Source organism: Eleutherodactylus coqui, chromosome 6 (assembly GCF_035609145.1).
Source record: "Eleutherodactylus coqui strain aEleCoq1 chromosome 6, aEleCoq1.hap1, whole genome shotgun sequence".
Classification (NCBI taxonomy): Eukaryota; Metazoa; Chordata; class Amphibia; order Anura; family Eleutherodactylidae; genus Eleutherodactylus; species Eleutherodactylus coqui.
The window spans coordinates 30,275,929-30,420,107 of record NC_089842.1 but is presented as its reverse complement, the minus strand read 5'-3'; the positions used below and the strand labels follow the sequence as shown (position 1 = coordinate 30,420,107).

Genomic DNA, 144,179 nt, shown 5'->3' with positions numbered 1-144,179 from the left:
GACGATAAACTCCTCTGGTGGGAGAGGAACCGCTGCTGCCCAATCTAAGCAGGGGCCCGAGAACAGTTCCTGGGAGTGTTCCCGCTCCTGAGCAGGTGTCATTGTAGTGGAGTGAGGAGGCTGGGAGGAAGGAGGAGCAGCAGACAGAGGATTCGGATTGGCAGCAGTGGACGGCGCAGAACTGCGGGTAGACGATAGGTTGCTCGAAGCACTTTCTGCCATCCAGGACAGGACCTGCTCACACTGCTCATTTTCTAATAACCGTCTCCCGCGTGGACCCATTAATTGGGCGATGAATGTGGGGACGCCAGAAACGTGCCTCTCTCCTAATCGCGCAGCAGTCGGCTGCGACACACCTGGATCAGGAGCTTGGCCTGTGCCCACACCCTGACTTGGCCCTCCGCGTCCTCGGCCGCGTCCACGTCCTCTAGGCCTACCCCTACCCCTCAGCATGCTGTATTACCAGTGATTTGATTTCACAGGCAGGAAATAAATTGGCGCAAGACTGCAGGCCAAATATAATTTTTGCCCTTTTTGGAAAACGAAAGGCCCCACTGCCTCTAGTGAATGAATTATCTAAGTTTAATAACTGTGCTGTGTCCCTGCTTATGTGTCACAGAACGTGAGGGTAGCAGAGTTATTAACTGTGGCAGAGCAGGTATTTTTTTTCCCAATTAAGGAAAGCAAATGGCGAACCCAGCAGTAAAGCGTAGCTGGGTGCGTATGATTTAGCAATGTTTTTCACGCAGCTCACACGTCTCCACAGGCGTAAGGACGGACAGAGGCTGGACAAATAGATTTGTTTTCAGTTTTTTCCCACCAACAGGCAGCACTGCGTATATTCAATGAACCTGAGAAGTTTAATAACTGTGCTGTGTCCCTGCTTATGTGTCACAGAACGTGAGGGTAGCAGAGTTATTATAACTCTTGGAGAGCAGGTATTTTTTTTCCCAATTAAGGAAAGCAAATGGCGAACCCAGCAGTAAAGCGTAGCTGGCTGCGTATGATTTAGCAATGTTTTTCACGCAGCTCACACGTCTCCACAGGCGTAAGGACGGACAGAGGCTGGACAAATAGATTTGTTTTCAGTTTTTTCCCACCAACAGGCAGCACTGCGTATATTCAATGAACCTGAGAAGTTTAATAACTGTGCTGTGTCCCTGCTTATGTGTCACAGAACGTGAGGGTAGCAGAGTTATTATAACTCTTGGAGAGCAGGTATTTTTTTTCCCAATTAAGGAAAGCAAATGGCGAACCCAGCAGTAAAGCGTAGCTGGCTGCGTATGATTTAGCAATGTTTTTCACGCAGCTCACACGTCTCCACAGGCGTAAGGACGGACACAGGCTGGACAAATAGATTTGTTTTCAGTTTTTTCCCACCAACAGGCAGCACTGCGTATATTCAATGAACCTGAGAAGTTTAATAACTGTGCTGTGTCCCTGCTTATGTGTCACAGAACGTGAGGGTAGCAGAGTTATTATAACTCTTGGAGAGCAGGTATTTTTTTTCCCAATTAAGGAAAGCAAATGGCGAACCCAGCAGTAAAGCGTAGCTGGCTGCGTATGATTTAGCAATGTTTTTCACGCAGCTCACACGTGTCCACCGCCCGTAAGGACGGACAGAGGCTGGACAAATAGATTTGTTTTCAGTTTTTTCCCACCAACAGGCAGCACTGCGTATATTCTATGAATAATAACTGTGTTGTGGCCCTGCCTATACAATTCTTTCCCTGCAGTATCAATGGAGGGTGGAATGCTCTGCAGAGGCGATTTTGAGAAGCCCAAAAAAAATGCAGCACAGCCAACAGCAGCCTGGACAGTACTGCACACGGATAAATATGGCCCTAGAAAGGACCGTTGAGGTTCTTGAAGGCTACACTCACTCCTAACACTCTCCCTGCCTATGCAGCACTTCTGTCCCTAATGCCAGGTGCAACGGTCTGCAGAGGCGATTTTGAGAAAAAAAAAATCCCACTGCTAACAGCAGCCAACACACAGCTATCAGTGGCCCTAATAAGGACCTTTGGGGGGTCTTGAAGCCTACACTAACTACCAATTCTTTCCCTACAGCAGCTCCGGTATAAACAGCACTGTCCCTCATCTAACTCACACCGCATCTGAGGCGAGCCGCGGGAGGGGCCGACTTTTATATTAGGCGAACACCTGATCTCGCCAGCCACTCACAGCAGGGGGGTGGTATAGGGCTTAAACGTTGCAGGGGGAAGTTGTAATGCCTTCCCTGTCTTTCAATTGGCCAGAAAAGCGCGCTAACGTCTCAGGGAAGGAAGTGAAAGTAACCAGAACACCGCATGGTGTTCGTCACGAATAACGAACATCCCGAACACCCTAATATTCGCACGAATATCAAGCTCGGACGAACGCGTTCGCTCATCTCTAATAAACATACATTGTTGCTTAAAGATGTTATCTTAGATTGTACAACTTTTCACATTCCAATATTACATTCCGTTGGCAGTTCCAGTTAAACAAGATATGCGATTAGTATATTTTCCTGAGTTTTACTGCTAGCAGTATGCCCAGAAAATCCTGTTTAGCTGTGTGAAGAAGTGGTAGACAAAATCCTATTTAGGCCTGAGACCTTCACATATACAAGACAAATTCATATTCAGGCCTGAAACCTTCATATCAGGTGTCTGATTTTTTTGGAGAAGCATCTCCATCACTAAGACAAATAGAGTTGGGGAGAGGTGGCATCCCTGAAGTGTGCCATTGCTAATTGTAAAAGGTTTTGAGAGTGTGTAGTTTAGTAAGACCCTTGCTGTGGGGGTAGAGTATAATGTGAGGATAGCTTTGATGATTTGTGGTGGAAAGCCAAATTTATGTAACACCTCCTTCATGTAATTCTAACTAATGCTATCAAATGCCTTTTTGTCATCAGTGCCTAGGAGAATGAGGGGTAGTTTTTAGTCTTGGCATAGTGGATTTCATGAATCAGGCGAGATGTGCTGTGTTTCCCTTTTCTACCAGGAACAAAAACTACTTGATCAGGGTTTATCGGTTCAGGGAGGAGGGGGGAGATGGGGTGAGAGAGACGTTTTGACCACAGCTTAAGGTCTGTATTTAATAGAGATATAGGACAGTAATTACTGCATTGTTTGTGATCTTTCCCTTCCTTCGGGATCAGTAGTATATAAGCTTCTAAGGCTTGTTTGGGAAGGTGTGCACCTGTCATTAATGATTTGCAAAGTTTAACAAAATGTAGTCAGAGTATTTCTGGGGATTTTTTGTAATACTTCATGGGGAAGCCATCCAGGTCATGGCTTTTACCATTGGGAATGGACAAGAGTACTTGAGTATCTTCATAATGTCACATTTGTTCTGGACTGCCAACACGAACAGGGTGTGGGGTGCAGCCAAGATAAATGCAGGAGGGCGCTGGTACAGGTGGCTAGATGCAGAACAGACAGAGTGTACCTCTGCAGGAGGATAAAGGCCTGCATATCTTGACCGTGCAACGTAAATGCAAAATAAACTAAGTGAAATCCTTACCCTGCAAACCCCTACCCCAGAAGGGAGCCCTGCCTAATTGGCGGGCCGATCGCTTCCGACAGGTGCGGACCCACACTTGTACCTGGGCCACTACAAATCCCTACTAGGGAGCCTTAAATACACTGGGTACAGTACACGGAAATAAACAGAACAAGTACAGAAAAACAATAGACACAAACAGGGAACAAACCAAAGCACCAGAGCCAGACACACAGCAGATCTGAGCAGGCTGACTGCTCAGGGATCACTGGAAATTAATCAGCAACTCCCAGGCAGCAAGAGCTGGATCTTATAGGGAGGAAGGAGAAGCCGATTGGCTGACAGAAATGTCAATCACCAGCTACACCTCTCAGACACAAGCAGGACTAATTAATCTAGACTAGAAAGCACAGGAGCTGTTAACCCTGGCTAGTCTGCATAGAACCTAGAGGTGTGCTGGCAAATAATTAACAGTGTGCTGACTAAGACGTGACACATAAGTTGTCAACGGTCTTAATAATTGTGACATATCCTCTGTTGAAAGTGCGGGTAATTGCAGGGATTCTAGAAATGGGATTGTGAGGGAAATGTTTGATGGAGTAAAGTTTGTCTTGTCTTTTTTAATTAGGTTATATAGAGTCTCATAGTATATTTTAAATTCAGCAGCAATGTCTGATGTTGAGGTCAGGGTATTCCCAGTCGCTGTTTTAGATTTACGAATGAATGTTTTTTATTTTTGTTTCTTTCAGTCTAGACATTGCTTTGGCACCTTTGTCCCCGTGTGCATAAATTTTATACTTAGACGAGAATAGTGTTTTTGCTGATTTTGTATTTAATAAGTCTTTCAATTTGTTTCTGAGGGTCTTAAGGTCTGCTAGCATGTCGTCTTGCATCGATAGTTTATAAAGTTTTTCAGTGCTGGTTATTTGGTCTAGTAGGGAGTCTAGTTCTCTGTCTCTCAGTTTCTTAACTCTCGCTCCTAGCACAATTAATTCTTTGTGATGCTTTATGAGTTTCCCAAAGTGTGGGAGGAGAAATCTCAGAGGACCCATTAAATTTGAAGAATTCTTCTAATTTGTTTAGCAGAAGACAAGTGTGTCTATTGTCTTTGAGAAGTGTTTTGTTTACCGCCATGTCAATTCCTTAGTTGGGAGGCTCCTAATGAATATTGTCAGGGTGAGTGGAGCTTGGTCTGAGACTGTATTTGAGCTGATCTCTGCACCTACCAGTGCCTGGATGTGTTTGTCTGAAATAAGGAAATTGTCGATTCTATGTAGTGTGGAGTGGAGTGAACTTGGGAGTGATATGTAAAATCTTTTGTGTCAGGGTGAAGTGTTCTTCACATGTCCTTGAGGTTCAAATCCAAGAGTATGTTCCTGAATTTGCTTAAGCGCTTCAATGAAATTGAGGGGGCTTTTGAGGTGGTGTCTAGGAGTGGGTCAAGAATCGTATTGAATTCTCCACCTACTAACTTGCAAGTGAGATCTTAGTATTAGAGAGGGTGCCTTTCATGAACAGAGTCAGGAGGGGTATCGTATCTCCTTAAGGAGAGCACCCAAAAAGTGTGTAGAGACACACAGGGGGTGAATGGGTTGGGGGATGGTATAGTCACTCCCCAAGGAGAGCACCTAAAAGATCTGAGGAGTGTTATAAGCTGAAGCTTGGGTATTCAGCAATGACCATAGAGCACTGCACCATTAGTTGGGCTGGGTGGTGGTGGGGAGGCATCTGCATGTGTGCTAGGCTGACAGCAGAGGAAGGATCTGGGGGACCCCAGAAACAGTACCAGAATAATTGTAGTGTTGGGATGAGATGGGAATCCACCTGCGTCCTGCCTCTACCACTGGCCATGAGCAAACTGCTCATATGAAAGTTGCCAGCAGTACCGACAAAAGCCGAGCGGACTCCCAAATGTGTATGCTAAATGAAGTATTTTTTAGGGAGAGGTGAGAGTGCATTGCATAGATAACTCACAATTACATTGCTGTTGCATATGGACCAAATTCTGTTATATTTGAGCTAAAATATTCAGAGAGTTCGTCTGATTAGTGAAAAAAAAGAGAAAGAAAATGGAAGAACACATTTAAAGGGAAATATTCTTGAGCCCAGGATGACTACTTGTTCTATGGAGTCTTAAATTTGGAGTTCAGTTTCCAATTTTCTGGTGGTGGAAGGACTGGGAATTTGTTATAGAGGTAAATTGGCATCCATGATGGGATGTCAATGGGTGGAATGTCCAGCCTCTCCCAGGACTTGCATAAGTTAGCAGGTGTTATGATTGTAAATTGGTTGCCATCCTTGATAACGGCCAGGCTAAAGGGATAGAGCCATCTGATAAGTTTTTTGGCCTTGAGAGTATCTGTTAAAAGTTTGAGGATTGGAATTTTGGTGCCCTCAAAGTAGACATTCTGAAGTCTATTTCAGAACTACGTTCTTGTAGTCAGGTGTTAGATGTATGGGAATATCAAGTGTAAGAAAGTGCAACACATATTAGCATATGCCACTCTTGGGCAGCTATAAAATGATCTAGCACTAATGTGTGTTGGTTAGTTAAAACAATCAATTAAGCTTGAATTGCATTAATTTGGTTAACTAGTAGAGATGAGCGAGCGTACTCGGATAAGCACTACTCGTCCGAGTAATTGGCTTTATCCGAGTATCGCTGTGCTCGGGGCTAAAGATTCGGGTGCTGGCACGGAGCGGGGAGCTGCAGGGGAGAGCGGGGAGGAACGGAGGTAAGATCTTTCTCTCCTTCTCTCCCGCCCGCTCTCCCCTGCTCCCCGCTGCGACTCACCTGTCAGCCACAGCGGCACCCGAATCTTTAGCCCCGAGCACAGCGATACTCGGATAAAGCCAATTACTCAGACGAGTAGTGCTTATCCGAGTACGCTCGCTCATCTCTATTAACTAGCCCTAATATTGTGAAAATCTGATCATCTAGAATGTCTATAGCTTTCAATAATATATCTCTCATTTGTGGTATGAATAGGCAAATAAAACCATCCAGTTAGCCATGCTCATAGACATTACATGAGGCTTACCATTTGACCTTGGCCAATTTTCCGCAGCTCTCTTGAAGAGTGTGTGTTTAGAGCTTACCATTTATGACAGACCATCATGCGATAACCCAAAAGTTGCATGGCTACTGCTGTGTGATCTAGGACGCCAGACAATTGTCATCTAAAGAGCAGGACATCCTACGTTCTAGCCCAATTTTCTACTGTCTTACCATTTATGTCGTCCCACACATTGTAAGCATTTATCAGGTAGCCATTGCAATCCTGATATGGGGTATGTTTTGGGTACAGAGTTGTCCCATAATTTAGAACTTCCACAAATCTTGTTCAAGAGGGATAACACTCTATAGTGGCATTTCCCTGGGCAAATGAGATGGCATGATGATCCCATGTCCACGAGTAATTAAGAACCAACCAGAGGTCGCTGAGCCATGCTCCAACCATTATTGGGACAGCTCTGCTCTGGTGTTTTTGTGACAACACAGGGGTACCGAGAATTTTCTTAAACTATGTCCTGATTTTCTCCACAGTAAGGGGTATAGACTCAAAGAGCGTAGGTACGGACACTGTAGGGGCATGAGTACACATTAAACAATAATTCAGTTTTCTGCATCATCAAATGCTACAACAAGTACTTCCTGATTTTTAGCAAACTTATTGTCCCAATCATCTTTCAACACACTTTGGTTACCACTGCATAACCAGCTCTGCTTGTCCAGCATCATGATATCTGGAACAGTTATAAGAAATCTCAAAATCTGCATTACCAACTGCATTAGCAATTGGTTCATCTTTGACAAGTTCAAATGCAACTGTTACCTTAACCCCTTAGTGACTGCCCCATTGCCTTTTTACGTCCTAGCTAAGTGGGCTTTAATCCTAGAGGATGTAGAAACATGCATCCTCTTTGGATTAAAGCCCTCTTGGCTGAGGACGTGAGAGCTCCACGCTGTCGGTGCCCGCAGGTAGCTAACAGCCTGGAACTGTCACCCTGGGCTGCGGGCAGAACCCCCCGGCAATGTGGTCGGTCGCAATAAAGTTTAAAAAAAAGTTTAAAAAACTTAAAGATTCAGCTGCCCTGATAGATCGGATCCATCAGGGCAGCTAAAAGTACTCACCTGCCTTGTCTGTGGTGTCCCGCGGTGAAAGGGTCCTCCAGGACCAGGCGCCGCTGTTCTGCGCATGCGCGCCAGATGAATGACGTCACGTGCATGCGCAGAAGAACGGGGGCCCCGGAAATTTTTAAATCTTCTGGTTCCCAGCTCCTGAAGGTAACTGGGAACCAGGAGATGTCACCGGGGACCGTGAAAAAGTAAAAAAAAAAGGTTAAAAAAAGTTAGTTTCACCTCCCTCATGAATCAGATCCATGAGGGGAGGTAAAAGTACTCAACCCCGGTCCTCAGTGGTGTTCCGATTTCCCATGATCTGAAGCCCCCTTCTGCGCATACGCGCCCGACGTCAATCATTGGGCGCGCGCACAGAGGGGCACAGGCCCAGGGAAATTCAAAATCCCTCTGCTCCTGGCTACCATGTATAGCCAGAAGCAGAGGGATGTCACTGAGGATGTGATCACTGTTATCAAATGTATAACAGTGATCATTTAAAGTAAAAAAAAGTGTAAAAAAGCAAAAAAAAAAAAAGTTTGAAAAAGTAAAAACATTTTTTAAAAAGCTGACGCTTCATATTCCCTCACAGATCATATCCATGAGGGAGGATAAAATTACGTACCTTAGGCCCCCGGATTTATCCGCAGACCTTACCACAGTTTCTGCGCACGCGCCTGTCGCCAAAACAGCGGGCGCGTGTGCAAAAGCCGTGGATTGCCAGGGTAATTTAAAATCTCCCTGCTCTTGGCTACAAAACTTAGCCAAGAGCCTGGAGCTTTCGCGGGAGGCTGCGTTGAACGGTTCCTGGTCACGTGTTCGCTGTTATCCAATGGATAATGGCGATCACGTAAAAGTAAAAAAAAAGTTGAAGTTTCATCTCCCCTCACCGATGCGATCAGTGAGAGGAGATGAAACTTTTTACCGGAGGCCTCCATATTTGAACCCCGACGAGTTCCTCCTCCGTGGACTTTTTCCAAAATTCTGCGCGTGCGACCGCCAGCAAAATGTCGGACACATGCGCAGGAGGCGGGGAGCCTAGGAAACTTAAAATCTCCTTACTCCCGGTGATCAACAGTCGCCGAGAGCCTGGAGCAGTGAGCGGTCCCCGGTGACATAATAAAAAAAAGCGATCTAGCTTAGACCGGTCTCCCATGATCAGATTAGAATTACGGATCCTGTATGCGTCTGATCCGTGGTAATACGCAGATCAATCGAATTGGATTGATAATTAGCGGGTTGGAATTATGTAATCCACTCACAGAAAACAGAACACAGCATGTTCTATTTTACCGCGGATATCAGCAACACCATTGTGCTCCATGGTCGCGGATATACCCACAGAACACACACAACTACGTTGTATACGGGCTGCGGGTACCCACGTCATCGCTAAGTGACTGCACAGGAAATACAAGCAAAAAAAAGATGTACTGCGCATGACCGCCTGTGTGAGTAAGCAGTTATGCGCAGTACATTACGCGGCCGTATGCAGCGCCACAGCCAGGCTCACAGCTGGGATCTGCTGCAAGCATCCGCAAGCTGATTCCACATATGATCGCGTGAGCCCGGCGTTATTCAGACCGCTACCTGTAATACGTGATTTACAAGAATCCCCGGGAACGCTCGCCTTCCTGCAGTTCCAGGAGCAGCTTGTTGAACGCCTTCTGTGTGAGACCGCCGCACCTCATCAAGCTTATGGAGACTCACAGTGTGCCACTTTACACCCCGTCCCTGCCGCTGAGGTCAAGAAATACCCCCAAAAGGATAAGAGGAGGGGGGATACCAGATTTTATTGCCCCATGTACCCATCCCAACCAGGCCCCCGTAATTGCGCGTCTTCGGGAAAAAAAGCACACAGTTTACATAATTATTAGTTTTCAAAGCGGCATCATTAGTGGGAGTTCTTTATCGTTTTGGCCGGTCAATGGCTCTACAATTGGGCAATGGGGCCTGGAATTAATTCAGTTGTACTCTGAAATCCAACGGGTGTTCCTTCCATTTTTCCCCTCACCTCTGTGATTTTACTTCCATTATAGGCCTAGCCATGTGTCCTGTAAGCAGATTGGGGCCACAATGGGTATGTTTCTGAATATGGCACAAGCAGGGGGATCCATTTTGTGGTGAAAGTCTTCATTAATATGTGTGCTGTACAAAGAAAACAGTTTTTAAATTGACACCATTGCCAAAAAAATGAAAATCATAATTTTTTCCTACTGCTTTGCTTAGATTTATTCAAAAATTGTAGCATAAAAATTCTCAGAAGACCCCTAGATAAATTCGTTAAGGGGTCTAGTTTTAAAAATGGGATCGTTTGTGGGGGTTCTCTATGGTTTTGGCCGCTCAAGGGCTCTACAATTGTGCAATGGGGCCTAAATCACCTTCATGCTTAATTTCTGTTCTGAAAGCTACCGACTACTCCTTTCATTTCGGGCCCCTTTGTGCATCCAGACATAAGATTAGGGCTACAATGGGTATGTCTCTGAACACGGGACAAACAGGGGTATCTATTTTGGGGTGCAAGTCTTCATTCATATGTGTACAGTTAAAAAAAACCCTGTTTTTAAATTGTCAGAATTGCCAAAAAAGGAAAATCACAATTCTTTACTTCTGCTTTTCTTGAATTCATTCAAAAATTGTGGTGTCAAGATGGGCAGTAAACCCCTAGATAAATTCGTTAAGGGGTCTAGTTTTGGAAATGGGGTCATTTGTGGGGGTTTTCTATGGTGTTGGCTACTCAAGACCTCTACAAGTGTGCTATGGGGCCTAAAAGGCCTTCAAGCAAAATTTCTGTTCTGAAAGACACTGACTGCTCCTTTTTATTTTGGGCCCTGTTGTGCATAGAGACATAATATTAGCGCCACAATGGGTATATTTCTAAATACAGGACAAACAGGGGTATCTATTTTGGGGTGTCAATTCTCATTTTCATGTGCACTATAGAAAACAAATATGTCTTTAAAATGACATATTTGCAAAAATATGACATTTTAGTTTTTCTCCTCTAAATTGCAATAATTCCTGAAAAAAACAGTGGGTTCAAAATACTCATGACCCCCCTCAGTAAATATATTAAGGGGTGTAGTTTTTAAAATTGGGTCATTTGTAGGGGTATCTATCATTCTGACACCTATGAGCCTTTGCAATCTTGACTTAGTGTAGGAAAACAAAATGTTCCTCAAAATGCGGAAAAGCAATGTTAAATTGTTAAATTAAATGGTTAAAAAAACAAACGTTTTTCAAACGTGCATTCAGAATAAAGTAAACAGATGGAAATATATATCTTAGCAAAAATTTGTACAGTATGTTTGCACATATTTGAGATATTACAGTTGAAAATGTGAAAAAATGACAATTTTTTCAAAATTTTCCCAATATTGCCACTTTTAATAAATAAACAAGTTCTAAAGGTCTATTTTTACCACCTAAATGAAGTACAATATGTGATGAAAAAACAATGTCAGAATCACTTGGATATGCAAAGCCTTTACTTAATATGTTAAGTGACACATGTCAGATTTCAAAAATTTGTCTTTGCACATAGGTGCAAACAGGCTTTGTCACTCAGGGGGTTAAACCCTTAGTGACCAAGCCTGTTTGCGCCTTAATGACCAGACCAAATTTTGGAAATCTGACATGTGTCACCTTGACATAGAATAACTCTGTAAAGGTTTTGTATATCCAAGTGATTCTGACATTGTTTTTTCATCACATATTGTACTTCATTTAGGTGGTGAAAATAGTCTGATGGAATTTATGCATATTTATTAAAAGCACTAAAATTGGGAAATTTTTGAAAAAAATGCCATTTTTTCACATTTTCAACTGTAATATCTCAAATATGTGCAAACATACTGTACAAATTTTTGATAAGAAATATATTTCCATCTGTTTACTTTATTCTGGACACACATTTAGGAGACGTACACATTTTACATTGATTTTCAACATTTTGAGGAACATTTTCCCTGTCCTACACCAAGACAAGATTGCAAAGGCTCGTAGGTGTCAGAATGATAAATGCCCCTACAAATGACCCCCTTTTAAAAATGACACCCCTTATGTATTCACTGAGGGAGGTCTTGAGTATTTTTACCCCACAGTTTTTTTTCAGGAATTAATGCAATTTAGAGGAGAAAAAATAAAATTTCGTATTTTTGCAAATACGTCATTAAAAAGATGGGATTTTTTTCTATAGTGCACATGAAAATGAGTATTTGCACCCAAAATGGATTTCACCATTTGTGCTGTGTTCAGAAACATTGTGGCCCTAATCTTGTGTCCGTATGCACAACCGAGCCCCGACCGAAAGGAGCAGCCGGTGGCTTTCAGAACAGTCATTTTGCTTGACTGTGATTTAGGCCCCACTGACCACTTGTAGAGCCCCTGAGCGGCCAAAACGATAGAGAACCACCACAAATGATCCCATTTTGAAAACTAGACCCCTTAACGAATTCATCTAGGGGTGTATTGCACATTTTGACCCCTCAGTTTTTGAATGAATTTAAGCAAAGCAGGAGGAAAAAATTATGATTTTCATTTTTTTGGCAATTGTGTCACTTTTAAAAAATTTTTTTTGTACAGCGTACATAGGAATGAAGACTTGTACCACAAAATACATCCCCCGGTTTGTCCCGTGTTAAAAACCATACCTATTGTGGCCCTAATATTATGTCTGTATGCACAATGGGGCCAAAACTAAAGGAGCAGTCGGTGGGTTTTAGAACAGACATTTTGCTTGAAGGTGTTTTTTTTTGGCTCCATTGCCACTTGTAGACCCCTTGAGTGGCCAAAACGATGGAAAACCCCTACAAATAATCCCATTTTGAAAACTAGACCCCTTAACGCATTCATCGAGGTGTATTTTTATCCCACAGTTTTTGAATGAATCTGAGCAAATCAGAAGGAAACAATTATGATTTTAATTTTTTTGGCCACTATGTCATTTTAAAAACATTTCTTTTGCACAGTACACATAAGAATAAAGACTTTCACCCAAATATGAATAGCTAAGACCTATCTGCCATTGGCTGAGCGCTCAGCCAAGCCAATAGCTAAGCACTAGCTGCTATTGGCTGAGCCCTCAGCCAATCTGCACAGCCCTTTCAGGAGGCGGGGATTTTTAAATCCCCGTCTGCTGAAAGAGCTCAGTAGCAGTGCCGGCGAGCCAGCCAGAGGACACGGATGACAGCAGGAGAGGTGAGTAACTTTTTTATTATTTTTTTAACCACTTTTTTATGATTATCGGGGAAGGGCTTATGTTTCAAGCCCTTCTCCGATAATCATTCTGCAGGGCTTGTCAGAAATCACTGCTTTCAATGGGATCGGCAGCAGTACCGATCCCATTGAAAGCAATGGGATAGCATGCCGCTGACTTCTGCCACAGCTGTGACAGCTGTCAAAGCTGTGGGAGAAGTCAGCGGCATTCTCCATATCTTTTCAATGGGGCTAGCGCTGCTGCCGCTGGCCCCATTGAAAAGACTGTCGCAGCGATATCGCTGCGATTTCTCGCACTGCTCTGCGAGAGTTTTCACTTACTCTCGCAGCGCAGTGGAGAAAAAAACGCTAGTGGGTGGGAGCCCTTATCTCTAGCTGCAGTCATACACACTTCCAGAGGCACTATTAGGAGCAAGCGTAGAGTGACCATTGATCTACATGGCATCTCCTTATAGCCCAAGCTACGTGTTTGACTATGCATGCAACTACTTCATAGTTCTCGGCTCTATGCACACATAATTCTATTTATCAAGCAACACTTCGGTGGGCCCCATTGTTGGGTCTCTAATAGAGCTCAAAATGAGAATTTTTGAAGTGTGAATTTACAACATGATATATGAAACATACGCTGTTTTAAGCAAATATCACAGAAGGATGGACGGGCTGGGTACCTTGAATGGTCCAATCATCTAAACTGCCCATTTTACACTATTTAAGAACCATTTTTCAATATATACAATAGTTCCTTCTATTGGTTGTAGTTTAGGCTTTATTCACTCCTGATGAACCGCTGCCATCTAGCGGGGAAACGCGTTGAGCCAAAAAATAACAGAATATTAAATCAGAAAAGAATAATACTAAACGTATGAGCAATAATACAACAACGCATAAAAGACCCTAGACTGGCTTTTAGATAGAGATATTGCTCTAAGGAGGAAATTAGAAACATACTATCCGCTATAAAAAGAATTGATGCATTCTCTAAGGGCTATTATGCCCTCCTCCAGAGCCCTATGATGAACATAGCTCTGTGAGCTCTCATAAGCATCAATTCACTACGGAAGACTATTATGCCCAATACGGAGAGTTTCTTAATATAGAAACATTGTTTTTTTGAGTAACTCTACATCGCTGTGTCGATACTCAATACCATTAGAGTAATCTGTCTTGGATTGATAGACCTTGATCAGGACGTTCTGACATGACGTCCAACTAACTAGTATAGGTCTTTTACACATAAGCAGTGACCTGTGTGAACCTCATATTTGTATCGATCTACATATCTAGTCAGATTTTAGAGATCAAATAATTTTTCTTGTTTTGGTGTCTTGGTTTTAAAATTATTCTAATAAAGTTTGCATGTTTTTATTTAACTAATCCCAACTGTGAAGGGTATATGTTATATTGACCCTAAAGATTTAAAAGTGAGGAGGGCGTTTTTGGAGTAGAGGTCTGAGATGTATTTTATATTATTTTTTGCCCATGTTTTAAGTTGTAAATTGGGAATAAAATATTCTAGCATTTCTATGGGTATGTTCGAAAGGGTTTTTTGTGAGTTTTGGTTGGTATTTCGAGCTGCATCTATTCATGCCTCGAGCAAAGCTTTCATTGGGGGTGAAATAGAGAGAGTCTCCAGGGACTTCGTTAGAGATGGTATATGGGCGCAAATAGTGGCTGTGAATAGTAGAAGTTTTAGTGGCTTTTGTTTATTAAATTTTAGTTCTATTGAAGGCCAATTAAGCTGTGGGTTGGGACGTGTCCAAGGAAGTGGGTGACTTAATAGAGTAGATTTATAATAGGATTCTATGTTGGGGAGTCCGATGCCACCTTGATATCTATTTAGGGTTAATATGGATAGTGCTATTCTAGGTCTTTTATTTTGCCATATGTATTTAGACAGTTGTTTCTGGAGGCTGGTTAATGTGTGTTTTGGAATTGGCACTGGAAGCGTGCCAAAAAAATGGAGGATTTTTGGTAATATAAGCATTTTATATATTGAGACTCTACCTAACCAAGTTAAGGGGTGTGATTGAAAGTTGTCTAGGTCTTTTTGAATTTCTGAAAGTAGCTGGGGGAAGTTGGCTAGTATAAAATCAGATGAGGGGAAGGAGAGGTTTATTCCTAAGTAGGGAATGGTCTTATCTTGCCATTGGAATGAAAATTCTGCTTGTATGTCCTTTTTTAGTCTTTCTCTAAGGTGTATTCCAAGAATTTGGGACTTATTTGAGTTCAATTTGTAGTAGGATATTTCCGTAAATTTAGACAGGATCTTTTGGACGGATCTCAGTGTGTGGAAAGGCTTTGTCAAAATAAGTAGGACATCATCGGCGAATAAACTAACTTTATGTTGTCTATGTGCTGCTGGAATACCATACATGTCCGGATCAGTTCTTATTTTTTCTGCTAGGGGCTCCATTATTATTGTAAATAAAAGTGGCGAGGGTGGGCATCCCTGGCGAGTGTCGTTTGTTATGGGGAAAGAGTTGGAAAGCATACCGTCTACTAAGACTTTTGCTGAAGGATTGGTATAGAGGGCTTTAATTGCATTAAGAATGTTACAAGAGAATCCGAATTTACGAAGTGTAGCGAATGCATACTCCCAGTGTAGTCGGTCGAATGCTTTTTCAGCATCTAACGTGACCAGGACTGCTGGGTTCTTTTCTCGTTCAAGCTTGTAAAGAAGATTTAAGATTCTTCTGGTTCCGTCCGAAGCTTGCTTCCCCTCGTAAATCCCACTTGATCTGAATGCATTAAGCCTGGCAAGATATCAAGGAGCCTCTGTGCTAGGGTTTTTTGCGTAAATCTTAATGTCGCAGTTCAAGAGGGAAATAGGTCTAAAATTGAATGGGGTGGTAGGGTCTTTACTGGGTTTGGGAATTGTTACAATTGTCACTTCCAGCGTTTTTTTTTAGGAAAGAGGCCGTCTGTGATTCCTTGGTTGAAAGTATGAGCCATGTGGGAGTCAAGTGGTGTAGAGAATAGAGATGAGCGAGCACCAAAATGCTCGGGTGCTCGTTACTCGGGACGAAATTTTTGCGATGCTCGAGGGTTCGTTTCGAATAACGAACCCCATTGAAGTCAATGGGCGACCCGAGCATTTTTGTATTTCGCCGATGCTCGCTAAGGTTTCCATGTGTGAAAATCTGGGCAATTCAAGAAAGTGATGGGAACGACACAGCAACGGATAGGGCAGGCGAGGGGCTACATGTTGGGCTGCATCTCAAGTTCACAGGTCCCACTATTAAGCCACAATACCGGCAAGAGTGGGGCCCCCCCCTCCCAACAACTTTTACTTCTGAAAAGCCCTCATTAGCAATGCATACCTTTGCTAAGCACCACACTACCTCCAACAAAGCACAATCACTGCCTGCATGACACTCCGCTGCCACTTCTCCTGGGTTACATGCTGCCCAACCGCCCCCCCCCCCCCCCCACAGCGCACACCAAAGTGTCCCTGCGCAGCCTTCAGCTGCCCTCATGCCACACCACCCTCATGTCTATTTATAAGTGCATCTGCCATGAGGAGGAACCGCAGGCACACACTGCAGAGGGTTGGCACGGCTAGGCAGCGACCCTCTTTAAAAGGGGCGGGGCGATAGCCCACAATGCTGTACAGAAGCAATGAGAAATAGAATCCTGTGCCACCGCCATCAGGAGCTGCACACGTGGGCATAGCAATGGGGAACCTATGTGCCACACACTATTCATTCTGTCAAGGTGTCTCTGCATGCCCCAGTCAGACCGGGCTTTTTAATTCATAGACACAGGCAGGTACAACTCCCTATTGTGAAGTCCCTGTGGACCCACAGCATGGGTGGCTCCCTGGAACCCACCGGCGGTACATAAAAATATCCCATTGCATTGCCCAACACAGCTGAGGTAGTAATGTCGTGCTTAATGCAGGTGGGCTTTGGCCCACGCTGCATGCCCCAGTCAGACTGGGGTTCTTTACAAGTGGAAACAGATGCATTTATAATTCCCTGTGGACCCACAGCATGGGTGGCTCCCTGGAACCCACCGGCGGTACATAAAAATATCCCATTGCATTGCCCAACACAGCTGAGGTAGTAATGTCGTGCTTAATGCAGGTGGGCTTTGGCCCACGCTGCATGCCCCAGTCAGACTGGGGTTCTTTACAAGTGGAAACAGATGCATTTATAATTCCCTGTGGACCCACAGCATGGGTGGGTGCCAGGAAGCCACCGGCGGTACATAAAAATATCCCATTGCATTGCCCAACACAGCTGAGGTAGTAATGTCGTGCTTAATGCAGGTGGGCTTCGGCCCACACTGCATGCCCCAGTCAGACTGGGGTTCTTTACAAGTGGAAACAGATGCATTTATAATTCCCTGTGGACCCACAGCATGGGTGGGTGCCAGGAAGCCACCGGCGGTACATAAATATATCCCATTGCAGTGCCCAACACAGCTGAGGTAGTAATGTCGTGCTTAATGCAGGTGGGCTTCGGCCCACACTGCATGCCCCAGTCAGACTGGGGTTCTTTACAAGTGGACACATGTAGGTTAAACTCCGTGTGCACCTACAGCATGGGTGGCTCCCTGGAACCCACCGGCGGTACATAAAAATATCTCATTGCATTGCCCAACACAGCTGAGGTAGTAATGTCGTGCTTGATGCAGGTGGGCTTCGGCCCACACTGCATGCCCCAGTCAGACTGGGGTTCTTTACAAGTGGAAACAGATGCATTTATAATTCCCTGTGGACCCACAGCATGGGTGGGTGCCAGGAAGCCACCGGCGGTACATAAATATATCCCATTGCAGTGCCCAACACAGCTGAGGTAGTAATGTCGTGCTTAATGCAGGTGGGCTTCGGCCCACACTGCATGCCCCAGTCAGACTGGGGTTCTTTACAAGTGGAAACAGATGCATTTATAATTCCCTGTGGACCCACAGCATGGGTGGGTGCCAGGAAGCCACCGGCGGTACATAAAAATATCCCATTGCATTGCCCAACACAGCTGAGGTAGTAATGTCGTGCTTAATGCAGGTGGGCTTCGGCCCACACTGCATGCCCCAGTCAGACTGGGGTTATTTACAAGTGGAAACAGATGCATTTATAATTCCCTGTGGACCCACAGCATGGGTGGCTCCCTGGAACCCACCGGCGGTACATAAAAATATCCCATTGCATTGCCCAACACAGCTGAGGTAGTAAGGTCGTGCTTAATGCAGGTGGGCTTCGGCCCACACTGCATGCCCCAGTCAGACTGGGGTTCTTTACAAGTGGAAACAGATGCATTTATAATTCCCTGTGGACCCACAGCATGGGTGGGTGCCAGGAAGCCACCGGCGGTACATAAAAATATCCCATTGCATTGCCCAACACAGCTGAGGTAGTAATGTCGTGCTTAATGCAGGTGGGCTTCGGCCCACACTGCATGCCCCAGTCAGACTGGGGTTATTTACAAGTGGAACCAGATGCATTTATAATTCCCTGTGGACCCACAGCATGGGTGGCTCCCTGGAACCCAAGGCGGTACATAAAAATATCCCATTGCATTGCCCAACACAGCTGAGGTAGTAAGGTCGTGCTTAATGCAGGTGGGCTTCGGCCCACACTGCATGCCCCAGTCAGAATGGGGTTCTTTACAAGTGGACACATGTAGGTTAAACTCCGTGTGCACCTACAGCATGGGTGGCTCCCTGGAACCCACCGGCGGTACATAAAAATATCCCATTGCATTGCCCAACACAGCTGAGGTAGTAATGTCGTGCTTAATGCAGGTGGGCTTCGGCCCACACTGCATGCCCCAGTCAGACTGGGGTTATTTACAAGTGGAAACAGATGCATTTATAATTCCCTGTGGACCCACAGCATGGGTGGCTCCCTGGAACCCACCGGCGGTACATAAAAATATCCCATTGCATTGCCCAACACAGCTGAGGTAGTAAGGTCGTGCTTAATGCAGGTGGGCTTCGGCCCACACTGCATGCCCCAGTCAGACTGGGGTTCTTTACAAGTGGAAACAGATGCATTTATAATTCCCTGTGGACCCACAGCATGGGTGGGTGCCAGGAAGCCACCGGCGGTACATAAAAATATCCCATTGCATTGCCCAACACAGCTGAGGTAGTAATGTCGTGCTTAATGCAGGTGGGCTTCGGCCCACACTGCATGCCCCAGTCAGACTGGGGTTATTTACAAGTGGAACCAGATGCATTTATAATTCCCTGTGGACCCACAGCATGGGTGGCTCCCTGGAACCCAAGGCGGTACATAAAAATATCCCATTGCATTGCCCAACACAGCTGAGGTAGTAAGGTCGTGCTTAATGCAGGTGGGCTTCGGCCCACACTGCATGCCCCAGTCAGAATGGGGTTCTTTACAAGTGGACACATGTAGGTTAAACTCCGTGTGCACCTACAGCATGGGTGGCTCCCTGGAACCCACCGGCGGTACATAAAAATATCCCATTGCATTGCCCAACACAGCTGAGGTAGTAATGTCGTGCTTAATGCAGGTGGGCTTCGGTGGACTGCGGACCTAGTAGCGCGGTTTTATTTTGTTGGTTTTCGGAATGTGGCCAGGAGTAAGTGGGCCGTGGCGGGGGATGTTTTTTAGGCACTGCGTGTCCTCTCCACGTGTCCGTGGTTATATGCACCTTAAGAGTAACCGCGTTGGTGGTAATGTGGTGGTGACTGCGGACCTAGTAGCGCGGTTTTATTTTGTTGGTTTTCGGAATGTGGCCAGGATTAAGTGGGCCGTGGCGGGGGATGTTTTTTAGGCACTACGTGTCCTCTCCACGTGTCCGTGGTTATATGCACCTTAACAGTAACCGCGTTGGTGGTAATGTGGTGGTGACTGCGGACCTAGTAGCGTGGTTTTATTTTGTTGGTTTTCGGAATGTAGCCAGGATTAAGTGGGCCGTGGCGGGGGATGTTTTTTAGGCACTACGTGTTCTCTCCACGTGTCCGTGGTTATATGCACCTTAACAGTAACAGCGTTGGTGGGAAATGGCCTCGCCGCCATCATGTCTTTGGGAAGCCTCTGTTTCCACACCCCAGAGACATACCATTAGCAGCGGTATAGGCAGAGCCCATAATTAGTAACATTTCAGCGGTAGCATTAGGACAGGCCCCACTAACATATCACTAGCAGCATTGTAGGGGGAGCACAGTATTAGTTCCATTTCAGTAATAGTAGCACTCAAGACAGGCCCCAGTAACAATTCCGAAGCAGCAGTATAGTGGGAGCGCAGTCTTAGTTCCATTTCAGTAATAGTAGCACTCAAGACAGGCCCCAGTAACAATTCCAAAGCTGCAGTATAGTGGGAGCGCAGTCTTAGTTCCATTTCAGTAATAGTAGCAGTGAAGGCAGGCACCAGTAACAATTCCGAAGCAGCAGTATAGTGGGAGCGCAGTCTTCGTTCCATTTTAGTAATAGTAGCACTCAAGACAGGCCCCAGTAACAATTCCGAAGCAGCAGTATAGGAGGAACACAGTCTTAGTTCCATTTCAGTAATAGTAGCAGCCTAGACAGGACCCAGTAACAATTCCGAAGCAGCAGTATAGTGGGAGCGCAGTCTTAGTTCCATTTCAGTAGTAGTAGCAGTCAAGGCAGGCCACAGCAACATTCCCATTGCAGCAGTTTAGGGAGATAACAGTCTCTTTCACATTTCAGTAGCTGCAGTATAGACAAGGCCCCAGTTACATTTATGTAGCTAAAGTGTAGGCCAACCCCACACACCTTGCTGTACCATGAGTGCAGGCGAAGAACATACAAATTACTAGGATTACACTGTAGGTGAGGGCCCAAAAAAATTGGTGTACCAACAGTACTAATGTACCTGATTAAAATTGGCCATGCCCAACCAAGATGGCAGGTGAAACCCATTAATCGCTTTGGTTAATGTGGCTTAAGTGGTAACTAGGCCTGGAGGCAGCCCAGTTTAACGAAAAATTGGTTCAAGTTAAAGTTCCAACGCTTTTAAGAGCATTGCAACGTATTAAAAATTTTTAGAAAAATTATATGAGTGAGCCTTGTGGCCCTAAGAAAAATTGCCCGTTCTGCATGATTACGTGAGGTTTCAGGAGGAGGAGCAGGAGGAGGAGGAGGAATATTATACACAGATTGATGAAGCACAAATGTCCCCGTTTTGGATGGTGATAGAGAACGATGCTTCCATCCGCGGGTGCAGCCTACGTATTGCTTAGGTATCGCTGCTGTCCGCTGGTGGAGAAGAGAAGTCTGGCGAAATCCAGGCTTTGTTCATCTTGATGAGTGTTAGCCTGTCGGCACTGTTGGTTGACAGGCGGGTACGCTTATCTGTGATGATTCCCCCAGCCGCACTAAACACCCTCTCTGACAAGACGCTAGCCGCAGGACAAGCAAGCACCTCCAGGGCATACAGCGCTAGTTCAGGCCACGTGTCCAGCTTCGACACCCAGTAGTTGTAGGTGGCAGAGGCATCACGGAGGACGGTGGTGCGACCGGCTACGTACTCCCTCACCATCCTTTTACAGTGCTCCCGCCGACTCAGCCTTGACTGGGGAGCGGTGACACAGTCTTGCTGGGGAGCCATAAAGCTGTCCAGGCCCTTAAAGACTGTTGCACTGCCTGTGCTGTACATGCTGCTCGATCTCCGCACCTCCCCTGCTACCTGGCCCTCGGAACTGCGCCTTCTGCCACTAGCGCTGTCGGATGGGAATTTTACCATCAGCTTGTCCGCCAGGGTCCTGTGGTATAGCAACACTCTCGAACCCCTTTCCTCTTTGGGAATGAGAGTGGGAAGGTTCTCCTTATACCGTGGGTCGAGCAGTGTGTACACCCAGTAATCCGTAGTGGCCAGAATGCGTGTAACGCGAGGGTCACGAGAAAGGCATCCTAACATGAAGTCAGCCATGTGTGCCAGGGTACCTGTACGCAACACATGGCTGTCTTCACTAGGAAGATCACTTTCAGGATCCTCCTCCTCCTCCTCCTCCTCCTCCTCAGGCCATACACGCTGAAAGGATGACAGGCAAGCAGCATGGGTACCGTCAGCAGTGGGCCAAGCTGTCTCTTCCCCCTCCTCCTCATCCTCCTCATGCTCCTCCTCCTCCTCCTGAACGCACTGAGATATAGACAGGAGGGTGCTCTGACTATCCAGCGACATACTGTCTTCCCCCGGCTCTGTTTCCGAGCGCAAAGCGTCTGCCTTTATGCTTTGCAGGGAACTTCTCAAGATGCATAGCAGAGGAATGGTGACGCTAATGATTGCAGCATCGCCGCTCACCACCTGGGTAGACTGCTCAAAGTTTCCAAGGACCTGGCAGATGTCTGCCAACCAGGCCCACTCTTCTGAAAAGAATTGAGGAGGCTGACTCCCACTGTGCCGCCCATGTTGTAGTTGGTATTCCACTATAGCTCTACGCTGCTCATAGAGCCTGGCCAACATGTGGAGCGTAGAGTTCCACCGTGTGGGCACGTCGCACAGCAGTTGGTGCACTGGCAGATTAAACCGATGTTGCAGGGTCCGCAGGGTGGCAGCGTCCGTGTGGGACTTGCGGAAATGTGCGCAGAGCCGGCGCACCTTTACGAGCAGGTCTGACAAGCGTGGGTAGCTTTTCAGAAAGCGCTGAACCACCAAATTAAAGACGTGGGCCAGGCATGGCACGTGCGTGAGGCTGCCGAGCTGCAGAGCCGCCACCAGGTTATGGCCGTTGTCACCCACGACCATGCCCGGTTGGAGGCTCAGGGGCGGAAGCCAGCGGTCGGTCTGCTCTGTCAGACCCTGCAGCAGTTCGTGGCCCTGTGCCTCTAATCTCCTAAGCTGAGTAGTTTCAGCACGGCCTGCTGACGCTTGCCCACCGCTGTGCTGCCACGCCGCTCGACAACGACTGCTGGCGACGTGCTGCTGCTGCTGACACATCTTGATTGCGAGACAGAGGTTGCGGAGGAGGAGGAGGGTGCTTTAGTGGAGGAAGCATACACCGCCGCAGATACCACCACCGAGCTGGGGCCCGCAATTCTGGGGGTGGGTAGGACGTGAGCGGTCCCAGGCTCTGACTCGGTCCCAGCCTCCACTAAATTCACGCAATGTGCCGTCAGGGAGATGTAGTGGCCCTGCCCGCCTGTGCTTGTCCACGTGTCCGTTGTTAAGTGGACCTTGGCAGTAACCGCGTTGGTGAGGGCGCGTACAATGTTGCGGGAGACGTGGTCGTGCAGGGCTGGGACGGCACATCGGGAAAAGTAGTGTAGACTGGGAACTGAGTAGCGCGGGGCCGCCGCCGCCATCATACTTTTGAAGGACTCCGTTTCCACAACCCTATACGGCAGCATCTCAAGGCTGATAAATTTGGCTATGTGGACGGTTAACGCTTGAACGTGCGGGTGCGTGGCGGCGTACTTGCGCTTGCGCTCCAACACTTGCGCTAGCGACGGCTGGACGGTGCGCTGAGAGACATTGGTGGATGGGGCCGAGGACAGCGGAGGTGAGGGTGTGGGTGCAGGCCAGGAGACGGTAGTGCCTGTGTCCTGAGAGGGGGGTTGGATCTCAGTGGCAGGTTGGGGCACAGGGGGAGAGGCAGCGGTGCAAACCGGAGGCGGTGAACGGCCTTCGTCCCACCTTGTGGGGTGCTTGGCCATCATATATCTGCGCATGCTGGTGGTGGTGAGGCTGTTGGTGGTGGCTCCCCGGCTGATCTTGGCGCGACAAAGGTTGCACACCACTGTTCGTCGGTCGTCAGGCGTCTCTGTGAAAAACTGCCAGACCTTAGAGCACCTTGGCCTCTGCAGGGTGGCATGGCGCGAGGGTGCGCTTTGGGAAACAGTTGGTGGATTATTCGGTCTGGCCCTGCCTCTACCCCTGGACACCGCACTGCCTCTTGCAACCTGCCCTGCTGCTGCCCTTGCCTCCCCCTCTGAAGACCTGTCCTGAGTAGGCGTTGCAAACCAGGTGGGGTCAGTCACCTCATCGTCCTGCTGCTCTTCCTCCGAATCCTCTGTGCGCTCCTCCCTCGGACTTACTGCCCTCACTACTACCTGACTGAAAGACAACTGTGTCTCATCGTCATCGTCCTCCTCACCCACTGAAAGGTCGTGAGACAGTTGCCGGAAGTCCCCAGCCTCATCCCCCGGACCCCGGGAACTTTCCAATGGTTGGGCATCAGTGACGATAAACTCCTCTGGTGGGAGAGGAACCACTGCTGCCCAATCTGAGCAGGGGCCCGAGAACAGTTCCTGGGAGTCTTCTCGCTCCTGAGCATGTGTCATTGTAGTGGAGTGAGGAGGCTGGGAGGAAGGAGGAGCAGCAGACAGAGGATTCGGATTTGCAGCACTGGACGGCGCCGAACTGTGGGTGGACGATAGCTTGCTCGAAGCACTTTCTGCCATCCACGACAGGACCTGCTCACACTGCTCATTTTCTAATAAAGGTCTCCCGCGTGGACCCATGAATTGTGCGATGAATGTCGGGACGCCAGAAACGTGCCTCTCTCCTAATCGCGCAGCAGTCGGCTGCGATACACCTGGATCAGGAGTTCGGCCTGTGCCCACACCCTCACTTGGCCCTCCGCGTCCTCGGCCGTGTCCACGTCCTCTAGGCCTACCCCTACCCCTCAGCATGCTGTATTACCAGTGATTTGATTTCCCAGGCAGGAGATAAATTGGCGCAAGCCTGCAGGCCAAATATAATTTTTTCCCTTTTTTTTTAAAGGAAAGGCCACACTGCGTATATTCAATCAATAATAACTGTGTTGTGGCCCTGCAAATGTGTCACAGAACTGCAGTGTTGCAGAGTTATTAACTACAGCAGAGCAGGGATTTCCCAGGCAGGAAATGCATTGGCGCAAGCCTGCAGGCCAAATATAATTTTTTCCCTTTTTTTTTAAAGGAAAGGCCACACTGCGTATATTCAATCAATAATAACTGTGTTGTGGCCCTGCAAATGTGTCACAGAACTGCAGTGTTGCAGAGTTATTAACTACAGCAGAGCTGGGATTTCCCAGGCAGGAAATAAATTGGCGCAAGCCTGCAGGCCAAATATAGTTTTTTCCCTTTTTTTTTAAAGGAAAGGCCACACTGCGTATATTCAATCAATAATAACTGTGTTGTGGCCCTGCAAATGTGTCACAGAACTGCAGTGTTGCAGAGTTATTAACTACAGCAGAGCAGGGATTTCCAAGGCAGGAAATAAATTGGCGCAAGCCTGCTGTAAAACGTAGCTGGCTGCGTCTGATTATTTTTACGTTCTCCACGCAGCACACACGTACCCAGAGCGCTGAGGACTGTCAGAGGCAGGCCAAATATAATTTTTTTCCCTTTTTTTTTAAAGGAAAGGCCACACTGCGTATATTCAATCAATAATAACTGGGTTGTGGCCCTGCAAATGTGTCACAGAACTGCAGTGTTGCAGAGTTATTAACTACAGCAGAGCAGGGATTTCCAAGGCAGGAAATAAATTGGCGCAAGCCTGCTGTAAAACGTAGCTGGCTGCGTCTGATTATTTTTACGTTCTCCACGCAGCACACACGTACCCAGAGCGCTGAGGACAGTCAGAGGCAGGCCAAATATAATTTTTTTCCCTTTTTTTTTAAAGGAAAGGCCACACTGCGTATATTCAATCAATAATAACTGTGTTGTGGCCCTGCAAATGTGTCACAGAACTGCAGTGTTGCAGAGTTATTAACTACAGCAGAGCAGGGATTTCCAAGGCAGGAAATAAATTGGCGCAAGCCTGCTGTAAAACGTAGCTGGCTGCGTCTGATTATTTTTACGTTCTCCACGCAGCACACACGTACCCAGAGCGCTGAGGACTGTCAGAGGCAGGCCAAATATAATTTTTTTCCCTTTTTTTTTAAAGGAAAGGCCCCACTGCGTATATTCAATCAATAATAACTGTGTTGTGGCCCTGCAAATGTGTCACAGAACTGCAGTGTTGCAGAGTTTTAACTACAGCAGAGCAGGGATTTCCCAGGCAGGAAATAAATTGGCGCAAGCCTGCAGGCCAAATATAATTTTTTCCCTTTTTTTTTAAAGGAAAGGCCCCACTGCGTATATTCAATCAATAATAACTGTGTTGTGGCCCTGCAAATGTGTCACAGAACTGCAGTGTTGCAGAGTTATTAACTACAGCAGAGCAGGGATTTCCCAGGCAGGAAATAAATTGGCGCAAGCCTGCAGGCCAAATATAATTTTTTCCCTTTTTTTTTAAAGGAAAGGCCACACTGCGTATCTTCAATCAATAATAACTGTGTTATGGTCCTGCAAATGTGTCACAGAACTGCAGTGTTGCAGAGTTATTAACTACAGCAGAGCAGGGATTTCCCAGGCAGGAAATACATTGGCGCAAGCCTGCAGGCCAAATATAATTTTTTCCCTTTTTTTTTAAAGGAAAGGCCACACTGCGTATATTCAATCAATAATAACTGTGTTGTGGCCCTGCAAATGTGTCACAGAACTGCAGTGTTGCAGAGTTATTAACTACAGCAGAGCTGGGATTTCCCAGGCAGGAAATAAATTGGCGCAAGCCTGCAGGCCAAATATAGTTTTTCCCCTTTTTTTTTAAAGGAAAGGCCACACTGCGTATATTCAATCAATAATAACTGTGTTGTGGCCCTGCAAATGTGTCACAGAACTGCAGTGTTGCAGAGTTATTAACTACAGCAGAGCAGGGATTTCCAAGGCAGGAAATAAATTGGCGCAAGCCTGCTGTAAAACGTAGCTGCCTGCGTCTGATTATTTTTACGTTCCCCACGCAGCACACACGTACCCAGAGCGCTGAGGACTGTCAGAGGCAGGCCAAATATAATTTTTTTCCCTTTTTTTTTTAAAGGAAAGGCCACACTGCGTATATTCAATCAATAATAACTGGGTTGTGGCCCTGCAAATGTGTCACAGAACTGCAGTGTTGCAGAGTTATTAACTACAGCAGAGCAGGGATTTCCAAGGCAGGAAATAAATTGGCGCAAGCCTGCAGGCCAAATATAGTTTTTTCCCTTTTTTTTTAAAGGAAAGGCCACACTGCGTATATTCAATCAATAATAACTGTGTTGTGGCCCTGCAAATGTGTCACAGAACTGCAGTGTTGCAGAGTTATTAACTACAGCAGAGCAGGGATTTCCAAGGCAGGAAATAAATTGGCGCAAGCCTGCTGTAAAACGTAGCTGGCTGCGTCTGATTATTTTTACGTTCTCCACGCAGCACACACGTACCCAGAGCGCTGAGGACTGTCAGAGGCAGGCCAAATATAATTTTTTTCCCTTTTTTTTTAAAGGAAAGGCCACACTGCGTATATTCAATCAATAATAACTGTGTTATGGTCCTGCAAATGTGTCACAGAACTGCAGTGTTGCAGAGTTATTAACTACAGCAGAGCAGGGATTTCCCAGGCAGGAAATAAATTGGTGCAAGCCTGCAGGCCAAATATAATTTTTTCCCTTTTTTTTTTAAAGGAAAGGCCACACTGCGTATCTTCAATCAATAATAACTGTGTTATGGTCCTGCAAATGTGTCACAGAACTGCAGTGTTGCAGAGTTATTAACTACAGCAGAGCAGGGATTTCCAAGGCAGGAAAAAAATTGGCGCAAGCCTGCAGGCCAAATATAATTTTTTCCCTTTTTTTTTAAAGGAAAGGCCAGACTGCATATATTCAATCAATAATAACTGTGTTGTTGCCCCTTCAAATGTGTCACAGAACTGCAGTGTTGCAGAGTTATTAACTACAGCAGAGCTGGGATTTCCCAGGCAGGAAATAAATTGGCGCAAGCCTGCAGGCCAAATATAATTTTTTCCCTTTTTTTTTAAAGGAAAGGCCACACTGCGTATATTCAATCAATAATAACTGTGTTGTGGCCCTGCAAATGTGTCACAGAACTGCAGTGTTGCAGAGTTATTAACTACAGCAGAGCAGGGATTTCCAAGGCAGGAAATAAATTGGCGCAAGGCTGCTGTAAACCGTAGCTCGCTGCGTCTGATTATTTTTACGTTCTCCACGCAGCACACACGTACCCAGAGCGCTGAGGACTGTCAGAGGCAGGCCAAATATAATTTTTTCCCTTTTTTTTTTAAAGGAAAGGCCACACTGCGTATATTCAATCAATAATAACTGTGTTGTGGCCCTGCAAATGTGTCACAGAACTGCAGTGTTGCAGAGTTATTAACTACAGCAGAGCAGGGATTTCCAAGGCAGGAAATAAATTGGCGCAAGCCTGCTGTAAAACGTAGCTGGCTGCGTCTGATTATTTTTACGTTCTCCATGCAGCACACATCTACCCAGAGCGCTGAGGACTGTCAGAGGCAGGCTAAATATATTTTTTTCCCTTTTTTTTTTAAAGGAAAGGCCACACTGCGTATATTCAATCAATAATAACTGTGTTGTGGCCCTGCAAATGTGTCACAGAACTGCAGTGTTGCAGAGTTATTAACTACAGCAGAGCAGGGATTTCCAAGGCAGGAAATAAATTGGCGCAAGCCTGCTGTAAACCGTAGCTGGCTGCGTCTGATTATTTTTACGTTCTCCACGCAGAACACACGTACCCAGAGCGCTGAGGACTGTCAGAGGCAGGCCAAATATAATGTTTTTCCTTTTTTTTTTAAAGGAAAGGCCACACTGCGTATATTCAATCAATAATAACTGTGTTGTGGCCCTGCAAATGTGTCACAGAACTGCAGTGTTGCAGAGTTATTAACTACAGCAGAGCAGGGATTTCCAAGGCAGGAAATAAATTGGCGCAAGCCTGCTGTAAAACGTAGCTGGCTGCGTCTGATTATTTTTACGTTCTCCACGCAGCACACACGTACCCAGAGCGCTGAGGACTGTCAGAGGCAGGCCAAATATAATTTTTTTCCCTTTTTTTTTAAAGGAAAGGCCACACTGCATATATTCAATCAATAATAACTGGGTTGTGGCCCTGCAAATGTGTCACAGAACTGCAGTGTTGCAGAGTTATTAACTACAGCAGAGCAGGGATTTCCCAGGCAGGAAATACATTGGCGCAAGCCTGCAGGCCAAATATAATTTTTTCCCTTTTTTTTTAAAGGAAAGGCCACACTGCGTATATTCAATCAATAATAACTGTGTTGTGGCCCTGCAAATGTGTCACAGAACTGCAGTGTTGCAGAGTTATTAACTACAGCAGAGCTGGGATTTCCCAGGCAGGAAATAAATTGGCGCAAGCCTGCAGGCCAAATATAGTTTTTCCCCTTTTTTTTTAAAGGAAAGGCCACACTGCGTATATTCAATCAATAATAACTGTGTTGTGGCCCTGCAAATGTGTCACAGAACTGCAGTGTTGCAGAGTTATTAACTACAGCAGAGCAGGGATTTCCAAGGCAGGAAATAAATTGGCGCAAGCCTGCTGTAAAACGTAGCTGCCTGCGTCTGATTATTTTTACGTTCCCCACGCAGCACACACGTACCCAGAGCGCTGAGGACTGTCAGAGGCAGGCCAAATATAATTTTTTTCCCTTTTTTTTTTAAAGGAAAGGCCACACTGCGTATATTCAATCAATAATAACTGGGTTGTGGCCCTGCAAATGTGTCACAGAACTGCAGTGTTGCAGAGTTATTAACTACAGCAGAGCAGGGATTTCCAAGGCAGGAAATAAATTGGCGCAAGCCTGCAGGCCAAATATAGTTTTTTCCCTTTTTTTTTAAAGGAAAGGCCACACTGCGTATATTCAATCAATAATAACTGTGTTGTGGCCCTGCAAATGTGTCACAGAACTGCAGTGTTGCAGAGTTATTAACTACAGCAGAGCAGGGATTTCCAAGGCAGGAAATAAATTGGCGCAAGCCTGCTGTAAAACGTAGCTGGCTGCGTCTGATTATTTTTACGTTCTCCACGCAGCACACACGTACCCAGAGCGCTGAGGACTGTCAGAGGCAGGCCAAATATAATTTTTTTCCCTTTTTTTTTAAAGGAAAGGCCACACTGCATATATTCAATCAATAATAACTGGGTTGTGGCCCTGCAAATGTGTCACAGAACTGCAGTGTTGCAGAGTTATTAACTACAGCAGAGCAGGGATTTCCCAGGCAGGAAATACATTGGCGCAAGCCTGCAGGCCAAATATAATTTTTTCCCTTTTTTTTTAAAGGAAAGGCCACACTGCGTATATTCAATCAATAATAACTGTGTTGTGGCCCTGCAAATGTGTCACAGAACTGCAGTGTTGCAGAGTTATTAACTACAGCAGAGCTGGGATTTCCCAGGCAGGAAATAAATTGGCGCAAGCCTGCAGGCCAAATATAGTTTTTCCCCTTTTTTTTTAAAGGAAAGGCCACACTGCGTATATTCAATCAATAATAACTGTGTTGTGGCCCTGCAAATGTGTCACAGAACTGCAGTGTTGCAGAGTTATTAACTACAGCAGAGCAGGGATTTCCAAGGCAGGAAATAAATTGGCGCAAGCCTGCTGTAAAACGTAGCTGCCTGCGTCTGATTATTTTTACGTTCCCCACGCAGCACACACGTACCCAGAGCGCTGAGGACTGTCAGAGGCAGGCCAAATATAATTTTTTTCCCTTTTTTTTTTAAAGGAAAGGCCACACTGCGTATATTCAATCAATAATAACTGGGTTGTGGCCCTGCAAATGTGTCACAGAACTGCAGTGTTGCAGAGTTATTAACTACAGCAGAGCAGGGATTTCCAAGGCAGGAAATAAATTGGCGCAAGCCTGCAGGCCAAATATAGTTTTTTCCCTTTTTTTTTAAAGGAAAGGCCACACTGCGTATATTCAATCAATAATAACTGTGTTGTGGCCCTGCAAATGTGTCACAGAACTGCAGTGTTGCAGAGTTATTAACTACAGCAGAGCAGGGATTTCCAAGGCAGGAAATAAATTGGCGCAAGCCTGCTGTAAAACGTAGCTGGCTGCGTCTGATTATTTTTACGTTCTCCACGCAGCACACACGTACCCAGAGCGCTGAGGACTGTCAGAGGCAGGCCAAATATAATTTTTTTCCCTTTTTTTTTTAAAGGAAAGGCCACACTGCGTATATTCAATCAATAATAACTGTGTTATGGTCCTGCAAATGTGTCACAGAACTGCAGTGTTGCAGAGTTATTAACTACAGCAGAGCAGGGATTTCCCAGGCAGGAAATAAATTGGTGCAAGCCTGCAGGCCAAATATAATTTTTTCCCTTTTTTTTTTAAAGGAAAGGCCACACTGCGTATCTTCAATCAATAATAACTGTGTTATGGTCCTGCAAATGTGTCACAGAACTGCAGTGTTGCAGAGTTATTAACTACAGCAGAGCAGGGATTTCCAAGGCAGGAAAAAAATTGGCGCAAGCCTGCAGGCCAAATATAATTTTTTCCCTTTTTTTTTAAAGGAAAGGGCAGACTGCATATATTCAATCAATAATAACTGTGTTGTTGCCCCTTCAAATGTGTCACAGAACTGCAGTGTTGCAGAGTTATTAACTACAGCAGAGCTGGGATTTCCCAGGCAGGAAATAAATTGGCGCAAGCCTGCAGGCCAAATATAATTTTTTCCCTTTTTTTTTAAAGGAAAGGCCACACTGCGTATATTCAATCAATAATAACTGTGTTGTGGCCCTGCAAATGTGTCACAGAACTGCAGTGTTGCAGAGTTATTAACTACAGCAGAGCAGGGATTTCCAAGGCAGGAAATAAATTGGCGCAAGGCTGCTGTAAACCGTAGCTCGCTGCGTCTGATTATTTTTACGTTCTCCACGCAGCACACACGTACCCAGAGCGCTGAGGACTGTCAGAGGCAGGCCAAATATAATTTTTTCCCTTTTTTTTTTAAAGGAAAGGCCACACTGCGTATATTCAATCAATAATAACTGTGTTGTGGCCCTGCAAATGTGTCACAGAACTGCAGTGTTGCAGAGTTATTAACTACAGCAGAGCAGGGATTTCCAAGGCAGGAAATAAATTGGCGCAAGCCTGCTGTAAAACGTAGCTGGCTGCGTCTGATTATTTTTACGTTCTCCATGCAGCACACATCTACCCAGAGCGCTGAGGACTGTCAGAGGCAGGCTAAATATATTTTTTTCCCTTTTTTTTTTAAAGGAAAGGCCACACTGCGTATATTCAATCAATAATAACTGTGTTGTGGCCCTGCAAATGTGTCACAGAACTGCAGTGTTGCAGAGTTATTAACTACAGCAGAGCAGGGATTTCCAAGGCAGGAAATAAATTGGCGCAAGCCTGCTGTAAACCGTAGCTGGCTGCGTCTGATTATTTTTACGTTCTCCACGCAGAACACACGTACCCAGAGCGCTGAGGACTGTCAGAGGCAGGCCAAATATAATGTTTTTCCTTTTTTTTTTAAAGGAAAGGCCACACTGCGTATATTCAATCAATAATAACTGTGTTGTGGCCCTGCAAATGTGTCACAGAACTGCAGTGTTGCAGAGTTATTAACTACAGCAGAGCAGGGATTTCCAAGGCAGGAAATAAATTGGCGCAAGCCTGCTGTAAAACGTAGCTGGCTGCGTCTGATTATTTTTACGTTCTCCACGCAGCACACACGTACCCAGAGCGCTGAGGACTGTCAGAGGCAGGCCAAATATAATTTTTTTCCCTTTTTTTTTAAAGGAAAGGCCACACTGCATATATTCAATCAATAATAACTGGGTTGTGGCCCTGCAAATGTGTTACAGAACTGCAGTGTTGCAGAGTTATTAACTACAGCAGAGCAGGGATTTCCAAGGCAGGAAATAAATTGGCGCAAGCCTGCTGTAAAACGTAGCTGGCTGCGTCTGATTATTTTTACGTTCTCCACGAAGCACACACGTACCCAGAGCGCTGAGGACTGTCAGAGGCAGGCCAAATATAATTTTTTTCCCTTTTTTTTTAAAGGAAAGGCCACACTGCGTATATTCAATCAATAATAACTGTGTTGTGGCCCTGCAAATGTGTCACAGAACTGCAGTGTTGCAGAGTTATTAACTACAGCAGAGCAGGGATTTCCAAGGCAGGAAATAAATTGGCGCAAGCCTGCTGTAAAACGTAGCTGGCTGCGTCTGATTATTTTTACGTTCTCCACGCAGCACACACGTACCCAGAGCGCTGAGGAGTGTCAGAGGCAGGCCAAATATAATTTTTTTCCCTTTTTTTTTAAAGGAAAGGCCCCACTGCGTATATTCAATCAATAATAACTGTGTTGTGGCCCTGCAAATGTGTCACAGAACTGCAGTGTTGCAGAGTTATTAACTACAGCAGAGCAGGGATTTCCAAGGCAGGAAATAAATTGGCGCAAGCCTGCAGGCCAAATATAATTTTTTCCCTTTTTTTTTAAAGGAAAGGCCAGACTGCGTATATTCAATCAATAATAACTGTGTTGTGGCCCTGCAAATGTGTCACAGAACTGCAGTGTTGCAGAGTTATTAACTACAGCAGAGCTGGGATTTCCCAGGCAGGAAATAAATTGGCGCAAGCCTGCAGGCCAAATATAATTTTTTCCCTTTTTTTAAAAGGAAAGGCCACACTGCGTATATTCAATCAATAATAACTGTGTTGTGGCCCTGCAAATGTGTCACAGAACTGCAGTGTTGCAGAGTTATTAACTACAGCAGAGCAGGGATTTCCAAGGCAGGAAATAAATTGGCGCAAGCCTGCTGTAAAACGTAGCTGGCTGCGTCTGATTATTTTTACGTTCTCCACGCAGCACACATGTACCCAGAGCGCTGAGGACTGTCAGAGGCAGGCCAAATATAATTTTTTCCCTTTTTTTTTAAAGGAAAGGCCAGACTGCGTATATTCAATCAATAATAACTGTGTTGTGGCCCTGCAAATGTGTCACAGAACTGCAGTGTTGCAGAGTTATTAACTACAGCAGAGCAGGGATTTCCAAGGCAGGAAATAAATTGGCGCAAGCCTGCTGTAAAACGTAGCTGGCTGCGTCTGATTATTTTTACGTTCTCCACGCAGCACACACGTACCCAGAGCGCTGAGGACTGTCAGAGGCAGGCCAAATATAATTTTTTTCCTTTTTTTTTTTAAAGGAAAGGCCACACTGCGTATATTCAATCAATAATAACTGTGTTGTGGCCCTGCAAATGTGTCACAGAACTGCAGTGTTGCAGAGTTATTAACTACAGCAGAGCAGGGATTTCCAAGGCAGGAAATAAATTGGCGCAAGCCTGCTGTAAAACGTAGCTGGCTGCGTCTGATTATTTTTACGTTCTCCACGCAGCACACACGTACCCAGAGCGCTGAGGACTGTCAGAGGCAGGCCAAATATAATTTTTTTCCCTTTTTTTTTAAAGGAAAGGCCCCACTGCGTATATTCAATAAATAATAACTGTGTTGTGGCCCTGCAAATGTGTCACAGAACTGCAGTGTTGCAGAGTTATTAACTACAGCAGAGCAGGGATTTCCAAGGCAGGAAATAAATTGGCGCAAGCCTGCAGGCCAAATATAATTTTTTCCCTTTTTTTTTAAAGGAAAGGCCAGACTGCGTATATTCAATCAATAATAACTGTGTTGTGGCCCTGCAAATGTGTCACAGAACTGCAGTGTTGCAGAGTTATTAACTACAGCAGAGCTGGGATTTCCCAGGCAGGAAATAAATTGGCGCAAGCCTGCAGGCCAAATATAATTTTTTCCCTTTTTTTTTAAAGGAAAGGCCAGACAGCGTATATTCAATCAATAATAACTGTGTTGTGGCCCTGCAAATGTGTCACAGAACTGCAGTGTTGCAGAGTTATTAACTACAGCAGAGCTGGGATTTCCCAGGCAGGAAATAAATTGGCGCAAGCCTGCAGGCCAAATATAATTTTTTCCCTTTTTTTTTAAAGGAAAGGCCAGACAGCGTATATTCAATCAATAATAACTGTGTTGTGGCCCTGCAAATGTGTCACAGAACTGCAGTGTTGCAGAGTTATTAACTACAGCAGAGCAGGGATTTCCAAGGCAGGAAATAAATTGGCGCAAGCCTGCTGTAAAACGTAGCTGGCTGCGTCTGATTATTTTTACGTTCTCCACGCAGCACACATGTACCCAGAGCGCTGAGGACTGTCAGAGGCAGGCCAAATATAATTTTTTCCCTTTTTTTTTAAAGGAAAGGCCAGACTGCTTATATTCAATCAATAATAACTGTGTTGTGGCCCTGAAAATGTGTCACAGAACTGCAGTGTTGCAGAGTTATTAACTACAGCAGAGCAGGGATTTCCAAGGCAGGAAATAAATTGGCGCAAGCCTGCTGTAAAACGTAGCTGGCTGCGTCTGATTATTTTTACGTTCTCCACGCAGCACACACGTACCCAGAGCGCTGAGGACTGTCAGAGGCAGGCCAAATATAATTTATTTCCTTTTTTTTTTTAAAGGAAAGGCCACACTGCGTATATTCAATCAATAATAACTGTGTTGTGGCCCTGCAAATGTGTCACAGAACTGCAGTGTTGCAGAGTTATTAACTACAGCAGAGCAGGGATTTCCAAGGCAGGAAATAAATTGGCGCAAGCCTGCTGTAAAACGTAGCTGGCTGCGTCTGATTATTTTTACGTTCTCCACGCAGCACACACGTATCCAGAGCGCTGAGGACTGTCAGAGGCAGGCCAAATATAATTTTTTTCCCTTTTTTTTTAAAGGAAAGGCCACACTGCGTATATTCAATCAATAATAACTGTGTTGTGGCCCTGCAAATGTGTCACAGAACTGCAGTGTTGCAGAGTTATTAACTACAGCAGAGCAGGGATTTCCAAGGCAGGAAATAAATTGGCGCAAGCCTGCTGTAAAACGTAGCTGGCTGCGTCTGATTATTTTTACGTTCTCCACGCAGCACACACGTACCCAGAGCGCTGAGGACTGTCAGAGGCAGGCCAAATATAATTTTTTTCCCTTTTTTTTTTAAAGGAAAGGCCCCACTGCGTATATTCAATAAATAATAACTGTGTTGTGGCCCTGCAAATGTGTCACAGAACTGCAGTGTTGCAGAGTTATTAACTACAGCAGAGCAGGGATTTCCAAGGCAGGAAATAAATTGGCGCAAGCCTGCAGGCCAAATATAATTTTTTCCCTTTTTTTTTAAAGGAAAGGCCAGACTGCGTATATTCAATCAATAATAACTGTGTTGTGGCCCTGCAAATGTGTCACAGAACTGCAGTGTTGCAGAGTTATTAACTACAGCAGAGCTGGGATTTCCCAGGCAGGAAATAAATTGGCGCAAGCCTGCAGGCCAAATATAATTTTTTCCCTTTTTTTAAAAGGAAAGGCCACACTGCGTATATTCAATCAATAATAACTGTGTTGTGGCCCTGCAAATGTGTCACAGAACTGCAGTGTTGCAGAGTTATTAACTACAGCAGAGCAGGGATTTCCAAGGCAGGAAATAAATTGGCGCAAGCCTGCTGTAAAACGTAGCTGGCTGCGTCTGATTATTTTTACGTTCTCCACGCAGCACACACGTACCCAGAGCGCTGAGGACTGTCAGAGGCAGGCCAAATATAATTTTTTCCCTTTTTTTTTTAAAGGAAAGGCCACACTGCATATATTCAATCAATAATAACTGTGTTGTGGCCCTGCAAATGTGTCACAGAACTGCAGTGTTGCAGAGTTATTAACTACAGCAGAGCAGGGATTTCCAAGGCAGGAAATAAATTGGCGCAAGCCTGCTGTAAAACGTAGCTGGCTGCGTCTGATTATTTTTACGTTCTCCACGCAGCACACACGTACCCAGAGCGCTGAGGACTGTCAGAGGCAGGCCAAATATAATTTTTTTCCCTTTTTTTTTTAAAGGAAAGGCCACACTGCGTATATTCAATCAATAATAACTGTGTTGTGGCCCTGCAAATGTGTCACAGAACTGCAGTGTTGCAGAGTTATTAACTACAGCAGAGCAGGGATTTCCAAGGCAGGAAATAAATTGGCGCAAGCCTGCTGTAAAACGTAGCTGGCTGCGTCTGATTATTTTTATGTTCTCCACGCAGCACACACGTACCCAGAGCGCTGAGGACTGTCAGAGGCAGGCCAAATATAATTTTTTTCCTTTTTTTTTTAAAGGAAAGGCCACACTGCGTATATTCAATCAATAATAACTGTGTTGTGGCCCTGCAAATGTGTCACAAAACTGCAGTGTTGCAGAGTTATTAACTACAGCAGAGCAGGGATTTCCAAGGCAGGAAATAAATTGGCGCAAGCCTGCTGTAAAACGTAGCTGGCTGCGTCTGATTATTTTTACGTTCTCCACGCAGCACACACGTACGCAGAGCGCTGAGGACTGTCAGAGGCAGGCCAAATATAATTTTTTTCCCTTTTTTTTTAAAGGAAAGTCCCCACTGCGTATATTCAATCAATAATAACTGTGTTGTGGCCCTGCAAATGTGTCACAGAACTGCAGTGTTGCAGAGTTATTAACTACAGCAGAGCAGGGATTTCCCAGGCAGGAAATAAATTGGCGCAAGCCTGCAGGCCAAATATAATTTTTTCCCTTTTTTTTTAAAGGAAAGGCCACACTGCGTATATTCAATCAATAATAACTGTGTTGTGGCCCTGCAAATGTGTCACAGAACTGCAGTGTTGCAGAGTTATTAACTACAGCAGAGCAGGGATTTCCAAGGCAGGAAATAAATTGGCGCAAGCCTGCTGTAAAACGTAGCTGGCTGCATCTGATTATTTTTACGTTCTCCACGCAGCACACACGTACCCAGAGCGCTGAGGACTGTCAGATGCAGGCCAAATATAATTTTTTTCGCTTTTTTTTTTAAAGGAAAGGCCCCACTGCGTATATTCAATCAATAATAAATGTGTTGTGGCCCTGCCTACACAATTCTGTCCCTGTAGTATTACTGCAGGGCGCAATGCTCTGCACAGCCGATTTTGAAAAAAAAAAAATTGCAACACTACTAACAGCAGCCTGCACAGTACTGCACACGGTTAAATGTGGCCCTAGAAAGGACCGTTGGGGTTCTTGAAGCCTACACTCACTCCTAACACTCTCCCTGCCCAACCACCACTTCTGTCCCTCTAGTATTAATGCAGGGCGCAATGCTCTGCACAGCCGATTTTGAAAAAAAAAAAAATTGTGCAACACTGCTAACAGCAGCCTGCACAGTACTGCACACGGATAGATGTGGCCCTAAGAAGGACCGTTGGGGTTCTTGAAGCCTACACTAACTCCTAACACTCTCCCTATAGCAACTCGAACACTATAGCACTTTCCCTCAGCTATCTCAGACTGCATCTGTGGCGAGCCGCGGGAGGGGCCGATTTTTATACTCGGGTGACACCTGATCTCGCCAGCCACTCACAGCAGGGGGGTGGTATAGGGCTGGAACATCACATGGGGAAGTTGTAATGCCTTCCCTGTCTTTCAATTGGCCAGAAAAGCGCGCTAACGTCTCAGAGATGAAAGTGAAAGTAACCCGAACATCGCGTGGTGCTCGTTACGAGTAACGAGCATCCCGAACACGCTAATATTCGCCCGAGCATCAAGCTCGGACGAGTACGTTCGCTCATCTCTAGTAGAGAATATTTTATAGTAGTTATTGGAGAAACTATCAGGGCCTGGGGCTTTTTGAGGTTTTAGGGTTTTGATGGTTTTCATGATTTCAGAGGGTAATATTGGAGAGTTTAGGGATTCTAGGTGGAGTTGTAAAAGGGTTGGAAGTTTAATATCCTTTAAAAAAATTTCTATAGATAAAGTAGACGGTTGGGGGGTATTGCTGTCATCTCGTAGATTGTAGAGTGCTTCATAATACTGTTGAAAGGAGTCTACTATCTTAGAAGGGTGAGACAGTTTGATTGAGGGGTTTAGGGGGTCAAAAACATATAGAATCTTTGATTTTTGTATTTGTTTTTTGACAAGTTTAGCCATCATGCGAGAAGGTTTGATGTTAGAAGCATAAAATGTTGCTCGAGAGGATTTCATCTCTCTATCGTAGTTGTCCATTAAAATAACTCTTAAAGTTTGTCTTAGGTTGAAAAGTTCTTTGTGTAAGGATTCAGAAGGATCCCTTGAAATCTGTTTTTCAATAGCAGCAATTTGGTCAATTAAAATGGTAATGGATCGGGTTTTTTCTTTTTTGTGTTGAGCACCGATTTTAATGAGAACTCCCCTGATGAATGCCTTGTGGGCGTTCCAAATGGTTAGTGGGGACATTTCAGGGGTGTTGTTGTTTTTGAAATATTCTTCCAAAGCAGACGTGATGATGTTAGTAAATTTAGGTAGTTTTAGTAGAAACACATTGTTTCTCCAATTTTTTGGTTTCTCTCCCATTCCTTCTAGAGAAATAGAAATGTTGACTGGTGCATGATCTGACCACGTTGTTTTACCAATCTGAGCTGATATGACTTGGGATAGAGCGGGTCTGTTTAAAAGGATTAGATCTATTCTTGAAAATGACCTATATCTAGGTGAGTAGAAGGAGAACTCTTTTGAAGAGGCATTCAGGAATCTAAAAGAGTCAAATTGTGCTTCTTTGTGTAGCCATGGAGAAAGGGACGGAGTCGATCTCTGGGGCCCTCTTGTGGAGTCTAGTAATTTATCTGGGACCGCATTGAAGTCACCGCATATGATGAGGTTACCCACCTCGCGCCTCCTGATCTTTTTGATGGTTTTGTTTAGGAAATGTATTTGGGCTTTATTTGGGACATACAGGTTTGCAAGAGTAAAAGGCTTTTGGTTCAAAAAGCCTGTCAGAATCAAATATCTGCCCTTTGGATCTAATTCTTGATATGTGATATCAATTTGTATAGAGTCTTTAAATGCTATCAAAACACCAGCGTTCTTCTTTGGAGCGGAAGCAAGAAAGATTTTTGGGAATCTTTTTGGGGCAAATTTTGGAGTAGCAGAGGCTGCGAAGTGGGTCTCCTCTACAAACACGATGTCAGCATTAGACCTCAGGGCTTCCTTCCAGAGTGAGGATCTTTTAAATGGTGAGTTCAACCCATTAGTGTTTAAAGATAGAATTTTGACCAACATTTTAAAAGTTCAGATTAAGCAATTACGTATGTGAAACATTACAGATAGTGAATAAATTGGTAGAACGTCAAGAATGAAAACACACCAGGGCAGGTACCAGAAGAAAAAAGGAAATTTCACGCTCAGTAGATTCCTGCTGTTTGGATACCAGTCCAGGTGTATGAACAACTTTAAGCAAACAAAGTAGAAACTGCGGGTGAGCCGCAAATCGTAGGGTAAAGAAACTTAAGGTATGACCAGTTGTCAGACCTGTTTCTTCTAATAGGGGGGGACGGAAGAGTTCTCCTGGGAAGGAGCTTCCAGAGTCACCTATAGTAGATGGTGTTGGGATCCAGTCACAGTTGATAGAGTTCACTTTCTGGACCAATCATGTGGTTGTTTTCTTGGAATTTTCGAAGCCGGATGTGAACGATGAGAAGTTGGCAGGTCTACTCCCCTTGTTTTGAGGAGATGGGCGGCATCCTCTGGTTTAAGTAGGACGTGGGTTGTATCATCTTTACGGATCAAGATTTTGGTAGGAAATCCCCATCTGTAAGGGATATTAGCTTGTCTCAAGGCTGAAGCTATTTCCGAGAATTTTTTCCGTTCAGACATAGTAGCTTGGGATAAATCTGCATAGAGGCATATGTCTGAGTAAGGACAGGGGAATTGGTTTAGCTTCCGAGCTGCCGACATGAGTGCATCTTTGGTGTGGAAGAAATGAATTCTGGCAATTATGTCTCTTGGAGTTGATTCAGCAATGAATTTAGGTCTGGGGAGCCTATGAGCCCTGTTGATGATTAGATCTTGTGGAGAAGCTTCAGGAAGCAGGGTGTGCATAAGCTGGTTTAAATATTTTGGAATTTCAGATGTAGTGATAGACTCTGGAATGCCACGAAACTTTACATTATTGCGTCTATTTCTGTCTTCCAGATCAGCGAGTTTAGATTTAAGTTGGGTAACTTCGTCAGCCAGGTCATAATGGGCGTCAATTAGAGTTATGGGATTGTGTGGTTTCGCCCATTTTCTTTTCTGTATGGGCCACACGTTCACCAATGAACTCAATTGTTGCCGTGAGAGAAGGATTAAGGGGCGTGAAGCTTGTGTAAAGGGAGTCGCTCAGGGCCACTATCATGTCCTTTATGAACGCTTCAGAAGCTGGCTGAGCTGAGGATGGTAAGGATTTTATATAGTCTTTCATAAAGGGAGCCTGGGGAGATGAGTAGTTGGGAACTTCATTCCTAGGTCTCTGCTTTAAGGGACTTTCTGAGGAAGAGAGAGCACCCGTAGCACGAGGGGAGGAGGAGGACGCCATCTTAGGAGATGCTGCAGATGAATGTGTGCTTTGGCGTTTTCCCCCTGGATGCTTGTGTAATGGGGAAGCATGTTGAGCACTCACCCCTCCATCTGATCCCCTCTCCGGCGAGAATCCAGCAGCTGAATCAGAGAGTGCGCTGTCACTTTCTCCCTCTTCAGACTGCGCCACAGGACCAGTCAGGGCATTCTTCTTGCGGGTGCACGGGACCTCTGGAGCAGAGAAAAACTCCTCCAGGTGCCGCGGTTGAGATCGGTAGGGTCTGCGGCGAGACATTATCGGCTGCAGGGAAGGCAGAAGCGCTTTTCAGCGTTGGAAAGATCCAGAGGGTTGGTTTGGAGTTGCGGTAGGTGACTTCAGGGACGGAGCTCCGAGTTCACACTGCCATCTTCTTACACAGCCAGGCCACGCCCCTCATTGCCACCCTTTTAAACCTTACACATTCCTTATATTCATCAGTTTACTGCTCTTTTTACCTCTCTCTTCCACTATTTGTCTAGTTATCTTTTGGGTGTTACCTCTTCCCACCCAATGCTCCCCTTCAGGTTTATCCTGCAATTCACGACACAAATACTTTGCCATAATCGGAAAACTTACAAATGTCTTTTCTTGCAACTCACGACATGCCACGGGTCTATTTCACCCTGTTTATCTGCGGTCTACTTTGCCCACTTATCTGTCGTAATTTGGGAAAACATAATGCCAGTACACTTTTATGGGAGTGGGTGGTAGGGTTCCCCTTTCACTGGTCAATAACAGTTCCCTATCCCCTCCAGTCCCCTAACCCCTATCATGAGGGCAATAAACAAACTTCCAAGTACAATCAACAAGATTATTTCTTAATTAGAACAATCACTATCATCATTCAAATCAAGCACTCCCAGGCAGTAAAGGCTAATGGGTGTGGTTTATGGTTTACTCTCTAGACACACAGTAATTTACTATATTTCTCTGCCATCACCAATATCTGCAGCTAACAATTAGATATTACATTTACTGGTTCAGGGAAGTTACATTCAAACAACAATAACACAATATGTCCCCTTCCTGATAATATCACACTGCAAATACAGCAAAAAAAAAAACAACTTAACAATTTGAGAATCATATGCACTTTAACCAATCACAAAACTTTAATTTACACTGTGGGGGTTAATTCAGGTTTATGCCTTTAAATAGAGAATGATAAGTGTATTTCACAGAATACTTATGTGTTTATGATTTGCGTCTTCTTCTGCTAAAGGTTTGAGCTTATACCTGTAAGGGCTGACGCTTTAAAAATAGACTACAGAGACTCCATTTTGCCTCTTTGCTTGTCTGCTATAATACACATATATATCTGTATTAATTTCAACTTTCACTTGAGAAAAATGTTAGATTCCAATTATAATGACCCACCTGGAAATATTAATTGGATAAACACTAGGTTTATGTCCTGTTCTCATCTCTAAACAATTTTAGCTGAAACTTACAGGAATGTACCTCCCGATTACACCTACACAGAGGAAGACATACTGATAAGAGGCCGAGATGTTTTAAATCAATATATGTGCTTATTAATTTTAATTGTATCTGGCATAAAGCCACTCGCTTCGTAAGAACTGTATAAAGATTGAATACATTGTACATTAAACAGGCATTTCTTTGGTTAACACATACGGTGTGGAGTCCATAGAATTCCTCCAAGTATACTTGCATGATTTAAGACTAATTCGGAAGCAGACAGCATCAGCTGAACGGTCTGGTTTTGACCCCCTACAATACAAATCAGCAAGAATATACCTCTGTCTGGTTCTTGGACATGGATATTCACACAACTGTTGTGCTTCTTCTGCCAGCGGATACAGGACACTCATTATCCCAGGGAAAAACAGATAAAATTGTAAGGCTAAGCTTCTTATCGGAGCTCCATTAATTTTCCTCCCCCTCTCTGCCCTTTGCCGTCTGCCGGCAAAGGGAGGCAGCAGGAGCTTAGCAGAGCTAGTGTGCTAAACACCCTCCCCCTTTTTACCTCTTGCCGGCTGTTGACCAGGAAAGGGAGCAGGGCGGAAGCTTAGCACAGCTAGTCATGCTAAGTACCCTCCCCCTCCCCAGCCTATGAGAGCTGCCGGCAAGTGGAGTGACTTTAGCAAAGCGAACTGCTGCTAAGTATCATCCCCCTTCCTTTTTCTAATGGTTCTTATAGGCTCCCATAGGAATCTATGGGAACGGCCAACGTATTCTGGCAAAAGATAGGACAAGACGTATCTTTTCCAGACAGCGTACAAGCCACCGGCTGGAATGCACTGTCTTTTTTGGCCGGCCAATTTTAAGCACTGGAAAATCGTCCATCTGAACAAATGGATTGGAATCCAATCCTTCAGTTGGTCATGAATTTGACTGGCGTTTTATTGCAGAAAAATTGCCAGGATAAGATGCTTGTGTGAAACTAGCCTTGTGTGTGTGTGTGTGTGTATGTGTGTGTGTGTGTGTGTGTGTGTGTGTATATATATATGTATATATAAATACACACACACATACATGCATAATAATATCCACTTACAGACTCTATAAAGATATACATATAGAGAAATGCACATATTGCTATAAGTAATTAGCATTTGTTTATCCAAAAGACTAACATGTGTGTCTTTAGTATATGCTATATACTAATACACGTCTTTGTGAGGAAAGTCCAGACTACTTAGCTCATCTTTCAACCACCCCTTTCCTGAGAATGGGAGGTCAGCTGCTATGCACTCTCATGGCCCTTTTTACACGGCCGTTGGCATTTTTTTATGCGCCCACTGGCAACGTAAAAAATGCGTGAACAGGCACACAAATCTAACCTTTGTGCACAAGTTCACATGACACGGGTCCAGCGCATATACGCCGAGCATGCTTATGTTGAGTTTGGTGGGCGACAGTTTAGCTCTGTTATGCTGTTCTCCCCCTTCCCTCGCCCTCGCTGGCTCTTTGCAAGGGGAGGGGGCGGGATGTTGCGGGAGCTGGTGTGCTAAGCTCCCGCCCCCTCTCTGCCCCTTGTTGGCAGCCAGCAATGGGAGGGGGTGAGATGGAGTGGAGCTTAGCTCCACCCCCAACTTACCCCCTCCCATTGAAAACAGCAGGCAAGTGGCGGAGAGGAGAAGAGAAGGGGAAAGGAGCTCAGCAGTCACGCTGCTAAACTCCCACCCACCTCTCAAGCAGCTGTCATTAGCTTCCATAGGAGTCCATAGCAGCATTTGTATTTCAGCCGGGAAAGGTAGTTCCAGGACTATCTTTCCTGTCCGGCATAAAAGCGTCTGGCGCTATCTTGGCTGGCCAGGCACTTTTATGGGTTTTTTTAGATGGTGGTGTATATCGGCCTGCTGTGAATAAGCCCTTAAAGAGAAGAAAGTGCTATTTTTTTCTTGCTGTCTAGTGGGGGGTGGTAGGAGAGCTGGAATCTGTAGCTTTCTGATACCCAGACGAGGTTTACTTGTAAAAGACACAGGAAGATGCCTTTAATATGGAAGATATAGAATAGCAGTAGGATGGAGGCAGTGAAATAATATGTGCTCTTTATTGATATTTAGACAGTTTAATGTCTCAAATTTACTTTGAAATGAAAGCAAAGAACAACTAAATAGGTTACTATTAGAGATGAGCGAGTATACTCGCTAAAGGCAATTGCTCGAGCGAGCATTGCCTTTAGCGAGTACCTGCCCGCTTGAGACTGAAGGTTCGGGTGCCGGCGGTGGGCAGGGAGCTCTGCGGGAGAGCGGGGAGGAACAGAGGAGAGATCTCTCTCTCCCTCCTTCCTGCTGACTGCCACTACTCACCGCTCCCCCGCGCTGCCACCCGAACCTTCAGTCTCGAGCGGGCAGGTACTCGCTAAAGGCAATGCTCGCTCGAGCAATTGCCTTTAGCGAGTATACTCGCTCATCTCTAGTTACTATGAAGAAAAGTTATTGATTGACTTTTTCACCAAAGCCCCTCTAGCTGATATAACAGCTCTACATAATTGAGACTTTCCATCTACAATTGTAAATTGGGACCCAGATAAATGGGATGATGATGTGTGAAATCTGTACAAGCCGGAATCCACACTAATGTTATAAATGCCAAAGTAACTCGGTTTATCTGTTGTAACGCTGTTATGTGCAGTTCATATTCGCTGCTAGTTCTTTCCTTTCCTTCCACGTCAGGTTATAGTTTTTTTCTTGTTGGTTTAATCTCGTCCCTCAGTTTGAGGAGTTCTTTCTCTAAAACGAACTGAAAATCGTTCCATTCAGAAACCGCATGGTGTGGTATACTCGCTATATTGATGACGTGATCATTGTCTGGAAAAAAGAACCGCATGAAGTGATGAACATTGCTTTGAAGAAATTCTATGCATATGTGAACGATAATTCTTTCAACCTTAAATTACATGTGAATGGAAAGATAGTGAGATCTTCTTCCTTGATTTAACTTTAATAGGATCCTGGGAATCAGGGAAAATTACCTTTAGACCATACAGTAAAAGAACGACAGGCAATACTATTTGACATGCACAAAGTGCACATCCCCAGCATGTGAAAAATGCCATACCCATGGGAGAAATGATTAGAGCGAAAAGAGCCTGCTCTATCAGTAAGGACTACAAAACAACGGAAAAAGAAATAACCAAGAGACTCATGGAGAGGGGATATAACAAGAACTTATTGAAAAAAGCATCCCAAAAAATGAAAAATAGACAAGGGAACCAGTTATCAGAGGATGATGGTCGAAAAAGGGAAGAAAAAAATCAAGATCGATTAGTATTTTCCACTGTATACAGTAGAGAGTTTCACACTTTTAAAAATATCTTCCTATCCTATGTCAGGATAGTATGACAAAAAATATCCTAAGCAATGGGGTAATGGTGGTAGCAAAAAGGAATAGAGACTTCGGGGATTTACTGTCCCCTAGCTCCTTTTCTTCAAGAATTGTAAATGAAAATAAAAACTGGTTAGCATACAAAGGTTTTGTAAACTGTGGAAGCCCTAAATGTAGCACTTGCAATTTTGCGCATAAATACGTACGTTCTCTAATAGTTCAAAAGGAATCGATCAATACTAAAGACCTCGTTTGGCATCTCTCCTTGCATTCTCGCTCAGGAATCCCACTATAAGCTACTAGTACAGTGGTATAAGACTCCGCAGTGGCTACACGTGTACAAATTATCTGACCAAAACAAATGCTGGAGGTGCAATGGGGAGGAGGGCTCCTATCTACATATATGGTGGAGCTGTCCGTCCCTGAGGCCCTTCTGGAGGGGTGTGAAGGAGGCAAGATTAAGCCAAATTTCTCTATGGAGCCCGAGGTGTTGCTCCTATGGAAGCCCACCTTGTCGTTCCAACCCCGCAGAGATAAACTGATAGCCTTTCTCATAGATGCAGCTAAGGCTTTGATCCCTTTGCTCTGGCAGTGCGATACACCCCCCTCCATGAAACAATGGAAAGAAAAGGTTGATAAGATATATAACCTGGAAGAGCTCTTGAGTTGGAATAGAGGCACCCACGATAACTTCAGCAAGATATGGAGCCTCCGGCGGAGTCTAAGGCTTTTGGACATCTTTGCGAACTAAGGCATCTCCCCCCCCCCCACCCTCTCCCCCTCTCCCCTCTACTTCCGTCCCCCCTTTTTGACCTTCTATACCCCCCATCTGTTTATCTAAAAGTTATCAACGATGCTATTCATCGACTTCTACGATGTTATGCTTATTTCTCGGTTTTATACAATGTTGTTTCTTGGAGACGGAGTAATTCTCAAGAATATGATAGTATTGCATATCTCAGTCACTCCGAAAGGCAGAATTGTCATCCACGAGTCACCCTGCGATATTATGAAAGCAGATGTGGAAGTTGATTGTATTTCAGAATATTGTTACTGCTGACTATTGCATGTCTTGTATTGAAAAATCCTCAAATAAAAACTGATTTGAAAAAAAAAAAAAAAAGGAAGAGAATTTCATATAAAAGAATACATCAATTGCAGTTCCTTTAAGCCCTTAAGGACCAGGTTGTTTTGTACCTTAAAGGGGTTGTCCCGCGCCGAAACGGTTTTTTTTTTTTTTCAAACCCCCCCCCCCCCCCCCCCCCCCCCGTTCGGCGCGAGACAACCCCGATGCAGGGACCTAAAGAAAGCTTACCGGAGCGCTTACCTTAATCCCGGCGCTCCGGTGACTTCTATACTTACCGGTGAAGATGGCCGCCGGGATCCTCTTCCTCCGTGGACCGCAGCTCTTCTGTGCGGTCCATTGCCGATTCCAGCCTCCTGATTGGCTGGAATCGGCACGTGACGGGGCGGAGCTACACGGAGCCGGCATCCTGCACGAGAGGCTCCATAGAAGAAAGCAGAAGACCCGGACTGCGCAAGCGCGGCTAATTTGGCCATCGGAGGCCGAAAATTAGTCGGCACCATAGAGACGAGGACGCTAGCAACGGAGCAGGTAAGTATAAAACTTTTGATAACTTCTGTATGGCTCATAATTAATGCACAATGTACATTACAAAGTGCATTATTATGGCCATGCAGAAGTGTATAGACCCACTTGCTGCCGCGGGACAACCCCTTTAAGGACCAGACACTTTTTAGGGATTTTACCCATGTGGCGGTTTTACTGCTCTATTTTTTTTCCTTTAGCTACCAAAATTATTTTCGCTGCGTTTTTTTTCCGTGACATATAGGACTATTTTTTAATATCTTTTTCACTGACTTTTTTTTCTGTTTTTTTAGTTTTATTGGGGGTAAAATGCTAAAAAAAATGATTTTTTTAACATTTATAGTTTCTTTAAAAATTATTTTTATATTTACACTAAAATAAAGTATGGGAATGGGTTCCTCTATTTATTTCGGACGTTTTGATATATAGTATGTATGGTTTTGGTTTACAGGGCGCATACGGCGACGGTTTTTGTTGGCGTCTGCTTTGTGTTATTCTCTTTCTTTTGTATGTATTGTTGTTTTATGCTGTTATTTTGTTTTACTTATTTATGTAATTGTGTTTTTTACTATCTGTGTCCCCCATGACGTCATATAAGACTCTGGGGGACACTCACTTTTTTTTTTTTTAACTTTATTTGACATTTTCCCACTGTAGCTGGGGCGTCCATAGGAGCCCTAATTATAGGGGAAAGCAACCCCTGTGGTGACATTAGTCACCTGCAGAGCTGCCAGGGTCTAGTCTGACCCTCCAGCTCTGCAGTAGCAGGGAATCCCGAGCGGTCACATGACCCCCCAAGGCTCCCGTAGTGATAGTACTTCTTACTTTCACTTTGCCCAAACAGTGCTCATTGAGCACTGTATATCAGGGAAGCAGAAGGCAGGAAGGGTTAAAAACCCCACCTGCCTTCTGCTCCAGGTTATCAGCTGTCACTGACAGCTGATAACCTGTTCCTGCCTCTGACTGATTGCAGAGACTTAGAGCACCGCCGTATTTTTACGATCGGTGGTCCTGTAAGCCCAGGACCAGCCGCCGTATGTATACAGTGGCTGGTCGTAAATGGGTTAATGTAATTTATGTAGTGGCGTGTACAGCCTGTAACAAATTATATGTTGGATGGACAATAGGAAAATTGCGAGTGCGTATCACGGAACATTTAAGGCATATCAGTAAAGGTAATAAAAATCACTCAGGTGGGACAAACATTTTGTAGAAGAACATGGAGGGAGTACTAAACATCTAATTTATTACGGAATTGAGAAAATTTATTAAAAAAAAGAAAACAGAAGGTAGACCGATCAGCAGTATTTAAGCGTGAAGGCTATTGGATACTCATATTAGATACTAGATATCCGAAAGGGTTAAATGTAAAGACGGATCTTTTATATCTTTATTAAGTAATAGTTTTGGATAATAACGAGATTAATAATAAAATTCATAAAATTAATACAATCAGTATAAAATATAATAGGAGGGAATATAAAGAATTTCCGTAAGGCATGAACTATTTAATGATTCAATGGAATGTGGTCTAATATATAACTAGGTGGGAATCAATAATAAATTGATCTAGGATGGTGTTTATATGAAATATAATGGATAGAATGTGTATATGGGAATATTCATAGAATGTTATTAATAGGAATAGAAATAGAGAGGAATAAGAAAGGATTTTACTATAAAAACGAATATGAATCTTTTCATGCACACGACATCCAATAGAACTATGCTATATAAGTAACATCATTTTATTAAGGAAATCATTGGATTAATTTTTCAAAGATTTTGGGATGGGATAATTGACACTAATACAGAGAAGTCTGATCGGCATGCACCCTTTGCGAGGGCAAGGGTTAAAGGAATAAGATCTAAATGCTGTTGTATATTGTAGTAATATGTATAGAGAAATATTCTCTTATATCATATATTTATATCGGTTTATTCTAATAATATATTCCATACTGTAGCTTATAATGTAAAGCCCGTACACATGAAGGTTATGCCGTATATTACAAGGTATGCGGATAGCATAAATAAGTAATTAACCATGTAAGTTATATATAACACTAGCTCACCCGCCGCGCGTTGCTGCAAAGACAGACAGACATACATTCATTCGTTTTTATATATCTAGATAACAACCAATCACAGCGCAGCTTTCATGTTACCTCAGTGGTATAATATATAACAACCAATCACAGCGCAGCTTTCATGTTACCTTAGCAATATAAAATATAACAACCAATCACAGCGCAGCTTTCATGTTACGTCAGCAGTAAGATAAATAACAAGCAATCACAGCGCAACTTTTATTCTGCCTCAGCAATATAAAAAATAGCAACCAATCACAGCACAGCTTTCATGTTACCTCAGCAGTATAAGAAATAGCAACCAATCACAGCACAGCTTTCATTCTACCTCAGCAGTATAATATATAGCAACCAATCACAGCACAGCTTTCATGTTGTCTCAGCAGTATAATATATAGCAACCAATCACAGCTCAGCTATCATTTTACCTCAGCATTCTCAATATCCAGCAATTGTCTTGCGAAACGTTCAGCGGATGCATCATTTTGTAGTTGAACACGCATCCCGTTGTTCGTAATGCCTTTTGCTTTCGTGCTTGAGATGGAAATCAAATGATCTTTGTCTGGGGGGCATAACTGTCGACGATGCTCGCACGCGCGGCACCTATCGTAGGATAAATGTACTATGCCAGTAATCTTCCCAGGAGTGTACTCAGCAACTTTCCAAAGTCTCATGGCAATTGGATGAATGGTGTAGTAATGCATAAAGGACAGACAGACAGACATACATTCATTTATATATATATATATATGACATTGGGAAGTGAGAGAATTAGATTCTGTACGTAAAATTTGGACGCTAATTGTTTTGCGCTTAGAATTGAATAATCGACTGGGGACCCATTAGCTTATCCTATTTATGACATAATCAATGCCCTTGCCAAATTTCAAGTTTCTACGTGAGAAAATTACATTCCGTACGTAAAATTTGGACGCTAATTATTTTGCGCATAGAATTGAATAATCGAGTTGGGACCCATTAACTTTTCCTATTTATGACATAGTCAATGCTCGTGCCAAATTTCAAGTTTCTATGACATTGGGAACCGAGAAAATTAGATTCCGTACGTAAAATTTGGATGCTAATTCTTTGGCGCATAGAATTGAATAATCGAGCTGGGACCCATTAGCTTTTTCTATTTATGACATAATCAATGCTCGTGCCAAATTTCATGTTTCTACAACATCGGGAAGTGAGAGAATTAGTGGCAATGATGGAAATCGAACGATCTACGTGGGGGGTCAGTAACTGTCGACGACGCACGCATGCGCGCCATTTATCGTAGCATAAATGTACTATGCCTATAATCTTCCCAGGAGTGTACTCAACAACTTCCCAAAGTTTCATGGCGATCGGATGAATGGTGTAGTAGCGCATAAAGGACAAACAGACAGACAGACACGCACACAGACAGACACGCACACATTCAATTTTATATACACTACCGTTCAAAAGTTTGGGGTCACCCAAACAATTTTGTGTTTTCCATGAAAAGTCACACTTATTCACCACCATGCGTTGTGAAATGAATAGAAAATAGAGTCAAGACATTGACAAGGTTAGAAATAACGATTTGTATTTGAAATAACATTGTTTTTACATCAAACTTTGCTTTCGTCAAAGAATCCTCCTTTTGCAGCAATTACAGCATTGCACACCTTTGACATTCTAGCTGTTAATTTGTTGAGGTAAGCTTGAGAAATTGCACCCCACGCTTCTAGAAGCATCTCCCACAAGTTGGATTGGTTGGATGGGCACTTCTGGCGTACCATACGGTCAAGCTGCTCCCACAACAGCTCAATAGGGTTCAGATCTGGTGACTGCGCTGGCCACTCCATTACCGATAGAATACCAGCTGCCTGCTTCTGCTGTAAATAGTTATTGCACAATTTGGAGGTGTGTTTAGGGTCATTGTCCTGTTGTAGGATGAAATTGGTTCCAATCAAGCGCTGTCCACTGGGTATGGCATGGCGTTGCAAAATGGAGTGATAGCCTTCCTTATTCAGAATCCCTTTTACCCTGTACAAATCTCCCACCTTACCAGCACCAAAGCAACCCCAGACCATCACATTACCTCCACCATGCTTAACAGATGGCGTCAGGCATTCTTCCAGCATCTTTTCATTTGTTCTGCGTCTCACAAACGTTCTTCTTTGTGATCCAAACACCTCAAACTTGGATTCATCCGTCCACAACACTTTTTTCCAGTCTTCCTCTGTCCAATGTCTGTGTTCTTTTGCCCATCTTAATCTTTTTCTTTTATTGGCCAGTCTCAGATATGGCTTTTTCTTTGCCACTCTGCCCTGAAGCCCAAAATCCTGCAGCCGCCTCTTCACTGTAGATGTTGACACTGGTGTTTTGCGGGTACTATTTAATGAAGATGCCAGTTGGGTACCTGTGAGGCGTCTGTTTCTCAAACTAGAGACTCTAATGTGCTTATCTTCTTGTTTAGTTGTGCAACGCGGCCTCCCACTTCTTTTTCTACTCTGGTTAGAGCCTGTTTGTGCTGTCCTCTGAAGGGAGTAGTACACACCGTTGTAGGAAATCTTCAATTTCTTAGCAATTTCTCGCATGGAATAGCCTTCATTTCTAAGAACAAGAATAGACTGTCGAGTTTCAGATGAAAGTTCTCTTTTTCTGGCCATTTTGAGCGTTTAATTGACCCCACAAATGTGATGCTCCAGAAACTCAATCTGCTCACAGGAAGGTCAGTTTTGTAGCTTCTGTAACGAGCTAGACTGTTTTCAGATGTGTGAACATGATTGCACAAGGGTTTTCTAATCATCAATTAGCCTTCTGAGCCCATGAGCAAACACATTGTACCATTAGAACACTGGAGTGATAGTTGCTGGAAATGGGCCTCTATACACCTTTGTAGATATTGCACAAAAAACCAGACATTTGCAGCTAGAATAGTCATTTACCACATGAGCAATGTATAGAGTGCATTTGTTTAAAGTTAGGACTAGTTTAAAGTTATCTTCATTGAAAAGTACAGTGCTTTTCCTTCAAAAATAAGGGCATTTCAATGTGACCCCAAACTTTTGAACGGTAGTGTATATAGATAATATCTTACAATAATAAAATAGGTAATGGCATGAGTAGTATATTAGAACGTAAGAAATATAATTATAGCATTTAGGCTGCATTCACACGAACGTATATCGGCTCGGTTTTCACGCCGAGCCGATATACGTCGTCCTCATCTGCAGTGGGGGGAGGATGGAAGAGCCAGGAGCAGGAACTGAGCTCCTGCCCCCTCTCTGCCTCCTCTCCGCCCCTCTGCACTATTTGCAATGGGGAGAGGCGGGACGGGGCTAATTCTCGGAACTTAGCCCCACCCCCGTCCCACCTCCTTTCATTGCAAATAGTGCAGAGAGGCAGAGAGGGGGCGGAAGCTTAGTTCCTGCTCCTGGCTCTTCCATCCTTCCCCCCCCCCCCCCCTGCTGATAAGAACGATGTATATCGGCTCGGCGTGAAAACCGAGCCGATATATGTTCGTTTGAATGCAGCCTCAATTAAATAAGTATAAGCCGCGCATATAATGATAAGCACCTAATATATATAAACAATACCGGTATGTGGCTCTCATGGGTAAGACATCTAAAATATATGTTTAGTAATCACACCAAAAGGAAAGTCTCTCCATGTAATATATTATATATAATAGGAGTCTCAGTACGGGACACAGATGTATGGAACCGATATCACATATTATGGCATCAAAATGGTTAATAGTGTAAGGAGAAAGATACGTGGGTTACATTATATAAAATACTATAATAAAGAAAAGCCGCCTGTTATGTGTCTCTTGATAAAAATGTGTATGTATTAATTGGTTAATGTTCTACAGTCTAGTTAAAATATACAGCACAAAGTCCAATGGGAATAGGATTATATTTATGCGGATCTCACTTAGTACAAAACATGAAGTCTGTTTTCATCAAGGTTAAATACGATTTAACAGACGTTACTGCATGCCGCTTTTTGTTGCCTGTAATGAGATAAGATTTTGGTTAAAAGAGCAAAATTTGAAGGGCTGATTAATATAATAAAAGTTTTCATCCCGAATGGATAAGTGATGTTTGCATAGTAATATTTATGTGACTGTGTTTGCCATTAAGGAAATGAAATTAGAAAATCGTTTGATTGTAGACTATTAAATATGTAGAAACTAAAGTATACACTATAGTAATTTTATTATTCATTACTTTCCATCTAAAAAAGAAAGTTTCTGTCAAAATGAAACCATAAGGCCTCATGTCCACGGGCAAAATCAGATCCGCTGCAGATTCTACATGTAGAATCTGCAGCGGGTCCCTCCTGCCCCGCGGACATGAGCGCCGAAAATAGCAATTTAAAAGCATTTACCTATCCGTAGCGGGCGGCGAAGGTCAGCTGTTCCTCACGGCTGGATCTTCATTTTCGGCCGGCGGATGAATTCCTGACGCCGGCGGCACGTCGCCGGCACGTCGTCGACGTGCCGCGCGCATGCGCCGGGCACATCCGCCGAGCCGAAGCAAGGGAGATGCGGCCGTGAGGAAGAGCAGAGCTTCGCGGCCCGCTGCGGGTGAGTAAATGCTTTTAATTCCTATTTTAGGTCTCCCGCGGATCCGGACGGCTTCCATAGGCTTCAATAGAAGCCCGCGGGAGCCGTCCCCGCGGGAGACCCGCATGAAAATGGAGCATGGTCCAGATTTTTTCATGCTCCATTTTTTTTTAAATGCCTTTTATTGACGATCCGCGGGTATTTATCTACCCGCGGGTGGTCAATGCATCCCTATGGGGTGCGGATCCGCGCGCGGGAGATCCGCTGCGGATTTTAAATCACATTTTGCCCGTGGACATGAGCCCTAATACCTAAGGCCTCATGTCCACGGGCAAAATATGATTTAAAATCCGCAGCAGATAACCCGTATGCGGACCCGCATCCCATAGGGATGCATTGACCACCTGCGGGTAGATAAATACCCACGGATGGTCAATAAAAGTGATTTTAAAAATAATGGAGCATGAAAAAATCCGGACCATGCTCCATATTCGTGCGGGTCTCCCGTGGGGACGGCTCCCGCAGGCTTCTATTGAAGCCTATGGAAGCCGTCCGGATCCGCGGGAGACCAAAATCAGAATATACTCACCTGCTCCGGATCTTCCCTTCTTCGCGGCTTCATCTTCTCTCCGTCGCGGCCGGATCTTCTTTCTTTGGGCCGGCGCATGTGCGCGGCACGCAACCGACGTGCCGTGCACATCCGCTAGGCCGAAGAAAGAAGATCCGGCCGCGACGGAGAGAAGATGAAGCCGCCAAGAAGGGAAGATCCGGAACGTGCGAGAGGTGAGGTTATTCTTCTTTTCAGCGCTCATGTCCGCGGGGCAGGAGGGACCCGCTATGGATTCTCCATGGAGAATCCATAGCGGGCCTGATTTTCCCCGTGGACATAAGGCCTAAGGGTCTTTCATATCATACAATGAATGTAAGTGCATGTTCTGATGGAGGGGAAAAAGCATTTAATAGTGGATAAGAGGGGGTTAAAGTGTCAGGTGCTTTTTAATGAGAGTTAATTGTTTTTAGAGGTTTAAAAAGCGGGCAGCAATATGTAGTATTGAGGTGAACAAGGCTGTAAAGCTGAAGCACGTTTTTCTGTTGCGTGCCTGACAATGTAAAAGCATGAATGTTCAATAAAGCAAGGACTATACTTCAAGAGTCAATACTTCCATGTATTTACTATTATCTGTTTAAGTAAACCATCAAACCGAATGGTATTTGGGATGTGAGTATAACCTCTTTGCACATATAAACAGAAGGATCAACAGGCAAGATTAAGGTGAGATACTTTTTGCTATGCATTAGTGTGAAGACTTATTTTAAGAACATCTTAGAAAATAGGAGATGGAACCTACAAAGTGTAGAGACGTAATTTAAATGGCGCACTTAATATCTTAAATAACAAACCAAATGGAGAACAAGAAACTCCATTAATGGGAATGTTTACTCCTAATTTAACAGTAATGCCCCTGAAAGCTGTAGCATCAGACCAAACTGTGATTTCCCGGGAGTCAGCACAAGGAGCATAAGGACCATATAGAGCGATACCTCAAGCTGCAGGTCTTCAATTATAGGCTTATGAAGAAATTAGACAAAGCAGTAGTTAAAGCAATCAGAACAGCTAGAGGAGTGCAGTTTGCCCCCAGATCCTTTTGGTTTAATTGCCCCATTATTGGGGCTAATCTTAAAAGAAATTCAAGTATTGGGAGAAGTTATTGATCAAGATTATCAAGGCGAGATTAAAGTCATTTTGTAAAACATTAGCTACAACGATTTATTTATTCAAAAAGGAGACAGAGTAACTCAATTTGCTATTGTCCATACCAAAAATGTGAGGAATCAAGGGAAATACTCCTACATTAGTGACACTGAGAGAAGATAAAGGTTTTGGCTCTACTTACCCCTTAAATAACGATGCTAAGATCAGAATAAAACAGCCAGGAGACAAAGGTCCTCCGGAAGCAGCTGAACTCATTGCTAGAGGCGCAGATAATGTGTTACTAGTAATGTCCCTAGCATGTCCCAGCAGATCGGTGTCATCTCACAGAGTACCTTTGTGTTGTCTATCTTACTTAGATGCTGCTACTGATCCAATCGCTGGGATCTCCAGCACTTATGGTCCATTTGGCAAATGCACTTACCCCTGGTGGAGAATTGATGGAGGTACGGTTAACTCAGCCAGATGAAATGTGGGATTGGTCCCGGGGAATAGATCCACAACAAGACAGCAGGATCATTTCCCTTGCACCGCATATGACAAGTGTATAAATCCTAAGTGCCAACTTCACGGGAATAAGCCATTACTACCCTTAGAAAACACAGTGATGATTATGCACTGAATAAGGCTAGTATTACATGCTGTACAATAAATCAACCCTGTATGTTTGCCCTTCATCGAGAGAATAATGCTCAGACAATAGGAGCAGCAATGGACTGTTGCGACACGGACATATACAATAGATTTAACGAATGAATACACACCGTGGTGTCAGAAGGTGAGCGTTAGCTAATTTACAAGCACAGAGGATGCCATTATTATTTAGTCCCCAACATTTAATAATGGTAGATTATGATAAGGATGTATTAACACTGTTTAACTTAAGTTTTGCTTGTGATTTCTTCACTAATGTAAGTGCTCTTATTAATTACAAACTGTACACAAGATCACTATATGAAGTACTAAATTAATAGATTATGCTACTAATAAAATTGTGTTAGATTTAACTCCTTCTCCTTCTATAAAAGTGTATCAGAACCTCAAACTTGGCAATACACCCCATCAAAAACAAGCCCTCACCCAAATGGAAAGGTTATGGGGGTCAGAACATGGAGACAAACACACAAAAAAAGTTTGCCAACATCCCCCTCACTGAGTACCTCGGGTGTGTGTTATTCTTAGTGAGTAGTTTATAATATTCTCTCTTGCATAGACCCATAGATAATGGAGGAGCTGCTATATTCTTTCTGCTGCCTCCGGAGCATGGAATCATTCACAGGGGTCAATTAGGTTTCTTCTGGCCGCTGGCTCTATGGAGGTAGAGATGGGAATTTGTGGGTGATCGCAGTAAATATTTTCAGCAGTCTTATTTCAGTAGTTGAGGCAGTTTGGTCTGGCTTGGCTTTCATGTTTCTACAGTCCAGCCCCACAGGGCATGATGCCTCCTGGGTAAATATCATCACCCTATATCCGCTTCTGCATCCTAGAAGAGTATATAAAAAGCCCAGACGACATCACTGATCACTACCTGAAGATTTCATCTCACTCACATCTTTTGGAATTGTTGTCAAGATGAATGTCTTCTCTACTGCTATCCTCATCATCTTCTGCTCCTTGTTGGGCTCAGGTCAGTATACATTAGGGAGAGTTATGAAAGCCGGTAGAGTTTGGATTGCTTAGTATGCAGGTGACACAGGAGGGAAGAAGGGCAAAAAGCTGAAACAGGTCTGAAACAAGAGGGAGGAAAAAGAAGAGGTGAATCAGGTATAACACAGGAGGAAAGAAGGAAAAGAACTTAACTAGGTATGACACAGGGGGGAGGAAGGTCATAAAGCTGAACCAGGTGTGACAAGGGAGGATGGAATGACAAAAAGCTAGACTACAGAAAGGAAGAAGGACATAAGAAATGAACCATGAGTGACACAGGAGGGAAGAAAGACTAAAGAACTGAACCAAGTGGGACACGTGAGGGAGGGAGGACATGAGGCTAGACCAGGTATGACCTGGGAGGTAAGGAGGACAGAAGAAGTGAACCAGGTGTGACATGGAAGGAAAGAAGGATATAAGGCTAGACCAGGTATGATGTGGGAGGGAAGGAGGACATAAAGCTGAATCAGGTATGATGCAGGAGGGAGGAAGGACGAAGAAGTAAACCAAGTAGGACACAGGAGAAAAAGAAGAGAAAACAATTGAACAAGGTCTGTCACAGAAAGAAGAAAAGACATAAGGCTAAACCAAGTATGACATGGGAGGAAAGGAAATGTAAGAAAAAATAAAGAGAGCACCACTAAATATTCATTATATATGTATAAAACAACAATGGAAACTGCATGGAAAATCTAAAGAAATAAGGTAGAGCACTAAGATATCAATCAATATGAATAATTAGTAGCCAATACATAACTGAGGTGTAAGCAGGGGCAAAGGGGATTATGAACAAGGCACCAGCATAGTATTACATAATACTACATAATATGTGATATTATGATGCTCGAAGTTCGGGTCAAGAGACCCACAGTCTGGCTGGAACGCACTTCCATATTAGGGATGCAAACACGGATGTGAAATACGGTAGTGAGCTCCCAGCCTAAGAGTGATACACTTATATTGCACCATGCCACAATACTGTAAATACCCCGATGAAGCTGCTGCATGCAGCGATACTTGTGGGGTTCCATACATAACAGCGGCCAGCAATGGCTTTACTGTGGTCCATACATCTTTGTTACCGTGTCTGGGTTACCATACGGTGGATGTTGCAGCCACTTCACTAGCCACCCTTCACAGATATAGACTTTAAAAAATATAATCTTTATTTGATATGCTTTAAAATAACGTATACGGGCTGACAGACAGACTCAACATAAAACTTGGGGTACAAAAACACCTAATGGAAAATCCGGAAAGATTACGGGAACACATATATTGTCCAAATAGGTGTGATAAGTCAGTTTATATAGATATAGAGCTCTGAGTGTCTAGCCATGCGGTTGACAGTGTATATAGATGAAAACTTAGAAAGAATCACAAGCTCAAAAAAAGATCAGCAAGGGTATAGCTCAACGCGTTTCCCCCTCGATGAAGAGCGGTTCATCAGGAGCTAGAAGGAGCTGACTCAATTGGATAAACTCAGATGTATTATGTTGTTTTTATAAAATTTGAAAAAAACAACTACCCCTCTATCTTGTTAGAACCAGATATAAAACAGGTGATGGGTAGTTCTTTAGTATAGATGTAAAGACAGAGACTGATCCTGGATAAGAGATTGGGAAACCCATATAAGCAGGAATTTCAGTAGAAGGATCCTAGTAGCCTAATAGCTAACATCTTGACTTAAAGTCCTAACTATGAAATACAAAATTAAGGCTAGGGTGAAGCACACCAGCAATTTCTAGTGTGCAAAAGGCATACTGAATGGAGGAGTGTCAATTCGTTTGCTGATACCGACACTTCTACACTACCCCTTGATGTCTATAGATGAGACCAAGAGGGTTCTAAGAAGAGAAGTCTACCAGAAAAAATTCAATTCCCCTAAGAGACACTAAATAGCAATATTCTAAATTGTCCCAAATGTAGAGGCTAGAACCAAGTCTCGAGTACGCCAGACAGATTACCCTAAATCTAAAGATCCTAGTTAAAGTCTAGCCAGAGCACCAGAAGATGCAGTGATACAGACAGACAGATAGGACCTGTGGCTCTGATGGTGAACCACAGGTTGGGAGGGAAGGAGGACAGAAGAAGTGAACCAGGTGTGACATGGAAGGGCAGAAGGATGTAAGGCTAGACCAGGTATGATGTGTGAGGAAAGGAGGACATAAAGTTGAATCAGGTATGACACAGGAGGGAGGAAGGACGAAGAAGTAAACCAAGTAGGACACAGGAGGAAAAGAAATGTAAGAAAAAAATAAAGTGGGCTCCACTAAATATTCATTTTGAGGTTCAATTCCTGTATAAAATAACAATGAAAATTGCATGAAAAATCCAAAGAAATATGGTAGAGCACTAAGATAGCAATCAATATGATTAATTAGTAGCCAATACATAACTGAGGTGTAAGCAGAGGCAAAAGGGATTAGGAACAAGGCACTAGCATAATATTGCATGATACTACGTAATATGTGATATTATGATGCTCAGATTTCGAGTCGAGAGACCCACAGTCTGGCTGGAACGCACTTCCATATTAGGGATGCAAACACGGATGTGAAATACGGTAGTGAGCTCCCAGCCTAAGAGTGATACACTTATATTGCACCATGCCACAATACTGTAAATACCCCGATGAAGCTGCTGCATGCAGCGATACTTGTGGGGTTCCATACATAACAGCGGCCAGCAATGGCTTTACTTTGGTCCGTACATCTTTGTCCCCCTGTCTGGGTTACCATATGGTGGATGTCGCAGCCTCTTCACTAGTCACCCGCTTACTTCTGGATTGTTTTCAGTACGTGTCTCTTACTGGTAAGAACTTTGGGGTGAATTGTACTTCATTGTGGGCATTGTGCAACATAAAATATATCACTCTTTAGGTACTCATGCTTTATTAACCTTTTCCTGACCAACCCTCATTGATGCTCCGGTGTCCAGGGCGCATTCTGCACTTCTGTTATCCCCACTTACAAAAAATCATAACAGTTGTATTTTTCCAGTGACCTATTTACAAGAGGGCTTGTTTTTGTGGGATGAGTTGTATTCCTTAATGGTACCATTTTCTTACCAATATAATTAATTAGAAAACTTTTAAACATTTCTAAGTGGGGCAAAAGGAGGTATTTTTAAGGCGATCAAGGTGCAGTAAAAGTGTCCTGTTGTCTGTATTCTGTGTATAAAGTGATGCTAAATTCATAAATTTTTTTATATAGCGATCCTTAAAAATTGTACAATGCTTAAAAAAACAAACAAAAAACCGAATAGCTTTCTGATACCATCTTTTATCTCCTGTAACTCTTTGGATAGGGCTGAGTGAGGGCTTGTATTTTAGTTTGTGCTTCTATCATTTTGAGGAACGTAAAACGTTTTGACCCATTTTCATTTAATTTGCTCCTGGTGTGACCAAAAAATGTGATTCTGCCATTGTGTTATTGTTTTGTGAAGGAGTTAACTATATGGGATTAATAATATAATATTTTAATAAATTGGAGTTTTACAGATGCAGCGATACCAATTTTGGGACTTTTTTAAAATTCTTTTAATCTTTTGATGCGACAACTGAGAAACACGTTTTTTCTTTAGAATAATTAAAATATCTCTAATTTATTTAATTTGCTACTTTTTTAAGTCCTTAGTCATTTGAATGCTTATGCAATATAATGAAATGCACCCGGACGGCTCCCACATGATCTTACCATGGCAGGGCTGTTTGGCACATTTAAATCCAGACATTTTTTAACCCCTTAGTGACAGCCATACAGTGTTTTTACGTTCTGCCGATGCAGGACTTGTATAAGGGCGAGCACCCACTGGCGTTTGTGTTTTCCGCGGGAAAAAAACGCAGCGTTTTCGCCGCGTTTCCCGCGTTTTTTTCGCGTTTTTCGCGGCGTTTTTGCGGCTTTTCCGTTAATTACCATTGACATTCATGGGTGCATTAGGAGAAAAATAGGGACACATATTCAACTGACAGTTCCTATGTTAAAAACGCAAACGCAACGCAAAAAAAACGCCAGTGGACAAGAACACATGTTATCTCTATGCCTGTGCAGGAAAAACGCAAAACGCAGGTAAAAAAACGCCAGTGGGTGCTCGCCCTAAAGATAGATCGCGGGGTGTCAGATGTTTCTTACAGTCGACACTTAGCACCAACAGCTGTGATGAGCCGCCCAGCTCATCGGGGCTATTTACCCTTTAAATACCCTGGACAATGTTCGGGGTTCCGTACGCCTTGCCCCCTCCCCTCCCCCGCGTGATGAGATCGCAAAGAGCTGTGTGGGTGTCATGGCAGAATGCTTATCAAGCCATCCCCATGTGGTAGCTTTATAGACTGTCTTTCAGATTGCAGGATGATGAAATACTATGGCATTACACGACACTACAGGAGCGATCAAAGCATCACAAGTTGTGGCCCCCTAGGGGCACTAAAAAAATTAAAAACAAGATCAATAAAGTTTAAATCACCCTCCTTTTGCAATATTTATAATAAAAGAATCTAAATCTTAAAAGAAAAGTACATATTTGGTAAAGCCACGTCCGTAAAAGTCAGATCTATTAAAATAATGCATTATGTACCCCGCACGATGAATGACGTCAGAAAAAAAAAAGAATGCCAGAAATGCACTTTTTTTACCCTGTCCATAAGAAAAAATGAACTAAAAAGCGATAAAAGTTGTATGTTTTCTGTTAGGGACATTCGAGGGACCCCAAATGATATGTTGCCGAGTTCCAAATTATTATTGTATATACGGCAGGAAGGAATCAATGAAACACAAACAGTTCTCTGCATTCTCAAGAATTCAAAAATTTATTGTAAGAACATAGACCTTTATGGAAAAAGAAAGGGAGTGGCTTTATGCCAAACTGTATACAAGTTGTTTTGAGAAATATCGAATCGACAAATGATAACAGGCATCACTGCGAAATATGTACATAGTCTAAAGATATAGCAAGTGTATCCATGAGAAATAGACTGGCTCGTTACTCCAAGACAAACAATGCATTCACTAAACTTAACAGACATAACAACTTATATGGGAGCCTGAGAATCTGCAGTACTAGTGATGCTGGCTGCAGGCATAGAAAATTTGAAAAAGGGAATTGATTAGAGATGAGCGAGCACCCAAATGCTTGGGTGCTCGTTGCTCGAGTCAAACTTTTTGTAATGCTTGAGAACTCATTTCGAGTAACGAACCCTATTGAAGTCAATGGGAGACTGGAGCATTTTTGTTTGGGACCGATGCTCCGCATAGGTCATGACTTGTGAAACACCAGAAAAAAACAGAAAGTCATGGAAACACCACAGAAACGGATAGGAAATGGCAGGGGCAGCATGAATGGCTGCATCTGAGGCTCCTAGGTCCCACTATTAAGCCAAAATAGGGGCAAGAGCCTGATGGTCACCCCCCTAACAATTTACTTGGGACAAACCCTCATTACAAGGCATACGCGCTGGTACATCTTAGCCAAGCACCACACTACCTGCAACCAAGGACAATCACTGCCTGCGGGTGACACCGCTGCCTCTTCTCCTGGGTTATATGCTGGCATTGCAGTCCAACCCCCACCCCCCGCATGACCCTGCAATCACAGCGCACACAAAAGTTTCCCTGCGCAGCGTTCAGTTGCCCTCATACCACATGATTGCTTCATAGCCACACCACCCTCATGTCTATGTATAAGTGCGTACTGGATGAGGAGGAATTGGAGGCACACACTGCAAAGGGTTGGCAGGGCCAGGCAGCGACCCTCTTTGAAAGTGTGGGTAATAGCCCACAATGATGTTGAGAATTGATGATAGATTGACATACGATCATCATTCCAATCCCGTGCCACCTCCGTCACAAAATTGTCAGGAGCCGCAAATGTGGGCTCAGGTGCCAGCACTTCTACACATCTCCACAATGCAGCAATACTCTGTGTGGGAAGCACGTGAGTGGGCCCAGGGTCAGGCTCGATCCTAGCCTCCACCTTGTGTGACCCAAGGTGCCGTGAGTTACATAGCAATGGGAAATCCATGTGTCCCCACACAATTCATTCAGTTAGCTCAACACCACAATGGGAAGTCCTTGAGTTCCTTGGGTTGACTATGCTGTCAGTGCACAAAGATGGTATTACACAGGAAGAAATCAGAGTGCTCACATTTCTACCCTAGTCAGTCAGTATATTTGTGCCAGACAGGTAAAACACCGCTACAGGAAGTCTTTATGCAACCACAACATAGGTGAGCCTAAGGAACTCAAACATGGTATTACACATGAGGAAATCAGAGTGCCCAAACATGGCAGAGTTTCACCCCGCCAAGGACCTCGGCCCACATTTCTACCCTAGTCAGTCAGTGTATTTGTGCCAGTCAGGTAAAACACCACAATGGGAAGTCTTAGTGCACCCACAGCATAGGCGAGCCAAAGGAACCCAAGGAAAATATTATGCATAAAGAAATCAGAGTACCCAAACATGGCAATTTCACCCTGCAATTTCACCCTGCCAAGAACCTTGGCCTCGGCTCACACCCTCATTAATCCTGGGCATAAAGCGGACTCGGATGCTAGTGCAGCTGTGAACATCTCATTAATGCAGGAACACTCCTTTTGTTTGGTCCAAACCACTGTCTCAGATAACTGTGGTAACACGAGAGAAAATACATGTTGCCCAGCGCTGATCCCCAGACCCCATGCAGGAGGATGAGGTGGCATAATAAGGCCGAGAAACCATGACCGAGGTAGGACCCGCAATACTCTGTGTGGGAAGTACGTGAGTGAACCCTGGGTGAGGCCTGGTCCCAGCCTCCACCTTGTGTGAACCAAGGTGCCGTGAGGTAAATAGCTATGGGAAAGCCATGGGTCCCCACACACTTCATTCTGTGTAGGTGTCAGGTAGCTCAACATCGCAATGGGAAATCTTTGAGTTCCTTGGGCTCGCCCATGCTGTGGGTGCACAAAGATGGCATTACACAGGAAGAAATCAAAGTGCCCAAACATGGCAGAGTTTCACCCCGCCAAGGACCTTGGCCCACATTTCTGCCCAAGTCAGTCAGTGTGTTTGTGCCAAATAGGTAAAACGCCACTATGGAAAGTCTTTGGGCATCCACAGCATAGGCAGACTGCAGTAACATTTCTGTAGCAAGAGTATAGGCAGACCCCAGTAACATTTCTATAGCAAGAGTATAGGCGGACCCCAGTAACATTTCTGTAGCAAAAGTATAGGCGAACCCCTCTAACATTTCCGTAGCAACAGTATAGGCGAACCCCTCAAACCATTCAGTAGAAAAGATATAAGCAGACCCCAGTAACATATCTTTAGCAAGAGTATAGGCGGACCCCAGTAACATTTCTGTAGCAAGAGTATAGGCGGACCCCAGTAACATTTATGTAGCAAGAGTATAGGCGGACCCTAGTAACATTTCTGTAGTAAAAGTATAGGCGAACCCCTCAAACCATTCAGTAGAAACTGCATAGGCGGACCCCAGTAATATTTCTGCAACAAGAGTATAGGCGGACCCCTCTAACTTTTCCGTAGCAAAAGTATAGGCGCACCCCCCTCATATATTTCTGTAGCAAGAGTATAGGCGAACCCCTCAAACCATTCAGTAGAAAAGGTACAAGCAGATCCCAGTAACATTTCTTTAGCAAGAATATAGGCAGACCCCAGTACCATTTCTGTCGCAAGATATAGGTGGACCCCAGTAACATTTATGTAGCAAGAGTATAGGCAGACCGCAGTAACATTTATGTAGCAAGATTATAGGCGGACCCTAGTAACATTTCTGTGGCAAAAGTATAGGCGAACCGCTCAAAGCATTCAGTAGAAACTGCATAGACGGACCCCTTTAACATTCCTGTAACAAGAGTATAGGCGGACCCCAGTAACATTTCTATAGCAAGAGTATAAGCGGACACCAGGCACTTTTCTGTAGCAAAAGTATAAGTGAACCCCTCAAACCATTCAGTAGAAAAGGTATAGGCAGACCCCAGTAACATTTCTGTAGCAAGAGTATAGGCAGACCCCAGTAACATTTCTGTAGCAAGATTATAGGTGAACCCCTCAAACCATTCAGTAGAAACTGCATAGACGGACCCCTTTAACATTCCTGTAACAAGAGTATAGGCGGACCCCAGTAACATTTCTATAGCAAGAGTATAAGCGGACACCAGGAACTTTTCTGTAGCAAAAGTATAAGTGAACCACTCAAACCATTCAGTAGAAAAGGTATAGGCAGACCCCAGTAATATTTCTGTAGCAAGAATGTAGGCGAACCCCTGAAACATTGGTGTACCAAGAGTGTAGGCGAAGGCCAGAAAAATTAGTTAGATAGCAGTATAGGCGAGGGCCAGAAAAATTGGTGTACCAAGCGTACAAGTGCATCCCTGAAAAAGTGCTCAACCGCAAGGGCAGGTGAAACCCATAAACATTTTTTAAAGATTCAGCTTGCTGTTGCCTAATTTGTAACAGAGCCTGGAGGGATCTCTGTGAAAAAAATTGGTTTCTGTTAAAGTATCAATACTTTTGAAACTTAAAAAAATTGTAAAAAAAACTTTTAAACAGAGCCTTTTGGGCCGCAGAAAAATTAGAAGCTCAGCGTGATGATATGGTGTTTTAGGAGGAGGATTAGGAGGAGTAATAATATCTGAGAGTGATTGACAAAGCTAATTCCCCCTTTTTTTGTGGTGATAGAGGATGCTTTTTTCTACAGTTGCAGCGAAAAGAATCATTAGGTTCTGCTGCTTTCCACCGGTGGAGAAGAGAAGTCTGGGGAATCCAGCCTTTGTTCATCTTTATGAGTGTAAGCATGTTGCTACTGGCATTTGACAGGCAGGTACGCTTATTTGTGATGATTCCCCCAGCTGCACTAAACACCCTCTCTGACAAGACGCTAGCGGCAGGGCAGGCCAGCACCTCAGGGCGTACAGTGCAAGTTCGTGCCATGTGTCCAGCTTGGACACCCAATAGTTGTATGGAGCAGAGGCATCACAGAGGATGGTGGTATGATCGGCTACGTACTCCCTCAGCATCTTTTTACAGTGCTCCCTCCGACTCAGCCTTGACTGAGGAGTGGTGACACAAGCTGGCAAAGGCCTTGGAGAGTGTTCCCCTGCCTGCGCTGGACATGCTGCCTGATCCCTGATGCTTGGCCCTCTGAACAGCGTCTTCTGCCACTAGCGCTGTCAGATGGGAACTTTAGCATCACTTTTTTCACCCGGGCCCTGTGGTATTGCATCATTCTCGCACCCCTTTCCTCTTCGGAAATGAGAGTGGGTCGAGAAGGGTGTACACCCAGTAATCCGTGTTGGCCAGAATGCATTTAACGCGAGGGTCACGGGAAATGCAGCCTAACATGAAGTCAGCAATGTGTGCCAGGGTCCCAGTACGCAACACATCACTGTCCTCACTAGGAAGATGACTTTCAGGATCCTCCTCCTCTCATCCCACACTCGCTGAACAGATGAGAAGCAAGCAGCATGGGTACCCTCTGCAGTGTGGCCTGCTGTCTCTTCCCCCTCCTACTTCTCCAACACGTTGAGATATAGACATGAGGGTGGTCTGGCTATCAATTGACACACTGTCATCTCCCGTCTCCTGTTCCAACTGCAAAGCGCGGGCCTTTATGCTTAGCAACGAACTTCTCAGCAGGCAAAGCAGCGGGATGGTAATGCTAATGATTGTTGCATCACCGCTCACCATGTGGGTAGACTCCTCAAACTTTCCGAGGACCTGGCAGATATCTGTCATCCATGCCCACTCCGCAGTAAAGAATTGCAGAGGCTGACTACCACTCCGCCGCCCATGTTGCATCTGGTATTCCACTATTGCTCTGCGCTGCTCGTATAGCCTGGCCAACATGTTCAGCGTAGAATTCCAGCCTGTAGGCACGTCGCACAGAAGTCGGTGCTCTGGCAGCTGAAACCGATGTTGCAGGGTCCTCAGCTTGGCAGCGTCCGTGGTGGTCTTGCGGAAATGTGTGCAGACGCGGCGCACCTTGCCTAGCAGGTCAGACAAGTGGAAGAAGTTTTAAAGAAACCGCTGAACCACCAGATTGAAGACGTGGGCCAGGCATGGCAAGTGTGTGAGGCTGTCGAGCTGCAGAGCCGCCAACAGGTTATGGCCGTTGTCACACACGATCATGCCCGGTTGGAGGCTCAGCGGTGAAAGCCAGAGGGGGAGGGTTTGGAGGAGGTGACATAAAACGCTGCAGATACCAGCACCGAGGTAGGACCCGCTATTCTGGGTGTGGGTAGTAAGTGAGTGGTCTCAGGCTCTGACTCGGTCCCAGCCTCCACCAAGTTCACCCAATATGCCGTCAGGGAGATATAGTGGCCCAGCCCACCAGTACTTGTCCATATGTCCGTGGTTAAGTGGACCTTCACAGTAACCGCGTTGGTGAGGGCACAATTTATGTTGCTGGAGACGTGCAGGTGTAGGGATGGGATGGCACACCGGGAAAAATAGTGGCGACTTTGGACCGAGTAGTGCATGACCGCCGCCACCATCATGTTTTTGAAAGCCTCCGTTTCCACAAGCCTATACGGTAGCATCTCCAGGCTGATTAATTTGGCAATGTGCACATTTAAAGTTTGTTCATGTGGGTGGGTGGCGGCGTAATAGCGCTTTCGCTCTAATTCTTGTGTTAGCGACAGCTGAACACTGCGCTGAGAGACATTGCTGGATGAAGTGGAGGATGGTGGAGGTGAGGGTGTGGGTGCAGGCCAGGAGACGCTCATGCCTGTGTCCTGGGAGGGGCATTGGATCTGTGTGGCAGGTTGGGGCACAGGGGAAGAGGCAGTGGTGTGACCCGGAGGCAGTTAACTGCCTTCATCCCACCATGTGGGGTGCTTGGCTATCTGCCTGCGCATGCTGGTGGTGGTGAGGCTGGCACTGGTGGCTCCCCGGCTGATCTTGGTGCAACACAGGTTGCGCACCACTGTTCGTCGGTCGTCCGCGCTCTCACTAAAAAACATCCACACCTTTGAACTCCTAGCCCTCTGCATGGAGGCTTGCTGCAAGGGGGTGCTTTGGGATACAGTTGGGGATTCTTTGCTCTAGCCCTCCCTCTCCCCCTGGCCACCCCACTGCCTCTTCCAACCTGTCCTGCTGCTGCACTTGCCTCCCCCTCTGAAGCCCTGTCCTCAGTAGGCTTAGCAAACCAGGTGGGGTCAGTCACCTCATCATCCAGCTGCTCTTCCTCTGAATTCTCTGTGCGCTCCTCCCTCGGACTTACTGCCCTTACTACTACCTCACTGACAGACAACTGTGTCTCATCATCATCCTTACTCACAAAAAGCTCTTGAGACAGTTGCCGGAAGTCCCCATCCTCATCACCCGGACTCAGGGAACTTTCCAAAGGTTGGGCATCGGTCACGATAAACTCCTCAGGTGAGAGAGGAACCATTTTTTTCCCACTCATGGCAGGGACCCAAGAACAGTTCCTGGGAGTCCGCCTGTTCATCAGAATATGTCATTTTAATGGAGTGAGGAGGCTGGGAGGAAGGAGGAGCAGCCAGAGAATTCAGGGTTACAGTCTCTAGGCCGGGAGTAGTGGACTGCGTAGAAGACTGGGTGGTCGATACATTGCTGGACGCGTTTTCTGCCATCCACGACAGGACCTGCTCACAGTGCTCTGTTTGTAATAAAGGTCTACCACGTGGACCCGTAAATTGTGATATGAAACTCGTTCGTAAAAAACAAGCCCTCATACAGCGTCGTCGATTTATAAATAAACGAGTTATGGTTTTTAAAAGGGGGAAGAAAAAAACGAAAATAGAAATAGACAGAAAAGCTCCGCCACATAGGGGGTAAATGTCACTGAACGGACAGCGGCATTTAAAGGGTTAACAGCCGCAATCTGAGTTATCAGATACCAGCCATGTATGGACTGGTCTCAGCTCTCAACCTTGCTGCTGTAGAGGCCCAAAATACATATATCTGGCCCCTCCATAATTGTCTATAACTGTTTTGTATTTGTCTCAAATCTCATGTACTCACTGTGGATGCACTGTGCAAATTGTCCTGTTACTAGTTATGTGTATTGCACAGCTGCAGGATGTAAGAGGTTAATGTCTGTGAATGTCTGGGATATATTTGGAAAATGTAACAATTTGTGTTGTCACATGAGCATGCAAGACGAGCGGTACCCTGGAGGTTCATGCCCAGAGCCCCTACATTAAAGAGAGAGAGAAAGTGAGCGTAGAGAAGAGAAGAAGGAGAGTGAGTCCACCGTGAAGTGTCGCTTCCCAAAAGTGTGTGTTTAGTGGAGTGTTCTTGCCTTCAGTGTGTGTATGTCCAGGAGTGAAGTCATACAGGTAACTCGACTGTAGGCCCAGTGTCATTCTATGTTTTCTACCTTACCTCTGTCCTTGTCTTTCCTGCACTAGTGTGTGAAATTTTCTTCAACTAAAGTTCCAGTTGTTGACCATTCCCAGCAACTGAATTTCTCAAGTTAACTGTGTGTGAACTTTCTTATTTTCCGTGGGATATCCCTCGGAGTAAGGAACGGTGGCGTCACCCTTACAGTATTCTTCAAGTCTACTACACTATTTATTCTGATAACCACTACCCTGGTGTTGCCTGGAGAGGCCTCTCAGTGCCTTGACCAAGGACCCCTCAGGGGAGGAGTTGATAGTGCCACCATGACAACCCCGCCATCTCCTCAGTGGTGTGACTTGCGCCTCGGTCACTACACTGCTTACACAGCATGTGCTGTAGATGGCTATTTACTTCCTATCTGCACGAGGTATGTACAGTTGGGATGGAAATGGTAGTATGCATGTCACAAAAGGGTTAGTGTAATATAACGTTGGTGCCTGCCGCATATTCATATTTGCCTCTGTTTACATCTCATTTTTGTATTGATCGCTATTTATTCATGCTGATTGATAATTAGTGATGTCTCCCTTCTCTGTAATCCTTGTCCATTTAATCCTGCAACAATGTATGGATTCCAGATAAAGGGGTCTCATTACCATTTCTTCTGATTGGCATAAACTAGAGAACTTAGGGAATCTTTATAAAAGTTTAAGTAATTTTTTTTGTTTACACGATCCTTGAATGCAATTTGCAGTTATCAACATTCAGGTTGTCCAGAGACTCCTGTATGGGTGATCCCTACTCATCCACATATACCTACATGTGTACCTCAACAACTCCTTTATGTATAAAGTTAAAGGGAAAAGCTCTCACTGACTGACTAACTCGCCACTAATTCTCTAACTTCCTGGTGACGTCCACACTTGAAATTTGACATAACCTTTGTGTAGGTCCTAAATAGAGATGAGCGAACCTACTCGTTTCAAGTAATTACTCGATCGAGCACCGCGATTTTTGAGTACTTCCGTACTCGGGTGAAAAGATTCGGGGGGCGGGAGGAGGCGTGGCGGAGCGGGGGGTAGCAGTGGGGAACAGGGGGGAGCCCTCCGTCTCTCCCTCTCCCCCCCAATCCCCGCTGCAACCTCCCACTCACCAATGGCGCCCCCCGAATCTTTTCGCCCGAGTACAGAAGTACTCGAAAATCTCGGTGCTCGGGCGAAAAAGGGGCGTAGCCGAGTAGGTTCGCTCATCTCTAGTCCTAAACAAAAAGAGTAAAGAGGTTGCAAGTTGATTATTCAATTCTAAGCATCAAAGTAAGTGCACCCCTATGTTATGTACCAAATCTAATTCTCTTACTTGCCTGTGTCATGCAAACTTTAAATTTAGCACGATCATTCTGGAGGGCTCGGTCACACGGGCGTTTTTTGGTCCGATCTGCAGACGAGGTTGCGTTCAGCAGATCTATAGACCCAATGCATCCCAATGGGAGCAGGCACATGTCCGTTTTTTATGCGGATGTGCGATAAATTATAGGACACAGCGATTCGCAGAACGTGCCTATCTGCGTCTGCGAATCGTTGTGTTCAATATATGCGCTCAATGGGGCCGGCAGCAGCAGCGCCGACCCCATTGAGAACATATACTAAAGATCGTTCTCCTCTGCCACAGCTGTAACAGCTGTGGCAGAGAAGAACGATGTTCCCCCATTGAATTCAATTGAGCCAGCAATACAGCCGGCTCCATTGAAAGCAATGGGCTGCCGGCAAGCGCTGGATGAATTTTCGGGGAAGGGCTTAAAATATAAGCCCTTCCCTGAAAACCATCCTGAAAATGTGTAAAAAAAAAAAAAGTATACTCACCTTTTTCCTGCAGCCAAAGTTCAGCGAGTCCGGCCGGCAGTTCTCCTGAACTGCTCTCTGTAGTATTCAGCTAGCGGGGATTTAAAATTCCCATCTGCTGAATGGGCTGCCTCTGACTAGTCACAGCCCTCACCAATCAGAGGCAGCTCTCACTCACCCATTTATGAATTCATGAATGGGTGAGTGAGTGCTGCCTCTGATTGGCTGAGCGCAGGGACCAATCAGAGGCAGCTCTCAGCTACTGAATGACAGATGAGAGCTGCCTCTGATTGGTGTGGCAGAGGATAGCGGGCAGCGCTGGGCCGTTTCGCCGAAAATGCTGCTAGGTGCAGATTTTTCAACGAATAGTCGGCCCCGGTCACGCAATTTGCGGATGCGCATCCGTTATGCGATCCGCAAATCGCAGGAAAAAATGCCCGTGTGACTTAGGCCTCAGGTTGTAAATAGGAAAAGTAAAGGGGTAACAAAAATTCAGAAGCAAAGTAGAGGAGCAAGAGACACTGATCACAAACTTAAATGTTTTTACACAAATGCACAGAGCATAGGAAACAAACAAGGAGAATTGGAGCTCCTAACACAGGAAGAGAAATATGATGTCATAGGCATCACAGAAACTTGGTGGAATGATACAGATGATTGGAATACAAGCCTTGAAGGGTCCAACTTATTTATAAGAAGCAGACCTAAAAAAAGGGGGAGGAGGTATTGCGTTGTATTTTAGGAAAACATTCATCTCCACAGAGATTCAAGCTTCAGAGCATGGGAGTTCTGTAGAAACTGTTTGGGTAAGAATACAAGGAAAGAACAACAGAAAGGACACCATTGTGGGCATTTACTATAGGCCACCAGGTCAAGCAGAAAATATTGATGAACTCTTTCTACATCAGATGGCCAAGCTCTCAAAAGAGCACAAATAGTGATCATGGGAGATTTTACCTATCCAGACATTTGTTGGGAATCTCTCTCAGGTAAAAGTAATGAATCCAACAAATTCTTATCCGCTCTTGCTGACAACTTTATCTTCCAAAAGGTAGAAGAGAAAACAAAGGGGTCTGCTATCTTGGACCTAATTCGTACCAACAGGGAAGGAATGGTTGAGGAAATAAGGGTGGCTGGGACCTAAGGGCTCAGCCACACGGGCGCTGATCCACCCATGTTCCTGCACGATGAGGGCGGATTGGCGCCCAAGTGACTGAGCCTTAAAGGGGTTGTCCCGCGCCGAAACGTTTTTGTTTTTTTTCAACCCCCCCCCGTTCGGCGCGAGACAACCCCGATGCAGGGGTTAAAAAAGAACACCGCACAGCGCTTACCTGAATCCCCGCGCTCCGGTGACTTCTTACTTACCGGTTTAAGATGGCCGCCGGGATCTTCTACCTCCGTGGACCGCAGCTCTTCTGTGCGGTCCATTGCCGATTCCAGCCTCCTGATTGGCTGGAATCGGCACGTGACAGGGCGGAGCTACACGGAGCTACACGGAGCCCCATTGAGAAGAGAAGAAGACCCGGACTGCGCAAGCGCGTCTAATTTGGCTATTAGACTGCGAAAATTAGACGGCAACCATGGAGACGAGGACGCCAGCAACGGAACAGGTAAGTGAATAACTTTTGATAACTTCTGTATGGCTCATAATTAATGCACAATGTACATTACAAAGTGCATTAATATGGCCATACAGAAGTGTATAGACCCACTTTCTTTCGTGGGACAACCCCTTTAAGACTGCCACACTGCAGGTGTGGACGACTCTCCGCAGCACTGGAAGAAAGAACACATGGCCGGCAATGGAGCCAGTTATGTGTTTTCTTATCCGGCATTTCAGAGAGTTGTTCGCACCTGCAGTGCGACCGTCTTATCGTGCATGAACACGAGCCCGTGTGACTGAGCCCTTAGGATGCAGTGATCATGCTATCCTTGAATTTTGGATAAAAAGGGGAGGAAGACCTGACAAAACTCAGACGTCAGGGCTGGATTTCAGAATGACAGATTTTAATGAACTCAGAAAGATGATAGGAAGGATCCAATGGCTGGATGTTCTTAAGGACAGAAATGTCCAAGAAGGTTGGGAAATATTGCAAAATTAAATTCTCAAAGCACAATCGTTAACAATCCCCAAAAGAAGGTAGAATGGGAAGTATTTAAAGATACCAGGATGGATGAACACAGAACTTGCGCACATGTTAAAAAGTAAGAAAAATATGTTTATCAAATAGAAAGAGGGGGGAATATCTAAAGAAGAATATATATAAGGTCTGCAGAAAGTGTCAGAAAAGCTAAAGCTGGTAATGAATTGAGGCTTTTAACACAGGCCAAAAGCAATAAAAAAAGGATTTTGGCGGTATGTCAAAAGCAAAAGAAAAGCCAAAGCTGCTATTGGATGCTTACAAGATGAAAATAGTGAATTGGTTAAGAATGATGTTGAGAAGGCCGAACTTTTAAATTCCTATTTTGTATCTGTTTTCTCTCAGAAAGTAGGTATTACATCAACTGATTTTACCTGTGCTATTAAGGGAATTAAAGAATGCAGGGTATCTATAAGCAGAGAGATGGAACACTTAGCTAACTTAACATCCAGATGAATTACATACTAGGATACTAAATGAAGCAGCAGAGGTAATTGCTGAACCATTCACCATAATCTTCGAAAATTTCTGGAGAACAGAAGAAGTCCCAGAAGATTTGAAAAGGGCAAATGTTGTCCCTATCTTCAAAAAAGGGAAGAACGTGGATCCAGGAAACTACAGGCCTGTGAGCCTGACTTCCATACCAGGAAAGATCTTTGAATAATTTATGAAGTAGCATGTATGCAAGTACTTCGTTAAGAATTGAGTAATTAACCAGAGCCGGCATGGGTTTGCAACAAACAAGTCATGCCAGACAAATCTAATTTCCTTCTATGACAGAATCACCGACTGGGTTGATAAGGGAAATGCAGTGGATATAGTATATCTTGACTTTAGTAAAGCATTTGACAAAGTATATCATACCATACTTATTGAAAAAATGATGAAATATGGGATTGACAAGGCAACCGTTAGGTGGATTCACAACTGACTGAGTGTTCATACTCAAAGAGTAGTCATAAATTGCTGCACATCCAGGTGGAAGAATGTATCAAGGGAGGTACCACAAGGCTCTGTCCTAGGCCCAGTGTTGTTCAACAGTTTTATAAATGATCTGGATGAGGGATAGTTAGCACTAGAAAAGAGAGAGAGAGTATTCAAAAAGATCTAGAAAAGCTTGAACAGTGGGTGGCGACTAGCAGAATGGTATTTAACAAGAAGAAATGCAAAGTCCAATATCTGGGCACGAAAAAAGCACATACAGAATGGGAGGAACTGGGTTAAGCAGCAGCACCTGTCAAAAAGACTTGGGTATACTAATAGATCATAGACTGAACATGAGTCAACAATGTGATGCAGCAACCAAAAAGGTGAAAACTAGAGATGAGCGAGCACACTTGTCTGAGCTTGATGCTCGTTCGAGCCTTAGGGTACTCGAGATGCTCGTTACTCGAGTCGAACACCATGTGGTACTCGAATCAATTCCATTTCCTTCCCCGCATGTTTAGTGCCATTTTCTAGCCAATAGACATGCAAGGAAGGCAAAACCACTTCCTCCTGTGACGTGCCAGCCCTATCCCACTCCCAGCAGTGAGTGGTTGGCGAGATTAAGTGACCGCAGAGTACTTAAAGCGGTCCCGCCCGCGGCTCGCCTCAGACACACGATGGCAGAGGTTAGGGAAAGTGTTGCTGCTGATATAGGGAAAGTGTTAGCGTAGGTCCTGTCTTCAAGAACCCCAACGGTCCTTCTTAGGGCTACATCTGACCGTGTGCATTACTGTTGTGGCTGGCTGGGAGCAGCAGTGCACCATTTTATTTTATTTTTCATCTCGGGCTGTGCAGACCATTTCATCTATAGCGTTCTCAGTCTGCAATGTATTATACAGAGTTTAGGGAAAGTGCTGCTGCTGATCTAGGGAAGCGTTAAAGTAGGATCCTGTCTTCAAAACCCCCAAAGTTCCTTTGTTGGGCTACATCTGACTGTGTGCATTTTAGTTGTGGCCTGCTGGGAGTTGTAGTGCATCCATTTTTGTATTACTCAGCTATGCCTGTTAACAGCCTGTCAGTAATAGCGTTCTAAGGCTGCAGTGCAGTACAATCCCGCTCTCACCGTGAAACTGCACTCAAATATTTCTTAGCCAGATGTGAACGACTTCATTTATACCGTTCTCTGTCTGCAGTGAATTAGACACAGAGTGTTGGGGCACAGACACTTCTAAAGGGAATGTTATATACACTATACAGTCCTCAAAGTCCTCCGTGCAAAAACCCCAAAGCTCCTTCGTTGGGCTACATCTGACCGTGTGCATTATACTTGTGGCCTGCTGGGATTTGTAGTGCATCCATTTTTGTATTGCACATCTAGGACCTAGGCCTGTTCCCAGCCTGTCAGTAATAGCGTTCTCAGGCTGCTGTGCCGTACAACCAGCTCTCACCGTGAAACTGCTCTCAAATATTTCCTAGCCTACTGCGAACAGCTTCGTTTATACCCTTCTATTTCTGCAGTGCATTAGACAGCGGTCTCACCACTAAACAGTACTGTAATATTGCCGGGGCCACTGCAAAGTATTTCAGCTCTGCTGCTGTGCAGAGCATCTCACAATACCCTTTCCTTGGTGGGGTTGAGATCACCGCAGTTACCAGCACTATCCACTGGCTTTAGAGCCTTCTCCCATTCCACACAGCCTCTATTATCTACATGTCTCTGCGAGCAGTAAATTACCCCTAGGTATCAGTGCAAGACAGCGGGTTACTTTTCTCAAGTCACAGCATGGAGCCTCCGCTATCGACAAGTCTCTGTGTGCGGTGAATTAAGCCACAGTTGTCAGTGCTGTACAGTGGGGTAATTTATTTGGGCCCTGCTCTATTCTTAATCCGCCATGATGAGGAGTAGGGGCAAGGGTCGAGGACATGGACGTGGACGTGGACGCGGAGGTCCAAGTGAGGGTGTGGGCATAGGCCGGGTTCCTGGTCCAGGTGAATCACAGCCGGCTGCTACGGGATTAGGAGAGAGGCAAGTTTCTGGGGTCCCCAGATTCATATTACAATCTATGGGTCCGTGTGGTAGACCTTTATTACAAACAGAGCAGTGTGAGCAGGTCCTGTCGTGGATGGCAGAAAATGCATCCAGCAATGTATCGACGTGACATGTATCTCCTAGACAACGCATAACACCGCTCTGCGGCATTGTATTTATGAATGGGAATGCATCACATGACATGATACTCCACGTCTTTCAGCGCCGTGTCACGTGATAGACGCGCTGACATCACATACGTCACACGCGCATGCACGATTGTACTACAAATGGCTCTGTACTATGCATTACATGATATGTGAAACTACGTTATCTAGTGCCGCGTCACGTGATAGACGCACTGACGTCACAGCGTCATGCGCGCTCACGTGATCGGTCTACAAGTGGCGCTCTTACTATGCGGACTTTTGAACATCTGCCAGGCTTTTATAACGATTGGAGTATCTGGTAAGCTTTTACATGGGGCTCTGTCACCAGCACAGGTCATATTATTACTATTCAAGACTCAGTTGCAATTACTTGTGGATTAATTAGTGAGCAGGTCCCTACCCCTCCCACCTCAGCATCTAATTGGCCAACCCTCTTTATCCACCCATTATGGGCGGGCTTAGCAGAATATATCACCAGCACTATGTGGGCTCACAAGCATTCTGCCTTAAAGGGGTTGTCCTGCGAAAGCAAGTGGGGGTATACACTTCTGTATGGCCATATTAATGCACTTTGTAATGTACATTGTGCATTAATTATGAGCCATACAGAAGTTATTCACTTACCTGTTCCGTTGCTAGCGTCCTCGTCTCCATGGTGCCGTCTAATTTTCAGCGTCTAATCGCCCGATTAGAAGCGCTTGCGCAGTCCGGTCTTCTCCGTTTTGAATGGGGCCGCTCGTGCTGGAGAGCTGCCCTCGTAGCTCCGCCCCGTCACGTGTGCCGATTCCAGGCAATCAGGAGGCTGGAATCGGCAATGGACCGCACAGAAGCCCTGCGGTCCACCGAGGGTGAAGATCCCGGCGGCCATCTTCACAAGGTAAGTCAGAAGTTGCCGGAGCGTGGGGATTCGGGTAAGTACTGGACGGTTTGTTTTTTTTATGCCTGCATCGGGTTTGTCTCGCGCCGAACGGGGGGGGCTATTGAAAAAAAAAAAAACCCGTTTCGGCGCGGGACAACCCCTTTAACTCACCATCAGAGTTAGAGGCTCTACCATTTTGTTATTTTATCTGCATGTGTGTGTGTGTGTGATACTATAGCTTGTAGATAGCACTTATCCTAGGCAGCAGAGATACCACTTCTGTCTCCGCTATTATGCGGCGCCTTCTGACTACTGGCACTTTTTGATGACTGACCCTAACTTACCTTTGAACTTGGGGCTCTATCACAGCTTGTTACTCTCGTTATAGCCAGTAATATAACTCTGGTATCTAGGCGTCCAGCTTTGATCTTACTGCCTCCGCTATCATGTGGCATTGCCTAGTCATCAGTGCTATTTGCTTGATCTCTACTTAGAGCACAAATCTTACTCCTATTTAGGACCTTGATTCTATCATCCATATATATATTTCTTCTTAACCTTAGAAGTATAATATATAGGTATTTACTCGTCACCGCCTGGATGATAAGAGACTAATATCCTATACTATCACACCAACAAGCCGACAGAGCTTGCATACCTTATCTTTGCCCTAAATCTCTTTTGTTTGGGACAATTTAGTTCTGGTAATACAGTCAAACTCATACGTCTTCTACTCTTGTATTTGCTCCTGATGAACTACTGCGTATATCAGTAGGGAAACGCGTCGAGCATTACTATATGAGCATCACCATACCTTCGAGGAGTTATGAGTCATTTCCATCTGACCAAATTACACTAATAATATCCAGAATAATAGTTCATCTTTATGCGAGACTATGCTTGATACCTAGCATCTACACTGATCCGACAAGTATCTTGCCTAAAATCCAGTATCCTTTTGGCTCATTCCAGATACACTAATTCAGCCAAAACACACTGGAATATAATCTGAGTGATTCCGTCACAACAAGACTGACTGTCGGACACTACAGTTAGGCATCTCGCATAATAGTCAGGATCGGTCAACCACTCTATCGGGTTATGCCCATCACTACGTGTATGTTCTCTGTCTTTTAGTACATTTGTCACTTTTGTCTCTGTTTGTTAGCCCATGTTAGGATTTTATAAAAATCTATAATAAAAGTAACATTTTAGTTTGTCTACCTCTGTGAAGAGCAATGTATCGACCACCCAGTCTTCAACGCAGACCACTACTCCCGGCCTAGGGACTGCAACTCTGAATCCTTTGGCTGCTGCTCCTCCTTCCTCCCAGCCTCCTCACTCCACGAAAATGACATATTCTGAACAGGCAGACTCTCAGGAACTGTTTTATGGGTCCCTGCCATGAGTGGGAAAAAAATGGTTCCTCTCTCACCTGAGGAGTTTGTCGTGAACGGTGCCCAACCTTTGGAAAGTTCCTGGAGTCCAGGTGATGAGGCTGGGGACTTCCGGCAACTGTCTCAAGAGCTTTTTGTGGGTGAGGATGATGATGATGATGATGATGATGATGAGATACAGTTGTCTGTCACTGAGGTAGTAGTAAGGGCAGTAAGTCCGAGGGAGTAGCGTACAGAGGATTCGGAGGAATAGCAGTTGGACGATGAGGTGACTGACCCCACCTGGTTTGCTAAGCCTATAGAGGACAGGGCTTCAGAGGGGGAGGCAAGTGCAGCAGCAGGACAGGTTGGTAGAGGCAGTGCGGTGGCCAGGGGTAGAGGCAGGACCAGAGCAAAGAATCCCCCAACTGTTTCCCAAAGCACCACCTCGTGGCAAGCCTCCGTGCAGAGGACTAGGTGTTCAAAGGTGTGGAAGTTTTTCAGTAAGAGCGCGGACGACCGACGAACAGTGGTGTGCAACCTGTGTCGCACCAAGATCAGCTGAGGAGCCACCACTACCAGCCTCACCACAACCAGCATGTGCAGGCATATGATGGCCAAGCACCCCACAAGGTGGGGCGAAGGCCGTTCACCGCCTCCGGGTCACACCACTGTCTCTTCCCCTGTGCCCCAAACTGCCACACAGATCCAATCCCCCTCTCAGGACACAGGCAGGAGCGCCTCCCGGCCTACACCCACACCTTTACCTCCAATGTCCTCCACCCCATCAAGCAATGTCTCTCAGCGCAGCGTTCAGCTGTCGCTAACACAAGCGTTGGAGCAAAAGTGCAAATACGCCGCCACGCACCCGCACACACAAGCTTTAAACGTGCACATAGCCAAATTAATCAGCCTGGAGATGCTGTCGTACAGGCTTGTGAGAATAGAGGCTTTCAAAAACATGATGGCTGCGGGGGTCCCGCGCTACTCGGTCCCCAGTCGCCACTATATTTACGGTGTGCCTTCCCAGCCCTACACCAGCACATCTCCCGCAACATTAATCGTGCCCTCACCAACGCGGTTACTGGGAAGGTCCACTTAACCACAGACATGTGGACAAGTGAGGCGGGCAGGGCCACTATATCTCCCTGACGGTACATTGGGTGAATTTGGTGGAGACTGGGACAGAGTCAGAGCCTGGGACCGCTCATGTCCTACCCACACCCAGAATAGTGGGTCCTACCTCGGTGCTGGTATCTGCGGCGTTTTATGCCACCTCCTCCAAATCCTCCCCCTCCTCCTCCTCCTCCACCACCTCTACCTCTCAATTAAGAAGTGTGAGCACATCGCCAGCAGTCGGTATCGCGCGGCACGGCAGCACAGCGGTGGGCAAGCGCCAGCAGGCCGTGCTGAAACTAATTAGCTTAGGTGACAAGAGGCACACGGCCCCCGAACTGTTGCAGGGTCTGACAGAGCAGACCAACCTCTGGCTTTCGCCGCTGAGCCCCCAACCGGGCATGGTAGTGTGTGACAACGGCTGTATCCTGGTGGCGACTCTGCAGCTCGGCAGCCTCACACTCGTGCCATACCTGGCCCACGTCTTCAATCTGGTGGTTCAGCGGTTTCTGAAAAACTACCCTCACTTGTCAGACCTCCTCGGCAAGGTGCGCCAAGTCTGCGCACATTTCCGCAAGTCCACCACGGACGCTGCCACCCTGAGGACCCTGCAACATCGGTTTCAGCTGCCAGAGCACCGGCTGCTGTGCGACGTGCCCACAGGCTGGAATTCTACGCTGCACATGTAGGCCAGGCTGTACGAGCAGCGTAGAGCAATAATGGAATACCAGCTGCGACATGGGCGGCAGAGTGGTAGTCAATCTCCCCAATTCTTTACTGAGGAGTGGATGGCAGATATCTGCCAGGTACTCATAAACTTTGAGGAGTCAACCCAGATGGTGAGCGGCGATGCGGCAATCATTAGCGTTACGTTCCCGCTGCTTTGCCTACTGAGAAGTTCGCTGCAAATCATAAAGGCAGATGCTTTGCAATCAGAAACGGAGGCGGGGGAAGACAGTATGTCGCTGGATAGTCAGAGCAACCTCATGTCTATATCTCAGCGCGTTGAGGAGGAGGGGGAGGAGCATGAGGAGGAGGGGGAAGAGACAGCTTGGCCCACTGCTGAGGGGACAGATGCTGCTTGCCTGTTATCCTTTCACTGAACTGCCGATTTTTCTGCGGCCCAAAAGGCTCACAATTTTTTTTACAATTTTTCAAAGTTTTGAAAGTATTGTATTGATACTTTAACAGTCAGAAACCATTTTTTTTCCATAGGGCTGCCTCCAGGCTCTGTTACAAATTAAGCAACAGCGAGCTGTATCTTTAAAAAATGTTTATGGGTTTCACCTGCCCTCACAGTTGAGCAATTTTTCAGGGGTACACTTGTACTCTTGGTGGACAAATTTTTCTGGCCCACGCCTACACTCATGGTACACCAATGTTTCAGGGGTTCGCCTTTACTCTTGCTACAGAAATGTTACAGGGGTCTGCCTATACTTCTGCTACAGAAATGTTACTGTGGTCCATCTATACTTTTACTACAGAAATGTTACAGGGGTCTGCCTATACCTTTGCTACAGGAATGTTACAGCGGTCCCCCTATACTTTACTACAGAAATGTTACTGGGTTCTGCCTATACCTTTGCTACAGGAATTTTACAGGGGTCCGTCTATACTTTTACTACAGAAATGTTACAGGGGTCTGCCTATACCTATGCTACAGGAATGTTACAGGGTCTGCCTCTACTGTTACTACAGAAATGTTACTGAGGTCTGCCTATACTTCTGCTACAGAACTGTTACAGGGGTCTGCCTATACTTCTGCTGCAGAAATATTACTGGTGTCTGCCTATACTTCTACTACAGAAATGTTACTGGGGTCTGCCTATACTTTTACAACAGAAATGTTACTGGGGTCTGCCTATACTTTTACAACAGAAATGTTACTGGGGTCCGCCTATACATTTGCTACAGAAATGTTACTGGGGTCCGCCTACACCTTTGCTACAAGAATGTTACTTGAGTCTTCCTATACTATGGGTGCACAAAGACTTTCCATTGAGGTGTTTTACCTATTTCACACAAATACACTGACTGACTAGGGCAGAAATGTGGGCCAAGGCCAAGGTCCTTGGCGGGGTGAAACTCTCCCATGTTTGTGCACTCTGATTTCTTCCTGTGTAATACCTTCTTTGTGCACTGACAGCATAGGCGAGCCCACGGAACTCAAAGACTTCTCCTTGCGGTGTTGAGCTTTCTGACACCTACACAGAATAAATTGTGTGGGGACACATGGATTCCCCATTGCTATGTAACTCAGGGCACCTTTGGTCACACAAGGTGGAGGCTGGGACCGAGCCTGACCCTGGGCCCACTCACAAACGCACACACAGACTATAGCGGGTCCTGGTCATGGTTTCTTGGCCTTGTAATGCCACCTCCTCCTCCTGCTTGGGGTCAGGGGATCAGCACTGGGCAGCATGTATTTTCTCTCATGTTACCACAGTTATCTGATGCACTGGTTTGGGCCAAACAAAAGGAGCGTTACTGCATTAATAAGACGTTCACTGCTGTACTAGCATCGGAGTCCGCTTTATGCCTACAATTGCCGAGGGTGTGGGCAGTGGCCGAGATCCTCGGCGGAGTGAAAGTCTGCCATGTTAGGGCACTGTAATTGCTTTATATTTAACACTTTCCTTGGGTTCCTTTGGCTCGCCTATGCTGTGGGTGAACAAAGACTTCCCATAGCGGTGTTTTACCTGTCTGGCACAAATACACTGACTGACTTGGGTAGGGTGCAGAGTGCAGATGGCTTTCCCCTTGCGGTGTTGATTGAGCTATCTGACACCTACACAGAATGAATTGTGTGGGGACACATGGATTTCCCATTTCTATGTAACTCAGGGCACCTTGGGTCACACAAGGTGGAGGCTGGGACCGAGCTGACCCAGGGCCCGCTCACATACTTCCCATACAGACTATAGCGGCTCCTGGTTGTTGCGTCCTCCGCACGTGCAACCACAATAACACAAACAAAAGTCACAAACTGTGCAAAGGAAACATAAAACTAAGGGGAATTCTCTCCCTATAGTCCCCTAACCCGGCAGGGGGCCCTGCCTACTCGGCAGACCAATCGCTCTGATAAGTTCGAGCCCACATGCGTGCCTAGGCCGCTGACAAATCCCTATCAGGGAGCCCTAGCACCAAAGAAAGGCAAAACAGAAAACTAAACGAAACAGAAAAGCACTTAGCTAGCATGGAGAGCTTCAGCCAAGGTGTGTTCCTCCGTCGCTGTCCAAAGGCAACTGAAATGATTGACCAGCACAGGAGATAATGCTGGCAATGTTTAAGTCGGAGCTAGGCTACTCAGGACCAGGTGCTGACTGACATTACTCCTGCAGCTACCACACCCCTCAGCTCCCGGAGAAGCAAGGGCACACCCAAAACCTGGTCTGGCCTGCAAGCGAGGTGCAGGCCTCAGAACGGCTGCAACACTGGTCATGGTTTCTTGGCCTTGTAATGTCACCTCCTCCTCCTTCTTGGGGTGAGGGGATCAGCACTGGGCAACATGTATTTGCTCTCGTGTTACCACAGTTATCTGAGGCACTGGTTTGGGCAAAACAAAAGGAGCATTACTGCATTAATGAGACGTTTACTGCTGTACTAGCATCAGAGTCCGCTTTATGCCCACGATTGCTGAGGGTGTGGGCAGAGGTCTATGTCCTGGGGGAAATGCAACTGTGCCAGGTTGGGCCCGTGGAACTTCTTCCTGCTTAATCCAGTCTTTGGAGCGGTGAAAGCAACTGCAACTAATTAAATGAGACATTCACTGCTGTAATAGCATTGGAGTCCGCTTTATGCCCACGATTGCTGAGGGTGTGGGCAGAGGCCGATGTCCTCAGCGGAGTGAAAGTCTGCCATGTTTGGGCACTATAATGGCTTCATGTTTAATACTTTCCTTGGGTTCCTTCGGCTCGCCTATGCTGTGAGTGCATAAAGACTTCCCATTGCGTTGTTTTACCTGTCTGGCACAAACACACTGACTGACTAGGGCAGAAATGTAGGCCGAGGCCCTTCGCAGGGTGAAACTCTGCCATGTTTGGACACTCTGATTTCCTCGTGTGTAATACCATGCTTGAAATCCTTGGGCTCGCCTATGCTGTGAGTGCACAAAGACTTCCCATTGTGTTGCTTTACCTGTCTGGCACAAATACACTGGCTGACTAGAGTAGAAATGTGGGCCGAGGTCTTTGGCGGGGTGAAACTCTGCCATGTTTGGGCGCTCTGATTTTTTCTTGTGTAATACCATCTTTGTGCACCGACAGCATAGGCAACCCCAAGGAACTCAAAGACTTGCCATTGCAGTGTTGAGCTATCTAACACCTACACAGAATGAATTTTGTGGGGACACATGGATTTCCCATTGCTATGTAACTCACGGCACCTTGGGTCACACAAGGTGGAGGCTGGGACCGAGCCTGACCCTGGGCCCGCTCACGTGCTTCCCACACAGAGTATTGCTGCATTGTAGAGATGTGTAGAAGTGCTGGCACCTGAGTCCCCTTTATGCCCACGTTTGCGGCTCCTGACAATTTTGTGACGGAGGTGGCACGGGATTGGAATGATAATCGTATATCAATTTATCGTCAATTCTCAACAGCATCATGGGCTATCGCCCACACTTTCAAAGAGGGTCGCTGCCTGGCCCTGCCAACCCTCTGCAGTGTGTGCCTCCGGTTCCTCCTCATCCAGTATGCGCTTATAAATAGAAATGAGGGTGCTGTGGCTATGAAGCGAGTGTGTGGCATGAGGGCAACTGAATGCTGCGCAGGGAAACTTTTAGGTGTGCTGTGGACGCAGGATCGTGTGTGTGTGTGTGTGGGGTGGGGGGGGGGGGTTGGACAGCAATGCCAGCATGTAACCCAGGAGAAGAGGCAGCAGTGTCACTCGCAGGCAGTGATTGTCCTTGGTTGCAGGTAGTGTGGTGCTTAGCCCTTCCCTATCCGTTTCTGTGGCATTTCCATGACTTTCTGATGTTTTCTGGTGTTTGACAAGTCATCAGCAATGCGGAGCATTGGTCCCATACAAAAATGCTCAAGTTGCCCATTGACTTAAATGGGGTTCGCTACTCGAAACAAGCTCTCGAGTATTACGGAAAGTTCGACTTGAGCAACGAGCACCCGAGCATTTTGCTGCTCGCTCATCTCTATTGAATACACTTTCGGGATGTTTTAAGAGAAGCATAGAGACTAGATCATGTGAGGTAATTATCCCCCTCAACTCTTCCTTAGTCAGACCTCATCTGGAATACTATGTCCAGTTCTGGGCACTCCACTTAGACATAGACAAACTGAAGCAAGTTCAGAGAAGAGTTACCAAGATGGTGAGCGGTCTGCAAATCATGTCCTATGAGAAATGGTTAAAGGATCTGGGAATGTTTAGCTTGCAAAAAAGAAGGCTGAGAAGAGCCTTAAGAGCTGTCTACAAATATCTGAGGGGCTGTCACAGTGCAGAGGGATCAGAACTATTCTCATTTGCACAAGCAAAGACTAGAAAGAATGGGATGAAACTGAAAGGGAGGAAACAGAAAAAAACTTTCTGACAGTGAGGGTGATCAATGAGTGGAACAGGTTACCACGGGAGGTGGTGAGTTCTCCTTCAATGGAAGTGTTCAAGCAAAGGCTGGACAAATATCTGTCTGGGATGATTTAGTGAATCCTGCTCTGAGCAGGGGGTTGGAACCGATGATCCTGGAGGTCCCTACCAACTCTACCATTCTATGATTCTACAACTTGATTATTCAATTCTAAGTGCAAAAGTAAGTGACCCCTTATGTAATGTAACTAATAACACACATCTATACTGCGCAAGACTGAAATTTGGCATGACCATTGTTTAGGTCCTAAATAGGAAATGTAAAGAGATCACAACTTGATTTTTCAATTCTAAGCATAAAAGTAAGTGACACCTTATGTAATGTCTAGAGATGAGCGAGCACCAAAATGCTCGGGTGCTCGTTACTCGAGACAAATTTTTCGCGATGCTCGAGGGTTCGTTTCGAGTAACGAACCCCATTGAAGTCAATGGGCGACTGAGCATTTTGGTATATCGCCAATGCTCGCTTAGGTTTTCATTTGTGAAAATCGGGGGAATTCAAGAAAGTGATGGGAACCACACAGCAACGGATAGGGCAGGCGAGGGGCTACATGTTGGGCTGCATCTCAAGTTCCCAGGTCCCACTATTAAGCCACAATAGCAGCAAGAGTGCCCCCCCCAACAACTTTTACATCTGAAAAGCCCTCATTAGCAATGCATACCTTAGCTAAGCACCAAACTACCTCCAACAAAGCACAATCACTGCCTGCATGACACTCCGCTGCCACTTCTCCTGGGTTACATGCTGCCCCCCCCACGGCCCAGTGTCCACAGCGCACACCAAACTGTCCCTGCCCAGCCTTCAGCTGCCCTCATGCCACGCCACCCTCATGTCTATTTATAAGTGCGCCTGCCACAGGAAAAGCAGGCACACACTGCAGAGGGTTGGCACGGCTAGGCAGCGGCCCTCTTTAAAAGGGGCGGGGCGATAGCCCACAATGCTGTACAGAAGCAATGAGAAATCCAATCCTGTGCCACCTCCATCTGGAGCTGCACACGTGGGCATAGCAATGGGGAACCTATGTGCCACACACTATTCATTCTGTCAAGGTGTCTGCATGCCCCAGTCAGACCGCGTTTTTTTATATATAGTCACAGGCAGGTAGAACTCCACAATGGGAATTCCGTGTGCACCCACAGCATGGGTGGCTCCCTGGAACCCACCGGCGGTACATAAATATATCCCATTGCATTGCCCATCACAGCTGATGTAATGTCGTGCTTAATGCAGGTGGGCTTCGGCCCACACTGCATGCCCCAGTCAGACTGGGATTCTTTAGAAGTGGACACATGCAGTTACAACTCCCTGTGGACCCACAGTATGGGTGGGTGCCAGGAAGCCACCGGCGGTACATAAAAATATCCCATGGCATTGCACATCACAGCTGAGGTAGTAATGTCATGTTTAATGCAGGTGGGCTTCGACCCACACTGCATGCCCCAGTCAGACTGGGGTTCTTTAGAAGTGGAAACAGATGCATTTACAACTCCCTGTGGACCCACAGCATGGGTGGCTCCCTGGAACCCACCGGCGGTACATAAAAATATCCCATTGCATTGCCCATGACAGCTAAGGTAGTAATGTCATGTTTAATGCAGGTGGGCTTCGGCCCACACTGCATGCCCCAGTCAGACTGGGGTTCTTTAGAAGTGGAAACAGATGCATTTACAACTCCCTGTGGACCCACAGCATGGGTGGCTCCCTGGAACCCACCGGCGGTACACAAAAATATCCCATTGCATTGCCCAACACAGCTGAGGTAGTAATGTCATGTGTAATGCAGGTGGGCTTCGGCCCACACTGCATGCCCCAGTCAGACTGGGGTTCTTTAGAAGTGGACACAGATGCATTTACAACTCCCTGTGGACCCACAGCATGGGTGGGTGCCAGGAAGCCACCGGCGGCACATAAAAATATCCCATTGCATTGCCCATCACAGCTGATGTAACGTTAGCTGTAATGCAGGTGGGCAAAAAATTACTAGGATTACACTGTAGGCGAGGGCCCACAAAAATTGGTGTATCAACAGTACTAATGTACCTGAGAAAAATTGCCCATGCCCAACCGAGAGGGCAGGTGACACCCATTAATCGCTTTGGTTTATGTGGCTTAATTGGTAACTAGGCCTGGAGGCAGCCCAGTTAAAATAAAAATTGGTTGAGGTGAAAGTTTCAACGCTTTAATGAGCATTGAAACGTATAAAAATTGTTTAGAAAAATTATATGACTGAACCTTGTGGGCCTAAGAAAAATTGCACGTTCGGCGTGATTACGTCAGGTTTCAGGAGGAGGAGCAGGAGGAGGAGGAGGAATATTATACACAGATTGATGAAGCAAAAAGGTCCCCGTTTTGGATGGTGATAGAGAACGATGCTTCCATCCGCGGGTGCAGCCTACGTATTGTTTATGTATCGCTGCTGTCCGCTGGTGGAGAAGAGAAGTCTGGGGAAATCCAGGCTTTGTTCATCTTGATGAGTGTAAGCCTGTCGGCACTGTCGGTTGACAGGTGGGTACGCTTATCCGTGATGATTCCTCCAGCCACACTAAACACACTTTCTGACAAGACGCTAGCCGCAGGACAAGCAAGCACCTCCAGGGCATACAGCGCGAGTTCAGGCCACGTGTCCAGCTTCAAGACCCAGTAGTTGTAGGGGGCAGAGGCGTCACCGAGGACGGTCGTGCGATCGGCTACGTACTCCCTCACCATCCTTTTACAGTGCTCCCGCCAACTCAGCCTTGACTGGGGACCGGTGACACAGTCTTGCTGGGGAGCCATAAAGCTGTCAAAGGCCTTAGAGAGTGTTGCCCTGCCTGCGCTGTACATGCTGCCTGATCTCTGCGCCTCCCCTGCTACCTGGGCCGCGGAAATGCGCCTTCGGCCACTAGCACTGTCGGATGGGAAGTTTACCATCAGTTTGTCCACCAGCGCCCTGTGGTATAGCATCATTCTCGAACCCCTTTCGTCTTCGTGAATGAGAGTGGAAAGGCTCTCCTTATACCGTGGGTCGAGCAGTGTGTACACCCAGTAATCCGTAGTGGCCAGAATGCGTGTAACGTGAGGGTCACGAGAAAGGCATCCTAACATGAAGTCAGCCATGTGTGCCAGGGTACCTGTACGCAACACATGGCTGTCCTCACTAGGAAGATCACTTTCAGGCTCCTCCTCCTCCTCTGGCCATACACGCTGAAAGGATGACAGCCAAGCTGCATCTGTACCCTCAGCAGTGGGCCAAGCTGTCTCTTCCCCCTCCTCCTCATGCTCCTCCCCCTCCACCTCCTCCTCCTCCTCTGGCCATACACGCTGAAAGGATAACAGGCAAGCAGCATCTGTCCCCTCAGCAGTGGGCCAAGCTATCTCTTCCCCCTCCTCCTCATGCTCCTCCCCCTCCTCCTCACGCGCTGAGATATAGACATGAGGTTGCTCTGACTATCCAGCGACATACTGTCTTCCCCCGCCTCCGTTTCTGATTGCAAAGCATCTGCCTTTATGCTTTGCAGGGAACTTCTCAAGAGGCATAGCAGAGGAATGGTGACGCTAATGATTGCAGCATCCCCGCTCACCATCTGGGTAGACTCCTCAAAGTTTCCAAGGACCTGGCAGATGGCTGCCAACCAGGCCCACTCTTCTGTAAATAATTGAGGAGGCTGACTCCCACTGCGCCGCCCATGTTGGAGTTGGTATTCCACTATAGCTCTACGCTGCTCATAGAGTCTGGCCAACATGTGGAGCGTAGAGTTCCACTGTGTGGGCATGTCGCACAGCAGTCGGTGCACTTGCAGATTAAACCGATATTGCAGTGTCCGCAGGGTGGCAGCGTGCGTGTGGGATTTGCGGAAATGTGCGCAGAGCTGGCGCACCTTTCCGAGCAGGCATGACAAGTGGGGGTAGCTTTTCAGAAAGCACTGAACCACCAAATTAAAGACATGGGCCAGGCATGGCACGTGCGTGAGGCTGCCGAGCTGCAGAGCCGCCACCAGGTTACGGCCGTTGTCACACACGACCATGCCCGGTTGGAGGCTCAGCGGCGCAAGCCAGCGGTCGGTCTGCTCTGTCAGACCCTGCAGCAGTTCGTGGGCCGTGTGGCTCTTCTCTCCTAAGCTGAGTAGTTTCAGCATGGCCTGCTGACGCTTGCCCACCGCTGTGCTGCCACGCCGCGTGACACCGACTGCTGCCGACGTGCTGCTGCTGCTGACACATCTTGATTGCGAGACAGAGGTTGCGTAGGAGGAGGAGGAGGGTGGTTTAGTGGAGGAAGCATACACCGCCGCAGATACCACCACCAAGCTGGGGCACGCAATTCGGGGGGTGGGTAGGACGTGTGCGGTCCCAGGCTCTGACTCTGTCCCAGCCTCCACTAAATTCACCCAATGTGCCGTCAGGGAGATATAGTGGCCCTGCCCGCCTGTGCTTGTCCACGTGTCTGTTGTTAAGTGGACCTTGGCAGTAACCGCATTGGTGAGGGCGCGTACAATGTTGCGGGAGACGTGGTCGTGCAGGCCTGGGACGGCACATCGGGAAAAGTAGTGCCGATTGGGAACCGAGTAGCGCGGGGCCGCCGCCGCCATCATGCTTTTAAAAGCCTCCGTTTCCACAAGCCTATATGGCAGCATCTCTAGGCTGATCAATTTTGCAATGTGCACATTTAACGCTTGAGCGTGCGGGTGCGTGGCGTCGTACTTGCGCTCAAACAGTGGCGCTAGCGACGTCTGGACGCTACGCTGAGAGACATTGCTGGATGGGGCCAAGGACAGCGGAGGTGAGGGTGTGGGTGCAGGCCAGGAGACGGTACTGCCTGTGTCCTCAGAGGGGGGTTGGATCTCAGTGGCAGGTTGGGGCACCAGGGGAGAGGCAGTGGTGCAAACCGGAGGCGGTGAACGGGCATCGTCCCACTTTGTGGGGTGCTTGGCCATCATATGCCTGCGCATGCTGGTGGTGGTGCCTCCCCAGCTGATCTTGGCGCGACAAAGGTTGCACACCACTGTTCGCCGGTCGTCAGGCGTCTCTGTGAAAAACTGCCACACCGTAGAGCACCTTGACCTCTACAGGGTGGCATGGCGCAAGGGGGCGCTTTGGGAACCAGTTGGTGGATTATTCGGTCTGGCCCTGCCTCTACCCCTGGCCACCGCAGTGGCTCGGCCTGTGCCCACACCCTGACTTGGGTCTCCGCGTCCTCGCCCGCGTCCACGTCCTATAGGCCTACCCTTACCCCTCAGCATGGTGTATTAGCAGTAGTGCAGAAACAGAACGCTGTAATTAAATGTGCCGCTTATTGGCCTGTGGTTGGAGGCTGACTTCGTTTACGGAACGTCAGGAAATAATTTGGCGCACGCCTGCTGTAACATTTAGCTGCCTGTGTATTTATTTGTAGAACTACTACACCCAGCACACACGGACCCAGAACACTGAGCACAGTGACAGGCAGGCCAAATAGATTTTTTGCCCAATATTTTTTTGAAAAGGACCACTGCGTATATTCAGTCAATAATATATGTCTTCTGGCCCTGCCTACACAATTCTGTCCCTGGAGTATTACTGCAGGGCGCAATGCTCTGCACGGCCGATATACCAAAAAAAAAGTGCAACACTGCAAAAAGCAGCCTCCACAGTACTGCACACGGTTAGATGTGGCCCTAAGAAGGACCGTTGGGGTTCTTGAAGCCTACACTAACTCCTAACGCTCTCCCTACAGCAGCTCCAACACGATAGCACTTTCCCTCAGCTATGTCACAACGCATCTGGGGCGAGCCGCGGGAGGGGCCGATTTATATACTCGGGTGACACCTGATCTCGCCAGCCACTCACTGCAGGGGGGTGGTATAGGGCTTGAACGTCGCAGGGGGAAGTTGTAATGCCTTCCCTGTCTTTCAATTGGCCAGAAAAGCGTGCTAACGTCTCATAGATGAAAGTGAAAGTAACCCGAACATCGCGTGGTGCTCGTTACGAGTAACGAGCATCTCGAACACACTAATACTTGAACGAGTATCAAGCTTGGATGAGTACGTTCACTCATCTCTAGTAATGTCCCAAATCTAATTCTCTAACCTCTCAGTGTCATACAAATTTGAAATTTGACATGACCATTTTTAGGCAGCAAATAGAAAAAGTAAAGGGGCCACAACTTGATTATCCAATTCTAACTGCAAAAGTAAGTGACCCCCTGTGTTATGTAACTAATAACACACATCTGTACTGCACAAATGTGAAATTTCTCAAGACCATTTTTTACATCCTAAATAGGAACCGTAAACGGGTTGCAATTTAATCATTCAATTTTAAGCATGAAAGTAAATGACCCTTTGTAATCAAAGTACTAACGACCACTCGTTCGTGAATGAGTGCGTTACATGCTCCACCCCTGATCACATTTAACACGCGCATGTATCAGAGCTCTGTGTGTGTGTGACACGAGCATGTAGCAAGCTGTGTGTGCTGTGTGTGACACGCATGTAGCAGAGCTGTGTATGGTGTGTCTGCGACATGTGCATGGAGCAGAGCTGTGTGCGAGATGTGCATGGAGCAGAGCTGTGTGTGGTGTGTGTAACGTGCTTGTAGCAGAGCTATGTATGGTTTGTGCGACATGCATGGAGCAGAGCTGTGTGTGAAAAAAGCATGTAACAAAGCTGTGCGTGGTGTGTGTTATGTGCATGAAGTAGAGCTGAGTGGGGTGTAACACGGGCATGTAGCTGAGCTGCGTGTGTCACGCACATGTAGCAGAGCTGTGTGTGGGCTTTGTGACGTGCATGTAGCGGAGTTCTGTGTAACACGAGCATGTAGCAGAACTGTGTGTTGCGAGTGATGCGCATGTGGCAGAGCTGTATGTGTGTGTGACATGCACATTTAGCAGAATTGTGTGTGGTGTGTGTGACACACATAGAGCAGAGCTGTGTGTGACACGCACATGTAGCAAAGCTGAGTGGGGTGTGTGTGAAGTGCATGTAGCAGAGCTGTGTGTGGTGTATGTGACATGCGCTGGTAGCAGAGCTGTATGTTTGTGTGACGTGCATGTACCAAAGCTGTGTCTGAGTGACATGCACATGTAAGCAATGACAGTGACGTCATCACAGGTCCTAAATCAGCAGCCGTGTGCTTACAACTCCAATCTCTTTCTCTACATTATATGAGTAAATGGCGCATTGCATCACCAGAAACACTGCCACTATAATTTCCTAATAATTACTAGTGTAACTAATAACACACATCTGTACCGCACAACTGTGAAATTTGGCAAACTGTTCTTTAGGCCATAAATAGGAAAGGTAAAGGAGTCGAAAATTGATTATTTAATTATAAGCGCAAAAGTAAGTGACCCTACGTAACAGATAACACGCATCTGTACCGCACAAACGTGAAATTTGGCACAACCATTCTTTATGTCCTAAATGGAAAAAGAGACGGGGTTCGCAACTTGATTCTTCAATTCTAAATGCAAAAGTCAGTAACGCCCTGTGTAATGTAACTAATGACACACATCTGTACCGCACAAACGTGAAACTTGGGCGACGGTCCCTATACTCACTAGGGAAGCGGGGCAAGGAGTCAGCCTTACAAACAAATACTTAGACAAACAGACACAGAGGCAAGTTAGGAAGTCCGGGTCAGCAACAGGAGAATTACTGGTACCAGGGATCGGGTAAGGTCAAAGTTGGGTCCAAAAGTAGAGAGTCACACCGAGGAATCAGATCAGAATAAAGTGGGTGTAGCCTGGAGACAAACATACACTGGCAGGGATCAGGAGGAACTGAGGAGTTTAACCCCTTCTCTCCCCATGACATAAGGGTACGTCATGGGAGCGGGGTACTTCCCGCAAAATGAGGTACCCTTACGTCATAGGGATAGCGCGAGATCACATATGATATTGCGCTATCCCGCAGTGGGAGCTGGCTGTCAGTCATAGCCGGCCTCCCACTGCAACAGCGGGGGTGCATCGGAGATGCGTCCCCCGCTGTTAACCCTCTCCCTGCCACGATCTATATAGATCGTGGCATGGGAAGGGTTCACAGAGGGAGCAGGCTCCCTCTGTGAAGTTGCGGGGCTCTCGCGATATAAACGCAGAGAGCCTGGCCTGTTGCTATGGCAACAGGATTCCAGACACTGGCGTCCTGTGTTGCCAGTGCCTGAGATCGCTGTATAAGCGATAAGGCATGGCAGGGCGGTAGCCCTGCCATGCCTTATCACAGCGATCATCAGGGCAGTGTTGTAAGTCCCCCCAGGGGGACACAAATTGTGTTAAAAAAAAGATTTAAAAAATGAATTTAAAAAAATGTAAAAAAGAAGTAAAAAACCCTTATTTTATGCTTTTTCTCATATTAGCATAAAAAAAGGTTAAAAAAAATTAAAACCCCACATTTGGTATTGTTGCATCCGTAACGACGCGTATAATAAGCTGCACATGCTTTTGACCATGCACAGAAAAAAGCGTTAAAAAAACGCTAAAAAACTGAGGCAAAATGCTAATTTTTAGCATTTTGCCTCCCTAAAAACGCTATAAAAGTGATCAAAAAAGCCGTATGTACCCGAAAATGGTACCAATAAAAACTACAGCTCGTCTCACAAAAAAAGCCCTCATAGTGCTCCAAACATAAAAAATAAAAAGGTTATAGGACTTTGAATGCAGCGATTTAGAAAAAAAAAAAAAGATTTCCAAAAAAAGGGTTTTTATTGCAGAAAAGTGGAAAAACCTCAAAAAAAGTAAGGATTTTGATATTGTTGTAACCGTACCGGTCCGCAGAAAAAATGGATTCTGTCATTTATGCTGCATGAATAACGCTGTAAAAAAAATCTATGGCAGAATTGATGCGTTTTCTCTCCCTGCTATCATAAAAAAAATAAAATAAAAGTTTTACAATATAGTCAATGTACCCAAAAGTAGCATCGATAAAAACTACAGTTCGCCACGCAAAAAAACAAGTCCTCACACGGCCGCATTGACAGAAAAATAAAAAAGTTATGACTTTTGATAAATGGAGAAGAAAATCCGCCAAAAATCATTGCGTCCTTAAGCCCAAAATAGGCCGTGTCCTTAAGGGGTTAAATGCTGTCAGAACTCCCCCCCCCCCCCTCCCCCAGCAGCTGATTGGGGAGGGAGTCGGACAGAAGCAGGACAAAATTAGATGCTGGGAGGACACCCCCCCCCCCCCCCCCCCGCCCACCCCAGCACCTTCAGAGACAGAGCAGAGCAAAAGCGCCCGGGAGTCATGGCAACAGGGACGCGCACAGCCAGAGCCGGCGTACAGGACTGCAGCGGCCACCTGATCAGCTCGGGTGATAGAGCCGGCGGTGCGGGCACAGAGACCCCTAGAGCCACTGGTCCTGACAATGTAATGCTCCTCTATTTGTATACATATTTTATTCCTTGGTTCCTCTGAAGTAACCATGACTTCATAAAATGTGCCATGCGAATAACAGGTAAACAAACACCTGCGCCAAATTAACTCGGGCGAAGCCGGGTATATCAGCTGGTGTATTTAAAGGGCATGTTTCATAGAATGACAGTGCATGCTGCTCATCCTGCAGTCCAGCAAGGAGCAGAGACGGCCTCTTGTTTCCAGTAATGGGGGGACACGTGGCTTGATGCACAACAATAGGTGATGTTACAGGGATTATGATAAAACACACGTGACCAGTGACCAGACAATCAGACTTAAAGGTTCCACTTTTATTTTCCAGCCTTTTCCTTTAAATGCCTCGCTTGCTCATCTGATACCACCCAGACGTGTACTGGAGTACCGATTGACTGCCCTACGGATCAATGTATGACTGTTTCAGCAAGATCTATATATGGTGAGCAATTTTTGGTTATGTTTTCGTTTAGATTTTGTCACTTTTAGTAATGCTTTTCTCTATTCTGCAGGAACCAACAATTTCGCTTCAATCTATAAATCCTGTGCCAATACAGCCTTGTGTGGTGCTGAAGGCTCAATAACTGAAAATCCAGAACTTAAAATCAGAGTCTCTGTAAACTGTTGTCAGGGGACTAATTGCAACACAGACTTATATAACAGTAAGTGCCTTGCCAACATGAAAGTGAACCTCCATTGTTGAACGTTACTATTCTGCTGGTGGAGTCACTGTGTGCATAGATAACTTCTCCTGTACTGATACTACATTACATCCTGTAGATCTTTTATTATAAAAGTATAAAACATAACAATAAAAGCAAACTGTAACAATAGTAAATAATAATAATACAACCGTATACAGAGATAAGGCCCTTCACCCAGAGTCCATGGTCCACAAACAAAAGAAACCCCATGTCTGGACTCCCCTCCCCCCTGCCGTACACTCGCACACACACTCAACACAATATACCTAAAAGAAGAGCATCCAGCTATCCAGAAAATAAAACTAAAACTAAAACTCCAGGTCCAGCCGTACCGCACTGAAACCCCATCATAAACAAAATTAGGCAATAACGTAAACATAACATATATATATATACTAATAATTAACTAAATATGAAAATAAAGACCAAGCCAACCGGCATACAAAAATAACTAAAGAAAAAATTTTTTTTTTTTTGGGTCCCCAGTGCAGCTCGGGGGCCATGCCTGCTCCACCAGTCCGTGCCCAGAGTTCTAAAGTTCAGGACGTGCCAAGCCACACCAGGGTTTTTGTTTTTTTTTAATATATATAAACTGTACAACACTCTGCCTGCCGCAGCCTGGGGGCCATGCCCGCTCCACCAGTCCGTGCCCAGAGTTCAATGTTCGGGACGTGCCAGGCTACGGCTCAAGGCGTGAAACCACTCCCCCCCAACCCCCCACCCAACCTAACTACCACCCAGAACGTGAATATATACATATAAAACATACAATAACCAATATACATGACATACACGATATATTAACATAACCCGAAAGCCTAAGGTCGGCTCACCTGCAGCCCTACTTCACTCCATTTTGCCCAAATCAAAACAAAAAGCTTTATGGTGCACTCACAGCCCGCCACCGGGATTGGAGGTGATAAGCCGGGCACAGACATCACAATGTACTATCCCTTGCATTTTCTCCCTATTCTTTCCCTAATTTGCCCTAGACTGTCCTTAGTCTGCCCCTCAGTCTGACCCTTCATGGAAAACTGTCCCTGCCCTATCCCTCCTCTCTCCCTATCCTGTCCCTTCTCTCTCCCTACTCTGCCCCTAGAAAATTAAGAAAAACAAACTGTCCCTAACGAAATACAAGCCCTCTCCATAGGAGAGAAGCTTTAGATGTGCCCAGCTTCTCATACTCCAAAGAACGCACCTTCACCAGGTCACCCAGGATGTTCCTACATACCGTATCCACGGGGAGGACTTTCAGTTCCGTCGAGATTAAACACCGTGCACTCCAGATGTGGAACCTGACCACTAGGCTAACTAGAAATAAAGTGCAGCGGTCCCTGCCACCAAGGCCTCTGAACGCTCCATAAGCCCACTCCGCATAGGAGAGGTGTGCCAGCTGAGGCCAGCCTATGGAGACCCCTACCCGTTGGTATACCTCTGTATTAAAGGGGCACTGAAGCAGGAAATGCTCCATGCTTTCCAGCACGTCGCTGCACTCCTGACGGGGGCAACCCCTGTCAATCAGAGGCCTGCTCTTCAAGTTACCCCTTACATACAGTCTCCCGTGAAAGCAGCGCCAAGCCAAGTCCCAAAACTTCAAGGGGACCCGGATTGAATTCAGTAAACGTAACCCTCCCTCCAGGTCCCGACTTGGGCAGTCCTTGAGCGCCAGGGGCTTCTGGAAATGGGTCAACAGGACTCTTTCGTCGAGGAGCCTCCTCGTCAGAGTCCTGATCTCCCACATCCCCAGACCCCACCGGCGTATCACCTTCAGAACCAAGGTAGCGTAAGCCGGGAGATGTCCGTGCTGCGTGCGAAGGTCCTTCACTCGCCCTCCTGTCTCCCATTCCTGGAAGAAGGGCCGAAACCATCCCCTGCAGGAGTAGACCCACGGAGGAGCCCTCTCTTGCCAGAGGTTGCCTATGTTGATCTTAAAAAAAGTGTTTACAAGAAACACCACGGGGTTGACCATAGACAACCCCCCTAGTCTCCTCGTGCGGTATGTAACATCTCTCCTGATCAGGTTCAACCTGTTCCCCCACAACATTAGGAAGAACAGGTTGTAGACCCGAGTCCAGAGAGGTTCTGGCAAAATGCATACGCTGCCCAGGTAGATGAATAACGGGAGCAGGTATGTTTTGATCAGGCTAATTCTTTCCCGAAGGGTCAAAGACCAACCCTTCCACTGGTTTACCTTGTGAGTTGCACCATCCAGCCTGTCCACCCAATTTTGCATGGGGTAATCCCCCTGGCCGAATTTGATGCCAAGTACTTTTGCTGAAGTTTGGGGCACCGGAAGGGTGTCCGGGAGATCAAACGTAGGATCCCCCCTTCCTAACCAGAGACTTTCACACTTATCCCAGTTGACCATAGACCCGGAAGCTTCCGAGTAGCGGTCCACCTCCGACACCACAAACTCCGCCTCCTCTCTCGAGGACACGAAGAGCGTGACATCATCGGCGTATGCCACTGCCCTCAGGGTAGCCTCCGGCACCGCCCGGTCCATCCCGACCCCTGCTATAGGTCCACAATCAACCCTCCTAAGGAAGGGATCTATCGCAAACGCATACAACAGGGGACTTAGAGGACAGCCCTGACGGACGCCGGACACCACCTCAAAAGGGCGGCCGGGCCAACCGTTCACCAGCGGGAAAGTCTCAGCCCCTGCATACAAAGTTCGCAGCCAATCAACAAACCCCACTGGCAGGCCGTATCTCAGAAGGACGGACCAGAGGTACTCGTGATTAACCCGATCAAACGCTTTGGCCTGATCCAAGGACAGCAGGTACCCCTCCCAGTGACCAGCCCTACCCTGCTCCACTGCCTCCCGGACACCGAGAACAGCGCTAAAGGTGCTACGGCCTGGAACAGAGCAATGCTGCGCCCCCGAGAGGAGCCGGGGTGCAAACTTGACCAGCCGATTAAACAGCACTTTTGCCAGAACCTTCCTGTCCGTATTGAGAAGCGCTATGGGACGCCAGTTCTCAATACGGCTCGAGTCTTTACCTTTTGACAGAATGATCAAGGCCGACCTCCTCATTGACTTTGGCAGAGTGCCCGAGGAAAGACACTCATTTAATACCTCCGTCAAGAGGGGACTCAAGAGGTCCTTGAAGGTCTTATAATACTCAGATGTTAATCCATCCGGACCTGGCGACTTTTTGGGCCGGAGCCCATCAATCGCCAGTCTAACTTCCTCTTCTCTGATCTCTTCTGTCAAAACGCCAAGAGAGGTGTCCACCCCTGGCCCAGGGACAGTTTCAGCCAGGAAAGCCGACATCACTTCCGAATCTAGATCCCTCTTTCCCAAGAGTTGCGAGTAGTAGGATCTGACGACCTCCAGAATCCCTGATCTGGATCGATTCAGGGACCCCGTACTGTCAATCAGTCCAGTGACCACTTTACTATTCACTGACATCCTACAGTTTTTGTAAGGGTCGGGCGAGCGGTACTTCCCGAAATCCCTCTCAAAAACCAAGGATGCGTGTCTGTCATACTGGCACGTCTTGAGTAAAGATTTCACTCTGGAGATCTCCTCGCGGCTACCTCCAGTCGAAACGAGATGTTCGAGTTTCCTCCTCAGGCCATTGTACAGGCGGTACCTGTCCAGGCATCTGAGGTTGGAGAGCTCACGGAAGAACCTCGCCGCCCTCCTCTTGAACATCTCCCACCACTCTGACTTACTGCTACAGAGATCCAGTAATGGTACCTGGCTCTGCAGAAAATCCTCAAAGGACTGTCTAATCTCTGCTTCCTCCAGGAGTGATGAATTCAGTCTCCACAAACCTCTACCCATCCGGGGGGTCTCTGCAACATTCAGAGAAAACAATATTAGACAGTGGTCGGAGAATTCCACCTCAACAACGGACACTGGTGAAGAGATGGCTTCCTCCTTCAAATAAAACCTGTCTATTCTAGACCTGCTCTGACCTCTATAATAGGTGAACCCCTCGTGGCCTGGGGTGTGCCGGATGTGGACATCCACCAGGCGAGCCTCGCTAGCTACACTATTAAGTGCGACGCCATCAAAAGTCAACCGCCTGTCTCCAGAGCCTCCCCTATCGCGGGCTCTTGTGACTGTATTAAAGTCACCTCCAAAGACAACTTGGCGGCTGGTAAAAAGGTAGGGCTTGATCCTCATAAAGAGACTCTTCCTGTCCTTTTTTGACTGGGGACCATAGATGTTTACAAGTCTCAATTCTTGTCCCTTCATGAGGACATCTAAGATCAGGCACCTTCCCATTTCTAATTCAATTACTCGTCGGCATTCGACCGCTGCGGTAAAAAGGACCGCCACTCCGCTATACGGCTCGGCCGCAAGAGACCAGTAGGAAGGGCCTGACCTCCACTCCCTTTTTGCCTTATGTATGGCTGCCAAATCAGACAGCCTGGTCTCCTGCAAAAATAAAATGTCGGCTTCAACGCGGCCGAGAAAATCAAAGGCCGCAAATCTAGCCGTATCTGACTTAATGCTGGCAACGTTAATTGATGCCAGAGTCAGCGGAGTGGGTGCCGCCATCATGAGTGATTAAATTAGATGGCTTTCTTCCTCACACCCGCTTCTTCGGGGTCGGAGGAAAGCCCCTTGCTTCTTTTTTTGGACACAGATGTGTCCATAGCAGGGGATCCCCCGACCCCATCGTCCTTGTTTCCAGGCTCCAGAGTAGCCCCCTCCCCGGAAGGAACTAGGCCTCCACGAGGAGGAGACTCAGTGCCCCCTGTTGACCCTTTCTTTGCCCCAGGCACCTTGCCCTTCGCTTCCCCCTCAGAGGAGGAAGAGATGTCTTGAAGGGCCCGGTACCTATTGGAGAGTCCAACTGGAGGCGAGCAGGCTTCTCCTTCCAGTACTTGGCCAGGGGTGGGAGAAGATCTTGAATCCCCCCTTCGCTTTCTCCTAGTGGCACCTAGCTTACGCCGTTTCTCTAACCACCTCTTTCCTTCCTCATCCACACTCTCATAGTGGGAGGAATCTGAAGAGTTGGTCTTTCCCTCCTCCCTCTGGATCCTCCTGTCCTCTTCATCCACTTCGCTGTCCCTCAAAGCCTCAGCCGCGAGATTTGCTTCAGGAACAGGGGCCACCATTGATCCACCTGCTGTGGGCGCTCCTGTCAGCTCCCTGCTCCGTCTGCGCTTGTCCTGACGCCTCTGCTCAGCAGGCGTCTTTTGCCGGTTCTTCCCTGGCTCCTGAGCTCCTCCACCTCTGCTAGTCCCCTCACCCCCAGAGGCCGCACCGTGGCCCCCATCCGTAGGTGCTGAGACCGCATTGGCAAAGGAGCGTGGACAGCGACTGAATGGGTGACCAAGGTCACCACACAGGTTACACCTAATCTCTGCACAGGAGGCGGCTAGATGACCCACACCCCCACACAGAGCGCACTTCAAGGTCTTACAAGCGGCGCTCAAGTGTGAGGGGTCGCCGCACCTGTGGCAGAGCTTCGGCTGCCCCTGGTAAAAGGCCAAGATACGATCCCTGCCGAGGAAGGCTGCAGAAGGTATGTGTGCCACTGAGTTTCCTGAACGCTTCAGCTTGACCATGAATGTCCAGGCCCCGGACCAGATGCCGTGCTCATCCCGGTTCTTTCTGGGCATGTCTGTCACCTCTCCGTATCGACCGAGCCACGTCATAATATCAAAACAAGAAAGCGACTCGTTACGAGTCAAAACGGTCACCTTCTTGACTTCGTTCTGGCGAGACACCACCTGGACGGCAAAGTCTCGCCAGCCGGGCTCGCTTTTCATCAGCTCGTAATTCCCCCAGAAGAGTTCTAGCCCCTCTGGGCGAACGAAGCTGATGTCAAACTCAGACGTGCCGAAGGGATGGATCAGGGCAAAGATGTCAACCGCCCTGAAGCCCATCTTCAGTAGAAGCTCCACTACTCTCGCCCTCGGGGGGCATGTATCATTGCCCCTCCAACGAAGACGGACCACATTCCTACGACCTGCGTCCTGCCCGGGTGTTGGTAAGGACCATACGGTCTCCCCCCTTTGCTCTCGGAAGGCTCCTAAGCCGTGTCTCTCTGTCCAAAGAGATAGGTTCACCTCTCTTCCTCCAACTGTGATTGAACTCTCCCCCTTCCGTAGAGCCCCCAGGAGGCGCTGTTGCAATACGCCCTCTCTAGAGCCTGGAGACAAGGAGGACCCCTCCCCTCCAGCGGCGACACTGGCATAACTCCTACCAGCTGTGGTCGCCACCGGAGGGGCGACTGGAACCTGTGATGTGCCCTGACCATCCCTAGAACCTGTGCCTATATTTACAGTAGGTGCCCCTGTGCCGGGAACAGTAGCTGCAGCCCGTGCCTCCGAGTGCGTCGGAGCATCAGACACACGGGCCGCACCAGACATATCCACACCTTTCATACCAAGACCTTTCATACCAAGACCCTCTGGACCAGACTTTGGGTTGGAAGCAGCTTTTTTATTTTGGGCCTTGGTAGACCTTGGGGGTGGCACTGCTGCCCCATCTTGCGCAGCTGCAACCACCGCAATGACCCCCCCATGGTCAGCACTCTGCATTCCAGCACTTTTAGTATTTTTATTTTTGCTTTTTTCCTTACTTTTGCCAGCAGCCTCCGCATCACTGGGTGCCTGGGACCTAGACTGGGACCTAGACTGAGGGACCCCTGCAGACCGACCTGTCGCACGGGGGACCCCCGATCCCGACCCCGCAGCACCCTCCGCATCACTGGCCTTACTGGTGCTGGCAGTTCCGCCACTGCCAAATTCTTTTGCCACCTTGCCTTGTCCTGTGCTGGCCGCCCTGCTGGCTGTTTCTGTCACTGCACTAACTGAAACAGGGACAGGGGACCCGGCCAGTTTAACTCCTTTATCCCTGTTCCCATGTTCAAAACCCACTGCAGAGTCAGAAACCGGGGTTCTCAGGGTGGGGGTGCCCTGATCCGACTTTGCAGCCAAACCAGCGCCCCCCGTCACATACACAAATTTCTCCTGCACCAAATTCTTTTTTTTTCCTTTTTTTGTCTTGATTTTCACATCCTCTTCTGGTAAATCATCACCAAACTGAAGGCCGCTCATATTAGGGGGGGATTCCAACAGCCTTATCTGCTGCATTATTAAAGCGCCCCCATCGCTTTTATCTTCCTCTGGATCTGAATCCCCGGAGGTTAGAGGCAGCGCAACCTGCTCCGGCCGGAGGCTGCTGGTGGTTGTAGTGCCACTCTGGGTCTGCTCTCCTGAGCAGACAGGCTGTTCCCTCAGGCTATCCTCAAAGGCATCCTCGTCAGTACAGTCACCACCGCTGTCTCCATCGCTGGAGTGATCAGCCTTCTTGTGACCACTGTATCCTGATGCCATTTTGGAAAATCTATCACCGTTAAGTAACTTTTCCCTAAAGGGACCACTTTGCTCCAGAATCCTGTCCCTCTCTTCCTTGCACCTTTGTATGCAATCTTTACAGTCCTGTATAGTCTTGCTTATTACATCTTTTTTGCCTTTAGCAGCGGTCTGGTCCTTTAGCGACCTGGCCGACCGCAGCTTCTCCTTCTGCAGGAGGATTTCTCTCCCCGCACGCTCATAGTCCGCCATGCTGGTGGCCAGACGGGAGGCCAGCTCTACCACCGACTCCCCTTTCCTGCGATCACTCCACTGCGGCTTACCTCCTTTGCTGAGCGTTTGGCTGCGAGTTTGACTGCGGGTCATCATTTCGCTTCCGGCGCTGTCAGATGCAGCTGCACCAACCTGCTGGGCCATGTCACTCCGCCTGCGACCCGGACCCTCTCTCTTCGCAGCTTTACTAGCTGCTCCGGCTTTCCTGGTTGTTGCTGCTGAAACCACGTATGCCGCCAGCGCCGCTGATGGTGTTGTCGCTGCCTTCTCAGCATTCCCCCCCTCCGACCGAAGCCGGGGGGGGGGGGAATTGCGTGGCTCCATAGAACAAGAAGCCCAGATGAGTGCACTGATCCTGGGATCCAAAACAGGCTTCCAGCTGGGACTGCAGCCACACCCTGGTTCTCTGAGGAGCTCCAACAAACCACACCTTACTCCAGAGATGCACTCACTATTCTGCTAGTGGAGTCACTGTGTACATACATTACTTCTCATGTACTGATACTACATTACATCCTGTATTATACTCCAGAGCTGCACTCACTGTTCTGCTAGTGGAGTCACTGTGTACATACATTACTTCTCATGTACTGATACTACATTACATCCTATATTATACTCCAGAGCTGCACTCACTGTTCTGCTAGTGGAGTCACTGTGTACATACATTACTTATCTTGTACTGATGCAGAGTTACATTCTGTATTATACTCCAGAGCTGCACTCACTATTCTGCTGGTGGAGTCACTGTGTACATAGATAACTTCTCCTGTACTGATACTACATTACATCCTGTATTATACTCCAGAGCTGCACTCACTGTTCTGTAAGTGGAGTCACTGTGTACATACATTACTTATCCTGTACTGATCCTGCGTTACATCCTGTATTATACTCCAGAGCTGCACTCACTATTCTGCTGGTGGAGTCACTGTGTACATACATTACTTCTCATGTACTGATACTACATTACATCCTATATTATACTCCAGAGCTGCACTCACTGTTCTGCTAGTGGAGTCACTGTGTACATACATTACTTATCTTGTACTGATGCAGAGTTACAGTCTGTATTATACTCCAGAGCTGCACTCACTATTCTGCTGGTGGAGTCACTGTGTACATACATTACTTATCCTGTACCGATACTACATTACATCCTGTATTATACTCCAGAGCTGCACTCACTATTCTGCTGGTGGAGTCACTGTGCACATACATTACTTATCTTGTACTGATCCAGAGTTACATTCTGTATTATACTCCAGAGCTGCTCTCACTATTCTGCTAGTGGGGTTGCTATATACTGTGGCAACCTGGGCGTTACTTGCTCTCTGGGATTGCCATCTTCTCCATTCAAGAGGAGTGGCACTACACACATAAAGGTGATCCAGAAGGCTTTATTTTTCGGGACGCCTCTCGAGACGGTTGGATAAAGAAAGAGGATGATGAGCATTCCTGGACACTAGGTGGCGGTAGATCCCCTATTCAGGGAGGTCTGCCGAGCACCAGGTTGTCTATCCTTTCTTTTCATTCTGCTGGTGGAGGTAATAAGTGATAACTCTCTGCAGAGACTTATAGTCTTGGATTGATGGTTACAAAGCTGATATGTATGTGATAGTCATGATAACAAGATGATGATTCTCGCTATAAAGCTCTTTATCTCTTCAGTTCCTACAGAGAATTCAACACCAAATGGCGTTAACTGTCCGTCCGCCTACTGCGAGGACACTACTGAGCCATGTAATACGGACCTTAAGATGATGGCGTGCACAGGAAGTGAGACATGCTGTTTTGACTATAGGGGGAAGCTAAAAGGTCCAGGTAAGTGAAGCTTAATTCCTACTGCAATGTCTACAAATGGAGCTGTTAAGGGGGTCACCCAATGCAACATTAAGGGGGCTGTGCAGGGTTAGATGAACTTGACGGCTCTCATCCAGACACCCGCAGCACACTTGTCTATGGACTGTCAGCTCTGCCCCACTGAAGGGCACGGGGCTCTGAGCAGATGTGGTTCCGGTTTTGGAAGAAAGCAGCCATGTTTTTTTAACCCTATAGAACCTGCGGAGTACAGAATATTTCAGTATCTACATGCAGACTATTTCCACTGAAGGCGTATAACAGCAGCTTTACCCTTACTGGGATATTGTGTATACAGCAGCTGCTGAACGTGAATGTGTGTATCCACAGTGCGGTAATCTAACCAGTCCTAATAATACTGATAATGATCCTAGCCACCAGGGGGAGCACCAGCACTCAGTCCTTGTAAATGCCATCCCTTTCAACCCCACCCCCGCTTACTCTGAGGTCACCACTTATTCAGTCTTCTACAGAAGGGGTGCACAACTGTGGCCCATGATGCCATGTTGTATTGACTATCAGCCCTATTTTAACCCCTTGATGACTGCCCATATGCTTTCTTTATAGTGGTTCTTAAGGGGCCTTATTCCGATACATATATATTTTTTAATTACTCTGTATCAGAATACTGACATGGGTCTCCTGGGGTATTAAAAGGGGAGGCCCAGCTGTCTGATAACAGCCCAGCACCAGCTCTAACAGTGGAGACTGGAGAAATCACTATCCCAATTGTTTAATCTATATATATAAAGACGAAAGCCCTCACTGACTCACTCACTGACTGACTCACTGACTGACTCGCCAAAAGTTCTCCAACTTCCCAATGTCGTAGAAACATGAAATTTGGCACTAGCATAGATTATCTCCAAAATAGGAAAAGAAATTGGGTCTCAACTCGATTATTCAATTATAGCGCAAAAGAATTAGCGTTAGAGATGAGCGAACGTGTTCGGCTCCGCCCCTTTTCGCCCGGACACCGAACTTCGCGAGGAATTCCGTGTTCGGGCGAAAAAAGTTCGGGGGTCGCCGTGGCAGCGCGGGGGGTTGCGGCGGGGAGTGGGGGGGAGAGGGAGAGAGAGAGGGCTCCCCCCTGTTCCCCGCTGCTGCCGCCCGCGCCGCCGCGCCTCTCCCCGCCCCCCGGCGCCCCCCGAATACTTACGCGCGAACACGGAAGTCCTCGGAAAAGCCGGTGTCCGGGTGCGTAAGTGTTCGTTAAGAACACGTTCGCTCATCTCTAATTAGCGTCCAAATTTTACGTACGTAATCTAATTCTCTCACCTCCCGGTGTCATATAAATCTGAAATTTGGCACGAGCATTGATTATGTCATAAATAGGAAAAGTTCATAGGTCCCAACTCGATTATTCAATTCTATGCGCAAAAGAATTCACGTCCAAATTTTACGTACGGAATCTAATTTTCTCACTTTCCGGTGTCATAGAAACGTGAAATTTGGCAGGAGCATTGATTATGTCAAAAATAGGAAAAGCTAATGGGTCCCAACTCGATTATTCAATTCTATGCGCAAAAGAATTAGCGTCCAAATTTTACGTACGGAATGTAATTTTCTCACTTTCCGGTGTCATAGAAACGTGTAATTTGGCACGAGCATTGATTATGTCATAAATAGGAAAAGCTAATGGGTCCCAACTCGATTATTTAATTCTATGCGCAAAAGAATTAGCGTCCAAATTTTACGTACGGAATGTATTTTTCTCACTTTCCAGTGTCATAGAAACGTGAAATTTGGCACGAGCATTGATTATGTCATAAATAGGAAAAGTTCATAGGTCCCAATTCGATTATTCAATTATATGCACAAAAGAACTAGCATCCAAATTTTACGTACAGAATGTAATTTTCTCACTTTCCGGTGTCATAGAAATGTGAAATTTGGCACGAGCATTGATTATGTCATAAATAGAAAAAGCTAATGGGTCCCAACTCGATTATTCAACTCTATGCGCAAAAGAATTTGCGTCAAAATTTTACGTACGGAATGTAATTTTCTCACTTTCCGGTGTCATAGAAACGTGAAATTTGGCACGAGCATTGATTATGTCATAAATAGGAAAAGCTAATGGGTCCCAACTCGATTATACAATTCTATGCGCAAAAGAATTAGCGTCCAAATTTTACGTACAGAATGTAATTTTCTCACTTTCCGGTGTCATAGAAACGTGAAGTTTGGCACGAGCATTGATTATGTCATAAATAGGAAAAGCTAATGGGTCCCAACTCGATTATTCAATTCTATGCGCAAAAGAATTAGCGTCCAAATTTTACGTACGGAATGTATTTTTCTCACTTTCCGGTGTCATAGAAACGTGAAATTTGGCACGAGCATTGATTATGTTATAAATAGGAAAAGTTAATGGTTCTCAACTCAATTATTTAATTCTAGCGCAAAAGAATTAGCGTCAAAATTTTACGTACGGAATCTAATTCTCTCCCTTCTTGGTATCATAGAAACATGAAATTTGGAACGGGCATTGATTATGTCCAAAATAGGAAAAGTAAAGGGTCCCAACTCGATTATTCAATTCTAGTGCAAAAGAACTAGCGTCCAAATTTTACGTACAGAATCTAATTCTCTCACTTCCTGATGTCGTAGAAATTTGAAATTTGGCACGAGCATTGATTATGTCATAAATAGGAAAAGCTAATGGGTCCCAACTCGATTATTTAATTCTAGCGCAAAATAATTAGCGTCCAAATTTTACGTACGGAATCTAATTCTCTCACTTCCCGATGTCATAAAAACTTGAAATTTGGAATGAGCATTGATAATGTCATAAATAGGAAAAGCTAATGGGTCCCAACTTGATTATTGAATTCTAAGCGCAAAAAAATTAGCGTCCAAATTTTATGTACGTAATCTAATTCTCTCACTTCCCGATGCAACAAAAAATTACACAAATTTTTACCGCACAAATGGGAAATTTGCCATGACTATTCTTTGCGTACTAAATATTGGAAATGTAAAGGGTTGCAACTTGATTATTCAATCCTATGCATAAAAGTAAGTGACCCCCTATGTAATGTAACTATTAATATATCTGTACCCCGCAATATATGAGACAGTTATCTTCTCAGCAAAACAAAACGCATTTATCTAAAAAACACGACTTCATAAGATTTTCCGTGTTGACACCAGATAAACACCAGTACCAAATTAACTTTGGCGAAGCCGGGTATATCAGCTAGTCCTTTATATGATGTAGTCAATTCAACAATGGCATGTAAAAGGCTCCCAGGAGGTGATTCCCTTTGTCACCCATAGGACCACTGTGATGTGATCACTGTGTCCAAATGGATTGCTTTTAGAGATGAGCGAGCATGTTCGTCCAAGCTTGATCGAGCATTAGCATACTCAAAGGTGCTCGATACTCGAGTGAGCACCACGTGGTGCTCGAAAAAATTTCACTCTCTCCTTCCCACATGTTTAGTGCCTTTTATTTAGCTAATAAACATACAGAGAAGGTTTGGCACCCCCTGCTGTGACGTGCCAACCCTGTGCATGTCTATAGCAGTGACTGGCTGGCCAGATCAGGTGACCTACAAGCATAAAAACTCAGGTCACCTGAGGCTTGCCTCACACACAGGTTGCATTAGCTGAGGAACAGAGCTGCTGCTAATCAGGGGAGTGATAGTGTAGGTGAGAGGTTGCAGTTAGCCAGGCATCCTTGTTCCAAGAACCCAACAGTTCTTTTTAGGACTACAACTTCTCTCATTGTTTGCATCAGCAGTTTGGCTGGCTGAGAGCCATAGTGCGCAAAAAGCATGCTCAAGCATTCCGGCTGTATACTGCACACTGTTACCGGTTTTATGCAGTATACTGCTAGTGGTGTACAGAGAGTAGATAGGAAGTAACAAAACTCCTATCATTTTTCTTTTTTTTGGGGGGGGGGGGGCTTTAAGCGTACGCTATATACCCGTGTGTGGGTCCTGTTAATCCACGCTATCTAACAAGACTGTACGTTGTTTACAGTGCATATTTTGGGCTTGAAGCTTACGCCCAATTAACCCCTTGGGTGTGTCCTGTCAATCCATAGTATCTAACAAGACTATACGCTGTTTACATTTTTTGGTGGGGGCTCAAAGCGTACGCTATATACATCTGTGTGGGTTGTGTCATTCCACGCTATCTTACAAGACTATATGCCGTTTACTGCGTATTTTGGGGGGGCTTAAAGCGTATGTTATATACCCCTGTGTGCATCCTGTCAATCCACACTATCTAACAAGACTATACACTGTTTACTGTGTATATTTTGGGTCTCAAAACATACGCTATATACCCCTGTGTGCTTCCTGTCGATGCATACTATCTAACTTGACTGTACGCAGTTTACAGTTTTTTTTGTGTGTGTGTGTGTCGGGGGATGGGGGGGCTGTCAATCCACGCTATCTAGCAAGACTATACACTGTTTAAAGTGCATATTTTGGGCTTGAAGTGTACACCCAATTAACTCCTGGGTGTGTCCTGTCAATCCATAGTATCTAAAAAGACTATACGCTCTTTACACTTTTTGGTGGGGGCTCAAAGCGCACGCCATATGCGTCTGTGTGGGTCCTGTCAATCCACGCTATCTAACAAGACTATACGCTGTTTACAGTGCATATTTTGGGCTTGAAGCTGACGCCCAATTAACTCCTGGGTGTGTCCTGTTTACTTTTTTTTTTTTTGGGGGGGGGGCTCAAAGCGTACACTATATACCTTTGTGTGGGTCCTGTCAATCCACGTTATCTAACAAGACTATATGCTATTTACAGTGTATATTTTGGGTTTACAGTTCACACCCAATTAACCCCTGGATGTGTTAATCCACGCTATCTAACAAGACTATACACTGTTTACTATGTATATTTTGGGGCTCAAAGCGTACGCTATATACCTCTGTGTGCGTCCTGTCAATCCACACTATCTAACAAGACTATAAACTGTTTACAGTTCATATTTAGGGCTTGAAGTTTACGCCCAATTAACCCCTGCGTGTGTCCTGTAGAGATGAGCGAGCACCAAAATGCTCGGGTGCACGTTACTCGGGACGAAAATTTCGCAATGCCCGAGGGGTTCGTTTCGAGTAACGAACCCCATTGAATTCAATGGGCGACTCGAGCATTTTTGTATTTCGCCGATGCTCGCTAAGGTTTCTATTTGTGAAAATCTGGGCAATTCAAGAAAGTGATGGGAACGACACAGGAACGGATAGGGCAGGCGAGGGGCTACATGTTGGGCTGCATCTCAAGTTCCCAGGTCCCACTATTAAGCCACAATAGCGGCAAGAGTGCCCCCCCCCTCCCAACAACTTTTACTTCTGAAAAGACCTCATTAGCAATGCATACCTTAGCTAAGCACCACACTACCTCCAACAAAGCACAATCACTGCCTGCATGACACTCCGCTGCCACTTCTCCTGGGTTACATGCTGCCCAACACCCCCCCCCCCCGGACGACCCAGTGTCCACAGCGCACACCAAAGTGTCCCTGCGCAGCCTTCAGCTGCCCTCATGCCACACCACCCTCATGTCTATTTATAAGTGCGTCTGCCATGAGGAGGAACCGCAGGCACACACTACAGAGGGTTGGCACGGCTAGGCAGCGACCCTCTTTAAAAGGGGCGGGGCGATAGCCCACAATGCTATACAGAAGCAATGAGAAATATAATCCTGTGCCACCGCCATCAGGAGCTGCACATGTGGGCATAGCAATGGGGAACCTATGTGCCACACACTATTCATTCTGTCAAGGTGTCTGCATGCCCCAGTCAGACCGCGGTTTTTTATAAATAGTTACAGGCAGGTACAACTCCGCAATGGGAATTCCGTGTGCACCCACAGCATTGGTGGCTCCCTGGAACCCACCGGCTGTACATAAATGTATCCCATTGCAGTGCCCTGGACAGCAGAGCTAACGTCAGATTAAATGCAGGTGGGTTTCGGCCCACACTGCATGCCCCAGTCAGACTGGGGTTCTTTAGAAGTGGACACATGCAGTTACAACTCCGTGTGGACCGACAGCATGGGTGGGTCCCAGGAAGCCACCGGCGGTACATAAATATATCCCATTGCAGTGCCCTGGACAGCAAAGCTAACGTCAGGTTTAATGCAGGTGGGCTTCGGCCCACACTGCATGCCCCAGTCATACTGGGGTTCTTTAGAAGTGGACACATGCAGTTACAACTCCGTGTGGACCGACAGCATGGGTGGGTCCCAGGAAGCCACCGGCGGTACATAAATATATCCCATTGCAGTGCCCTGGACAGCAAAGCTAACGTCAGGTTTAATGCAGGTGGGCTTCGGCCCACACTGCATGCCCCAGTCAGACTGGGGTTCTTTTGAAGTGGACACATGCAGATACAACTCCGTGTGGACCGACAGCATGGGTGGGTCCCAGGAAGCCACCGGCGGTACATAAATATATCCCATTGCAGTGCCCTGGACAGCAAAGCTAACGTCAGGTTTAATGCAGGTGGGCTTCGGCCCACACTGCATGCCCCAGTCAGACTGGGGTTCTTTAGAAGTGGACACATGCAGTTACAACTCCGTGTGGACCGACAGCATGGGTGGGTCCCAGGAAGCCACTGGCGGTACATAAATATATCCCATTGCAGTGCCCTGGACAGCAAAGCTAACATCAGGTTTAATGCAGGTGGGCTTCGGCCCACACTGCATGCCCCAGTCAGACTGGGGTTCTTTAGAAGTGGACACATGCAGTTACAACTCCGTGTGGACCCACAGCATGGGTGGCTCCCTGGAACCCACCGGCGGTACATAAATATATCCCATTGCAGTGCCCAGCACAGCTGAGGTAATGTCAGGTTTAATGCAGGTGGACTAAAAATTAATAGGATTACACTGTAGGCGAGGGCCCAAAAAAATTTGTGTACCAACAGTACTAATGTACCTCAGAAATATTGCCCATGCCCAACCAAGAGGGCAGGTGAAACCCATTAATCGCTTTGGTTAATGTGGCTTAATTTGTAACTAGGCCTGGAGGCACCCCAGTTAAAATAAAAATTGGTTCAGGTGCAAGTTTCAACGCTTTAATTAGTATTGAAACGTATAAAAATTGTTTACAAAAATTATATGACTGAGCCTTGTGGGCCTAAGAAAAATTGCCCGTTCGGCGTGATTACCCGAGGCTTCAGAAGGAGGAGCAGGAGGAGCAGGATGAATGGAATACACAGATTGATGAAGCGAAAAGGTCCCCGTTTTTGATGGTGATAGAGAACGATGCTTCCATCCGCGGGTGCAGCCTACGTATTGCTTAGGTATCGCTGCTGTCCGCTGGTGGAGAAGAGAAGTCTGGGGAAATCCAGGCTTTGTTCATTTTGATGAGTGTAAGCCTGTCGGCACTGTCGGTTGACAGGCGGCTACGCTTATCCGTGATGATTCCCCCAGCCGCACTAAACACCCTCTCTGACAAGACGCTAGCCGCAGGACAAGCAAGCACCTCCAGGGCATACAGCGCGAGTTCAGGCCACGTGTCCAGATTCGACACCCAGTAATTGTAGGGGGCAGAGGCGTCACAAAGGACGGTCATGCGATCGGCTACGTACTCCCTCACCATCCTTTTACAGTGCTCCCGCCGACTCAGCCTTGACTGGGGAGCGGTGACACAGTCTTGCTGGGGAGCCAGAAAGCTGTCAAAGGCCTTAGAGAGTGTTCCCCTGCCTGTGCTGTACATGCTGCCTGATCTCCGCGCCTCCCCTGCTACCTGGCCCTCGGAACTGAGCCTTCTGCCACTAGCGCTGTCGGATGGGAATTTTACCATCAACTTATCCGCCAGGGTCCTGTGGTATAGCATCACTCTCGAACCCCTCTCCTCTTCGGGTATGAGAGTGGAAAGGTTCTCCTTATACCGTGGGTCGAGCAGTGTGTACACCCAGTAATCCGTAGTGGCCAGAATGGGTGTAACGCGAGGGTCACGAGAAAGGCATCCTAACATGAAGTCAGCCATGTGTGCCAGGGTACCTGTACGCAACACATGGCTGTCCTCACTAGGAAGATCACTTTCAGGATCCTCCTCCTCCTCCTCCTCCTCCTCCTCCTCCTCCTCAGGCCATACACGCTGAAAGGATGACAGGCAAGCAGCATGGGTACCCTCAGCAGTGGGCCAAGCTGTCTCTTCCCCCTCCTCCTCATCCTCCTCATGCTCCTCCTCCTCCTCCTCAACGCACTGAGATATAGACATGAGGGTGCTCTGACTATCCAGCAACATACTGTCTTCCCCCGCTTCCGTTTCCGAGCGCAAAGCGTCTGCCTTTATGCTTTGCAGGGAACTTCTCAAGAGGCATAGCAGAGGAATGGTGACGCTAATGATTGCAGCATCGCCGCTCACCATCTGGGTAGACTCCTCAAAGTTTCCAAGGACCTGGCAGATGTCTGCCAACCAGGTCCACTCTTCTGTAAAGAATTGAGGAGGCTGACTCCCACTACGCCGCCCATGTTGGAGTTGGTATTCCACTATAGCTCTACGCTGCTCACAGAGCCTGGCCAACATGTGCAGCGTAGAGTTCCACCGTGTGGGCACGTCACACAGCAGTCGGTGCACTGGCAGATTAAACCGATGTTGCAGGGTGCGCAGGGTGGCAGCGTCCGTGTGGGACTTGCGGAAATGTGCGCTGAGCCAGCGCACCTTTCCGAACAGGTCTGACAAGCGTGGGTAGCTTTTCAGAAACCGCTGAACCACCAAATTAAAGACGTGGGCCAGGCATGGCACGTGCATGAGGCTGCCGAGCTGCAGAGCCGCCACCAGGAGGCTCAACGGGGCAAGCCAGCGGTCGGTCTGCTCTGTCAGACCCTGCAGCAGTTCGTGGGCCGTATGCCTCTTCTCTCCTAAGCTGAGTAGTTTCAGCACGGCCTGCTGACGCTTGCCCACCGCTGTGCTGCCACGCCGTGCGACACCGACTGCTGGCGACGTGCTGCTGCTGACACATCTTGATTGCGAGACAGAGGTTGCGTTGGAGGAGGAGGAGGAAGAGGAGGGTGGTTTAGTGGAGGAAGCATACACCGCCGCAAATACCAGCATCGAGCTGTGGCCCGCAATTCTGGGGGTGGGTAGGACGTGAGCGGTCCCAGGCTCTGACTCGGTCCCAGCCTCCACTAAATTCACCCAATGTGCCGTCAGGGAGATATAGTGGCCCTGCCCGCCTGTGCTTGTCCACGTGTCCGTTGTTAAGTGGACCTTGGCAGTAACCGCGTTGGTGAGGGCGCGTACAATGTTGCGGGAGACGTGGTGGTGCAGGGCTGGGACGGCACATCCGGAAAAGTAGTGGCGACTGGGAACCGAGTAGCGCGGGGCCGCCGCCGCCATCATGCTTTTGAAAGCCTCCGTTTCCAAAAGCCTATACGGCAGCATCTCCAGGCTGATCAATTTGGCTATGTGCACGTTTAACGCTTGAGCGTGCAGGTGCGTGGCAGCGTTCTTGCGCTTGTGCTCCAACACTTGCGCTAGCGACGTCTGGACGCTGCGCTGAGAAACATTGCTGGATGGGGCCGAGGACAGCGGAGGTGAGGATGTGGGTTCAGGCCAGGAAATGGTAGTGCCTGTGTCCTCAGACGGGGGTTGGATCTCAGTGGCAGGTTGGGGCACAGGGGGAGAGGCAGTGGTGCAAACCGGAGGCGGTGAACGGCCTTCGTCCCACCTTGTGGGGTGCTTGGCCATCATATGCCTGCGCATGCTGGTGGTGGTGGCTCCCCAGATGATCTTGGTGCGACAAAGGTTGCACACCACTGTTCGTCGGTCGTCAGGCGTCTCTGTGAAAAACTGCCACACCGTAGAGCATCTTGGCCTCTGCAGGGTGGCATGGCGCGAGGGGGCGCTTTGGGAAACAGTTGGTGGATTATTCGGTCTGGCCCTGCCTCTACCCCTGGCCACCGCACTGGCTCGGCCTGTGCCCACACCCTGACTTGGGCCTCCGCGTCCTCGCCCGCGTACACGTCCTCTAGGCCTTCCCCTACCCCTCAGCATGCTGTATTACCAGTAGTGCAGAAACAGAACTCTGTAATTAAATGTGCCGCTTATTGGCCTGTGGTTGGAGGCTGACTTCGCTTACGGAACGCACAGCAGAGCCAGGTATGAATTTTGCGCAAGCCTGCTGTAACACTTAGCTGGCTGCGTATGAATCAGGACAACTACCCCCAGCAGAGACCCAGTACACTGAGGACGGTCACAGGCAGCCCAAATAGATTTTTTTTCCCAAATGTTTTTGGAAAGGCCCACTGCCTATATACACTAAATATGTCTTCTGTCCCTGCCTCACCACTACTGGCCCTGGACTATGTAAAATTACTGCAGGACGCAATGCTCTGCACGGCCGATATACAAAAAAAAAGTGCAACACTGCAAAAAGCAGCCTCCACACTACTGCACACGGTTAGATGTGGCCCTTAGAAGGACCGTTGGGGTTCTTGAAGCCTAAAATAACTCCTAACACTCTCCCTATAGCAGCTCCAGCATCAGCAGCACTTTCCCTGAGCTATGTCTGATGCATCTGTGGCGAGCCGCGGGAGGGGCCGATTTATATACTCGGGTGACACCTGATCTCGCCAGCCACTCACTGCAGGGAGGTGGTATAGGGCTTGAACGTCGCAGGGGGAAGTTGTAATGCCTTCCCTGTCTTTCTATTGGCCAGAAAAGCGCGCTAACCTATCAGTGATGAAAGTGAAAGTAACTCAAACATCGCGTGGTGCTCGTTTCGAATAACGAGCATCCCGAACACGCTAATACTCGAACGAGTATCAAGCTCGGACGAGTACGTTCGCTCATCTCTAGTAGAGACCTGATTTGAGCAAAATATTAAAATACCAAAAGTGGAGAACTAAACAAAAGTGGGGGTAGTAGTCCTTGCCTCTGAAGCGTGCAGTGTGGTACCTCAGTGCAAATGTTGCGGATGGTAGAAAGTCACTCCAGAAAGTAGACTAAGATAATGAAAACAATTGAACTGTTTAGTTACAGGAAGAGAGAGACCTGTGGAAATTGCAGCAGTAACACCAATTTCATTGCATTCACTCAAGGTATTTGTAGACAATTGAAATTTAAAACAAGTTTCCTGGGTTCGAGAAATTAGGGTTGAAATTCCTCTTCTCGTCCTCCTGACTTATCACTCCAGCTGAACTCTTCTGGCTTTGATTACAAAGATTTACTTTCTTCTTTCTGGCTTATTTCCTCTTTCTCCTTGCTGCTATTTGTACTAATTTCTTGTTGCTATTTCCTTCCTCTCTGTCTCTCTCCTCTGCTTACTTTTCAGAATAACTGAGCTTGATGGTACTCACACTTAAGATGTTTCTCCTTCCCACTACTCTGGTTACTATCTAAAATGGTCTCCCAGTTCCTCCCCGGTCTCTATCTCAGGCTCCCTGGACTAGACTGACTAACCTCACCCATTTTCTACCTTTTCTAACTTCCTACTCGACCAATACTGGGCTAGGAGAGGGCTAACTAGCCAATCCCTGAGCTAGCTAGGGGTGACTGACAGGTATAAGAGCAGGTTACGGTGAATTCTGCAATATCACGCAGGGACAGGTTGTAGGAACACATCTAAATAACACATTAGAGGTAGTACACACAATTAACATAAAATGGCTGTAACAGGGGGCACCAACTCAGGGGTATAACCTGTAATGACCCAAAGAATAATGTTATCACATTATTTAGAATCCAAAAACCTTCTAATCATCCTCAGGACATACTTCAGTTGCAGCAGGTGTCACAATCCCTGGGTAGTGCTGTTGAGTGCCTGGGAATGGCTAAGGCAGTGAGGTAGTTCTCTGCCCCGTGCGTACACTTGAAGAAACATAATACAGGAGACCCTTGTTCTCTTTAGGCCGATCATCCTGAAACACAAAGGAAAAGTTCAGATCTCCATATTCCTGGATAAACGGCTGAAGACATGGTGGCAAGGCCTGTCAGGCTTCTGTGTTTCCCCTGTGTAACAAAATCCAGGGCAGGTGATAGTAAAACACCGTCCCCGAGGAAGAAACATATGGGGGCCATTTAAGAATCCATGCGTTGGGCAAGTCCTCCACCACACTTGCGGAGGCAGGAGCAGTCCGCCTCAGTCTCTGACTCAATAGCCACAGCACTTGGTTCTAAGGTGGCAGACCATTCGATTGGGGTCTGGCCGGTGGGTAGCCAGCAGGCACGCCTTGCATCACATGAGTTGCAGCCATTACTTCAGAGTCCTTACAGCTCACTACTTCCAGCTCTCCTTCCAATTCTTCAGAGCACTCTTCTGAGTTTGCAAAGCGCACTGTTGACTCCGCCACAGGGTGGCTCCTATTACCTCCCTCTCCCAGCTCCGCAGAGGGGGATTTCCTCCTCTCTACTTTCTTCTCACCACTGGCGGACTTTTGCTGGCAGGAAACTTTGATGGGCTTTTCTGGCAGGGAAGAAGGGGTTGGCTGGGTGCCATTTTGAGAGTCAATCGCACTCCTCATACCTTCTGTTATTACGTAAATGTCCAACAACGACACTTTTCCCAACAGTACCACACAGTCCTCTTCCAACCTGTAAGGCATTTGCTTCACATACATTGTTGTTTCCATCAAAGTTTCACTATTACACTTTTTTAATCCTCCATCAAGACAAAGAAAGTCCATTCCTACATACTTCCACATAAAAGGCACAGAGATATCATCCTGTTCATGACACCAAGTGGGCCTTTGTAGCGGGCAGGGTCAGCCCTTTGCTCGGGAGAAACAGCAGGGAAAACTGATGATGTGTCACGGGTGGCTCTACCATCTTCTCCCAATGGATCCAAAGTGCTGCCGGCCCAGCCACACACAGAGCCCGGTAACAGCAACTGTGCAGAATGAATTTATTACCTGTTTGTTCATGTGACGTCAATGCCTTTTTCGAATGATTGAACACCACAGTCAAAGAAGTTGTTTTTAAACCTGGAGGCACACAGTTTTCCTTTACTTATGTTCTCAACGTGAACATAAACAAGGCATTACAACAGTCTTAGGCATAGTTTCTTTCTTTGTTCATAATCTCCAACACATTTGTTTCTACAGATCCCATTTTCATTCCAACCTATGAACATACTCATAGTCATTGTCTCAGTTATCTGCTGGACAAACTCTGGTACATTCACACTCAACAGTTTGGTTGCTCACTTCTCATTCATGCACAGAACTGTGGTAGTTATACAGATAAGATTTACGTTCACCACCGCCAACTCCTGGAAACAGAACCCAAACTCCAAGCTCTCCGGAGGGAAGATATCCCATAACGAAAAGGGATAGGCCTGAGGCTGTGCTTGGGCAGAAGTATCGGAGCTTCAGCCTCCTGCTCACATGTCCTCCTCCAATGACTACATCTCAGCACTCTACTCCAACTCCTTACCCTACGTTCCTAACCAACCAAGCATGTCACTCATGCAGCAGGTTAGGGGTCAGAATACAGTATTAAGATAGGCAACACCAACAAAGACAGACATACAGTGACACAAAGTCAATACACGGGAAGCAGGCAAACGTCACAGAAAGAAGTACCCTAACTCTGGGCCACTACAGCATAAACATAGACAATGGAGCGTGGGTGCCATCTTTGTGGATGGTGAATCAATGGAGGCATGAAACAGTCTATGCAGGTTAGAAATGGGGCAGCCAATTTGGGAGCGAAGGCGAGTGGAACGTGATGGAGCAGGGGGCAGCCTGTGATGGCTCTTACCCTGGTGTCTGCTGAAGTTGATGGCGATAGTGAGGGCCCCTTGCAGTGGAAGCAGAGCAGGAGGGCAAGCAGGCAGTAGCTTCGCAAATATGGGTGGGCCCCCAGGATGGGTTACATTTCAGTCAGCAAAATCGGTGTCCGGTAGTTAAGCCAGATGCAGGCCTCGGCTGTTCTTGTCGCTGTCTGCAGAGTGGGTTATGTGACAGGCAGTGGAGTGGGAGGTAGCAAGACGAGTTCCCTGGAGCTCCCGGTGGTCGAGTTTGGGGATGGTCAGGCCTGCTAAGCTGTGGTGGGATCGCCATCACGGAGAGACCTTAAAAGGTCTCAGAAATGTTCTCAGGGTAGGGGATCCAGTGCTGGGCCTAAGGCAGGAGAGATTCCAGGGTAGAGGTACAGTGTTTGTCCTCAGCCGGCTCGGTTAGGGCAGGATGCTGCTTTATTACGCCTTTCTGGAGCAGGGATTACCTGAAGTAGCGGTGCGGGAGTAGAGATTGTGCTGGCTGCCAAGCACGTCCTAAACACGTGGGCACCTGGTCTTGGTGTTGACGAGGAAGCAGAGATGGTGCGGGCTATCAGGCAGCATCATGACCACATGGATGCCTGGTCCTGGCAGCTTCACGCGGGAGCAGTGGTGTTGTGGACTGTTGGGAGGCTGTGCTGGGGATCGGCTGTATCCAGAGATCGCTAGGTCTCAGTGCGTTGGGCAAACCGCAGGTGGGAGGCGATGGGGGCAGTGGTGAGTGAATAGGTGGTGCGCTGGCAGAAGAGGACTCACCGACGATGGCTGGAGATTCCCGTTGATTGGCTGGCAGAGATTCCCCAGATGTTCCATGGTGTTGGCAGACATTGGGGAGGAATTTCCCATGGATGCTGGGGATTGCCTTCAGTTGCCAGGCTCCGGAGCTCAGGAGCTCTGGGCTGTGCATCTGATCAGGTCAGAGGCCGAAAGTACTCACCATGTGAACAAACCCATTGAAATGAATGGGTTCTATTCTCTGTATATTGTGAACGCAAATTTTGTATGCGCAAATACTCTCATGTGAAAGCAGCTTCTAGGGCTCTTCTCATCTGATAAGTTTATGATGTTCCATAACCGCTTGCGGGTTTTTTAAGGCTGCGATATAGCCGTGTTTTTTCACGTGCTGGTCTATAAGACTTTCTAATGTTAAAAACGCATTGCAAGTTGGTGGTTTGCAATTTTTGTGCGATGCGTTTTTAACATTAGAAAGTCCTATTGACAATCGCGTGAAAAAAATGAAGCGATATCGCGTGAAAAAAACGTGCAAGAAAAACACAAGTGTGCAGGAGCCCTAAGGGTGCTTTTTCATTGGGCCGAATATTCTGCGCAACAGTGTGACGGATTATGCTCTTCTGTGCACTGCTAACGTACAGATTTTGATGCAAAATTGTAAAAATGGCAGACTTCTGCTGGCAATTCCACATCAAAATCTGTATTTAAACCCCTAGGGCTCCTTTCACACTGGCAGAATTTGAAATGATTTACATCAGCCTACAATTCTCATAGAATCCTAGAATGGTAGAGTTGGAAGAAATCTCCAGGGTCATCGGGTCCAAGCCCCTGCTCAGTGCAGGATTCACAGATGTCTGTCTGGGATGATTTAGTGAATGATTTACTGAACTGCTGCAATACTGCATCATAATCCCATAATCTGCAATTAGACCTGCTTATTTTGGTGCCGAACTCCACAGCAGCACCCCAAGGGCAAAAACACATGGACGTGTTTCCCTCCCTTTATACAGCCATGATAACCACATCCATATAACGGTACAAAGAGAAACCACTGATTTCAATAGGAGTTCAGCGGTTTCATTTCCAATGCTTGGATTTCTCGTCCGTGAATACTACGGCCGAGAAAAGATAGGACTTGCCCTATCTTCCCCGCAGGTAGTGAATACATATTTTCCAGCCTCTTTTTTTAAACTCCTGAGCTCTGGCATGGAGTATGAACTGCTTGCAAGGGAGAAGAAATCTCATTGGTTCAGGCGCAGCTACGCTCTGCATGGCATAGTTGTGTCAACAAGTAGCGTGTTTTAGCTCTAAAGGTGTGACAGCTTTGGTATTGTAGAGAGGTGGAAACGAGGGTGGGACCCCCACCACACCCATAAATATGAAGGATTGTGGCCCTCTGGAGCAGTACAATGTGGCCCTCTCAGAGCCCCTTAATCAGAAAAGCTGATCTTCACCTTTTGTGATAACGATGTTTTATTTTTTCAGATAAGACTGTGAAAGATTACTCTGTGAAGGGTTGTATTAGCCCATTGGCATGCAAGTGTAACTTCAAATGTTTGCCGCAAATGACAGAGATAGAAAGGAAGTCTCTGGAGTGCTGCAATAAAGTCCAACCCTGAACCCACCTATGAAGAACATGGAGAAACTTTACTCTTTTGTCTCAAGTCTATTAAATGTCTTTACTGAAAAATGAAAGTCACTTGCAGTAAATGAACTGGGCTGCCGGGGAACATGAACCATGTATTGCCTATCCAGTCTTCTATTGAAAGCATCAGCAAGCAGGCTAGCTACCTATGAAAGGCATTGCTCTATTTTATTTTGACTCTGGATCCTGTGTCTAGTTAGTACTTTGAGTGCACAAGGGTGTACTACCCCAGAAGCCTTGGCTGGCTACACAACAAATGGCAAGCTTCCCATTAGTCTGATTCATAGCTAGATCTTGCTACCTGCCTGCATTGGGTTACCTTGGATAGTCACAGGTTAATACGGCTCCACGAGGTTGTGAGGTGCAATGAGCCCATTTACCACAGGACACCCCTGTGCACTCACAATGCTGAAAAGAAATGCATTTAGCCCATAACAAGATCCATTGGCTATAGCTAACCTACTTGCTGATGGTTTCCTTCAAAAGGAGGCTGAGTGAACATCAACCACCAAAGAAGGAAAATGGCACCAAATGTAATAAAGATTCAATCTAACATCAATGATCAAGGCAATACATGAGGATTACAGTGGTTTTGCTGACACCTGTGACTCTTTCCCTACCTGGCTCAAATACTGAGAGCAACTCTAATTAATTCTCTGCAAATTTTAACCAAGATGTGATTATCTTTAAACGTTAATAAAGTCTTTCCAAGCAGATATGGTTGTCAAGTCTGTGGTTTAGGATGTGTATAAACTGTCTGTCCTTGGAAGAAAGCAGATTCTTTCTTCTGTGTGCATGGAAAAAAATGTTAAACTTTTTAATTATCACTTAAAGGGGCTGTCCGGTTGTCAAGTATTGATGGCCTATCCAACTATCTTCCAACTAGGACCCTTAGTGGTGAGCTGTTCACCAAACCAGTGTGCATGTCTACTGGGCTGATTTCTGCAGGAAGCAGATAGCTCTGTTCTCACTGCAGTGGTCAATCTTGGTATTGCAGGTCATTCACTTGAATGGGAGCATTGCCCATTATACTAAACCTGACCACTGCAGAGAGAATGAAATATGCCTGTTTCTTGCAGAAATTAGCTAATTGAAAAAACACACTGGCTTGCTAAATGGCTGACAGGTGGGAGTTCGTTGCGGCGGACCCTTGCTGATCTACTATTGATGACCTAATCTGCTTTAGTTTACAATTGGACAACCCCTTTATTAGGATTCCTGTGAGATATTATTTGACTGCTTCTTAGGGTTTTTTTTATATGGGAAGACTGTTGGGTGGTTAAGCATCTCAAAGATTATTACTCATGTGCTTTCACACAGAACCATTAATTGTTCAGTGATAGTGGTAGTTGCTGGCTACCATTTAGAGGAAACAGGCAATCATTCATAGATGAATGACTGCCTGTTCACATGGGCTGATTGCCTGCAAAAAATAAACAGAGAGCAATAGGTGAACAAATTATCGTTTTTCATTCAATTATTGGCCGTGTTTACACTGAACGATTAGGCTGGGTTCCCACATGGCGTATTCCTGGTGGAAATCTAGTGGTTTGGCCGCACCGGGAAAGCACTGCTTCAAAACCGCGGGTTTTCAAGCTGCTTGGCTGCATGCTTTTCCGTTGCGACCGGCTCTCCCATAGAGGAGATCGTGGCCGCAGCAGAAAAAAAAAGAATGGACATGCTGCGGTCGGTGAATCAGCACAGCAATGCCGCTTCTGCAGTCTTTGCCATGACAGGTTTGCCATCCCATGTTGACGAGATTTCAGAGAAATCTCGTCCACATGGCTAGCTAATCCTGGGACTTGCCGCGGCGTAATTCCGAATGGAATTTCCGCGGCAAATCCGCCCTGTCTGAACCCAGCCATACTGTTCAATTTTGCACGATGCAAAGCTTAGCTGAACAATTATCATTCCATGTAGAAAAGCCCCTAACCAGTATGGAAACTTGACCTTCTGTGTCCTTAGGGAAAGGACACATAGTCCGGCAATAGACGCGGCTGAAAAGTTGCCCACTGCGGTGGCCAACAGCTGCATGATTTTACTGCAGAATCATTTGGCCAGTGCCCACCACTGGTGGCATTAGATTAAGTACAGTAAGAAGACAAAAATATGTCTATCGGGGGTTACATACACAAGACACATAAATGGGGAGATTGGGGAAATACTTTTCTGGGGGACAAAGACCCCTCTTCATATTTTCCAAATTATCTATGAATTTTCAATCCTTACAGAACAGAGAGCTGCAGTGTATAAGGCGGCCATTCATCCTTCAGCTAGAAGCAATTGTTTTACGCCATTAGAACTCTTCCGCCATAGTTTTGGATTTGGAACAGCTCCAGAGGGAGTTTTATTAGGAACTCCAAAGCCGATTGTGAGGATCCTCATCCATCTGTAGAGATCATGTGCACATCTGTTATTACATCGGGCACACAGGATGCACCATCAGTAAGATGTAGCAGGATATTTAGGAATCGTCCCATAAGAAGTACACCCCAGTGATCCGTGATCGCTCCAAAGTCATCTCCCCATGGGGTCATCATCTAATGGACTGTAAAGGCTCATTACTGCCTCAGAGCCTGTGCCCGCTGGAGGGTCCTCTGGTGTTATGGTGAGCCTGTCCAACCCTACGTATGAAGCTCCATACTTGCTATGTGGTGTTCTGGAGAGTCCTTTGATGGTGTTATGAAGACCCACTTCATACAATTGATATCCCTGGTTGCGATGCTGAAGCTTAGAGAAGCTTCTGAAAAGCACAACAAAAATGTAATTTTATTTAATCTAAAAAGGTCTAATATTCTTCATATGAGTTTATAGTCACCACTAGAGGGAGCTTACTGTGTACAGATATGTACAGTCATGATTAGGGGCAGCTCACGCCATAGGTATTCATACACTCACCATTAACAGCTCATTCACATATTTGCACTCTGTATTATGCACATAATACTTCACAGGGGCGTATTTTCCATCAGTATTTTATGAGCCAAAGCCAGGAGTAGGTACAAAGTATGGAATAAATGGAAAATTTCCTCATTTTAGTTTTTTGCGTGCACTTTTAGTGTGTGTAAAAAAAATAACACACCGTACTCTATATTTGTGCACGTTTGTCTATAGGGGGGGGGGGGGGGGGGGGATTCCACAAGCTAAAGAATACATCTGGCAATGGTTAGGATAGCAATTTAATTTGGAAAAGAACACACCTGGGACTAGTTAGGCTAAATAGCCATTTATGTTGGGGCGTGACTCTGAGAGGTCTATGAGAGGCACAATTAGGCCTCTTTCACACGAGTGTCATTTTGAGGCTGGATTCAGACGAACGTATATCGGCTCGATTTTCACGCCCAGCCGATATACGTCGTCTCTCTCTGAAGGGGGGGAGCCTGGCAGAGCCAGGAGCAGTGCTCTGAGCTCCCGCCCCCTCTCTGCCTCCGCTCCACCTCTCTGCACTATTTGCAATGGGGAGAGGCGGGATGGGGCAGGGCTAGCTCTTGAAACTTAGTCCCGCCCCCGTCCCACCTCCTTTCATTGCAAATAGTGCAGAGGGGCGAAGAGGAGGCAGAGAGGGGGTGGGAGCTCAGTTCCTACTCCTGGCTTTTCCATCCTCCCCCCCCCCCCTGCAGATGAGGACACCGTATATCGGCTCGGCGGGAAAACAGAGCCGATGTACATTCTTCTGAATCCACCCTAACGCTGAGTAGATCCGTCAAAAAAGTGCATCTAAAAGAACCCATGATTCCCTTTGGGTTCTTTCAGATGAACAATTTTTTGACGTGCCGAGACATGTCCTATATTTTGATGGCGCTGCATCATCAAAAGATAGGACATTTCTCAGTGCATCAAAAAAACATTCATCTGAAAAAACCCAAAGGCAGGGGGAGCGTCAATCTCGCTAATAGCAGCCGCGATGTGCTCGTGGCTGCCATTCATTCAACTGATTTAATTCTCAGATAGCCACACTATTTTAACAAGGCTGTTTAAGGGATTTACTGGAATGTAGCAAGACACAGCCTTTAAAGGAGATGCAGGGACACTTTAAGAGAAAGCTCGTCAAGACACTGGGGAGAGGGGTGCCCGATCGCTGGGGAAGTATTGAGGAAAGGGTTAATTAGGTGGGATGTTCCGGAATATGCTAGAGGAAAGGAGGGGGTAGAATACTGATTGGAGGGGAAAGAAGGAGGTGAGGGATTATTTAAAGGGGTTGTCCCGCGCCGAAACGGGTTTTTTTTTTTTTTTAAACCCCCCCCCCCCCCCCCGTTCGGCGCGAGACAACCCCGCTGCAGGGGTTAAAAAAACAACCCGCACAGCGCTTACCTGAATCCCGGCGGTCCGGCGTCTTCATACTCACCTGCTGAAGATGGCCGCCGGGATCCTCTGTCTCCATGGACCGCAGGGCTTCTGTGCGGTCCATTGCCGATTCCAGCCTCCTGATTGGCTGGAATCGGCACGTGACGGGGCGGAGCTACACGGAGCTACACGGAGCCCCATTCAGAAAAGAAGAAGACCCGGACTGCGCAAGCGCGGCTAATTTGGCCATCGGAGGGCGAAAATTAGTCGGCACCATGGAGACGAGGACGCCAGCAACGGAGCAGGTAAGTATAAAACTTTTTATAACTTCTGTATGGCTCATAATTAATGCACAATGTACATTACAAAGTGCATTATTATGGCCATACAGAAGTGTATAGACCCACTTGCTGCCTCGGGACAACCCCTTTAAGGAGGGGGTCATTTTTGAGGAAAAGAGCAGAGAGTCCTGTTCTCCCACGCAATGATATGGTTAGGAGAGCCAAGGTTTTTTATTGTGATGGCAGCTATGGTGGGTGGTTGGTCTTTGGAGTCATGGGGAATTGTGTGGAGGGGAGGTGGTTGGGCACGGTCTCACCTGCTAAGACTCTCTCCTTTGTGTCAATTTGTATGGTGTCTGGTTCGGTGACTTGGCTGGTGAAGAGGGGGTAGTAGACTCCCTCTGACTGTAAGTTACAGTAGTGGTAGCCACCCAATGGGCAGTTTGTGTTGCCTCTGAGCCTGCTGGTCCGGCGGGGGCAGGGTTCATGATATATGGTTGTACCAGATTTTTGCAGCTCCAAAGACTCCCCCTCGTATTTTGGGCTTTATGATTATTGATAATGTTTTATGTTCAGTTTGTTAATAAAGTGGCTGCTGTGACCACTTTATCCAAAGAAAGAAGGTGTTTTGTCTTATTGGGTGGCATGGCTGCAGTGGAGGGTATTCCAAGGAATGAATCAATCATTGGCTTTCAAGTGTAATGATCTCTCTTATCTTGATCTCTCTCATCTGTTTAATCACATAGCATGCAATGTATAATGTCCTCTATCTAGATTGAAGTGTGCAACCTGGGGCCCCAGGCCACATGTGGTTCACGATGACTAAGAATGTTGGGAGGGAGTGAATCTGAAGGAGGTGAGCCAGCAGTACCTGGCAGCGTTAGGCTTCCACTCACAGACAGGCTCATACAGATGATGAGACACTGTCTGAGTCAGTCTCGCCATGTCCAGTGCATGGCAGCGATTCTCTTTCCTGCCCTCTTAAGTCCTGACTGATCCTATCCAATATTGAGGTAAGGGTGAGATATGGTGGTCTCATGTTAGCCAGCCAATGCTGTGTGTTCCTTCCCTGGTGTCAGAAACAGCCAGTGGGTGAGGACTGAATGTGAGCCTGGACAGATTCCTGTGTCCAGACTTGCATGCAGAAGTGGGCACTGGTTCCAGTTTGGAGACCATGTGGCCTGGTGGTAGCAGGGTTATTTGGAGGATAAAGAGGGTTGTTTGGAGGGCTGGGGATGACAATAGGAGTTGTTTGGAGGACTGTGGGGGATGATGAGAGTCATATGAAAGGTGATGCTCTACATCATTAATGTTTGTGTATTCATTTGTGGCCCAAGACAACTCTTCTTCTTCCAATTTGACTCCGAGACACCAAAAGATTGGACACCTCAGATCTAGATTATGCCTTGGCTTTGTAGTTGAGATATGGGTCTCTTTTCTGAATAATCATCTGAATATATTGCTCAGTTGGTAAAGTACAACTCTTAGCATGCTTGTCATACTGGGAGCTGTAGCATCCCACAGCTGTAAATTACAGATTATCGGTCTAGTCAACCCATGGACGGCGAAGAATGGAAATTTCTGATGATTTACGTTTTGCACTAAGATGTGATTATCCGCATGTCAATAAATACTCACTAAGCAATGTGTCTTCTCTGTCTGACTTCATATCTGAGGAGTGGAGTGCTGAGACAAGACAATGAGTCTCCATTAGAGCGGCAGCCCTGGTGTCACTAGATTGCTGAAATCACACTCCTTGCGTGTTGGATTTCTGATGCAAAACTGTAAAAATGCACATGCATCATAAGAAAGTCTTTCAGGGACCTCCATAAATATGCATAGTGGCAGTTACTAATGTATGACAATTGGGGATTAGCCATGTCATTGGATAACCATTTTTTTCACTCAAGATGATTGGCACCAGGCTCAAGAACAAACTTTACAACCAGAACTTCTTTAATAGATATAAGCGAACACCAAAATGCTCGGATGCTCGTTGCTCAAGTCAAACATTCCGTGATGCTCGAGAACTCGTTTCGAGTAACGAACCCCATTGAAGTCAATGGGCGATTCGAGCATTTTTGTATGGGACTGATGCTCCGAATAGCTGATGACTTGTGAAACTCTGGAAAACATCCGAAAGTCATGGAAACAACACAGAAACGGATAGGGAAGAGCAGGGTCAGCATGCATGGCTGCATCCGAGGCTCCCAGGTCCCACTATTAAGCCACAATGAGGGCAAAAGTCTGGCGTCACCCCCCTAAGCTAAGCACCACACTACCTGCAACCAAGGACAATCACTGCCTGCGGGTGACTCCGCTGCCTCTTCTCCTGGGTTACATGATGCCCAACCCCCCGCACGACCCTGCGACCACAGCGCACACAAAAGTTTCCCTGCGCAGCCTTCAGCTGCCCTCATGCCACACGCTCGCTTCATAGCTACACCACCCTAATGTCTATTTATAAGTGCGTCTGCGATGAGGAGGAAACGGTGGCACACACTGCAGAGGGTTGGCAGGGCCAGGCAGCGACCCTCTTTGAAAGGGGGGGGGGGTCGATAGCCCACAATGCTGTTGAGAATTGATGATAAATTGACGTACGATCATGATTCCAATCCCGTGGCGCCTCCGTCGCAAAATTGTCACGAGCCGCAAACGTGGGCATAAAGGGGACTCAGGTGCCAACCCAGCACTTATACACATCTCCACAATGCAGCAATACTCTGTGTGGGAAGTATGTGAGCGGGCCCTGGGTCAGGCTCGGTCTCAGCCTTCATTTTGTGTGCTGCGAGTCACATAGCAATGGAAAAACCATTTGTCCACACACTATTCATTCTGTTTGGGTGTCAGATACCTCAATCGACAATGCAAGGGGAAAGCCATCTGCACTCTGCACCCTACCCAAGTCAGTCAGTGTATTTGTGCCAGACAGGTAAAACACTGCTATGGGAAGTCTGTGTGCACCCACAGCATAGGCGAGTCCAAGGAACCCAAAGCCAGTAATAAATATGAAGAAATCAGAGTGCCCAAACATGGCAGACTTTCACTGTGCCAAGGACATAGGCCTCTGCACACACCCTCAGCTATCGCGGGCATAGAGCGGACTCCGATGGTAGTACAGCTGTGAACGTCTCATTAATGCAGTAATGCTCCTCTTGTTTGGCCCAAACCAGTGCAGCGGATAACTGTGGTAACACAAGAGAAAATCCATGTTGCCCAGTGCTGATCGCATGACCCCAAGCTGGAGGAGGAGGTGCCATTACAAGGCTAAGAAACCATGACCAGGACCCGCTCTAATCTGTGTGTGCATATGTGAGCGGGCCCTGGGTCAGGCTGGGGTCCAGCAAATACCTTGAGTGACCCAAGGTGCCGCGAGTGACATAGCAATGGGAAATCCATGTGTCCACACACTATTCATTCTGCGTTGGTGTCGGATACCTCATCGACAACGCAAGGGGAAAGCCATCTGCACTCTGCACCCTACCCAAGTCAGTCAGTGTATTTGTTCCAGATAGGTAAAACACCGTGATGGGAAGTCTTTGTGCACCCACAGTATAGGTAAACCCCTGTAACATCCCTGTAGCAGAAGTATAGGCAGACCCCAGTAACATTTCTGTAGTAAAAGTATAGGCAGACGCCTGTAACATTTCTGTAGCAGAAGTATAGGCAGACCCCAGTAACATTCCTGTAGCAAAGGTATAGGCAGACCCCTGTAACATTCCTGTAGCAGAAGGATAGGCAGACCCCAGTAACATTTCCGTAGTAAAAGTATAGACAGACTCCTGTAACCTTCCTGTAGCAAAGGTATAGGCAGACCCCTGTAACATTCCTGTAGCAAAGGTATAGGCAGACCCCTGTAACATTCCTGTAGCAGAAGGATAGGCAGACCCCAGTAACATTTCTGTAGTAAAAGTATAGACAGACCTCTGTAACATTTCTCTAGCAGAAGTATAGGCAGACCCCAGCAACATTTCTGTAGTAACGGTATAGGCAGACCCCTGTAACATTTCTGTAGCAGAAGTAAAGGCAGACCCCTGTAACATTTCTGTAGCAAGAGTATAGACGAACCCCTGAAACATTGGTGTACCATGAGTGTAGGCAAAGGCCGGAAAAATTAGTTAGATAAGAGTATAGGCGAGGGCCAGAAAAATTAGTGTACCAAGAGTACAAGTGTACCCCTGAAAAATTGCTCAACCAAGAGTGCACGTGAGACCCATAAATATTTTTTAAAGATACAGCTCACTGTTGTTTAATTTGTAACAGAGCCTGGAGGCAGCCCTGTGGGAAAAATTGGGTTATGCTGAAGTATCAAAACTTTAGAAACTTTGAAAAATTGATAAAAAAATTGTAAGCAGAGCCTTTTGGGCCGCACAAAAATTGGCAGTTCACCGTGATGACATCATGTTTCAGGAGGAGGAGTAGGAGAAGGAGGACTAATATCCGAGAGTGATTGACAAAGCTAATTCCCCCTTTTTTTAGCATGATAGAGAATGCTTTTTTTGCGGTTGCAGCAAAAAGAATCTTTAGGTTCCGCTGCTCTCCACCGGTGGAGAAAAGAAGTCTGGGGAAATCCAGGCTTTGTTCATCTTTATGAGTGTAAGCATGTCGGCACTGGCAGTTGACAGGCGGGTACGCTTATGCATAATGATTCCCCCAGCAGCACTAAACACCCTCTCCGACAAGATGCTAGCGGCAGGGCAAGTCAGCACCTCCAGGGCGTACAGCTCAAGTTCGTGCCATGTGTCCAGCTTTGACACCCAATAGTTGTATGGAGCAGAGGCATCACGGAGGACAGTGGTACGATCGGCTACGTACTCCCTCACCATCTTTTTACAGTGCTGCCTCCGACCCAGCCTTAAGTGGGGAGTGGTGACACAGTCTTGCTGGGGAGCCATAAAGCTGGCAAAGGCCGTGGAGAGTGTTCCACTGCCTGCGCTGGACATGCTGCCTGATCTCTGCGCCTCCCCTGCTACTTAGCCCTCGGAACTGCGCCTTCTGCCACTAGCGCTGTCAGATGGGAAGTTTAGCATCACTTTTTCCACCAGGGCTCTGTGGTATTGCATCACTCTCGTACTCCTTTCCTCTTCGGGTATGAGAGTTGAAAGGTTCTCCTTATACTGTGGGTCAAGAAGGGTGTACACCCAGTAATCCGTGTTGGCCAGAATGCGTCTAACGCGCGGGCCACGAGAAAGGCAGCCTAACATGAAGTCAGCCATGTGTGCCAGGGTACCAGTATGCAAGACATGGCTGTCCTCACTAGGAAGATGAGTTTCAAGATCCTCCTCCTCCTCCTCCACAGCCCAAACACGTTTAACAAATGAGAGGCAAGCAGCATGGCTACCCTCTGCAGTGTGCCCAGCTGTCTCTTCCCCTCCTCCTCCTCCTCCTCCAAAACGCGCTGAGATATAGACATGAGCGTGGTCTGGCTATCAAGCGACATACTCTCATCCCCCGTCTCCTGTTCCAACCGCAAAGCGTCAGCCTTTATGCTTTGCAGCGAACTTCTCAGCAGGCATAGCAGCGGGATGGTAACGCTAATGATTGCAGCATCGCCGCTCACCATCTGGGTAGACTCCTCGGTAAAGAATTATGGAGGCTGACTACCACTACGCCACCCATGTTGGAGTTGGTATTTCACTATTGCTCTATGCTGCTCATACAGCCTGGCCAACATGTGCAGCGTAGAATTCCACCGTGTGGGCACATCGCACAGCAGTCGGTGCTCTGGCAGATTAAACCGATGTTGCAGGGTCCTCAGGGTGGCAGCGTCCGTGGTGGTCTCGTGGAAATGTGCGCAGACACAGCGCACCTTGCCAAGCAGGTCAGACAAGTGTGGGTAGTTTTTCAGAAACCACTGAACCACCAAATTGAAGATGTGGGCCAGGCATGGCACGTGTGTGAGGCTGCCAAGCTACAGAGCCGCCACCAGGTTACGACCGTTGTCACACACGACCATGCCCGGTTGGAGGCTCAGCGGCGAAAGCCAGAGGTTGGTCTGCTCTGTCAGACCCTGCAACAGTTTGTGGGCCAGGTGCCTCTTTTCTGCTAAGCTGATTAGTTTCAGCACGGCCTGCTGACGTTTGCCCACCGCTGTGCTGCCGCGCTGCGCGATACCGACTGCTGGCGACGTGCTGCTCACACTTCTTAATTGCGAGGTAGAGCTTGCGTAGGAGGAGCAGGGGGAGGGTTTAGAGGAGGTGGCATAAACCGCCGCACATACCAGCACCGAGGTAGGACCTGCTATTCTGGGTGTGGGTAGGATGTGAGCGGTCCCAGGCTCTGACTCGGTCCCAGTCTTCACAAAATTCACCCAATGTGCCGTCAGGGAGATATAGGGGCCCTGCTCGCCAGTACTTGAACACGTGTTTGTGGTTAAGGGGACCTTCCCAGTAACCAAGTCGGTGAGGGCACGTATAATGTTGCGGGAGACGTGCTGGTGTAGGGCTGGGACGGCACACAAAATAGTGGTGACTGGGGACCCAGTAGCGCAGGACCGCCACCACCATCATGTTTTTGAAAGCCTCCGTGTTACCATGCAGGACGGCGCTGGGTCCTGCGACCGGCGCGCACCGCTCCGATGTCGGCACCGGCGTCCCGGAGCTCTGCAGTCGGGGCTCTCTCGGCGGCATGTGGCAGCCAGCGTGCGGCGGCGTGGGCGTGTCCGCCCGTAGGGTGCCGCCCGCTCTCCCCCGCCTTCCTTATGCACAGTGGGAGAGTTGGCTCCTCCCACTCTCCGCCCCTGGGCGGGGGCTTGAAGTTAAAAGGCTGGCAGTGACCTGAGCTCACTGCCAGTTATTGGTTCTGCTAGCCTCTAGTCAGGGCTGGTCCAGTCTGCCCTAGTTGCTTGTCAGTATCCTTGCGTTTGTCTGTGAGCTCCACCTCCAGCCTTGATTTACCTAGTAAGTTTTGTTGGTCTGTTACACCTGCCTCTTCTGTCGGCACTCTGTCCCCCGTTGGTTAGTTCCATCGTGGTAGTCGCCAGGTCCCTAGCCAGTACAGTGACCGCCGCCCAGTTGTCCGCCTGGGGTTAGCCAGAGCCGAGGCAAGTAGGCAGGGACAGTGGGGTGCGGGAAGTTCAGGGCACCCCATCTGGCGCTCGGGGGGCAGAGTGCCGTAACATAATTACTGGCCCTTTAAAACTGTTTGTCATGGAGGCGATCAGGTCCCTCACGAACCAGCTGCAGGCCCTGGGGCCTGTGATCCAGGATTTATCCGCCCGCATGGCGGCCCAGGAGCAGCGGGAAGTGTCGCCGGGGCGGGACGCCTCAACCAGCCCAGAACCCAAGTGCCCTATTCCCGAGGTATTTTCTGGGGAGAGGAACAAGTTTTTTGTTTTCCGACAAGCGTGTCGCCTGTTTTTTCGGATGCGTCCCCGTTCTTCTGTGTCGGAGGCTCAGAGGGTCGGGCTGATAATGTCCCTGCTGCGGGGCTCTGCCCAGACATGGGCCTTGTCTATCCCCGAGGGTTCCTCCTGCCTGCAGTCCGTGGACTCGTTTTTTCAGGAACTCGGGGGTATCTTCGACGAACCGGACCGAGCGGAGTTGGCGGTTTCGCGGTTGCTGGCGTTGCACCAGGGGTCGCTTTGTGTGGAGGATTATTGCTCCAACTTCAGATGCTATGCAGGGGATACTGCATGGAACGATAGCGCTCTGAAGGACGTCTTTTTGCAGGGCCTCTCGGATGCGGTAAAAGACCTGTTGATTTCCCATCCCTTTCCCGGGTCCTTAAGGGAGGCCATGGAGCTAGCGGTGAAGGCAGATAGGAGGCTCAGGTCTAGGAAGCAGGATAGACAGGCCCGTAGGGTCAGGGAGGTCATTTGTCCTGTTCCCTCTTCTTCCGTACCTATCTCTGTTCCTGAGCCAATGGAGGTGGACCTGCTGGACCCCAAAGAGCGACGCCGGATTCGTTTGGTGCATCATCTCTGCTTCTACTGCGGGAAAGCTGGACATCGGGTGATCACCTGCCCCCTGAGGCTTCAGCGCTCACAGTCCGAACCGGCGGAAGAGCTCCCAGTCCTAGGCGATTGCAGGGAGGATCGCCTAGGACTTCAGGTACTTCCTAAACTGTTGGTACCTTGTCAGGTTAGATTCCGGAATTTTTCCTGGCCCGGGAAGGCGTTTATTGATTCCGGAGCAGCCGCTAATCTGATAAGCATGAGTTTTGTTAAACCTTTGATGGCAGAATTTGTGGCGCTGGAGACGCCAATTCATTTTACCAGTATTGATGCTACCCCTCTCTCTACAGACCTGGTACGATGGAGGACCCCAGGATTACAGTTCACGGTGGGGGTTCTCCACTCGGAAGAACTGTCTTTCCTGGTTATGGAAAAAATGTCGGTTGATGTGGTGCTTGGTATGCCCTGGTTGGCACTGCACAACCCCCAATTTGATTGGTCCACCAGGGAATTGACTCATTGGGGATCATCCTGTCATAATCACCTGTCTATCATAGCTGTGTGCTCCGCAGATACTGTGCTCATTCCGGAGTATTTGTCAGACTTTCAGGATGTATTCTCCAGAGAACTGTCTAAGGCTCTGCCTCCTCATAGGGAGTGGGACTGTGGTATTGATCTGATTCCCGACAGTCCCATCCCTAAGGGAGCCATTTTCAATTTGTCAGGCCGTGAGCATGAAGCCCTCAAGTCCTATATCTCGGAGGCTCTGGCCAACCGACATATCCGGCCGTCCAGGTCCCCTGCTGGGGCAGGTCTCTTCTTTGTAGAGAAGAAGGACGGGACACTAAGGCCTTGTGTGGATTATCGGGCCTTGAATAAAATAACAGTGAAGAACCAGTGCTCCTTGCCCCTAATTCCTGACTTGTTGAATCAGGTGGTAGGGGCCCACTGGTTCTCCAAACTGGACTTGCGGGGGGCTTACAATTTAATTCGGATTAGAGAGGGAGATGAATGGAAAACGGCGTTCAACACCCCGTTAGGACACTTTGAATGTCTGGTCATGCCGTTTGGACTTTGTAACACTCCCGCTGTGTTTCAGGGGTTTATGAACGCTGTCTTTCACAATTTCCTGGGGGTATTTATGGTCATCTATCTTGATGACATTCTGGTGTATTCTCCTGACTGGGATACACATGTGCAGCACCTGAGGTTGGTTCTGACCCGTTTGCGCGAGTACCAACTTTTTGTCAAGTCCGAGAAATGTACTTTTGGTTCTAAAAAAGTATCTTTCCTTGGTTATGTGATTTCACCCACGGAGATTCAGATGGAGTCTGATAAAGTAGCTGCAATCTCCCATTGGGTCAGACCAGACAACCTCAAGGCTCTCCAGCGGTTTTTAGGTTTTGCAAATTTTTACCGCAAATTCATTAGAAACTACTGTTATTGCTCAACCCCTGACCGACCTGACTAAGAAGGGGGCCGACTTGGTAAAATGGTCGCCGGCAGCCCTTGAGGCTTTTAGTCAGCTAAAGAGGGCATTTACGACTGTCCCGGTGCTAATACAGCCGGACGCACGACTACCTTTTTTCATTGAGGTAGATGCGTCTGAGGTGGGGACAGGAGCAGTATTGTCGCAGGAGGTCAGTGGGAGATCTGGGTATAGCCCATGCGCGTTCTTCTCGCGGAAGTTTAATTCAGCAGAACGCAACTACGACGTAGGTAACCGTGAATTACTGGCTATCAAATGGGCTTTGGAAGAGTGGCAACACCATCTTGAGGGTGCTAGACACCCAATTACAGTGTATACTGATCATAAGAATCTGGTATATCTTGCCAATGCTAAAAGACTCACAGCTCGTCAAGCCAGGTGGGCGTTGTTCTTCGCCAGGTTTAATTTCGTCGTGACATATATCCCAGGAGAGAAGAACGTGAAGGCGGACGCCCTATCACGGAGTTTCGGGGTGCCGGAAAGTGAGACTATGACTCCCGAGAATATCTTGGCACCTGGCATGGTGGTGGCAGCTGTAGAGTCTAACTTCGTCCCCCAACTACAGAATGCTTAGCAGGACGCTCCTTCGGAGGTGCCGGAGGGCAGATGGTTTGTGCCAGAGACCTTACGTCTTCGAGTCATGGACGAATCTCACTCGTCGGTTCTCGCAGGGCATCCAGGGTTTCAGGGGACCCTGGATCTTTGTTCCAGACACTTCTGGTGGCCAGGCATGGCTCAGGAGATCCGCAACTTCATTAGGGGATGCTCGGTCTGTGCTCGCAACAAGAGTCGACGGCGTCCTCCGGAGGGTCCCCTGAGACCGCTACCGGTTCCTTCCAGTCCGTGGTCGCAGTTATCGGTAGACTTTATCACTGATCTAACAGAATCCCAGATGTGCACTACTATCTTAGTGGTGGTCGACCGGTTCTCAAAGATGGCACATTTTGTGGCGTTAAAGAAGCTGCCTTCGGCAAAAGAATTTGCCAAGATTTTTGTAACAGAAATAATTCATCTACATGGGGTTCCCCAAAATATTGTATCTGATCGCGGGGTTCAGTTTGTGTCGCAGTTTTGGCGTGCCTTCTGCAGAAACCTGGGAACGTCGCTTTCCTTCTCGTCAGCATTCCACCCGCAAACTAATGGTCAGACTGAGCGGAAGAACCAAGATTTAGTGCAATATTTACGGTTATTTGCTAGCGAAAAGGCTCATCAGTGGGCAGAGTTCCTGCCGTTGGCAGAGTTTACACTAAACAACCGCCCTTGTTCTTCCACTGGGGTATCTCCATTCTTTTGTGTATACGGTCAGTATCCTCGTTTTCTTACAGCAATACCTACTCCTTCGGTCTGTCCGGCAGCGGATGTCGCCACAGATACGCTTCGGGGAGTATGGGAAGAGGTACAGAAAAACTTGGAAGCAACGGGGACTCGTATGCAGTTGCGTAGTGGGAAGAGTCTGTCTGTATCTGAACCATACAGGGTGGGACAGAAGGTATACCTGTCTTCTAGAAATCTCAAATTGAGGGTCCCATCCTTGAAGCTAGCGCCACGTTACGTGGGTCCGTTTGTCATCACACGGGTGGTAAACCCGCTCGCCTACGAACTGGGTTTGCCAACTACATGGAGGGTTCACAGGGTGTTCCATAAGTCTTTATTAAAACCTTTTGTCCTTTCGGGCGGGGGCTTGAAGTTAAAAGGCTGGCAGTGACCTGAGCTCACTGCCAGTTATTGGTTCTGCTAGCCTCTAGTCAGGTCTGTTCTAATCTGCCCTAGTTGCTTGTCAGTATCCTTGCGTTTGTCTGTGAGCTCCACCTCCAGCCTTGATTTACCTAGTAAGTTTTGTTGGTCTGTTACACCTGCCTCTTCTGTCGGCACTCTGTCCCCCGTTGGTTAGTTCCATCGTGGTAGTCGCCAGGTCCCTAGCCAGTACAGGGACCGCCACCCAGTTGTCCGCCTGGGGTTAGCCAGGGCCGAGGCAAGGAGGCAGGGACAGTGGGGTGCGGGAAGTTCAGGGCACCCCATCTGGCGCTCGGGGGGCAGAGTGCCGTAACACTCCGTTTCCACAAGCCTGTACAGCAGAATCTCCAGGCTGATTAATTTGGCAATTGCACATTTAAAGCTTGTGTGTGCGGGTGGGTGGCGGCGTACTTCGCTTTCGCTCCAATGCTTGTGTTAGTGACACCTGAACGCTGCGCTGAGAGACATTGCGGGATGGGGTGGTGGACAGTGGAGGTGAGGGTGTGGGTGCAGGCCGGGAGGCGCTCGTTCGTGCCTTTGTCCTGAGGGGGATTAAATCAGTATGGCAGGTTGGGGCACAGGGGAAGAGGCAGTGGTGTGACCCGGAGACGGTGAACTGCCTTCGTCCCACCTTGTGGGGTGTTTGGCCATCATATGCCTGCGCATGCTGGTGGTAGTGAGGCTGGTAGTGGGGGCTCACCGGCTGATCTTGGTGCTACACAGGTTGCACACCACTGTTCGTCGGTCGTCCGCGCTCTCACTGAAAAACATCCACACCTTTGAACACCTAGCCCTCTGCACGGAGGCTTGCCACGAGGGGGTGCTTTGGGAAACAGTTGGGGGATTCTTTGCTCTGGCCCTGCCTCTACCCCTGGCCATTCCACTGCTTCTTCCCGCTGCTGCACTTGCATCGCCCTCTGAAGCCCTGTACTCAGTAGGCTTAGCAAACCAGGTGGGGTCCGTAACTTCATCGTCCAGCTGCTCTTGACAGACAACTGTGTCTCATCATCATCATCCTCCTCACCCACTGAGAGCCCTTGAGACAGTTGCCGGAAGTCCCCAGCCTCATCACCCGGACTCCGGGAACTTTCCAAAGGTTGGGCATCAGTCACGACAAACTCCTCAAGTGAGAGAGGAACCAGTTTTTCCCACTCATGGCAGGGACCCAAGAACAGTTCCTGGGAGTCTGTCTCCTCAGAATATGTCATTTTCATGGAGTGAGGTGGCTGGGAGGAAGGAGGAGCAGCTGCCAGAGGATTCAGAGTAGCAGTCCCTAAGCCAGGAGTAGTGGACTGCGTAGAAGACTGGGTGGTCGATACATTGCTAGATGCATTTTCTGTCATCTACGACAGGACCTGCTCACACTGCTCTGTTTGTAATAAAGGTCTACCACGTGGACCCATAAATTGTGATATGAAGCTGGGGACCCCAGAAACTTGCCTCTCTCCTAATCACGCAGCAGCCGGCTGTAATTCACCTGAACCAGGAACTCGGCCTGTGCCCACACCCTCACTTGGACGTCCGCATCCACGTCCTCGACCCTTACCCCTACTCCTCATCATGGCGGATTAAGAATAGAGCAGGGGCCAAATAAATTACCCCACTGTACAGCACTGACAACTGTGGCTTAATTCACCGCACACAGAGACTTGTAGATAGCGGAGGCTCTATGCTGTGACTAGAAAAATGTAACCCGCTGTCTTGTGCTGATACCTTGGGGTAATTTACCGGTCACAGAGACTTGTAGATAAGAGAGGCTGTGTGGAGGTGGAGAAGACTCTAAAGCCAGTGGATAGTGCTGGTAACTGCGGCTATCTCAACTCCACCAACGGAAATGGCAATGTGAGACGCTCTGCACAGCGGCAGAGCTGAAATACTTTGCAGTGGCCCCGGTAATATTACAGTTCTGTTTAGCGGTGAGACCGCTGTCTAATTCACTGCAGACAGAGAACGATATAAATAAGTTTGTTCGCAGGAGACTAGGAAATATTTGCGTGCACTTTCACGGTGAGAGCGGTATTGTACTGCACTTCAGCCAGAAAAAAATATTACGAAAGGCTGCAAACAGGCCTAGATGCGTAATATAAAAATGGTAGCACTACAACTCCCAGCAACCACCAAGTAAAATGCACACAGTGAGATGTAGCCCTAAGAAAGGCCATTGGGGTTCTTGAAGACAGTATCACTGCTAACACTTTCCCTATATCAACAGCAGCCCTTTGCCTATACTCTGTATAATAGACTGCAGACTGAGAACTCTATAGCTGTAATAGCCTGCACAGCCCGAGATGGAAAAAAAAAATTGTGCAAAACTGCCCCCAGCCAGCCACAACAGTAATGCACACGGTCAGATGTGGCCCTAAGAAGGACCGTTGGGGTTCTTGAAGACGCTAACACTATCCCTGAATGAGCAGCAGCACTTTTCCTAATCTCTGCCAGCGTGTGTCTGAGGCGAGCCGTGGGTGGGACCGCTTTAAGTACTTGGGGGTCACTTGATCTCACCAGCCACTCATTGCAGGGGGGTGGGATAGGGCTGGCACGTCACTGGAGGAAGTGGTAATGCCTTCCCTGCATGTCTATTGGCTAGAAAATGGCGCTAAACATGCAGGGAAGGAAATGGAATTGACTTGAGTACCGCGTGGTGTTCGACTCGAGTAACGAGCATCTCGAGTACCCTAATGTTCGAACGAACATCAAGCTCGGACCAAGCGAGGTTAATATCTGGCTCCTGGTCCCGGGCTTAAATCCCAGCCAATAAAAAAATTATGGTGGTAATTTAAAGCCCAGGAGTGCACAGGTGGGTTTACGTGCATTACTGTGCAGCTGTGCCGAGCTGTTGGAGACTTGCTCGGATACAGCATAGCTGCAGGAACGATCAGGACCAATCCTGCATCCCTCCACACATTTAGGGTGCTACAGTATTTATTTACAGTTTCCATTGTACGTTTGGGAATCACATTATCTTTTTTTCTAAGTGACGAGCTGCTAGCACTCAAATATAGGGACTCAAAAGATTTGTTTGTCCTTAGTAGAGTTCATACATTGCTTACAGAGCCCGTCAGGGAGAGATTCTGCATCCAACAAGCAAAAGCCGGTGTGCATAATAAATTATAATAACTTCATGGGGATGTTGATTTAGCAGATCAGGTGTTGCAGTGATATTTGGTTAAATGAAAAAAAGATCCTAGTATAATGTGGCAGTATACCTCATTCAGGTGGCAGTCCATAATAGTTTTGTACTGTACAAAAAAAAAAGGAGGAGATACATATCTTGGCTATGAAGGGAATGGAATCGCATACCTCCACTTTCAAAATGAAGACCACCGGCTTTATGAAGTGTCTGAAGATGTCCGAAGACTAAGGCTGATCTCACACGAACAGGTTGGAATCCGACTCTGTCCCCGGCAGGTGTGCATGTGTACCGGAATTACTATGGATGGTCCGCATGGTTCACCATCAGACATGCGCAGTACTGATTTGTTTTCTTTAAATCCCTGCTTTTCATGCACTATAACATAGTAACATAATACGTAAGGCCGAATGAAGACAATGTCCATCTAGTCCAGCCTGTTTATCCTCCTGTGTTATTGATCCAGAGTAGAGATGAGCGAACGTACTCGTCTGAGCTTGATACTCGTTCGAGTATTAGCGTGTTCGAGATGCTCGTTACTCGTAATGAGTACCACGCGATGTTCGGGTTACTTTCACTTTCATCTCTGTGACATTAGCGTGCTTTTCTGGCCAATAGAAAGACAGGGAAGGCATTACAACTTCCCCCTGCGACGTTCAAGCCCTATACCACCCCCCTGCAGTGTGTGGCTGGCGAGATTAGGTGTCACCCGAGTATAAAAATCGGCCCCTCCGGCGGCTCGCCACAGATGCATTCTGACAGAGATCAGGGAAAGTGCTGCTGATGCTAGAGCTGCTATAGGGAGAGTGTTATGAGTTATTTTAGGCTTGAAGAACCCCAACGGTCCTTCTTAGGGCCACATTTGACCGTGTGCAGTACTGTTGAGGCTGCTTTTAGCAGTGTTGCACTTTTTTTTTTTTTCTGGCCGAGCAGAGCATTGCGTCCTCAGTCTGCAGTCATTGTACATAGTATAGGGCCAGTACTGGTGAGGCAGGGACAGTGGGAAAGGTGAAAGAGATATACTGTCTATATAGGCAGTGGGCTTTTTCAAACAAATTTGGGAAAAAAACTATATTTGGGCTGCCTGTGACCATCCTCAGTGTACTGCGTGTCTGCTGGGGGTAGTAGTCCTAATTAATATGCAGCTAAGCATCACAGCAGGCTTGTGCAAAAGTGTTTCCTGGCTCTGCGGTGCCCGTTACATCACCGCTGTCATCCTGTCCACATTGAAATAGTATACATATATACACTGCCTACAGTATCTGTCTACTGTCTCAGCTCTGCCTTTCAAAAAATAGAAGCAAAATACTTAAAGGGGTTGTCTCGCGAAATCAAGTGGGGTTATACAGTTCTGTATGGCCATATTAATGCACTTTGTAATATACATCGTGCATTAAATATGAGCCATACAGAAGTTATTCACTTACCTGCTCCATTGCTAGCGTCCTCGTCTCCATGGTTCCGTCTAAATTCGCTGGCGGCTTGCTTTTTTAGACGCGCTTGCGCAGTCCGTTCTTCTGCTCTGAGCACGAGCCGCTTCAGCCTGCTAGCCGCTACTGCTCTTCTGCGCATGCGCAGACGAGCTGCAACATCTCGGGAGCGCGCCTGCCCGCTGTGCCCCCCAAGCCTGCCGCCGTGCCCCCCGATGCTGCCGCCGTGCCCCCCGAGCCTGCCGCCGTGCCCCCCGAGCCTGCCGCCGTGCCTCCGGAGTCTTCCGCTGTGCCCCCGATGCTGCCGCCGTGCCCCCGATGCTGCCCGCCGTGCCTCAGGAGCCTACCGCCGGGGCCTATACATACATGCATATACATGCATACACATGCACACACACATATATACACATGCACACACACACACACACAAATATATACACATGCGCGCACACACACACACACAAATATATACACATGCGCACACACACACACACATACACAAACATATATATACATGCATACACTCACATACATATATACACAAGCACACACATACACATGCACACACACACATATATATACATACATACATACACATACTGTGTGTGTGTGTATGTATATGTGTGTGTATATATATATATATATATATATATATATATATATATATATACACGTGTGTGTGTGTGTGTGTGTATGTATGTATGTATGTATGTATGTATGTATATATATATATATATATAATTATACAGACAGACACAGACACACGTGGGTGTATATATGTGTATATATACACACACACATATACAAATACGTGTGGGTATATTATATATATTTGTGTGTGTATATATATATATATATATATATATATATATATATATATATATACATATACAAACACGTGTGGGTATAATATATATATATATATATATATATATATATATATATATATATATATTATACCCACACGTGTTTGTATGTGTATATACATATACAAATACAAACACGTGTGGGTATATATATATGTGTGTGTGTATATATACATTCACGAATACGTGTATGCGTATAGTATATCTATATATCTATATATAAAATGTGTACACGCATATATACACACACATATATATTTAGGTGAAAAAACTATTTCATCTAAAACAGTGGAAAGTGAATTGCAGGCATTACAGTACCTTCTGCTGAGAATTCAGCACTGGACAGCTCCCTGCTATAATGAAGCCTGGATTCCTTGTGCAGGGGAAGGATCAGCACTGGACAGCTCCATGCTAAAACGAAGCGTGACCGGCGTCTCGGGAGCGAGCGCGTCGGGCTGAAGCAAGCGCAGGGAGAAGAAGCGGCGGCCATCTTTGGGAAACTTTTTATAAGTTCATGAAACGCCAGAACTGTAAGTAGGAACCGGCTTTAAAAGCCATTTACATTGGTACTTAGTAATGTATGCTAAAGAAGGGGGACTGGGCAAAAAAAAAAATTCACTGCTGCCTCGAGACAACCCCTTTAAGGCCTACTAGTGGCTTTTGCCAACTTGACTGCTTCTGCGCTGTGAATTCCACTATCTCAGTCCTACGCACCTACGTCTCACTACAGGCGTGCGCAAAATTCTTTCCTGGCTCTGCTGTGCGTTCCGTAAGCGAAGTCAGCCTCCAACCACAGGCCAAAAGGCGGCACATTTTATTACAGCATTCTGTTTCTGCTCTACTCGTAATACACCATGCTGAGGGGTAGGGGTAGGCCTAGAGGACGCGGGCGAGGACGCGGAGGCCCAAGTCAGGTTGTGGGCACAGGCCGGGCTCCTGATCCAGGTGTATCGCAGCCGACTGCTGCGGGATTAGGAGAGGGGCACGTTTCTGGCGTTCCCAGATTAATCTCACAATTAATGGGTCCACGCGGTAGACCTTTATTAGAAAATGAGCAGTGTGAGCAGGTCCTGTCGTGGACGGCAGAAAGTGCATCCAGCAATCTATCGACCACCCAGAGTTCTACGCCGTCCACTGCTGCAACTCTGAATCCTCTGGCTGCTGCTCCTCCTTCCTCCCAGCCTCCTCACTCCATTACAATGACACATTCTGAGGAGCAGGTAGAATCCCAGGAACTGTTCTCGGGCCCCTGCCCAGAACGGGCAGCAATGGTTCCTCTCCCACCGGAGGAGTTTGTCATGACCGATGCCCAACCTTTGGAAAGTTCCCTGGGTCCGGGGGATGAGGCTGGGGACTTCCGGCAACTGTCTCAAGAGCTTTCAGTGGGTGAGGAGGACGATGATGATGAGACACAGTTGTCTATCACTCAGGTAGTAGTAATTGCAGTAAGTCCGAGGGAGGAGCGCACAGAGGATTCGGAGGCGCACAGAGGATTCTGAGGAAGAGCAGCAGGACGATGAGGTGACTGACCCCACCTGGTTTGCTAAGCCTACTGAGGACAGGTCTTCAGAGGGGGAGGCAAGTGCAGCAGCAGGGAAGGTTGGAAGAGGCAGTGCGGTGGCCAGGGGTAGAGGCAGGGCCAGACCGAATAATCCACCAACTGTTTCCCAAAGCGCCCCCTCGCCCCATACCACCCTGCAGAGGCCGAGGTGCTCAAAGGTCTGGCAGTTTTTCACTGAGAGTGCAGACGACCGACGAACAGTGGTGTGCAACCTTTGTCGCGCCAAGA

The 144,179-nt window shown here is 46.9% G+C and overlaps 1 protein-coding gene across 1 annotated transcript; it reads left to right on the top strand.

Annotated features, from left to right (window-relative positions):
• The first annotated feature begins 57,282 nt into the window (after window positions 1-57,282).
• Window positions 57,283-121,989, top strand: LOC136572029 (phospholipase A2 inhibitor gamma subunit B-like). The gene is made up of 5 exons (XM_066572647.1): window positions 57,283-57,369; window positions 95,408-95,521; window positions 95,592-95,741; window positions 105,015-105,167; window positions 121,123-121,989. Exons 1-5 carry the CDS (start codon window positions 57,315-57,317, stop codon window positions 121,254-121,256), a joined length of 606 nt encoding a protein of 201 aa, XP_066428744.1. The 5' UTR covers window positions 57,283-57,314; the 3' UTR covers window positions 121,257-121,989.
• The last annotated feature ends 22,190 nt before the right edge of the window (window positions 121,990-144,179 follow it).

Coding starts and splice junctions, on each gene's coding strand:
- LOC136572029 (XM_066572647.1), top strand. CDS start 57,315: ATGAATGTCTTCTCTACTGCTATCCTCATCATCTTCTGCTCCTTGTTG. Junction 95,742..105,014: donor CAACACAGACTTATATAACA/GTAAGTGCCTTG, acceptor TTATCTCTTCAG/TTCCTACAGAGAATTCAACA. Junction 105,168..121,122: donor GGGGAAGCTAAAAGGTCCAG/GTAAGTGAAGCT, acceptor TTATTTTTTCAG/ATAAGACTGTGAAAGATTAC.